A 144,179-nucleotide genomic window follows, 5' to 3' on the forward strand; every position below is an offset into this window, starting at 1 on the left:
TTTATCCGAACCAGAAATCACAAGCATCTCCAAAGATCATGCATCATAAGAAGAAGTTTGGCCAAAGACAAACACTGATTTCTAAAATGAGCGTCCTCTGGGAATTCTCAAAAATGAATACATAGCATTCTATTGCAGACACAACTACCTTTCAACCAAAAAATTCTTGCACATTCAGTCAAAGGGATCACTATAAAATACCAGTGGTCTGAGTATTGGCACAGAAAATGGTCTGAGTGTTGGCACAGAAAATTACACTAATTGTACCGATATATTGACTTTATTAAAACAGTGCTACAAGGTTAAAAACATTTCATCCAAGCAAAAGGGATGTCTAACACAACAATTACACAAAATATACATTAAAAACACAGTCCGAGAGGTAAAAAGACATTAGATTTTGTCATTAAATTCCACAACCACTACCAGAGACTGTACACAAACACCCCAAACCGTCATAATTAATTAGTATTTGGGGTGAATTGAGAGCATTGGGTTTGTGGTAGACAGGCGTAGACCCGTTTCGAAGGTATAGTGTTCTTTAGACCTCCTTTGTCAAGACTTTAAATGATTTTACTCTTGGTAATAAAGCATCTATCACTCTTGTTTTTTTATAATTTGGGCATAGGTTGACCACTATTAAGTTGGTTCAACTGCTTCTTGGACAAACTGGAAATTGTATCACTAGAAAATGCTTCAATAAATGTAAGCTCTGTAGTATATTTTGGCGGCATTTCTTCCTGTCGGTTATGAATTACTCTAGATCAATCCTTGGTTGCCTAGGGTCCACTGGCTAAGTCTGACCCTTATCTGAGCTCCCTTCTTACACGATGATCTCCTTTTAAACGTCATAAAATCGAATGTCTTGTTTCTTCTTAGGGTCCTAAATTTTATCTGGCCCCTGCAGAAGCGCGTGTAGGGAGTCGGCATGCCTTCAATTCTACCGTTTATGTTTGTCTTGATAAAAAAAGACCAACACTGACCATAAGAGACTGTTAACAGTGACAAAACAACCAGAACAGATAAGAGATGTTAACGATTTAGAGTAGAAGGAACTTTCGGAGCAATCCGACCTGAAGGTGAGAGTTCAGATATAACAGAATTAAAATTGCCTAAAAGGGAGAGGAAGATCAATCACAAGCACTCAGCTCCTGGTTTGGCATATCTTGCAAGAACTCTCTGACTGACATTGATGAACCTCCTTGATCTGTAACTAAACAACAAAAGGAGTTTGCCTATAAAGAGCACTGACTAAAGTCAAAAGAAAGAGTTAGCGTAACTATCACAGAATTGCAAAGCCTCAGGACTCCGGTTGATGTAGAATCAAAAATCCCTGTAGCTTTTGTGAAAGGGATGTGACAATAGGGGGGGGCGGAGCTTGCTGGCGTCCATGAAAGACGTGTGAGAGCTGAGCTCCTCGCCTGAGCCCCTTTAATATTCGACAAAGATATCCTTTTGACGCCTTGCTGGACCTAGCAGGGGCAGATTTCGCTTCTACGATCCCCAGAGCTAGCGGGGGCACCTTCCCGGATCGAAATCGGTGGTGGCATCGGTCAACGGACCGGCGGAGTTTGGCGTGGTGGACCAGGCCGCAATCCACGGACTATCCTTGGAGTTGCCCGTCCTACATAACGCTGCGTGCGGCGTGGAGTCCCTGTGAGGTCCCGGGCTGCCAGACTGCCTCCTATCCTGTGGTTCTCCTGGACTGGTTTGCAACGGTGCTTTGGTCATTGGACTCTGTCGCGCAACTCCTACGAGTGTGTCAACTGTGTCTTAGCAGCGGAGGCCTGGGGCACTCCGGAGAGGCCCGGGAGGCCCGGGAGCCCAGCGGAGGGAAATTGCGCCCTACGGACGCCGGCTGGCGGGTGACATTTCTACTTCGGCCTGCTTGAGGGCTGGAAGGGCACTAGTGCCGGGACACGTTTTTGGAGTGTGCTGGCGCTTTTTGGCAACCTGCGGTGAGACCTGCACTGTGGTGAGTGACTGGGGGTTGAGATCGTCCCCCTGGCCTCGCCCGTAACACGCGGCCCGCGGCCGCCATTTTGACCTCCAATCTTTGCTACGCACAGGACTGATTAATGGAGTTCGCTTCCCCGGCGCCCCCCCTGCATTGTGCCGGTGTTTGCTCTCTGACTCTTCCACTCTGTGAGCAACGCCATGGGAAAGGGCGACAGAAACCAGCCGAAACTCACGTTTCAGCAACGGAAGCCGAGGGGGGTGGAGGGGGCTCCTCCGGAGACCTCGTCGCAGGCAGCTGATAGCTCGCTTTGCGCGGACATTCGCGAAATGCTCAGTACCATGGAAAAGGGCTTGCAGGAGAGCATGTCTGCGATTGGCACAAAAATTGACGCTTTATCCTTCAGAATGGACCGGATGTCAGAGAGAGTGGACAAGCATGCCGAGAGGTTGGATATGTCAGAGCGTAGGCTGACGGAAGCGGAGGAAGCCAAGACGGAGTGGGATAAGGACCGTAAGCAGTTCGGTCGCCTGCTCCAGGTCATACAGGACAAAACGGAGGACTTGGAGGCTCGTTCACGGCGCTCCAACGTCCGCATCACAGGGGTGGCGGAATCCACCAACACTGGCAAGATGGAACTGTTCGTTGAGAAGTTGCTTCACACGCTGCTGGGGGAGGACGTCTTCTCCCCCATGTTTATCGTCGAGAGGGTCCATCGTACTCTGGGTCCCAAACCGCAGCCTGGCCTCCCACCGCGGCCAATCATTGCCAAACTTTTGAATTACAGGGACCGCGATTTGGCACTACGGCTGGCGAGGGAGAAAGGGGAACTACAGTTTGAAGGTATGAACATTTCCCTCTATCCTGACTTCACGGCGAGAGTTCAAGAGGAACGGAAGCGCTTCGCCCCCTATAGGAAGCAGATGAGAGACATGGGGCTGGACTATGCCATGTTGTACCCGGCGAGACTCCGGATCAACAAACAGGGGCACTCGCACTTTTTCACCGACCCAGCGGACCTGAAAAAAACGCTTAAGGAATGGGCCAAGGAACAGCGCAATAGCCCGAGGGGTCAACGTGCAGACGAGGAGGAGGCTGCGTCTCTGGATGGTCAGGGGTGATTTGTCCTTCGCCCCAGAGCCAGGTTTGGCTGAGTCATCGTGAGTGATTGTGTTGCACTACAAAGCCCGATGTGCCTTTTCTCTGCTTGTCCGGACCACGGTTGATGGGCCCGGGGTAGTGCTACTGGGTTGGGTTCTTGCTGACATTTACTGCTGTATTTCTGGTTTTGGGGGGGTGCTACCCGCAGAACATTGGGACTGGTTATCCACCACTCTACTTACTTTCCTGCTGGGGCTGGGGCGGGGTGCCGAAGCAATGGGGGTGGGGCGGGGAGCTACGGTTGTACCTGGTCCTTGTTTGAGCATATTATTGTCTGGCTGGGAACCTCTGCCCCTGCGCTTTTGGCTTTTGACTCTCTAGAGGGTCTTGGGTTTGTAGTGGGTTGTATCGGGTGGGTTCGGGGTGGGTAGTGCCATGCTCTGTCTGACCGGGTTGGGGTTGGTCGGCTGTGGGTGGGTAGTTGTTTGCTTTGTTCTTATGCTGCTGCTAATATGGTGTGTGGGGTTCGGGGTCTGTTGGGAGGGGGGTCTGTTTATGCCGACTACTGCATTGTGTCTGCTGCATCATCTGCTCTGCCCTACTGTTTTCTCTAGTCTGCAATGTCGACTGCTGAGACTCTAGGACCAGAGAGCGCCCCGGGCTCTCTGCGATTACTGTCATGGAACGTGAGAGGGCTTAATGATTTCCGTAAACTCAGGAAGGTCTTGGCGTACTTGCAGCGCCACCGGATTGACCTCGCTTTGCTGCAGGAAAAACATCTGCCACTGTCCAGTCCTATGTTGCAGATGAGGGGTCTTGGTTCCGCTTGTGTTGCTGCAGGGTTCACCACGCATGCTAGGGGGGTGATCACCTGGGCTAATCCCAAATCCCAACTGTTGCTAAAGCGGGTGGCGGTAGACCCTGAGGGGCGGTATGTGATTGCACGATGTGTGGGGAAGGGACATGATCTATTGCTGGTGAATGTGTATGGCCCCAACTACGATTCCCCAGATTTCTATGCTTTGCTGGCAGACAGCTGTAGGCAGTTTGTGGGCTCTAGAATGCTGTGGGGGGGGGGACTTTAACTTAGTGCTGAACCCAGAACTAGACAGATTGGCGGGCCCCACTAGATCCCCGGCTGCTTCGGCATTGCTTCTATTGTCGGAATGTGTGAAGCTTGACTTGCTGGATGTGTGGCGTCATAGACACTCAGGGCGGGGTGGGTTCACCCATTACTCGGCCTACCATAACCTCCATACACGTATAGACTACTGGTTTGTTTCCCGCTCCCTGCTTGATGCGGTGAAGGGGTGTACGGTGCTACCTCGCACACTGTCTGACCACTCGCCACTACACTTGCTACTGGTTGCTCCTCCTAGGAGGATTCCCCCGTTTACCTGGAGGTTCCCCCCGTATTCCCTCCTAGATGAAGTTTTCAGAGGGGAACTAGCTGACGACATAGAGACCTATTTCTCAACTAATGTGGGATCGGTGGATAGCGTACAGGTGCTTTGGGATGCGTTTAAGGTGTACATCAGGGGGATGACTATGGCAAAACACTCTGGGGTGCTCAAGGCTATTAGGCGCCGGCTGCAACTCCTTGAAACACAACTCTCTGATCTGGAACGGCAGGCGGGAGTCTCGGGTGCTGCCACAGATGCAGACAAACTTAAGCCTTTGCTAGAGGAATTTCAAGAGGAGGCGGATAGGGAAATTAAACATATGGGTAAATATGCCACGGCGCGCGCGTATGGGGAACGGGAGCGACCTGGTGCTCTCCTGGCCAAACTGATGCGCAACAACAGGCCCCCATTGGTGATTGAGGAATTAGTGACTGCTGCTGGGGAAGTGGTGGCGGAGGAGCAGGACATACTAGCGGAATTTCACTCTTACTACACGGCACTCTACTCTTCGAGGGATAGCCACCTTGAGGAGGAAATCGACGACTATTTAAGTTACATCCAAATGCCCTTCTTAGCCGACTGGCAGCGGGAGTTTCTTATGGCCCCAATCCAAAAGGAGGAGATAACGGAGGCACTGGAGGGCATGAAGTCTGGTAGTGCTCCTGGAGCGGATGGCCTCACGGTGGCGTTTTACAAGGCCTTTCAGGACAAACTCGTCCCGTATTTGATACTTCTGTTCGATGACATTTGTCAACAGGGCAGCATGTCGAAATCCATGAGAGAGGCGCTACTTATTACCATCCCGAAGCCGGGTAAACCCCCTAATCAGTGTGGCTTTTACCGACCACTGTCGCTGATCAATATGGACGCGAAACTGTATGCAAAGGTACTTGCGACCCGTTTGGCGCTCCTGGTCCCGGACCTGGTTGCCCCAGAGCAGGCTGGGTTTGTCCCCTCACGCAATCTCACTTATAATATCCGCACGGTGTTGGGCACGATACAACACGTCAAGCAGGAGAATAAGGCGGTAGCCATCTTCTTAGACATGGAGAAGGCCTTCGACTCTGTTGAGTGGTTGTTCATGCTTAGGGTCCTGCGTAAGTTTGAACTCGGTGAACCGTTTCTACAAATGTTGGGAGCTCTATATTACAAGCCCACTGCGAGATTAAAGATAGGGAACTTAGTGACTGCTCCTATCGAGATTGGAAGGGGCACCCGTCAGGGCTGTCCCCTTTCTCCGCTGTTGTACGCCATGGTGGCGGAACCCCTCGCCTGCGCTATACGAGAGTATCATCGGTTCGAAGGGATAAACTTTCCGACGTACCAGATTGGTATCTCAACTTACGCGGATGACACTCTGCTATATGTCCGTGACCCGGAGACAAACCTCTCTGCGGTGCTGCGGGAAGTGGTAAGATTTGGGGCCTTATCGGGCCTTCGGGTCAACTGGAACAAGTCGGTGGCGTTGCCCTTGACTCCGGTGACACTCCCATTTGACTCGGAGTACCCATTGCAGTGGACCACAGACTCCATCCGCTATCTGGGGATACGCATACCTACGGACCCGGAGGTCCTGATACGAGAGAACTATGGGGTCGCCTATTCCAAACTGGTAGATGATGTTGAAGTGTGGTGCAGACTCCCGCTTTCTCTCATGGGCAGGATAGCGCTCATGAAGATGGTAGTGCTCCCCAGATTTCTTTTTTTATTTACGAATATACCGGTGGTCCTCTCCAAAGCTTTTTTCCGGCAACTTACTCAGACGCTCATCCGCCTTGCGTGGGGGGGTAAGCAGCCGAGGGTGCAGTGGCAAACGCTCATGCTTCCGTATGAGCAAGGGGGCCTTGGGGCTCCAGACCTGGAGCGGTACTATAGGATCGCTCAGGGAGCACATCTTCACTCATGGATTCATGGGGATCCTGGCATCCCTCATGTGAAACTGGAACAACTCTTTGCAGACCCCGTCCCTCTCCCGGCCACAGTATGCTATCCACCCGATCGGAGGGTCGGCAATCTGGACTCTATCGCAGCCACGAACCATGCTTGGCATGCACTGGTTGGCTCCCGAGAGAGTGTGCTGCTGTACTCACCTTTGCTCCGTGTGGAGTGGGCAGTCTGGTTGGCCCCGCTGACGGAGAAGGGCGTCCTGAAGGCGCTACGTGAATTGGGTATTGTCACCGTGGGAGATCTCTTTTTAAATGGCACCCTGAAGACGTTGCAGCAGGTCCTTCAATCCTGCCCTGGGGCAACGCTGTTACACAGCTTTCAATATCATAGGGTTCGTAGAGCGGCGCTGGCCACATTGGGCCCGGAGTTGGCTGAACCGCAGGAAGTGCCGGAGCTCACGTATGTAATCAAGACCCCCTCTTCTCGCAAACTGATAACGGCTCTCAGGACGCTGGGTGATAGACATCCGCAGTGCCCCCCCTCCAAGGCTCGATTGGCCTGGCAAGCTGACCTCCAAACTCCTATCTCAGACGAAATGTGGCGCTATTGCTCTACCAACACTAGAAAGATCTCGCTCAACAGTCGGCACCGCCTGATACACTTTAAATTCCTGCAGCGTGTCTACTACACGCCCGAAAGGCTGCATAGGTATGGACTGAGGGAGTCGGCGGATGTGAGCGTTGCCACTTTCACACGGCAGACTTTCTACATATGGCCTGGACTTGTCCCACTATTCATAAGTACTGGGTAGAGGTCTTTGCGGATCTCAGCACTATTTTAGGTGAGGAGATTTTGCCCGGCCCGGCGCTTGCATTGCTCGGCTTTTCCAAACCGCTGCCGGTGGCACTGCGGCGGCTTGCGGACATGGCGTTACTGATGGCAAAGCGCCTGGTTGCCCTGTGTTGGATGCGGGGGCCAGTTCCCACGAAGAAGCGTTGGGAGGCGGACTTACTTTACTGTTGCACGCAATCAGAGGTGTATAGTGAACTACTTCCTCCGAAGAGTCGCCCCAAGAACTTCTGGGGGTTGTTTAGGGCGTTTCAGAGCGCGCAAGGGGACGGTGAGTCAGATCCTGAAGGAATGGAGTTGGATGTTCTGCAGGAGGATGGGGTTGCGGCGGCTGAGGATGAGGAGAGTGGTAGTTGAAGGCTTAAGTGTTGTGAGTGAGTAGTGGTTCGTGCCTGGCCTTAACGATGCTATGCATTGGAGGGGTGCTCGGGACGGCTGTCCTGGTTGTAGGTAGATGCTACCCCCACTGAACTTTGTTTCACTCTCGTGGGCATGTGAGTCGACGCCCATGGCCCTATTGAGGGGTTTGTGGAAATGGTGAATGGTGGGAGCGGGCGAGTGGACACGGGTTTAGGTAGTCTGGCTAGTTTTTGAGGTGGGTGGGCTTATGTTTGAATGGGGCTTTTGGTTCCTGTATACACCTTTTCCTGGTTTCCCTCTTGAGAAACTCCATCCCTGGGTCTTCATGCATTTCCTACTGTGTGTTTGCACTGGTCGTATCGTCCTGGCACACTGACCTGCGCTTGGAACTGACACCGCCGGCGCCGCCGGGTGGGCTTTCCTTGGACATATTGAGGTCAATCATCTCCTGCTTCCATGGACTGGTGCTACTGCACGCTTCTTCTACACCTGCAGTTACGCCGCCAGGCCTCCGGGCTGTTGGTATGATGGCTGTGTGTTTTATCTTTACCAGGGGATTTGAGAGTGACCTCTTGCTGCCGCCGGCCTCTGGGTTGTAGGCGATGATGGCTGTGTGTATGACTCGAAGGTGTAATAAAGTACAAATTTAATAAAAAAAATAAAAAAAAAGGGATGTGACAATAAGGTAGAGATAGAAAAAGTAGTAGTTCTGTTTGGAATAACTCTTGTTTGCTTGATCTGATTTAAGATAACATGGCGCAGTAACACTGCAAAGTGTTTACTTGTAGTTTAGGCCATCAGCATTTCTGTCTCTGTTGTTGGGTGGATGATAGCTGTTCATCTGTTGGGTGGAAATGTTTCCCATATTCCTGTAAACATCACCATTCACATTGTTGTTAGTCAAACCATGCATGGAGGTAAGACTTTACATGCTCCTCACATGCTAATACTTGAACGAAGATGGCGTCGTAATTATGATAGTAGGGGACTCAGTCTATATAAAACAGCTAGGAGACAATATCATGCCCTAACTAAATGCGCAAAGGCTGACTTTTACATAGCTGCCATTGAAGCCACTAAAAACAAGCAGAAGGAGATTTTTAGAATTGTAAACATCTTTAGGAATCCCAAAATATTGACACAGGAAATTCCACCATCTCAGATGTTGTGTAATTCTATAGCCGACTACTTTGAACAGAAGGTACAGGATCTTATCAAAGATTTTCCTTCCTTTGAGCCTTCTGTTTCTGACGAGGTCACCACGGTAGACACAAATATGGCTAGTATGAGGACTTTTCTTCCGATCAGTCTGGAGGAATTCTACCTGGCTATATCATCTATCAAATCAGGATCTCCTTTTGATCCTTGTCCTTCGGTGCTGCTGCAAGCCATGGTAGATACTGTAAATCCCATCATAAATAGTATCATCAACTCTTCACTCCGCTCTGCGCAGATTCCATCAGAGTGGAAACTCGCAGCGGTAAAACCTCTTCAGAAGAAGCAATTATCAGATCCTACTTCCCTGTCTAATCTACGGCCCATATCACTCCTCCCAGTACTCTGTAAACTAGCAGAAACATTTGTGAATAGGCAGCTTACTGCGTTTCTGGAAGATAATAATATATTACATACTAATCAGACGGGCTTCAGAGCCCAGCATTCTACAGAATCCGCCCTTTTGTTCACGATCGAAACTCTACGGGCTGCTATGGATTAGGGCAAGAAGGCTGTCCTGATCCTTTTAGATTTTTCTGCGGCCTTTGATACGGTCTCTCATGCTATCCTTTTAGATCGTTTGACAACATCTGGCATTGCAGGAATCGTATTGAAGTGGCTTAAAAATATTCTGTCCCATAGACCACTTTAGGACAATTTTGCTCAGGGGAAAAAGTGTTGACGATAGGGGTGCCACAGGGCTCCAGCCTGAGCCCAACACTTTTTAATCTTTACATGGTTCCCCTTATCAATTTAATTTCGTCCTTTAAGATCAGCACTATTGCGTATGCGGATGATACGTATCTGATCCTAGTCCTTGATAAGGACATGTTAAATGCAGAACAAAACCTCAACCTACCTTCGCGTGGATGAGAAATAATCACCTGAAATGCAATTCAGGTAAAACAGAGATTTTGCCATTTGGACTCCATAATCTATTCTCTCCCAAACAATGGTGGCCTGAGGAGGCGGAAGCCCCCCCTAACACAATTAGTGTGGCTCGTAATTTAGGGATCAAGTTTGATGATACCCTATCATTCAAGCAACAGGCATTGGAGGTGGCAGGCACCTGCTTTAACATCATAAAGGGACTGGGAAAATGTTTCGATCTTATTCCACTAGCAGCAAGACGTACGGTGGTGGTGGCTTTAATAACATCAAGACTGGCCTATTGTAATAGCTTGTATGCTGGATCGAATAAAGCGTTCCTTCACAGGCTACAAATGGTCCAGCATGCTGCCGCCTGCGTGGTGCTCAGATGGCCTGGGAAGTCCTCTGCCTCGACTGCGCTGGATGCCCTCCACTTGCTTCCCATCCATAAACGCATTTTGTTCAAAGTTTTAATTATCACTTTCAGGGCCTTTCATTCTCAGGGCCTGAAATATCTTTTGAAAGGCTTTACCCGTTACTGTCCATCACGAAACCTTAGATCCTCCACTGCTAACCTACTGTCTATCCCTAAATTTAGGCTTGCTACCAAAGGAGGGAAATCCCTGGCAGTGATTGGCTCTAGGGCTTGGAATAAACTCCCCTCTCATCTTCGTCAGATCTCTTCTGAAATGTGCTTCAGGAAATCTCTTACGGATACAGTATGCAAAGCGCTGGTATGAGTGTTGGCGCCCATGGACAGTACAGTTGTGGGTCATTTTTTACATCAGTTTGATCCAAAGCGCCAAGATGCTCCCTGGAGTGATAGTGCGTTATAAAAGTGTTGTGTTACATTACTTTAGCACTGTGGCCCAGTGTAAAGTGCGTGCGCACTCTGAGTGTGTGTGATGAGAGTGGCCTACCCTCCCATAGGAATGCATAGGGGATATGTGTGTCCATGGTAGTTCCTGATATGTGGGGAGTACAGGGGCGAGTTTGGTATGTGCAAACTTGTGGTAATAAATGATGCGCAATGTTTAGCACAGATTTATTGTATCTAGTGTAGAAGTGCCTCTTTTAGAAGTTGGCCTTTATGTGTGCTGAGAGATGTGAATTGCCTGTCTGGCTTGTGAGTGACAGGGACTGGCAGGTGTGCTTGGCTCCTGGAGTCAGGGTGAGTCTGCCCAGTGGTGAATAGGGAGATTTGCATCTAGATGAGAGGGAGGAAGCTATTCTGGATGATGAAGGCTGATAGCCAGAAACTGGTCCTAGGATGTTTGATTCCGGTCCAGGGAAGACATGGCTTGGCAGTTCGAGCTGGACTGTTCCCATGAGGCACAGGGTCAAGACTTACTTGCATATGGCCATATCTGAACTGGGGTGGCTTGGTGAGCAAAATACCGATGGATTAAACCCAGATCTATGACTGGGGGTGAATGTTTTGCCATTGTGCAACATTCCATCCATCATCTTGTGTGTTTTACTTTTAGAAGTTGGCATTTCTGTGTGCTGTGAGATGTGAATTGCATGTCTGGCTTGTGAGTGACAGGGGCTGGCTTGTGTGCCTAGCTCCAGGAGACAGGGTCAGTCTGCCCGGTGGTGAATAGGGAGATCTGCATCTAGATGGGAGGGAGGAGTTGCACCTGGGACCTGAAAAGGCTGTGCCTTCCCTTCACAATGCTGGCTCTACCCCCTGTGGTGTGTCTTATGTCCCTGGCCTGTCCTGTTAATAGGGAGAGGGGCTGAGAAAAACAAAGTGCTCCAGAACCAGTTGCATCTGGTTCTTCCCTTGCCTGCACCTTTGAGACAAAGGATTTTGTGGTATAAATATAGGGGCTGTGACCCCATGTAAAATGCTCTTGTTTGCAGACTTGAAACTACCAGGGGCGTGCTGCTGCTGGGGCTCAAGGGAAGGCTTGCCTCCCTGGGCTCTGCCCTGCCCCTGGATGCCTTGGAGACTTTATTCCCTTGGGGCACTTCTGCCTTGCCTGGGGGGACTGGAGGACTTTTCTTTGCTAGGAGCTGTTGGTTCCATTTCTTTGCCCCAGGACCTTTTTAGCATGAGAGAGCTTACTGGACTTTGATAATGCCAGCCTGGTGAGCACTTTATTTTCCCCTCAAGGGAGCGCTTTACATTCTCTTGGTAGCGCTGTGCTGCAGCAGCCTTTGGGGAGGGAACCCTCCCTCCTTGAGGAGTCTCCCGTGCTGCCGCAATTATGGGAGCCTACCCCGCTTTTTTTTTTATTTAAGTAGGTGCCCCCTGCATCTTCGTTTTTATTTTTAATCAATACGGGTGCACCTAGCTTATTTTTTCTCAAATTGCGGGTGCCCAACCCACTTCTAACTGAATTTTTTACTCGCGAGGGAGCCTACCCCTCTTGCCACCGAGACAATCACCGCCGCGGCCTACAGGAAGTCAGTCATCCTTGAACTGGACGTGAGCGGAGCCTGTGGTGCAACAGGAAGTCCCGCCCACCGAGAAAAGCTGTGCCGCGCCGGGAGGAGAAGCCCCGCGAAGAAGATGCTGTCGAGGATATAGATGCTGGCACCTGCCGGTGCGGGGCTCCCATTGCTGAGGGAGAGCCCCGCAGGCGCTAGCCAGTTGTGGCAGGAGGTGGAGGGGGCGCGAGGCACCTTGCCAGTGCCTGCCCCCACCGCAAGTGAAGGAGAAGAGGAGACCGGAAGCATCGAGAGCCCCGTGAGTGTGACTTGCGAGGGGAGAGGCAGAGTCTGAGCGGCCCCGGCTAGCAGTGGGCCGCTCCAACGTTGTGAATCTATCTCCTGGGGGCCCCCATAGGCCCCACAGTTCAACGGGGTCAAGTTCTGCAATGGCCATTATTTATTTAAAAGTCCCCGTGAGGGGCTTGAGTCATATTTCCCTTTCAAGTCCATAATTGTTTAAAGGGCACGTGCCCCGCTTCTTGCTCAGGCACCATAGAGGTGTCATTTACCAGAGCGGCCCCGGATGGCAGTGGGCCGCTCCAACGTTTCACATATTTGTTTCCAGAGCCTAGAGGGCTCCATTGTGTGCATTATTTGTTCCAAGAGCCTAGGTGGCTCCAAGGCTCCCCATTATTTGTAGAGCCAGATGGCCCCCACGTGTGGCACATTTTCTCTTAAGGGCTACTGAGAGCCCCTGCCGCATTTGCTGACTTTCCCAGCTGCCCAGCAAGTAGTGGGCAGCTGCACCCTTTAGGTTCTTCTTTGTTTTAGGGGACATGTTCTTTGAATCCAGGAGTGAGACGCATTCCTTTGCCCCATCTGTGCCTGCACAGCAGCGCGGCACTTAGTGCCAGCTACAACGTTTAGGCCTTCATTGAGACTCCCCGCTGCCCAGAAAGTTGTGGGCAGCTGCCACATTTAGGTTTGTGCCAAGTGCACCCCCGTGACTGTCGCTGCAATGGCAGCATGTCCTGACTTTGGGAAAGAGGGCATTTGAGCCACTTAGAGATGGCCAGTTGGCCCAGGGGACTATTAGGTTTGTAGGGCGCAAGGCCCTAGTGTACTTTTTATAGTTGCTAGGAAATGTAATGTTTGTAGTATGATTTATGCACCTTGATTTATGCTCGTAGATGTGCTTTTATGATTGCTAGGTTTTGCCTACTGTTTTATTTCTCTACTGTGGTTTAGGTTTGATTTATTCCCTACTACAGGTTATGTTCTTACGTTTATTTCCTAATGCAACTTATATTTAGGAGATGTTGTCTACTAGATTTAGACTTATGAGGTTGGCGCAGAATAGAGTTCTCGCCTTATGTGATACTGTACCTGTTCTGATTGATATTACAGGTTGACGCTGAGTATAGTGTCTGCCAGTAATTACTGGCTGTGTTCTAAGTTCCTGATTTATTCTTACTTTTACTATTCTTTACCAAGTGCTAATTCTGACGGTGGCCCACGTGGCCCTGTCATGTGTAAATAATACCTTGTAAATATTGACCGTGCCAGTTGGCCCAGTGTATATTGTGTGATTACTATCTGGTGTGTTTTTATTATAATACAAAGGCTATTTTTATATAATCTTGTGTGGAGTTCCTTTTGTGGTGTGCCTAGTGTGTTGTTATTGTGTGTGTTGTGCAAATGCTTAACACACTGCCTCCAGGATAAGCCTAACTGCTCGTGCCAAGCTACCAACGGGGTGAGCAGGGGTTATCTTTGGCGTGTAACTCCCTTTCCCTGACTAGAGTGGTAGTCTCTGCCGGGCTTTGGCGCAAGCCTTAGCCAACCAGAGATCCCCATTTCTAACACCATTGCTCTATGAATTATGAGCTTTCCCAGTCTTTGGATTTAAAATGTGCCTAGTTGTCCCAGACTGCTCCATTGACAATGTCACAATGTTACAGTTCATGTCACCTGAGTTTACTTTGGAAACCACAAAATCCAATATAATAGTATTATGAGAGAATCTTCAAATGTATCCTGAAGTTAAATATTTCTTGTTGCTTGTTCCTCATTGGTGCATATCCTGAGAACTGTGTATTGATGTGATAGTGTTAGAAATCCTTTGTCTAAAGTCCCATAAAAGGACCTGCATTTTCCATGTCAATTACTGAGTCTGTGTAGAGAAGGGTCCAATCAGGGAGCACCAATGCCTGTGTAGGGACTAACTGCTCCTAGTTCGAGCCGTTGGCATGCACAAGGAAAGCCATTCTGGGACATATTTTTTTACATATTTTTGCACTTACTGTACACAAGTACATAGAACTTCAGTAACAAAAAGTAAGGGTTAAATGTAAAAATGTTTGCAAAAATACAGTCAACAGTCCACACTGTGCAGTGACATCAATCACAAATATTAGGGCTCAGATACAGTCAACAGTCTGCAGCGGCAACAATAATTCAGCGATGGGCATGGGCTAGAGACAAGGGAAAAGCTACAAGAAATAGGGTTCATGGGCAACATTCATGCAAGTGAGGGGGGGATTCAGAGGACCGGTTGCAAGGTGCTTGGGCACCATACACTCAACAGACCAATCGTTTTATGTCGCTTGTGCATTTTAAAATACTTATTGTGCAAATGTCCAATTCTTAGATGCTATTTGCAAAAACATCTCCAAACCAAATTAAGTACCAACGTTTTCCCTGTTGTACCTCTCTTCAACTTTAATTTCTGTATATATTTAAACAGTTCATCCATGTCTAAATGAGGAATGGGTGGGGCACCGCAGTCTCAAAGATTCTATTTTGTGTACTTGGACAATGGATAGGGGCGTAATGCAAAATGACCCGCCACACACTCCACCCCGTAGAATGTGATGAGGTGTCCCCGAATCTCCCATGTCTCACAGATATTCATTGGTCTTGGGCTCAATGGGGGGGGGTCTGAAGGGTTGGGAGACCCCAAAGGGTTGGGCCTTGTTCCCCGCAGGACTGCAGGGGCCTGCGTTACGCCCCACACTGTGGACATGCCATTGTTCTTTTGCCTTGAAGGCAGCTAAGGATACTGATTATGCTCGCCAACCAATTATGCCCTACTATTTAGTAGGGAAAGGCATCTGCCAGGAGTTGGGTGTTTTAAGAGCCGTTATTTTCACCTGTTCTCTCTCGCGCTATAATAACGATTTTACTTTTTTATGCACACTTTACTGTGCACATGTTGTGGCTAGTAAGTAGTCCCATGTTTAATATTTAAAGAGCGCCTCCTAAATGGAACAGAGCAATTTAAAATGAATTTTTGGAAACAGGTGTTCTACCTGCACTAATTAGCTACCAGTTAATTATTCCTTCCACTTGAGGGAATAAAAGAAAACAAAATAAACCTGAAAAAAGAGTCTGACAGATAATTGCTGTAACAGAAGTGTATTTACCTTAAGTAGTAAATTAAAGCGATGTATTCAGAGAAATGTGTAGTGCGAACGTGATGCATCTGTCTGTCACTGTTTCCGATGTGTGGTGTTATTTTTCAGGTGTTCACAAAAGGCCCGTGATGTATCGAAATGACTGCAGCCTCTACTTTAGCCAACAATGAGACGCACGGACAGGACCGTCTGTAAGGTTCTTAACCTGACGGTGGACCCTGAGGGTTACAAATGCGTTTGAAAAGAAGAAGAAAGCCTAAAAAAAGCGAGGCTGGACATTAAGGAGGAAACCACGTGCATTACTGGAAGTGCGCACCCATTATTTGTACGGGCACAAGGAAGAGCCTGTGAAAGACCCATTTATGTAATCGCTTCCAATGTTGGTGAACGTATGTTGCGCGCTGCTTGAAAAACAAAAACAAAGCACCAGAAGACAAAATGTGTTGTAGAATACACGAGAGGGACTCCCCCAGAACATGCGGGGAGTCAAAAGGACTTCCTCATAATGTGAAAGGAGAAGCAAACCACCAAATTGGTGAAATATTCAAAATAAGTTATGAAGTAATAGAACAGTGTGCCACTAAGAACATATTGTGAGCATATCCTTCCAAGATATTTTTTTCTTTACTATTGAGTTTTATAAAACATTGTGTGCTTCACTCTGTTACCTATTGTTAGAAATTAGGGTCTCTAGTTGTTAGATTTGTACCCTTTCCAAGTAGAGATCCCCCTTATAGTCAGGGGAAGGGGATCCTTTACTCATGCTCACCCACCGGGTATCTTGGCACGAGCAGGCAGGTCTGTCTCAGAGGCAATGTGTAAAGCATTTGTACATAAACACACAGTAACACAGTGAAAACACTACAAATGGACACCACACCAGTTTAGAAAAATAACCACTCTTTAGGTAAAACAAGACTAAAACGACAAAATCCAACATACATGAGTAAATATATCAATTTTAAAAGGTTTAAAATAGTTCAGTCATAGAACCCTATGAATGCTTCACTTGTATCGCAAAGAACCTGGGATGTGTCAAAATCTAAGATAAAAACAGGCGCAGGGGAAAGTGAGGTACCGGAAAAGTAAAGCGATGCGTTGGTTTCTTACTCCCAGGGGAGGTGAAATGAAATGAATGAATGAAATGAAATTAGATTTCTTAAGCGCATGGCTGCCCAAGAGCGTCCCAGCGCTGATACACACAGCTAGCTTCCAAGATCCTCAGACAACGGACTCATATTCCTCGTGGGAAAAGGAATGTCTTTTAAGATTTCTGAAACTTCTGGAGACAGGGTTCCAGACGGAGAGCGGCAGGAAGATCATTCCAGATCTTGGCAACGTTCACAGAGAACCTCCTGCCTCCTGAGCGAGCTCTCTTTACTCTGGGGATGGTCAGTAAATTGCTCCCGTCAGAGCTGAGGGGACGCGAGGACTTGTAGGGGCATATAAGGTCCCTGAGGATAGGGGGGCCCATTCCCTGGAGAGACTTAAAGGCGATGGAAAGGGCCTTAAATTTAACTCTCTCCCGGATGGGGAGCCAATGGAGTGCTCTAAGAGCAGGCTTGGCCGAAGTTCTTTTTGCAGTGCCTGTCAAAACCCTGGCCGCCGCATTTTGTACTCGCTGGAGGGTGTTGATGGCTGATTCAGGGGCACCGAGCAGCAAGGCGTTACTGTAGTCCAGCCTTGACAGTATTAGCCCCTGAATCAGGAGTTTCCTTGAACTGAAGGGGAGAAGAGGCAACACCTTTCGGACCGAGCGTAACAAACCATAGCAGATCCCTGCCACTTTCTTCGTTTGTACTCTGAACGTCAGGTCGGGCTCTAACCATACTCCCAAGCTCTTAATCTCATTCTTGGGTTGGGGCGCCTCACCCAGACAGGGGGGCCACATGGTTTTGGGAAGGGAGGTGGAAAGGTTGCCCAACATCATAAGTTCCGTTTTGGACCCATTGAGTTTCAGCCGAGATTCTGTCATCCAAGCCATGATACCTGTCAAACAGCACCCAAATCTTTCTGCCGCATTTTCATGGTGAGATAGGGAGACGACAAGCTGGGTGTCATCCGCATAGGTCACTATTTTCACTCCGAAAGGTGAAACCACATCCTCCAGTGGGGCCACATAGATATTAAAAAGCGTCGGGCTCAACGAGGAGCCCTGCGGGACTCCACACTGGAGGGGGATCGACTCAGAAAGGTTGGTGCCATCACAGACCTGGTAGGACCGACCATTCAGAAAGGAAGTAATCCAGCTTAAAGCCTGGCCAGATATTCCCACCCTAGTAAGGCGCTGAATAAGGATACAGTGATTGACGGTATCAAAAGCCGCGCTGAAGTGTAGGAGGACCACAGCTGCGGAACCTCCTGCGTCAAGAATGCGTCTGGCTTCCTCCACTACTGCAATCAGGGCAGAGTCAGTACCCTGCCCAGGGCGAAAGCCTGTTTGCGAGTGCTTGAGCAGGTTGTGACCTTCTAGGAATGTGGACAGCTGGCGGTTGACAACCTTTTCTGCAATTTTGCCCAGGCCAGGCAACAAAGAAATTGGGCGGAAGTTCGCCAGATCGTCAGGGTCAAGTCCCGACTTTTTAGGGAGAGCCTTAACCATCGCCTTCTTCCAGCTAGGGGGAACTTCCCCACCGCCGAAGGAGGCGTTCAGGAGATCCGTGGCCTGCGAGGAGATGGTCTGTGCAATCCGCTTAAGAATATGGATGGGCATAGGGTCAGAGGGGGAACCACTTTTGAGATTAGCTAATTCTTTGCGGAAGTCTTCCTCAGTTATGGGAGTGATAACTTCCCACAAAGGGCTCACACCACTCACGACCTGCGTAGAGGACTCAGAGGGAGGAGTACTAAGAGGAATACTTTGTAGAATTTTCCTGACCTTGTTGTCAAAAAAATGTGCAAGCTCATTGCACCGAGCTCTGCTCGTAGCTTGTGGCAATGAAGGAGAGGGGGTATTCAGGAGTTCCTTAACTATAGTAAATGTTTCTCTTGAGGAGCTGGAAGCAGTCCTGATTCTCTCTTCATAAAAGGTCGCTTTCGTGAGGTTGCAGGCTAGCTTATATGCCCTCATGGCTTTCTGATAGGGGACTTTACTATTAGTAGACCAGTCTTTCCGCCAAGCGCGTTCCAGACGTTTGCAGACTTTTCAAAGGTAGCGCAGTTCAGTTGTGTACCAGGGGTTTTTAAACCCATTACTTTTCTTGGTACTACACTTCTTAGGAAGCACCAAATCCAGTGCTTTTAGTAACCAATTGTGGAAACTACAATCTGCTTCAAGGGGGTTCAAGAGCGGGGCAGGAATAGATTGCTCAAGGGCAGTGGTTAGATCATCAAAGGACAGTTTAGGCCAAGGTCTATGTGAAGATCGAATAGAGCCTTTACTGTCAGATCTAGAATCCGTCATGATTGTCAAATTAAAGGGAATAAGAAAGTGGTCTGACCAGGGGAGGGGGCATGGCGGTGAAGCCTTCAGGAGTGAAACATTGGAAAATAAACGGTCCAATAGATGACCCTTCAAATGCGTGGGTTCATTATTGTGCAGGATCAGATTACATGCTTCAAGGTCAGCCAGCAAATCAGCAGCCACCTTATCTCCCAGGTCCTCCAAGTGGAGATTCAGATCTCCTAAAAGAAGGAAGTTGGGGGCTGAGGCTGCCAATGTCAGTGCTGTCTCCAGCAGGGAACTAATGAACTGCTTGACCCCACCCGGAGGTCGATAAATCAACAGCCCTGACAACGAGTAATTAGGGGAGAGTTGGATGAAAAACCTTATGCTCTCTGCGTCAGAGATCTTGCCATTTTCTATCCTGCAGGCTAGAGTCTCCTTATAAATTATAGCTAGCCCTCTACCTATGCCACGAGGCCTGTGCAGGCACTGTATCGCGTAGCCCTTGGGCATAGAATTAACTATATCGAACTCAGAGCTGTCAGAGAGCCATGTCTCTGTAAGAAACAGAACGTCAATTTTATGATCCTGGATCATTAGATTAACTTCATCCGAATGCTTAACCAAAGATCGGCAGTTTAATAGGGCAAAGGACAGGGAAGAGGGCGTAAGCTCTCCCTTTTTGGCGCCATTACCAAGCTTGGGGCAGTGAGCACACCGTCTATATGGTGCGTCCGCTCTAACTGTGTACCTGCAATGTTGAGTGGTAACTGGACGGAATGACAGCAACTCGTCCCTAGAATAGGATGAGGGATTCAATTTACCTGTGGCCAGTAGGGTACGGACGGGCCCAGACGGGCCCAGACGGGCATGACTCATCGGCGCGCCCGCTGCGCCCGCCCGCTGCGCGGACGGGAATTGGCTGCCATAAATGAAGTGCCGGTTCCGAGAATCGCCCGAGCACTAGAGCGCTGAGCCTCCAACTACCCCCAAGATGGCGCCTGAAAAGCTTGCGCCCAGGAGGACAGCGTGAGTCGAACGGGGCCCTAAGTCGGCCCTTAGAATGCAAGTCGCCCCTGAAATCTAGTATGTGGCAGTCCTGGAATTATAGCGGTGCAAGAGTTAAGCCAAACTAATTTAAAAATAAATTCACACAATTTCGAGCAATAAAATCATCAGTGTTAAAATACAATTTTTAAAATAAGGCGTGTAAATGAAGCCTGCCTCCGAGGGAGTGCCAGGGAGCTATGAGTGTCAACCGGAGGTTAAACACAAGAAGAGTTTTATAGTGCCGGTTCCGAGAATCGCCCGAGCACTAGAGCGCTGAGCCTCCAACTACCCCCAAGATGGCGCCTGAAAAGCTTGCGCCCGGGAGGACAGCGTGAGTCGACCGGGGCCCTAAGTCGGCCCTTAGAATGCAAGTCGCCCCTGAAATCTAGTATGTGGCAGTCCTGGAATTATAGCGGTGCAAGAGTTAAGCCAAACAATTTTAAAAATAAATTCACACAATTTCGAGCAATAAAATCATCAGTGTTAAAATACAATTTTTAAAATAAGGCGTGTAAATGAAGCCTGCCTCCGAGGGAGTGCCAGGGAGCTATGAGTGTGTTGGTTCCTTACTGCCTTGGGAGGTGATGCGTCGGTTACTTACTGCAGCACAGGGGAGGTGATGCGAAGGTTTCTTACAGTCAGGGGAGGTGATGCCTCTGTTCCTTACTGTCGGGGGAGGAGAAGCGTCAATTTCTAGACACGCTGCCTTGATTCCTTACTACTGGGCAACGTTGATGAAAAATTGGCACACAGATGTGATGCGTGAAGAATTCAGGCACGCTGGGGTCGATACGTTGGCCAACCAGTCGGTGCTTGGATTTTCGCAGCCACGAGCAGATGATGCGCCGAATCTTCAGCCGCACAGCAGGGACTGCATTGAAGTCGAAATGGGTGTCTCAGATGTTAGAGACACGGTGCTCGAGACTCGGGCTGCGGTGATCTTGGAGCCACACAACAGAAGTTGTATCGATTGTTCGGCTGTGCCGGGGAGATATATGGGGCCCGATGTAGGTAAAAATGTTTTACCCGTTCTTAAATACCGAATGATACCGAATCGGTATTTATGAACCGGAAAACCACATGTAGGTAAAAAGTCGGTAAAAAATACCGATTTGGTAAGAATCGGTATCCACACTCGGTAAATACTGAATCGGTAATCACCGATTCGGTAATCTCCGAATTGGTAACACCCATTCACCCCTATGGGACACAAGGCCCGTAGGAATGAATGGGAGACCCCGAATCAGAGATTACCGAATCGGAGATTACCGAATCGGTATTTACCGAATCCGTATTCCACCACTTCCTCATCGGAGCATTCCAATATACGTAATAGTGGTACTTCCTGCCTCCTTGGCCTCACATGCACAGGGGACCCAGAGCTTGGTGTAGTTGCACCTGCAGGTGCTGCAGGAGTCTGTCTCCAACAGCAGGGGTGACAGTGGCTGTGCAGTGGTGTCTTGCTCCGTAGGTGTGGGTGCGTGGGTTGTTGTTTTGTCCTCAGGGACAGTGCTAGGTCCTGCTGTCTCTGATGGCTTCTCCCTCTGTGCCGTTGTTGGTGCACTTGACTCCCCTCCCTGCGCTGCTCTGCGCGATGACTCTCCTGCGGAGAGACATGGACAATGATCAGCTGTGTGTTTTCACCACACATATTCCTACTACACATTTTCATATGCCTCAACTGGTTGTGTATGGTGAGTGTGGCATGGCATGCAGTGTTCAGTGTTGGAATCTTTGATGTATGTATCTATGACTACGACTATCATGATGCATTGCTGGTGACTACTGTCTTGTGTGCTGGATTGTGAGTGAGTCACCCACATTAGGGAAGGGGCCAGGGAATTTGTGGGGTACATGTCCATGCATCTTACCTTTCTTCCTTGCAGCTCTGGCTGAGCTATCAGCATCCCCAATTCCATGTATGCTCTCAGGCTCCATGGTGGATTCCACGAGCTGCTCCAGTTCTGTGAGGCTTGGAGCACGGTTCTTCCCCCCACCTGTGGCTGCTGATTCCTTCCTATGGGTGGCAAGCTTCTTTTTGGTGGTGATCCTCAGATCATACCACCTTTTCTTCATGTCGTCAATTTCGTGATGAGTCACTCCCAGGGCATTGACTTTGCTCTGTATTGCCAGCCAGGTGTTCCTCTTTACAGACTCTGCTACTTGCAGGGACTGTCTCCCAAACAGCTGACTGTAGTGCTGCACAACCTCCTCCACCAGCACCTGGAGCTCTGTTGGGCTGAATTTCACCTTTCTCTTTCTGTCACCTCCATCCTTTTGTGGCTCCTGGGACTCCATGGTTTAGCTATGCTGGTCTCAGTGCAGTCTGCTCCTCTGTCTCTCCTCCAGCTCTCTCTGCAGTTCTGTGGCTCTTCACCTGCATGGGTGTGGCCACCTCCAAGTACTGGGGTGTGGTACTTGCATCTGATTGGTTGGTTTCTCTGAGGCTTTGTTGTGGGGTGTGGTGGGTCTCCCTGATTGGTTCACTGGGTCACTTGTCATGTATTTGAATTTTCAAGATCGGATTATACGGATTCGGTATTTTTTTTGGTCTTGAATAGTGCAGCTGTGCAAATTAAAGTGAGTGTTCCAAGACATGAACATGCCTGTGTGTCATCACTCTATTAAACGTATCTGTTGGTGATTTCTGCACGTCACAGTCTACCATCTGTAGCAGGTGCTGCTCCTTCTGCAGTGTGATCGGCTGGTACAGTCCCGTCATCTATGTCCTCATGATATGTCAGTTCAATCTCTGTGCCCTCCTTGGTGGCAAGACTGTGCAGCATGGCGCAGGTAGCTATTATCTTGCAACAGATAATTGGTGTGTATTGCCGTGCACCTCCACTCTTATGTAGGCACCTAAATCTACTTTTCAGCAGTCCAAAAGTGCGTTCCACCACGCAACGTGTTGCCCTGTGTGCCATGTTATATCGCCTTTCGCTCATGGTGGATGGGTTCAGGTAGGGGGTGAGCACAAATGAGCGCAGGGCATATGCACTGTCACGTGGGTGGAAAATGGAAATTTTGATTAGTGAAGTTCTCTTTATGTTTCCTTCTGCATGGACTATCAGGGTGTCTCACACATACTTACCCAGCAGGTATCCATCACCAAAATCACCTGCCACAAGGCGTCTGTATATCCCACTGTTGGTGAATATGTAGGAGTCGTGGGTACTCCCTGGATATTTGGCTACAATGTCCGTAATTATATTGCCAGCGTTGCAGATCACCTGCACATTTATAGAATGTGTGGACTTCCGGTTTCGATATATGTGTTCAGTTGCTGCAGGTGGGCATAGTGGGATGTGCGTCCCATCGATACAGCCTATGATGTGCGGAAACTGGGCAAGTTGATAGAAATCGTTTTTCGTCCTTGCAAGTTCTGCAGGTGTGTCAGGGAACTCGATGTAGTGTTCCATCCTCTGCATCATGGCGTCTAGGAATTTCCTGAAAAACCGTGACAGGCAGCTCTGAGACACCCCACCTACTGTGGCTATCACGTGCTGGTAGCTACCTGAGGCAAGAAGGTGTAGGCAGCACAGCACCTGTACATGGGGTGGGATGGCGTGTGCTCTTGGGGTTGGGTGTTCCAGATATGGATGGAGGTCCCCAATCAAGCCCAGGATGGTTCTGGGGTGGAGTCGGTACCTTTGCAGGATCTCTGCTTCAGTCAGTTGGAAGAGGGTGATCCTCTGCCTATACACCTGCTCCTCCCTTAGCCAGACCCTCTCTCCTGCTGCCTGTATCCGTAATCGCCTTGCAATAACGTAAAAAGCCGCCATTGTGGTTGCACTGTTGCATTTTGGGGCCTTCTTATATATCCTGTTCCTGGTTTACCATGGATCCCAATCCATGGTAAATACCGATTCTTAAATACCGATTTTCATGAAATTCTGTATTTTTAGAATTAGCTACATCTCAACAGGCCATTTTTACCATTTCTTATTTACCGACTCAGTAAATATGAATTCGGTATTTTCCGAGTTGGATATTTACCATTTCTTATTTACCGAATCGGTAAATATGATTTCGGTAAAATCCGATTTGTTTAATACCGAATCGGTGTTTTACCGAGTGGTATTTACTGATTCGGTACGTTTTTGGTCACATACATCTCGTTTATTATATACCGGCCGGTAACGGCCGAAATTATCGAATTTCGGCCGTTACTGACCGGTATTTCGCTACCTACATCGGGCCCATGCTGTTTTTTTAACCGCACAGCAAACATGCGCCAGGAAAAACAGGCGCTGAACCCTGGTGCAAGTATTTTCTTATCTTCTTGCAGCAGAAGCCACTTTCAAGGGACCAGACCTGGAACTGGCACCCCTTGGTAGGTCAAAACACCCAGCAGAGGAGTTCAGGGGCTGTAGGTGAAGTCTTTGATGGCCCTGAGACTTCTTAATAGGAGGCAAGCACACAAAAGCCCTTGGAGAACCGTGGTAAGCAACCAACAACTAGTATCTAGACATGCTGGGTTGCAACAAAGTCAAATGATCAGGGCGACTGCAATGGATCATCAGTCAGGTATGGGACCAGATGCAGCCTACTGAGAGCTCCTTGGTGCGGGGGCTGCATGGTGCTGCAATGTGAGGCTCTGTGTAACACTGGGTCGGGTCTGTCGATTCACCATTCAGGAAATGCATGGTGCTGAGGTGCGAGGTTCTGCGCCTCTCTGCATCGGGTTCATCAAGTCATTGATCAGGAGCTGCACAGTGTTGCAATTTGAGACTCTTGAATTGTCCTGTGTTGGGTGCATTGAAGCAGTTGACCTGGAGCTGTGAGGTCCTGCAATGCGATGATCTGCAATTTGAGGACCTTGTGTCATCTTGAGTCGGGTCCCATGCAGTCACCGATCAGGAGCTGCGAGGGCTGCGGAGTGATGCTCTGCATCATTCTGTGACACGTTGTCTCGGATCCTGTGAAACCCTCACTGGAGCAGAGAACAGAACCCAAGACCTTGAGGAGAGCACTTGGGGAGTTAGCAGTCAGTCCAACAGAGGCTGGCATAGGTGAACAGGCCAGTTGTAATGGGTTCTTGTCAGCTGGAAAGCAGAAGAGGCCTTTGGAAGCTTGTTGTGTCCCTGTAGTTCAAACAGGGGGTCAGCCAACTGATCTTTGGAAATACTTCTTGCATCCTGGGTTCAATGCAAACAAGTGCAGTCATCCTTCTTCAGACAGAAGGGCAGTCCTTCTTCTGAATTTTCTCAGGTACAAGAGTGTTCTAAATAGAGGTTCTGGGGTGCCATTTTTATGCCCAGTGTCACCCCCTTTTTCTAGTCCAGAACTGGTTATAGTCAGTTCTTTTCTTTCCTATGGGTCTGCCTCCAGCCTGGCTAGTGAAACAAAGCACAGACAGTCCCAGGTATCAGTTGCATTTGCCAGTGACAGGGCAGGCATCTTCTAAAGTCAGCAAGGGGCTGGTCCAACCCCCAGAATATCCTTTCAAGCTCAGGAAAGGCTGTGTACAACTTCCCCCTAGGCCATCCTGCTCTAGAGAAAAACCACGTTCCCCACACCCAAGCCCTGTTTTCCCCCACCTGGAAGGAATACACATCACACCACAGGTGAACCATTAATAGTCATGTGACCCTAAACTCTTGCAGGAAGTCACATTTTATTTAGGCAGCAGAAAAAGGCAAAATTCTTAAAAATTGCATTTTCAGAAAAATAATTTAAATACCGACATTACCATCAAAGAGAGGAGTAAATTACAATTCAAGTGAGTGGAAGAAGTGTTCCTTGAGCTGTTCCTAAACTGAAGCTACCACTTATTAAATGTAATAAGGTAACCCAGTGTTATTCTATGGGAAAGCTAGCCTTCCTATAGAGATAAACGACTTTGGAGTGGGGGGTTTCACTGCTAGCACATGTAAAAGGTGAAATATACATGGCCAACCTTTTTAATACCATACACCCTGCCCTGTAGCCTGTTATCCTATCTTAGGAGTGACTTATAAGTATTAATAAAGACGGTTTAGGCCCTGCAAAAATGTTTATTTTACAAGGTTGACATACCCGTTTTAAAACTGCTCTACAGGGAACAGTGGCAGGCCTGAGACATGTTTTGCAATTCTACTTTAGTGGGTGGTACAATGAGTGCTGCAGCCCACGTGTAGGATTTTGACTATAGGCCCTGTGTACATTTATTATGATTTATTAGGGCCTTATAAGTAAATTAACAATGGCAATTAGGTGTATACCTTTTTTGCCATGTTTGGAAGGGAGAGCACAATATCTTTACCACTGGTTAACAGGACTGAAGTGTGCAGAGTCCTAAAAGCCAATTAAAATAGGCTCAACAAAAATAGGGTAGTGAAGGATGAAATTTGGGGGAAATACCATAAAAAAGATGTTCAATTCCACCAGACTTTCAACAGCTTACCAACAGCTTACAGAGAGCTTACAATCTGCCGAGCTCATATGATCAATAGCAAAAACATGCACAGAAAGTGGCTTTCTACCAGCCATTTTGATGCATTGGTTCTTTTGGGTCAGCCACCTGCAGCCAAATGTCATTCTCATTTTGGATAAGGTAGGGGACATATTTCCCTCTCACCTCTAGCCATTGACTACTAGGTGCATTAGACTACCAGCCTAAAGACTTGTTCTCATGACATTGAATGGACAATGAAGCTAAGTGTCGGTGCACTGCACTGGAGGTGCATATTGGCTCCTGAAATTGTTTTCGCACACCTGTATACCAATGATGATTTTGCACATAAAAGTTACGTAGTACATAAACATGATTTTGTACCTATTTCTGATTGCACATAGCTGCTTAGATTTAATCATGCTGGTAGGTAACCCTTGTAAATAAATTTGATTCATGCTCCTATAGGCTTTCCACACACATGTTGATCTTATGCTAGGGTTGAATATGCACCTCAGTCTGCTGTCTGGCAAATGGCAAGTTATACTGATGCTGACTTTTAACACCTAATTTGGCATCTTGATACTCCATCTTCTATCTGTATTGAGTGATACTCGCTAAAAGCATATTGCAGCTGTCAGATACTAAATATATTCATCTCAAGATCAATAGCATACCATTTACCCATTTTCATGCAATAATGTAATGGTTATCAAAACAAGGAGAGGTTCATATCAGATCAGACTCCAAAATGCAGGTAAACTCTCAAAGATCCTTTATCCCCCTGGGCTATCCAAAACTCCCCTCAAATACCACAATCACCCATCGATCGCACGATTTCAAAAGCGGGAGCTCAATGGGGAGCGGGAGCGGGAACTCAGCGGGAGCTCAATGGCATGTACGGCTGCAGCCGGACATGCCATTGAGCTCCCGCTTTTGAAATTGTGCGATCACGCACATGGTTGGATCTGAAATTTCTATATTAAGTGAGATTCTCCAACCTTTAAGGTCCCACCAGTTGGCCGCCCGCCAATATTGAACGTGAGCAATCGCGCCCGCACATACAATGAATGCGAGCCATCGCGCCCGCCCGTATGTGCCCTTGCAATTTCACTGCAGTAATGCGATAAAGGCATTGTGTAACTGTATTATTTAAGACAACAATGATTGATCTAATTGTCCTGAGGATGATGCCCAGTATCTAAAGCTGGCATTGAAACGTCGTCGACACCCATGCGCCGTATGCAATATGATTAAGCAATATTGTAATGTGCAATGGTGTATAAAGTAATGATCTAAGTCTGTAAAATTCTAAACACGAGTGTACAGACGTATTTTACCTTGCCCTTTGGCCATTCTGTGTTCGTTGTTGTGTCTCAATGTTCTGTGGGTCACGGTTGTGCCCACTTGTCATCTAATGTTTGAAACAACTCCTTAAGTTTGCTCTTATATGAGAAATAAATTCTTGTCCGGCTGGACAAAAGACATACTAACTATTTAGAGTATGATTATTGTATGAATGTAATCTCTGCTCCAAAAATAGGGACCAATGTTCTCTATAATATGCAAAAATCATCACAACAGATGACCCCAGCAAATATCGCTAATGAGATGCGTAGTATGCGTTCCCGTGCCAAAAGTCAGGACAACACCACTCCACAACCTTCTCAACGACCGGCAATAAGATCACAAAACATGTGATAAGGTGTGTTAGCAGCAAGACATTAACACCTGCTCTGACCTGGTGTAAAGTCGGATGACATCCAGCACCACAAAAGGGAGCCCAGGCCAGAGCCACACCTGAAGGGCAACAGATGCCATGGAGCCAACGATCATGCAGTGCGGAGGCCCAACAGGGCCACAACACCCACTGCAACCACCCCAGGCCCCCCCGGACCAACACTGATGTTTCGCAGGCAAAGACAGCAACCTTCAGAAAATGCACCAACCTCACAGACCCAACACCAGAGATCGTCATTGCCCACTACATGCTCAGAGGGACAACCATCCTCCGCATCCTGACCACCATTGTCCACAGGCTGACGGTAACAACACAGCCGACAACCAACATCCCTCCGCAGACAAACCTGCTGGCTGTGCTGCATGTGTCAGCTCTGGTATCCTCCAACCAACAACCACCTGAGATGGAGGAGTCACACAGCCATCCCACTCCAAGTCCCTCAAAACGGTCAAGGATGACACCATCAGCTTGTTACCCCATTATCTATACTGCCCCACACATCGCAGGAACAGCCGGAGACCAAGCAAGGCATCTAGGCCACAGCTGGCTTCCCGCACATGTCTGGGAGCAATTGACTGCACACATGTCCTACTTGTGCCCCCTGGCAACACTGCACACAATAACTGCAACAGATCGTTCACATATTCCATCAATGTTGATGCAATATTGGACCACCGGGGAATCTCCACTGACGTCGTCACCAACCACCCAGGCAGTGTGCATGATCCCTACATCTTCCGACAGTCCATCATCAACCTGCTCTACCAGGATGACACCCAGGGAAATGCATTGGTTGTTGGCAAATACCAAATGAACACACCACACACCTCAACTCCACAATCATGCAACTCACAACACTGGAAATGCACACGTCACAAGTTCACATACAACATGCCAAATAACATGCCCACCCACCAGACACAACAGCGCAACTTACTGTGGGAACCTGGGCCAGACATGTACATGAGCCATCAACGGCATGGCACCTCAGTCACACAATAGCAGAATGTGGGATGAGTTGGGGACCAGGCATGTGCGAAGGAGGCGAGTGACCGATGAATACGAATGTATACAATGCCAAGAGTGGTGTGGATGTGAGGGCCAGACTGCAGTATGCAGACCACACACATATCCATGTCGACACACACCGTTGGTGTTTGGAGTGCAGTGGATAGTGGACACAACCATGTCACCCCAGCCAGTGGGGCAGAATGTGGAAATGTAGCTTGTGACGTCCTCCCCATAAGTGTAAGCAGAGTGGGCTGGCCCGGCGTACGCCAGGCCAGCGTAGGGGTGTGAATAAAAGGCACGTAACTCTGGGCGTGGTCCTTTTCCGGAATGCCCAACATCTCTGCAATGGCGGCGCCTCTCACCCCGCCACAAGGCTGACACCGGCGTCCTGAGTGGGGTTGCCTTAGATCCTGTGAGCCTGCTGCACCCCAGGACCCTGGTCCCTGAACCTGTCTTGCCCACCCCTGCGCACCCGGGCCTCAATGCCCACCTGCCGACACCGGTGTGTGTCTAGAGGGCCCACCACGTGCATGTGCAATCTCCAAGCCAGAGGCCCCCGACCTTGGCAGCCTCCTATGACCATCACGACCTCCGCAACACAGGCCCGCAGTACTCCTTTCTCATTGACGCACTCTACTGGCAGACACAGTGGACAAGTAGGTCACACATTTGGAACTGAGTCATGATTACACCTTGGCAGAGAACATTAAGTATGGCCGAGTTTATGTCACTATACTCTCTTCAATGTGGTGACACCAAGTCTGTGCATAGCATCATAACCACACGTGTCTGTAGGCCCACGCGGACTACTGCTCTCGGCCTATGCTGTGCTCGAATAGGTCACACAATTGGAACTGAGCATACATTTTTCAAAGGCAGAGTACATATCATTGCACGCAGGGAGAGATGTCAGAGGATGACTTGTTGCAGTTGGGAGGAAAAAAAGATAATCGTTACGGAGGTGATCGAACAATACGACAACTGCCCTGGTGTCACTAACTCTGTGTATCGTGAGCCAACGACATGTGGATGTGGGCCACTGCTGACTGCTGCCTCCAGCCTACACTGCGGTCCAGTAGGTCACAGAGTCTTGATTTAGCAATGGCAGAGTTCATATCATTGTACCGGCCTCATCGCAGACTGCATCCCCTTTCAGCCCCGTTACCACTAACTCTGTTCCCCGACATACATGGATACTCTCTGGTCGAACTTTGGTGGCGTCTGAATCTATGGAATAGGGGGAAGTTTTCATACTCATGTAGCTGATACCACATTGGTGGTGGAAACGTGACTGTAGCATTCCACTCCTCCATTTGCTGCTTCCGGACGGCTACTGCCCTCTGCATCACAGTCCCCCGTGACCCTCCGCCACAGTCCCCTTGGACATCATCGAGGACCCACTCAGTCTGCATGGTCCTACCTCAGTGGACCGCAATGTCACAGTCCCATGGCGGTGTGCCTGTGCCGGCCACTGTGCATCCAGGCCCCTAACTGTGCAGCTCAAGTCAGGGATCCTGTCTGATTGAATATTGGATGGCCTCTGAGACAATGGCCTTGGGGTCATCAACGATATGTGGCTGGGGCCCTGCGCTGTCTGCTGCCTCCGGCCTCAACTGTGGCTCACTAGGGCTCACACATCAATTTGAGATCTGACCGGCCCTGACGTGGCATCACCGCAGGAGGCACACGCCACCTTCGCCAGGACCAACCGCCATCTCCCAGAGTCGAAACAGTGGTACTGGCAGACTAACGGATTTGCTCACACCTGTCGTGGATGCCATCATCTGCCTGATACTCTGCTCAGCACTCCAGGTGCCACTGACTGCACCACAACCCATGGACCGCTACCTATTGAATTTAGAGCTGTGGAGAGGTTGCGCAGCGATGTCACCTCAGGCAGTGTGGGAGGCCTGGGATGTTGATGAGGAAGATGATGCAGGTCTAACACATCCCACTGCATCTTCATCAGGAATATCCCGAAGGGACACAATCCTAGACATTTTCTTCACATGAGCGCGCTCAGCTCTAGTGCCCCAACCTCAGTGCACTGCAACTCATGGACACTTCTGTTTGAATGTTGGGTGACCTCTGTAGTTGCTCCATTTTCCTCCATGTTGCTCAGCAGTTGACTCCGTTATGCTGGTGTTTTCAGTTTCCGTGTTCAAGTTGTTGCCAGCACCAACCACTCCGTGCGGACTGGCTTACACTCACCCAACACATCCAGTACAGGCATCACTGTACATGTGGCCCTTTCAATAAAGGGGCCGGGCGCACGTGCCCGTAGCCAGTTCCACATACTATCTGCGTGTGTACCTGTGGTCTTGCTGTATGCTTGAGCACCCTGGGCCCTATGACATTACATTGTGCTGTGTACAGCGGACTTAGACATTGTCACCACAGGCAGTGGGTTCGAGCTTGGAGATGTAGCTTTGTCATCACCCACTGAATACGTAACAGGAGTGGACTGGGCCATCGTATGCTGAGCCAACGTGGGTATGTGACTGATAATTGCATGCCCCTGGGCATGGTTCTGTACTGGAAATGTGCATCTGCATGTGTCTCTGTGGCAATGTGGGTCTCCTTTCTGGGGTGGTGGTGGTCCCTGAAGGGTATTAGACACCCAGCTGTACTTGCGGGGGCTTCCTGCTGTGTGGTCTGTTACAGGGGCTGTGTTCTCATTGTAGCTTGGCTGCCCTGGTCATGGTGGTGGATTGCGTGGGATGTCCATGGTCTGTTGTGCGGCTTTGGTATCAAAGGTGTGGTGGTCCTCTCTGGCATTACTGATGAGCAGTCTGCTGTGCTCTGCTGGAGGTGTTGTGTGTCCCTCTGCAATGTGAAGGGGAGATGTGTGTTGACATTGTGTTGACATGTATGTTGGTGCATTGCTTTTTGTTTACATGCAGACTGTATGAAAATGTACATTGTGACTGTTTTGGAGGTGCTGGATTTAGATGCGGGACAGTGGACATTTGGACTACATGACCGATGTGAGGTTGTCCACGTACATTTTCATTTCACAGTTTCCAGCTCTGTCAGATGTAGTTGGACTGTTTCTGCGCATGTGCGGAGCCAGTTGTGTTCTCTGTTCTGCAGTGTCGGGTTGCAGATTGTAACACATTGTTGTCAATGTGGATGTGCTGTTATTGCTATGTGTGTGTGCTGCAGTGTGCCACGGGGATCAGGGACATGATCCAGGGTCATTGTGGGTCTGCAGTGTGCTACACATTGTTGTGCTTGTATGCCATTTTGCCCATCTCCCCCCCGTCCCCCCAGTCCCTGGTCATTACTCACACTGTTGATGTTGTTTCAGGTCCTGCCAAGATGTGTCTGGGCTCCGACTCCTTGCACGGTCTCCACGCTGATGACTGTGGCCTCCGTTTCCTCCAGCTCCTCCTGTGGCGCAGGATTCCACCCTCCTGTTGCTGTTGCTGCCTTCCTGTTGGCAGTGGCTTTGTGCCTGGTTTAGATTTTCACATCATGCCAGCGCCTCTTGGCCCCCTCCATTGGCCTCCTCGACACTTCGTTTGCATTTAGGGTAGTCTAATTGTGGGTCAGTTGATGGTAGTGTTCTGTCACCTCGGTGACGCTGATCTGGTTTTGCTGCGGACTGCACCCCGTCTTCCTCTCCCTCTTCTCCTGAGCCTTCCCCAACCCCGTTGTTCCTTGCTGGTGGTCTGTGGGGATTGTGGGGTTCGCGTTGGCCTCTGCACTCGGTCAGGGTGCATCCATGTTGCTACGCACTTTGGATTGTTTTTGGTGTTGTATTTTTGTAGCTTTTATAGTGTTTTTCCCACCAGATGCGAGGAATTTGCAGGCCTGCCGCTGGTTTTCGCTGCTTTTTTTATCGCAATTGACCTCTTTGCAGATTTTCTTGCATTCGTGTTTCGCATTTTTGCGGTGTCGTGTTGATTTTAACGTGGCCATTTGACCCGTTATCTGGAAACTATTGCATGGTACCGATGTGTTGTGAATACTTAGTTAACACGGCATAATTTTCCAGCGATAGACTGCGATGTTGAAAGTTGCGTTAAGTTACTTTTGCAATGGTTATCACATGTTCTTGAGAATATGCCCCCATATCTGAACATCTTGTCCCACTACATAGCAGCAAGAAGAATTCTAGTAATGGTTTCCTCATTACAGAATTGATCAGTTGACCTCTGGTAAGAAACTTTTCCTGGAAGAGTTCAACGACTGATGTAAAAGCTTTGAACACACAGACACACATCCCTCCTCAAATCATTTCTATCAGACAACAGCATACTACAACATTTCACACTCCCTGTCCAAAATAAGCGCTTTACCCTGGGCCTACTCATCATAAAAAAATACCACATACAAAACAGTAAGGGCCAGATGTATCAAGATACCATTTTGCGAATCCTAAATAGCGATTTTTTGTGAATCGCTATTTAGAATTCGCAAAACGGTATGTATGTACAAAATCGCTATTTTTTAGCGATTTCTTATTATTCTTTATTTGCGAATTCGCAATTTGCGAATTCGCAAATAAAGAATAATTTCCAATGCATTCCTATAGGCCAGCAGGCCCATAGGAATGATAGTGCAATAATTCTCAAATTGTGAATTCGCAATTTGCTAATCGCAATTTGAGAATTATTTCAAGGGTGCAGGGGTGTCTGAAAGACACCCTGCTGCACCCCTGAAATCTACATGTGTGTGCATGTGACACACATACATGCCCTATGGGCATGTATGTGTGTCACATGCCACCCTTACAAATGCCAATTAGGGCATTTTAAAAAGAAATCGCAAATTACCACCAACTACAAGTTGGTGGTAAATTGCGATTTCTTAACACAAATTTGCAAACCAAAAATGTGTCATACATATCATTTAAGGAATCACAAAATTTGCGTTTCCTTAAATGCTATGGCAAAATAAGGAATCGCAAATAATTGCGACTCCTTAAATTGCGATTTTTTGATACATATCAAAAATCGCAAATCGGCCGTTTGCGAGTCGTAAAAGCCGAAAATCTGCGAATTTTGGCCTTTGCGAGTCGCAAAAGCCTTGATACATCTGGCCCTAATCCTCTTAAATTGCATTGGTCAGACCACTTCTTCATTCTTTTACAAATTGTGTCCTCAGTGCACTCTCCACCACACTACACTAGGGATGGAAATGGTAAAATCAAGAGCCTCAAAATGAATGTAATGTAAATGTAAGTTATAAAGCGCAGCTCAAGCCCAAGGGTGTCTTGACGCTATAGAAGTTCGACTAAGGCAGGGCAGTGTCTGCAACGGATTAAGTACGCAAGGTGCCTTCTAATCCTGTGTGAAGAGCCAGGTTTTTAGGGCTTTTCTAAAGCTAAGTAGGGAGAGGGCTGTTTTCAAAGTCCGTGGCAGACTATTCCAGAGCATCACAGTAGTCCTGAAAAAACTCTCCCACCCCCAAGTGGCCTTCCTAAAAGGGGGAACCACCATGTTCCTGGCAGAGCCTGAGTGCAGCGCCCTGGCTGGTACATACCATTTAAGTTTCCGCTTAAAATGGTCTGGACCCGAATCCATGCGGGGATTTAAATGCCCAGCAGAGGGCTTTCAACTTACATTGTTGTCTAACTGGCAACCAATGCAGTTTCCTTATGGCATCTCTGGCCGATTCCTATTTGGGAATTTTGAAGTTGAAACGAGCAGCACCGTTTTGCAAGATCTGGATTCTTTCAAGAAGACCTGATGCAAGAGTGAGAGTGGGGCTATTGCAGTAGTCAATCCCTGTGATGACCATTGCCATGGTTACTGTTTTTAAGAAGTTCAGGAGGCAGACATTTTTTTATTTTTTATAAGCCTTAGGAAGCAAAAAGAGGCAGATTTAGCTTTGTTAACTTGGTCCTTGAGTTTCAGTTCACTGTCTACCAAGAATCCGAAGTTCTTTACTTTAGTTGAAGGTGTACTACGCAAACGAATAATGGACGGGATGCTGAATAAATCATACCTTCACCCCCATTCAAGAGATCTGGGATAAATCCATTGTTCTTTTGGTGTAGACAGTGAATCCAACTCTAGAGGCCAACATTCCGGTGTCCAAAGACAGTCAACAGCCATTGGCATGCAGCAAGGTGCAACAACTATTAGTGTTGTGCCTCTGTGCAGTCTCCTTCTGGGCCTTCTGTATCTGTACCCTCTTTTTTATTCCCCAAGCTTGTGATGCTGCTTGCTGTTTTTAATTCCTTAAGCTTGTGGTGCTGATGTGAAGGTTGGGTAAGCAAACAAACAACATTTCTAATTATGAGTGGCCAGCTCGGGAGTACTATTCATCACACCTATTACAATTCGCTCCCCCAAGGCTCTGAATTTAATGAGTGTCATAAGTATTACCTATTACATGTTGGGCCTTCAAAAATGAGGCACCAAATTATGCAAGTCCCAGTAGGTACTGGTGTCATGTTAACCCCAAAATATTGGGATCACACACTGTAAATCTTTTTCGCCCAGAAACAAATTGTAGCATGCATCATTATCAAATTGAAGCCTTTCCATACATGACAAATGCCTTTCCTTGGTTACATTTTGTCAAATTATCAGGTACAGCATGCATCATCATTGCACAAGTGTTTGAGTATGGGGACATTAATATAGGGTTATTCCAAATGAGGAGCAGAAAGAGACAGGTTATAGAGAGACATAACACAAATTGCCTTTGTATATGTGCATAAGCCTGTGTTTGTGTGCGCTATCACAGTGAAGCCAGATCTATTAGCTATGTCAATGCTTGTTTTGTTTAGATGTGTGGATGAAAACTTAGTACAGTTATCATAATAACGTGCTACTTTTGTCAGGGGTGCACATAAGAGAAATAAATCAAAGACATTATTCAAGATAAGAAAAGCAAATATATTCACAAAATATCTGATACATAAATAGCACTGATACTATTGAAGTGCAAATAACTGGACCTAGTGAAGTGCAATGTGTGGGAGTAAAAACAAAATCGGTTAGTGCCTGTAGTGCCTTGTGAGTAAACAATGCCGTAACCCTTTTGGCTCCCAATGAACTCCTCAGAGCTGTGATGTAATGAATTGAGTGTATTGCAGTGCAGGCTGCTTTAGAATGTTGAGTTAGCTGTTACACATAGACAAATAAAGGTGGGTGATACCAAACTCTGTGTGGGGCGTAGTCATTGGCAGGTACCCCGACCAGGAAGACTCAACAAATGGCTACAAGATAGGGGATAAGTAAGCCGAAGATTGACAGTTCTCTCTCAGAGAGTTTGTCGTGGTCCAAGCAACCTGCTCATGCATGCCAGATGTGCCATCGTCGAAGTACTGAATCAATGTTGAATGCATGTGGAGTCGAAATGCAGTTTCAGCCGCAGTGAAGCAGTTGAAAATAAAAGCATTCACAGAGAACCTACACATTGTTGGTCGAGAACGTGTTGGTCAGGCCATCCATAAAATTACAGAGCTACTACAAAATAGAGAGCCATAAACAATACGGAGTGATGATTGCAAGGGCTGCTATGGGGAGATCAACCTAGTGTCAAAAAGTACAAGGCAACGCCAAAAGAAGGATAACACTTTAATTGCAAGTTCTACAAAGCCGAAAATAACCTGGTATCAAAAAGTACAAAGCAACAGCCAAGACAAGGAAAACGCTGCGATTGCAAGTGCTGCGTGGCAGAGGTCAACTAGTTGTAGGCAAGAGCACAGAAATGCCAGAAGCAAAATGGTCTAGATGCAAGAAAACAGTTGTCTGCTTACCAAAAGAAATTCAAGAGTGTCGTCATACCACAGTGCTGAGCACAGCACCCCAAGTAGAAGTGCCTGAGGTTGTGCTTATGGAGCCGTCCACAGTTCCTGAAGAGTGAAAGTCAGTGAGGGTTTTGGAATAGTTACAGGTTGTTGTTCCGATGAAGACCAAAAAGAAAACCATGTTTCTAGTCATTATCAAGTATGATCAAGAGGCCAGTATGTCACAGAGTCTCAGAGTGAATAAGCTGGTCAAAACACCGCCACGTCCAGCCTCTGTAAGTTCAATCCAATGCCCCATTGTGAAAGATATATTTTCAGTCAAGAACTACAGAAAGATGGCGACATCTTAGATGAATTTGTAGAGAGGCTTGGCACACTCATCAAACACTGTAAGTTCAGTGAATGTAATGGGGAAAAGGTCCTATGTCTCAGGGTACTTAATGGATGATTGTCAGATTCATTCAGATGGTGAATGCTGAGAGAAACTTTGAGTCTGGAATGAGTGCTGCTAGAGCTGAGGAGCATGTCAATCAACATGCTGGTGACATGTAGGCTGAAGGCAACCCAAATGTATCAGTCATGAGTGTGAAAAGCAAGCCAAAGCAAAAGACTGAAAGACACAAAGCAATGTCTCTACGTAAAAAGAAGTTATGTTTTAAATGTGGATTTTTGTTTCCACCCACAAGTGTCCTGGCGTTGGACAGATATGTAACGGCTGTGGGAAGGAAAACCATTTTGTGACAGTGTGCAAAGCAAAGGGACAAACAAGTGCGTCATGGTGCAAAGACAAAATGGCAGCCAGATAGTCCAGAACCAACATTTTGCGCGCACCTACACGGCCCAGCAGAGACATCAGGTACGACAAATCAACACTGAATGAAGTCAATCGTCATCTAAATCATCATCAAACAATTATTCCATATCAGTATTAAGTGAAAATGAAAAAAATTATTGAGCCATGTTGATGTTTACTTCAGAATAGCCTGCGCATATTGGACTGGCCGCATGTGAAAAAAATCTCAGTCAGAGGAAGTCAGCATGCCAAAGCACCACAGTCATTTAAACATTGTCCGAAAACGATGTTGAAAGTAAATGGTTGTTTGATACCTTTTATCCTCAACAGTGGTGTGTCGATAAATATTATACTTGAGGAAAAATTAATGAATTGCATTCCTTACCACAACTTAAGCCGTTGAGAACTAAAGTGTATACATGGGTTGTATCGATGTACTTTAAAAGTCAAGGTTCATTTGAAGCCATGATAAAACATAAGAAAACAAAGGTGCAAGCACCCACCCAGGTCCTTCAAGGGACAGCGTTGACTGTCTGTTTACTAAGTTTCAGCATAGCTGCTGACATGGGACTGATTTCCGTGAACTACAACATTAATGCTCACCATGAAATAGTAAACCAGTTCCCTTCATTGTTTCACTATTTGAAAAAGCTTAAGGCTATAAAAGTAAAGTTACATACTAATAAGGGCATCCATCATGTTGCTCAGAGACATAAGCACATTGCTTTTCATTTGCAAGATGCTGTTAAAAAGGAATTTGAAGAGTTAGTTAAGCATGAAATAATTAAGTGTTCCACTGGTCCATCACCATGTGTTTCTCCCATCGTGATAGTGCCCAAAAAGAACAGTGAAGGAATGGTACGCATATGCTTTAAAAGGAATCAGGCAAACAAGCCAATTGAACAAAACAACATCAATTCAACACATTCATGACATACTAATGCAACTGAATGATGCAAAGGTCTTCTCTCACCTTGATTTAAATAAAAGTGATCATCAGGTGAAACTTGAAGAAAATCGCAGGTACAGCACAACCTTTTCTACACATGTTTGTCTGTTTCGCTACAAAAGACTAAGGGCCTGATTTAGATCTTGGCAGACGGGTTACTCCATCACAACGGTGATGGATATCCCATCCATCGAAATATAAATCCATTAGAATATAAAGGGAGTTCAATTTCAGCCTACAGGATATCCATCACTGTTTTGACGGAATAACCCATCCGCCAAGATATAAATCAGGCCCTAATTTTTTTGTTTTTTTGTTTAAGTATTTTTTATTGATAATCCATGAGTACACAAGAAATGCATATACTTAAAAAAAGAAAACAGAACCAGAAAAATCGAAACAGAAAATCACAGCATCATAGCAGAGGATAGTACATCAAACCATTATAACCGTAGATTTGCGAGTGTAGGGCTGATGACATATACACGCAAAACACCCAGTCTTTCAAAAGCAAAAAACATTCTAAAGAAAAAAACACAGCATAACCTAGACAGCACATTTATAGCTCTAAATAGGTCACGACTGCCCCCCAAATCTGATGACTTAGTTTCATTTTCCATCTGCCTTTCAGAGCATAGAGGCTGTGTTCCATATTAAACATTGCCAAAAATCTTGCCCTCCATGCCTCGAAAGATAGCCACATTGATGCAATACAAAGCCTAGCAACAGCTGTGGCAAGAAAGATCAGATATAAGTATTTACTGAGTAGTTTATCCGCTACTGATCCCATCTCCACCCCCAGCCATACCTGAGTGCCATACAATCGTACAGGCCTACCCAAAATCTCGGCTAAGAATTTCTCCATATGTCCAAACAGTGTGCTTAAATGTCCGCACAATTAGAAAACATAAACCACATCGGCAGCTTCAGTCCCACAGCGAAAGCTCTTTCCCTCGTTAACTCCCCCCATTTAGATATTCTGGCTGGTGTGTAGTATAAGTCAAAAATAGTCTTATAGTGTTGGGCATAGAGATTTGCAGACATAAACAATCATTCCGCCAAATCTATAGAAGCTCCACCTGTATGCCCTGACACCCCAGTCGATTATCCCATTTGCGATTTTGGGTTTCCAAATAATTAGCCATTATACCCAGCATTAAGGTATAGAGTGTACCAATCTGTGCATCTTTCCTCACCGCCTCAATCAGGGGATTAACTTGAATTTTCCATAGGGTTTTCATCAAGAAATCACAAATTTGTAAATATTTAAAAAAATCAGCCCGAGGCAAATGAAATTGATCCCTTAACTGGTCAAAGGACTTCAGTCCATTGTCAACAAATAGATCTCCAACAATGCTCACCCCTTTAGCCCTCCAGTTGACTTCCACCCGATCGCAAAATACTGGTGGGAGAAGGGTGGTTGCATATAACGAAGTGTACCAAGACACCCTTTCCACCTCATACTTCTTGAACGCTGTCCATACTTTATAAGCTGCAATAAGAACTTTGAACCTTGTGCGCTTGTAATAGCTCCAGTCCACATTAACAAACAATCGATTTTTTGCATCGCTGCCAGCAGCATATGATAGATAGAAGTAGATTCAGCCAAAGCAGTTGGGCCTACCCCCGTCAGTAATATATTCATATGTTGCAACATACAGACATAATAATACAGCGTGAAGTCCGGGACAGCCCAGCCCCCTTGCTCCTGAGGCAAAACCATATATTGCATCGCTCTTCGTGCTTTGCCCTGAGCCCAAAGAAATCTGACACATACAGATTGTAATAGAGCAAGATTAGCTCGCGAAATCTCCAAAGGCACCAATCTAAAAAAATATAATATTTTTGGCAAGATCAACATCTTAAGAACGTTGCATCTTCCCACCATGGATAGGTGTAAACACTCGCATCACTCCAATTGTTTACGGACACCCCCCACCAACCGCCCCAGTTAGACTTAACCATTGCACTCAGACAGACCCGGTTCCTAATCCCCAAATAATCCACCTCCTGCAAGAACCTTTGATCCACAAATGCCCCTGTATTAGCACATAAAGTTTGTGTCTTTGATGAATTTAATTTATAGCCAGATACTGCATCATACTATACCGCCAACTGCTCTATTTCGGAAATAGCTGTTGCAGGGTTAGTTGTTACTATGGCCACATTGTCGGCATATGCAAAAACATGATATTGCTCTTGCTGTAGCGTTACTGACTCAATCCTGGGGCTATTTTCTAGCATTTTTAAAAATGGGTCTATATATAAAGAGAACAGTAATGGGGAACAGGGACACCCCTGTCTTGTCCCGCGTGTTATTGACACAGGTTTAGTCTCAAGACCCATAATACAAATCCTGGCAACTAGCTGTCAGTATAGTGTTTGCAAAGAAGATAAAAACTGTTGCCTAAACCCACGGCGCAACATCACTGCCCACAGGAATCCCCATGTAACGCCGTCGAAAGCCTTCTCGGCGTCTAGTAAAATAAGGCTGAACGCCTCCCCGCTACAGTTAGTATTTTCCAAGAGTGTTATTACTTTGTTGACGTGATTCGTCGTACCGCATTTAGGGATAAATCCATGTTGTCGGGTTGAAGCGAGTGGTGTTATAACTCCCGCCAGTCTAGTCGCTAGAACTTTTGAGTATATTTTACCGTCAGCGTTCAAAAGAGAAATCGGGTGGTATGAGGCCGGGTGCTCAGCTGGCTTATCTTTTTTTTTTAATACAACGATACTGGCCTCATCCCAAGTTGAAGGAGATGCACCAGTGTGAGCTTGTTTGAATGTAGGCAACATATCCTCCTGCAGGACTCCAAAAAAAGTCTTACAGCTCTCAAGCGGAAGTTTTTCCGGCCCTGCCACTTTTCCAGATGCTAGCTCTTTTATGGCTCTCTCTAGTTCTCACATAGTTATAGGGGCCTCCAACATCTCCACCTCTAAATCATCCAGATTATTCTCACAAAAACACTGTATCAGGAGTTCACCCTTTTAGCAGTCATACTTTTCTCCTGAATACAATGCTTCATAAAAATCTTTAAAAACCTCCAATATCCCAGCTTCATTTTCCACACAGTTCCACCTGCAGTCAAGGATTGAACTAATTCTCTGAGCCGCTTCCTTTGCTCTATGTTTTTGTGCCAAGCACCGACCACTTGCCTCCCCTTATTCATAATTCAGTTTTTGCTTAATTAAATATCTCTTATCTGCCGCTTGACTCCAATGGAGGTTAATTTTGGCCTTGCACCTGGCTACTTCTGTTGAGAGGTCACAAATATCTGAGCCACCATGTATACCCTGTATGAGCTTTTCTTCTGCCATTGTCAGATCCTGATATAATTCCTGTAAGATGGTCCAAAGTTGTTTTTGCCAATATAAACCAAAGCTAAGAGCTTACCCCCTAAATGCAGCTTTAAAAGCATCCCAAACACACCCTGTTCCCGTGCTACCCCAGTTGATCCGAAAAACGGCTGCTATCCATTCATTCATATGAGAAACAAACTTTCCATCCAACAATAATTTCCTGTCAAACGAAAAACCTTGTGTCTTTGATGCTATCCGGGTACATGCTAGAGTTAATACCAAAGTACCGTGGTCAGAAGTAACCCTTGGGTAAACTTGAAATCGGGGGCATCCTTCAATAGATACTTCGGAGCAAAAAAATAGTCCAATCTCACAAGTTTTTGATGTGGACAAGAATAGAAGGTGTACCCTGGCTCGTCTCCCCTCAGAGTAGCCCAAACATCAACCAAACCATGCGCTTCTACCAAAGAGTGAAGTGCCTTGAATACTTTTGGCTTTCTCCCTGTGTATCTATAATTCCCATTTTCTACAAATTTAGAGGCTAGATGAATACGTCCAAAAGATGCATTCAGCTATGGCCCATCTCCCATATTTATCAGTTAATGTTCTACCTGTGCCAACAATGTGTTTTTTCGCCAGAATAGCAACACTCCTTGATGTAATGGCTTGTTCAGTGCAAGCCAATACCATGTACCCCAGTTCCAATATTAGTTTTCTCTTGGCCCATGCTATGTGGTTTTCCTGGAGACATACCAGATCGCACTGAAGCATCTGCAGCTCGCTCGCCACCCGCTGCCTTTTATTAAGATGGTTTAAGCCCCTGACATTCAAAGACCCTAGTCTAATACCTTTATCCGCTATTTATAACCACTGCACGTTTAACCCGATAAAACATGTGCCATAGACCCCTATTTATCCCATATCGCACGAAAGTGTCCTCGTGGATTATTTTTTTTCTCCCCAGACCCATACCACCCCCCACCCCACCTGACCCTCCACTCCGACTCCTACCCTCCCCATCCACCCAAAGCAGGACGTAAGGACCATGTCCTCAATTAATGGGGAGTGTTTGTGAACTGCCCCCCCCGCACCCCCGCCCGCGAACTGCCCGTCTCAATCAAGTTTGTCCATTATAATGAACACTCTTTCAGTTGCCAATGTGCTAGCTTATTAATCACAAAAAATATTAGTTACGACACTTACGAAATTTTATATTCCCAAAACGAAGACTCACATACTGGCGTATACAATACTGACTGAATAGTGCACACCACTTGTATCCTAATATTTTAGTCATATTAATGATATTTTGAAAGAGGAAAAAAAAAAGATAAAAAAAACAAGCTAAGATTAGAAGGAACAAATAACATATACTTATTGACTGCCCATTGTCTTCAGGAAATCTTGCGCGGAAATCTCTGACGTAAAGAACTGGGTTTTTTCTTTATAGATCCCCTTTAATTTAGCTGGATTTCAAAGGAAGGCCTGCCCATCTTTGGCCTGAAAAGCTGATATTAACTGCCACAATCTCCACCTTTGCTGCACAGGGGCTGGGCACAAATCGGGACGCACAAAAAACTCACAACCTTTACCAGACCGACGCCTATCTGGCCGAGCAAGATCATATATTGCCTCACGCAGCAAATAGTTATTCAGGCAGATTAAAATTGCCCTAGACTGTACATTCAACTCCCCCCCCAGGCACCCCCGCTCTCCCGCGTTGAACAAATTGGAATCTATGTGCCCTGATAACCTCAGTCTCCCCGTTCCAATCTTTCAAGTCAGGGAAGGCCTCCTTAAACATTTCAACAACAGATTGTCTCAAATCCTGCCCTTCCTTGTTCTCAGGGATACCCAAAAATTGAAGATTATTGCGTCTCGATTTGCTTTCCAGATTTGTTAATTTCCAATTCATGTCCACTTTGGTTTTTTGTAAAGCCACAATAGAAGACTGCTGCTTTACCAATGAGTCCTCTACGCCAGAAATACGCTCTTCCGCCTCCACAACCCTTATTGTTATTTCTACACAGGACTTTGCAATGCGGCGTACTGTGTTTTGTAATTTACGCACTGCCCCCTGTGTTTGCAGACCTTGCGCCTTTGTCTCCTCCCTGTGGACCATAATGACCTTGTAGACTGTATTCAACGTAACCTCTCCACCAGCCTCCCCTGGCTTGTTAGCATTAAATCCCGCCTGAGCAGACTGTTCAGGCGGTGTACTGTCATCTTCTCATTCGACAAATATTCTCCAAATTCTTGCATTCTTCTCCCAGTCTCTTGATTCACAGATCGCTCCAGACAGGAATTATCATCTTCTGGGTGTGACTCCATGTCATCCCCCCAGTCACTGGCTGCACTCAGGTTGTTATTTTCATTGACATTCTCCGATACTATTGAGAGATCCGACATGGAGTAAAATTTGCCACCTGACCCGGCGGAGTCCGCATCGTTAAACTTTTCTGGCATAGTACGCCCATTATTATCTATGTTTGATCTAACTGATATATCCTCACCCACAGTTAGTGACCCGCCCTGCAAATCGGAGCTCTCTCCAAGACCTACTAGAACCCCCGCCGGCTTACCTCTTATTGCCATTTTTATTTTTTAATTGCGGGCACTATACAATCTTTTTGCGGAGTATCTTGCAGCCCCTTCTTGCCGTTTTCCACTGTTGTATTTTCCACTCCTGGGGCAGCAGGACCAGCGCTTTTACCTGACCCCGAGACGTCCCATACCTGCTCCACTGGCCGCCGGCCATTTTCGGTGCCAGTTTTACCACCGTGATCCATTTGCGAGGCGCTGGATATCTCCGCTTGAGGTGCCACCTTAGATATGTCTACCCCTTCACTAGTTACCGTTGTTACCGCTGCAGCCGCAGCCGTGGCAGAAGGTGTAGCCCCATGGGCTTTTGCCCCTCCCCTTTTTGGGGCCATTCCAGCCCCAATCCAAGCTGCAACCACAATGAAAGAGCGGCGCCGATCCACTCCGGGTGTTCTCCGCTGCAGGCTGCTCTGTGCTCCGCTGCTCCACTTACTTCGCTCCGCCCCACTACGCCGCTATGTCTGAACAGCCTGCCGAGAACGCTGAGCTCCGCACCACGCCACACAAGAGTCAAGAACATTCAGGTAGGTTCCGAACACACCAGGGTCCGGGAACACCACAAAAGCACTGCCCCCGCCAACAGAGAAACTTGGATAGTCTTTCAAAATTCAAAGACGGGTGAAAAGATCGCAGGTGAGGAGCTATGGAGGAGCAGTCCACAAGCAACTCACACGACCTCCGTAGCAGCTGCCATCTTGCCCCCCATCGAAGGCAACACGTTTTTGTGTCATTTGCTTCAGAACTTTTCAAGACGTCATTCAACATATCCTACAACCTGCCATGAATATGTTCATTTACAGCAATGGCATATTGGTTTTCGGAGCTACACAAAAAGAACATGAAAAACCTCTTACACAAGTATGTTGTTTACATGTGGAAACAGGTTTGACTGTGAATGAAGGAAAATATGAGTTCTCTAAGACAAAGCTAAAATTCTTTGGACATATCTTTTCTAATGTGGGTATTACACCAGATCCTGCTAAAGTGCAAGAACTGTCAAATGCTGAACCCCCACAAAATGTTTCTTGGGATGGCCAGCTACTGTTCTAGATATATAAGAGACTTTGCCACTATATGTGCTCCATTGAGAGAGTTGACAAAAAGAATGTTTCCTTTCAGTGGTCCCATGAATGTGAAGACAGATTTAAGAAAATCAAATAAGCCATTGAGAATGCTACTGAAATGGCTTATTTCAATCCAAAACTTCATACAGAGTTTTTTTTTTACTCAAGCCAAGTGAGGTTAGGTGCTATCCTTGCACATCAGAGCAGACACCGGAATACTCGAAGGCATATTGTGTTGAATGCGAGTAGAGGTTTATCCCAACCAGAACGTGCTTCCCCAAAACATGAAAAAGAAAGTTTAGCCATAGTATGGGCATGTGAACACTTCCATGTATTCCTGTAGGGAAAGCCTTTTATGCAGGTAACTGATCATCAAGCTTTACTAACAATATTTGCCAAGCAAAAAGCCATGATGCCTCCTTGCAAGGGTACAATTATAACACTGTGCATTTGCCAGGAAAGGACCGGGACCCTGCTGACTGCATTGCCAGAATGCCCATTCAATGTTAAGGCCCTCCATCCAAGTCAGCTGAAGCTTAGGACAACTTCATATTAAAATAAAACACACAAGCGGCCATTTTGTTAGCCCAGATTATTTCTGCCACAAGTAATGATTGTAACATGCTAAGGTTGAAAGATATAATTACACATCATGTATCAACAACAAGAGAGTAAGGATATTCAAGAGGTCACTCCTATATCCCCAATCTTGTTTTTTGCATAATTACACATCAGTCATAGAACCAGCACACTTGACCTCTCGACAGTGATGGTGAATATTGAAAAAATTCAGAAATGTCAAAGATGAGATGTCCATAACTCAAGAAGGAGTTATAGTGTGAGGGTTGAGAATCTTGATTCTTTAGAGTCTGAGGCAGAAAAATGTTGAAGTGACCCATGAAGACCATAGGGCAATCGTTGCCACAAAACGAGCTCTCCAAGACTGAGTCTGGTTTCCATATCTCGATGAGTGAGTTGAGAAGAAGGTAAAGACCTGTCATCTATGCCACTTCCTATTTACAAAAGTTACTCAACACACTCTAAAAATGTTGAAGCTCCTGAAACATGCCTGGGAGAGAATAGGCATTGCATTTCTTTATCCACTCGACAATGGACATCACCTAATGGTGAGTGTCGACGAATAATTACGATTTCCATTACTCAAGGATCTCTCATCCACCACTCAAGAACGAGTCATTGAGAAATTAAAGGGCAACTTTGCAACATGAGGTAGGTATTTCAGCCATACTAAAATCTGACATTGGTCCGTCTTTTAATAGTCTGGAGATCAAAGACTTCTTAGAGCATCTGAGAATAAAGCATAAAAAGGACACTTCTCTGTTGTCTGGTTGAGAGATTCATGAGTACACTAAAGAAAGCTGTGCTGCTAGCTACACTTGAAAAGCTCAATTTGAAAATGGGGTTAAACTCTACATTGCAAGTTTACTGTTCAACACCTCACTCGACCACTGGTGAAAGTCCGGCAACATTGATGTTCGGGAGACAATGACCACCAAGATACTCCAGTGGACCAATCAGATAGAAAGAGATGAGAATGCAATTCATAAGAAGGACTTGTTCAGAAACAAAAGATGAAAACACATGCTGACCAAAGACAACATGAGACAAACATCATCTTCCAGAAAGGAGACAGCGCGCTCACACAGCAAATGCGAAAAAGTAAATCTAAAGCTCCCTTTGAGGCAGAACCTTTCCAAGTGGTGTTGACTAAAGGACACATGGTGACTGCCTGTCACTATAGGAAGTCTATTACCAGAGGCTCTTCTCACTTTAGCCATTTGATTCATAGCTCACCAGATCTCCATGGTGAAGGAAAGACAACACGTTCAGGTCAAACAATTAACAGCGTCAAAGAGAATAATGAAATAGATTTAAATGTATATATGTGTACATGATTTGTAAAATTGGTACATTTTTGTTTAAAAGATGGGGAGATGTAGCGTCTTGTGAATTAACAATGACGGAACCCTTATGGCTCCTAATGAACTCCGTAGAGTGATGACATAATGAATTGAGTGCATTACAGTGAAGGCTGCATTAGAATGTTGAGTTTGCAGTACACACAGATAAATAAAGAAGTGTGATACAAAGCTCTGTGTGTGGCATATTCATTGGTGGGTAACCCATCTGGGAAGACGCTACAATGCCCAGCCATGTTTTTGTAATTTATATACGCCTTCTCAGTAGGCTGTATCTGTGCTCTTGACTATGATTTGTGCAAGCTAGATATTGCATTTTTTAACAGACAGTGCACATTTTATAGTTGTTTCTAGCAGAGAATGTGGTAAAAAGCATGGTATTCACTAATTTAAAGCAGTGCTTTTCAATCAAGTAAATTTTTTTATATTCCAATTGTGGATAGTTTCTGATTCGTGAAACACGTCTCTAAGATGTTACTGTTTTGAACAATTGCTCCTGGACAACCCATCGTTCTTAATTTCTCCTAACTGAAAAAACACTGCCTAAAAGTATTACAAAACATGTTTTGCCATACCTTGACGTAGGAATAGACTCATATAACTAGCGAATTAAATATATATATATATATATGGCCATCTACATTACCACAGCAGATGACATGCGTAACGTGATGATTAGTCATATTTATCAATGAAACACTACTGCGCGTGCGCAAACGTTCAGACGTGCGTAATTTTTTTTTATCACAAGTGCGCCCTGTTCATGATAGGACTCCAAAATAGTGCCACGGAATACGAAGTACAGTATGACCCCCCCTTTTGATAAGACACTTTTACTGTACATCTTTTCAGCTTTTCTACGCCAATAATTACCAGCTATTCTCACAGGACAACTGTGGCATGCACACTGTCTGATAGATTAATCTAGGATGTTTCTTGCTGTTAATCTCACACGCATGTATCTAATTTTAGAAACTGAGTAAGGAGAGCCCCAGAGTGAGAAGGAATTTACGACCCTCTTTGTTTCTAAAGTCTACTCCCAGAACTTGAATTGCACAGCCTCTTTCAAATCCATTTCCCAGAAGCCCGCGCGGTGCGCAGCGCCAGATGCAGGTGTTCCCTGGAGCTGTCAGACAGGAATGATTAATGAGGATTTACCCCCTTTGAAAGCAGTATTTGGAGCATTGTTCAGGGCATCTGTGCAACTGTCGGGGGAGACAAGGACACAAGTGAACAACCAATTATTTGGCCATCACGGAGGCAGCATGAAAAAGACATCACGTTGGACAGAGAAGCAACGCTTTTGTTTTGTGGTCATAATTTTAGGTATTAATAGTAACAGAGGGGTTTTACCAGGTTTTCTGTCAGCCCTCTGTTTTTCTTACCTTCGACAGACACTTCAAAAAGCCGGCTGGCATTTGGGGAAATGGCAAAAGAGCAGAAACATCATGAGCTGGGATCCCTCGGCGAATGAATGAAATACAGAGATATGAAGTGCTGCTGTTCAAGGGAAAACTGCAGAGAGAGAGAATAAGATGGCCAGGAAGCTCTATTAGACAGCAGTCTCTTGCTGATAATAATTAACACTATGTTAGATTAAGACTTTGAGTGAGTGATTGGTGGCTGAGCGTTGCTTACTTTGTAAAAGAAGAGGCGATAGGCATGCATGCCAACATTTTAGAAGAGAAAAGTGGGAGATTTCTAAAACAAAATCAGGAGAATGAATTTCACCCATTGACTTCTATTGGGGGCCTGAATCAGGTTACTCTCACGTATGGGATTTGCAAGTGTGCTGTTACAGGATCGGATATTAGAAACCCAAATGTACGTTTCCCTTTTTAACCTATCAGAGAACACGGAGAAAGCGCAATGGCAGGGCAGAGAGAGGGTGTTACAAGTGTTGTGCACTGGGCTGCAGCAGGGGCGGCTCTAGGCTCATGGCGGCCCTGGGCAGGGAGCGTAGGTAGGGGGCCCCGGAAGAGGGGGTCCAGCACCCCGGAGCTCAGGAAGGTGGAACAGAGCCGGAGGCCGCCAAATCCCTGCCAGGGGCCGCCATGCAAATATGTATCCATCCTCAGATGATTAATATATTAAGGATATATATTGGTGTGGTGGCCCCTGGGGTTTGGTGGCCCTGTGCAGGTGCACAGCTTGCACATGCCTAAGGCCGCCCCTGGCTGCAGGAGCAGGTTACTGGCTGTGCATTCACAAAGTTGCACAATACCAGCCCCAGTTAGCTGAAGCCCGCAGAGGAAACAGGTTTTGAATGCAGGAATCAAGAGGTGGGAGACCAGCCTTGACATCGGTAGTCTCTCGCCTTAATTGGGAAGGGGGGGTTGGCATGTATGGACAGGGCCCAAAGCTTTGATCAGAAGTCTGCGGCCGTCTGCTGCTATTAAATGTTGGCATCAGGGGCATCACTTGGTCAGTAAGATTGGGGGGGGTAAGCTTCAGATTTTCCGACAATCAGGCTGGCATATAATGTTTAATGCAGTGTATGGCAAGCAGGGTGCATGAGAGAGGCAGTGGAAAGTGAAAAGAATGCAAATTGTTAGGAGCTCTAAAAGAGAAAACAATATTTGTAAAAGAACCAACATTTCTGAGGAATTTCAAAAGAGAAAGGGTGAGAGTGTGTGTGCGTTTTTATCTGTGTGTATGGAACAATTTCTGGTGAAATTCGACAGACATCTCACCATACCCAACTGAAAACACCTGGACCCAACTAGTTGTCAGAAAATACATGTACAGGGGGGTGTAAAACCCCAAACAGCCCCCTGAAGCTACACCCCTGGTTGGCGTGTTGACTACCAAGGCTGCATAGTCTTGATTCCACCATATGCATTTCTAATCCACCTCTAAACACTCCCATCTTTTATCTCACTGTGCAGGTTCCTTGGTTCTCTCTTTGTCACAGTATTCAGACTTTCTCTTATTCGGTGTTTCCCCCTTGTGTGTTTTTTAATCCCTTATTCTGGGTAAAAGGTTTCCAGAATAGATCGAATAGAGAATTCTCCTGTAACAACAAATCTGTTGCTCTTGTTATGGTCCCTTCGTAAACCAGTGGCCTTCCAATGTTTTCTATAATGAGAGGTACTCTAATCAATTAATTCAAACTTCCAGGATTACTAGTCGTGAACACTTAGATATTTGTCACAATATTGAGTGATGCCAAGATGTACATAAATAAATAAATATGAATGTTATGGATGTAAATAAATCTATAATTACCTATATATACTTACCTTCAGGATATTTTGTTCTGGATACAACATTTTGGCTGGAAAAAATGTAAAATGCAATATTGTAGTAGAACACCAACCACCCCAAAGTATAAGATGGGGTTGCTAACAATGTCAGGAAATGCTTTTCATAATTAAATGCCTCCACATGACAAATGAAATTACAACCACAGCATAAAGGAAATGCTAAAAGTGAAATATCCCCAATTCCATGTGAACTATCATTCAAAGGGCAGCTTAAATGTGTGTTGGATTGTTTAGTTTTCAAACAGCAGCATATCAGTTTCTCAACATGCATGTTTTTTTAATCAAACATGCACTTTCCATTTTGGGTTAACACACTCAATTTAAATTCTATCTTTTTCTGACAAAACTCAATTTTTGCTTTTAAGAAACGGAAATGTGTGCATGGTCTCTAAAAGTCACCTTGTAATTTACCTAGGGCAAATACATCACATAAACAGATTTTCCCCACCTGCCCAGGTTTTACTATTAGTCCCTGGGAGTTGAAGATTTGTATTTTATGTATTTATTTACTTATTTATGTGTTTTATAGGGCGCGAACTTGACCCGTTAGGGTATCAGAGCGCTTTACAGGAAAAACACAGTCATGTACAGAGAAGGCATAGCATCATCCAGTTACGGATCGAAGGAAGGAGGGCAGGGTGCAGGGTACATAAGGGAGATAGGGCACATCTCTACAGAATAAATATCTAAATAATCAAGATGGCATAACATATTTACGGATTACGTTAACCAATGTTCGCGATAAGGCCCCTGGTTTCTGATGGGGTGAGTTAGATAATCTGAGGGAGGCGATAGATGGCTATAGATCAGCGCCGTGATGGTGGTGGAGGCCAAGTTTAAACAAGATATTTGCTCATGAGGAATGATTTGGCCTCCTTTTTGAAGCGAGTTAGAGAGGGGATTCTTCTGATCAATATTACTTCCTTGACACACTAAGGATGGTAGAAACAAATGTCTGCCTCCCTTTCTAATAAGAAAAGAAAATAAGTTAAAAAAACTCTGCATACATACACATACAGAAAGGGTCTTTGGGTCAGCCCTCATCTGTCTGTGCGAGTGTCGTTCACAATCTGTTTCTCCCATTACAAGCATACGAATGGTGCAATTGGAAGCCCACATATTGCCATTTCAGCCTTTGATCTCCTTGGCCACAGGGCTGCTATAATATGGTTCTCACACACTTCCACTCTTTCTCTGGCAGCCTCACAATCTAGGGACTCCACTCTGGTTGTCGCTGGTACTTCTTTCTGGAAATATATGACTGACAGTGGAATTTGCGAAGTGACCATTCCCCATGTGGCTTTTCTGAATTTAGAGTAGAAACAGTTGGTCATGTTGCAGGTGCTGCATGCTGTGGCAATGTGTGTTTGTGTGTAAGCATGTCACCTACCACTGTTTTGGCTGGGGAATAATACGGAAATGTGTAGTGCCTTCTTGAAACTGACTAGACCCTCTGAATTACATTCTGTGCTGTGCAGCACTTCAGTTTTGTTTGTTTGGAATTCACAAAACTGAATGTGTAAGATGTGTAAGTGTATCTTTGTAAATAAGACCCATGTAGTGTAACATTTTCATTTCGCAACTGTAGTGTACAATAACCAATGCAGATTTACTAGTTTTAAAACAACTGCAAAGTTTGAGAGGATAATACATCAAAGGTTTATGCACCATCAGGAAAAATGCCCAAGATGTCATTCAAACAACATCAAATTCTTAGAAGTAGGCATGTCTGGGGAAACAGGAGGTATAAAAATACTTTTGCCAGTTTAGTGCATGAAAGATTACTGGGCTGATTGGTGAGCTGCATTTTGTATTTCATAGTACTACATTAGTTCTGCTCACGTACAACAAAATGCAATTCACAAACCTATTGACTGACACCTCCACCCACCATCTCTTGCATGTGCAGAGAGCTCCCACTTGGTGACCTGATTCACAAAGGTAAATATACATATGTATATTTACTTATGTTTATTCATATTTACAGTTTATAGTTACTCCTACACATCTCCACGTTTTTGTTGCTCACCCTTTCTGAGTGGAGCTTTACATTTAGTTGTAAATTGACAAGTCTTGAGCCCCTCAAATCCAAGGATGGAGTCTCCTACGATCGTAGTTGTGACAGTGAAGTTACTACAAGTAACTTATTTCATGTTCCGCCTAGTTGCCCAACATGTCTGACACTGAGGCTGAAACCATCTCCAAGGAGATGGAGATCTCCCTTTGGGAAAGCACAGAGACATTTTCTGAAGTTTATTATTTTAGAAAGGAATATTTAATGACAACATAAATAAATGATTACAAAATATTTATTTTTGATCTGAAAATATTGAAAATGTGTATGCATTCATTCTTCACATTTGATTACCATTTTCTCTAGATCTACTGTAGTGCTATAAGATATTTGAATACTGGAAGAACAGTGCATATAGGACTTGGGTAATTAACCCGATCCACTTGAGCAAAGTAACTTTTGAATGTATTATAAGGAAATATGTCAATACCTGTGAGTACATTTCAATGATTGTGTATATACCATTCTTTCAATGATATGCATAGCAAGATTGCAGCAGAGCATGTTTACAGTACCCATGACTTATTCAAATTGATACATACTATTGTAAAAAATTGGATTGTTGGTTATCTGAGGAGTGCAACCTGGTCAAGCAGCAACCACAATCCTTGTCAAGGTGAGGCATAACCCTCCGATAGATTGGCATAGAGCAGTCCGACTTAACGTAGAGACAATGTGTGAAGTATTTATGCAACACTTCAAACAATAATAAAGTGAAAGCACCGCACATAAAGGATCCCACACCACGTTACAGAAATAAACCTTTGTTTCGTAAATAAAATAAAACTACAATGACAAAAATCTAATCAATGGAACCAGAGATATGCAAAATTAAGATTTTAGTGAAAATAGTGGCAAAAAGCAAGAAAGGTCAACTGTGGCTATCGGGTCACGCCATACTGGGACAAAGTCACAAGTTCAGGCCAACTGTGATGGAGGATGGGAGGGCTACATGGACCAGGTATGCCAGTTGAGTACCTTAAATACGGGTTTGTGGAGCTTTGTGAAACTCCACGTCGGCAATGCGCCATGCAGCTGAAGCAATGCATCGGTTTCGAGATACAGCGAGGCCGGGATGTGAGGGCCTGCATCATCATTGAGGAATCTGTCAACGTTGCTTGCGACGTGAAGTCCAGCATCGAGGATGCTCATACAGTCAGGACAATGTTTCGGTTCAGAGGAGCTGCACGGCAGTGATGTGGAGTTCGTCGTCAGCGTCAAGGCTGCCGTCAATGAGGAATGCAAGTGGCTGAGCTGAGGATGCATTGGGAAGCGGCTGTTGTGTTAGGCTGTGATGTGATGTAGATCTTTGCGTGATATCCAATACATGCAGCAGCAGCGATGTGATATTTCTGCTTAGGTTTACGCCATGCAGCAGAGAACATGCATCAGTTCTACTGCATCCACAGCGGCTAGCAGAGCCCCTTAAACCCACTTCCAAGAGCGTACGACTAGAGTGGCACCACTTGGCAGGGTAGACTCACAGATGGCAGAATCCAGGCGCAGGTGACAGGTTGTTGTTGGAAGCCTGTTATATCCTGAGCCTTCAGATCAGGAAGTCAGCCAACTCGCACTTGAAGTCACTCTGGGTTCTGGGATCAAGAGACGCAGGTCCAGTCCTTCTCACTCGGGCAAAAGGTCAGCAGGTCAGCACAGCAGGGCAACAGTCCTTCAGAGCAATAGTCCAGCAAGGTGGCAGTTTTTTCAGCACCACCACAGTTATTATTCCAGGCAGGGTATCCACAGGTCCAGAAATGTACTGAAGAGTTGGTGTCTGAGGTCCAGTATTTATACTCAGTTGTACCTTTGAAGTGGGGAGAAGCTCCTAGAGGCATGCCCTGAAATGCACAGGTGCCCCTACTGGGGGTATGCAGCCCTTTGTGTGGCGATACGACACAGCCTATTTAAACTGTGTGCGGGGTTGGGTCCAGCTCCTCCCTCCCATCTTGCCAATGATAGCCCATTGAGTTACACCTAAGCTCCTCATTAAGTGTGGCTCTCTAAGAGGAATATGCAAAGCCCAACTGTGAACTACACATAGTCATGTGTCATAGAGACAGGCTGCAGGCACCAAATGGCTAAAGCAAGAAAATGTCAACTTCCTAAAAGTGGATTTTTTAATTTGTAATTTAACATTAAGGATGGGTTTAAATTACAATTCTTTAGGGACTAAACTTGAGATTCCTGCCTGTTCCAAATTGAAAGATATACCTTATATGGGTAACAAGGTAATCCAATGTTATCCTATGGAAGAGGCAGATCTTGCAATAGGGAAAAACGTATTTAAGAGTTGTGTACTACCAGGACATGTAAAAGTTAAAAGTACATGTTCAAAATGGAAGCTTTAGCAGGGCCGACTGACTACCGGGCAGTTTGGAAAGCTGCCGAGCTGAGGGCTGATTTAATTGCAGTGGGGGCTGATTTCGTTCATGGAGACCTGCGTGTGCTTCGAAATATTTAAAGCAAAACGAATTTCGTTTTTCACACGCAGGACTCTATGAACGAAATCAGCCCCCTGCTCAGCAGCATTCCAAACTGCCTGGTAGCCAGTCCGGCCCTGACCTTTAGGCCTCACAAAAAGTTCATTTTGCCAGGTTGATTTGGCAGTTTAAAACTGCACACACAGGTTGCAATGGCAGGCTTAAGACATGTATAAAAGACTATATGGGTAGGTGGCGGATATATGTTGATACCACGCATACTTTTAGCACGCATACCATTACCACGCATTTTTTACAACTCAGGACCCTTTGCCACGAATACCTTTACAACGCATTACACTACAACGCAGGTACTATTACAATGCATACCATTACAACGTAAGTATAGGTAAGTATATAATATTTTAAAATAATGTAATTAATAATAATTTAAATATTTTAATTAATTAATAATTATTTTATTATTAAATATTTTTATTAATTATATTATTTTTTTTATTAATTTGTAAATATATATGTTAAAAATACCCCTGTACCCCAAAACCCAAACCCAGCCCTGAAACCTAAAAATAGCCCTGTAACCCAAAACCCAAACCCAGCCCTGAAACCTAAAAATACCCCTGTACCCCAAAACCCAAACCCAACCCTGAAACCTAAAAATACCCCTGTACCCCAAAACCCAAACCCAGCCCTGAAACCTAAAAATACCCCTGTACCCCAAAACCCAAACCCAGCCCTGAAACCTAAAAATACCCCTATACCCCAAAACCCAAACCCAGCCCTGAAACCTAAAAATAGCCCTGTACCCCAAAACCCAAACCCAGCCCTGATACCTAAAAATACCCCTGTACCCCAGAACCCAAACCCAGCCCTGAAACCTAAGAATACCCCTGTACCCCAAAACCAAAACCCAGCCCTGAAACCGAAAAATACCCCAGTACCCCAAACCCAGCCCTGAAACCTAAAAATACCCCTGTACCCCAAAACCAAAACCCAGCCCTGAAACCTAAAAATACCCCTGTATCCCAAAACCCAAACCCAGCCCTGAAACATAAAAATACCCCTGTACCCCAAAACCCAAACCCAACCCTGAAACCTAAAAATACCCCTGTACCCCAAAACCCAAACCCAACCCTGAAACCTAAAAATACCCCTGTACCCCAAAACCCAAACCCAATACCCCTAATAAATGTTTTTTAAAAAAGATAAACTTACCTATACTTACGTTGTAACGGTATGCGTTGTAATAGTATCTGCGTTGTAGTGTAATGCGTTGTAAAGGTATTCGTGGTAAAGGGTCCTGCGTGGTAATAGTTCCGCTGTAAAAGTATTTTGTGCTAAAAGTTGAGTGGTAACAGTTACTTACCGTAGGTGGCACAATCAGTGCTGCAGGCTCACTAGTAGGATTTAATGTGCAGGCCCTGGATACAGGTAGTACCACTTTACTAGGGACTTACAGGTAAATTGAATGTGGAAAGTGGCTGTAAAACAATATCACCATGTTTAAAAGAGAGAGCACATTCGCTTTAGGACTGGTTAACAGTGGTAAAGTGTGCAGAGTCCAAAGGCTAACAAAACCAAATTCAGCAAAAACAGGAGGGTTAAGGCAAAACGTTTGGGGAAAGACCACCATAAGACTAATAGGTCTAACACCCTCCTTCTTATATTTTGCTAAAAAAACATTTTCCAGTCACTTCCCTTTGTGTCTCCCACATTTACTACCAACACATATACCTATGTGCTGGAGTGAGTTGTCTAAACTGAATGGAAAGTAAAAGCAGTGGTCCCCAGCCATAGGTTAGTGAACTGCATTTTGTAGTATGTAAGTAGTACTTCTTAACATACTAGAAAATGCAGTTTGTGAATCAGGCCATAATGTTTTAACATTATACGAAAGGAGAAGCAACTGTTCAGTAAAGTTTGAGTGAATGACTGCCATTACTGGTGACTGACTCTGTTCTATACTTTTCTGCTAGGCCATCAAAATATGAGTGCCTTGTTAGTTAGTTCGGAGGCTCCTGATGTGATGCAACCCCATCTGGATATCCTAATAGAATCAGGTACAGTAACATCTCGGTGAGGTATCACCAAACCATTACTAGAGTGGTCAATAAGTTTCGAAATTTATGTTTCCACACCTAATTCTGGATGTTTCCCCACTTTCTGCAAAGTTTTTTATTTGCATTTCCTGCCTAGCCTCACCAAGTGAAATACATTCTTGGAAGTCCCAAATGAGGCGCAATTTTCTCACATCTCAAAATATCGATTTAATTGTGAAGTTCAGATACTTTCTATTTCAGATTACTTGAGATTCAGATATCTTTCTGTCTCTCTAGTAGTCTTCTGTCGTCAAAATTACCAAAATTACCTACAGGTATTGCACATCCATGGTACCTTGTTTTGCACCATTTATTCACAGTGGAAAATATTTGGACTGTATATAGGAGAAGCCTATCTTTTTCTTGGTACTTTGCAGTGGGTTGTAATTGGCCAGGATGTGGCCAGTTATTTTCATGGAAATTATAGCCCAATCAAAGCATCTTTTAATCAAGCTGTAAAGGTTAACAAAAAAGGAACTTGAGATATAAATCAATCACAAATTAAAACATTTATAATTTTGGTGCTACATTTTACCATAATGTATTGCAAACTTACAAAAGGGTCATAGATGTACACTACCTAGGTGTTGAAAGTTATTTGTTTAGTCTCACCAGCGAGTGCGCAAATGTAAGAAGTAAATTATGTTAGATGTTTGCATTATTACTGTTCCACCTGTACATTTTTGCAAAGGAGACAAACTTAACAACTTAAACTGTGGATGACATTTCTAGCATTTCTGTGAGATTGTCCCCATATTGTTTTCAATGAGAATTCCCTAGTAAAAAAAAATAGCATTTTGTAGGTTTTTGGAACTTTTTTCTATCACAAAATCTCCTTCTGCATTAGCTTCATATTCTAAGGTGATTTCAACTTTACTAACCTTTCGAAGTTGGCAAATACGGTAAACTTTGAAACCTCTTTCACAATTCTACCTCTATACTGAGCTCCAATTCGTATTTATCAATGATACGTTTGGAAACATCTTGGGCCAAATGTAGGTAATCATTATTTACTGATTCTTAAATACCGAATTTTACTGATTCAGTATTTGAAAATCGGTAAATAGTATGCAGGTAAAAATTCGGTAAATTTTACAGAATCAGTAATATTCGGTATTACCGATTCTGTATTTACCGATTCGGTAATTCCCATTCATTCCTATGGGCCTGAAGGCCCATAGGAATGAATGAGAAGCCATTCACACTATTACTGATTTGGTAAATACCGAATCGGTAATAGGGGGAACATATTCAAGGGTGGCAGGGTGTCACATTGACACCCTGTTGCACCCCTGAATCGTGCATGTGTGCACATGGAGCACACATACGTGCCCTAAGGGCATGTATGTTTGCCACATGGCACATTTAAAAAAGCACAAAATTGCTTTTTTAAAGGTTTTCAATATTTACCACCAACTTGTAGTTGGTGGTAAATAACGAATCCTTGAATGAAAAATGCACTTACTTGAGTGTTCCCTACATAGGATTTAAGGATTCGTTAATTTACCGATTCAGTATTTTAAGGATTCGGTAATTTACTGATTCCTTAAATTACCAAATCGGTAAATTACTGAATCCTTCAATCCTGCCACCTACATAAGACAAAGCTAAATACTGGTCGGTAACTGCAAATCTTCCAACCGGTATTAAGCTACCTACATATGACCACTGATCATGAAATCTGAAATATTGGTAATAACTTTTTGTTCTGTAAAAAAGTCTCTGCCCCTCTTTTCTATCTGTAGTGCAATGCCAATTCCAATTTAAACAGGATGTTGTGCCCTTGTCCGGATTTCCCTAATCAATTTGAAAACCTGGTCGAATTCGTACAGGGAGGCACCTGAAGAGTTTTGCAGCTCATAATATGAATTCAAATTACAATGTTATCCCCATTCTGTTCTCCGGAGCTCGGAACAGGGACCTAATAACTGCACATGTGCCCCCCTTGTGAATGCACACCAGTTCCTGCACAGCATGGACTTCGAGTCCATGCCGTGCAGGAACTGTAATTGGCGTTTCCAATGCAGTGCCTATTTTTAAAGTCACCGCTGTGGGAACGGCAAAAAAGCCCACCAGACATAAGTTTCACTCGAGATCTGGCGGGCGGTCCGACCACGGGTTTGGCGGTGCGTCAGCGGGCCATACCCACTGCCACACTGTTAAACTCGTAATCGGGCCCTTAGTCACAAAGGCTGCTCCTTGTAGAAGTTTTCAAGAGATGCATCTCTCACCACACACGTTTTAGGGCCTGACACCTTTTTCATTGCATTTAAAGCAGTGAATGTCACCCTTGCTATACCACTGCTTCCTCTATTCACTCTAATTTCCTAGCACTTGTGGAATGGCAACCGCTGATTTTAACTCATACCAATGAATTAAGAGGCATGAATAGCACAATCCAGCAACACTTATTTTCGAAGAGAGAAGGCTAGCTCACTCCGTAGTTCAGCAGGTCTATCCACTCTTTTATGACATTATGCAATATTCAAGGGCAGCTTCATTCCTACCTGGGTAGGGGTTGAGATAGTGATGGGCAAATGCATTTCCCTTGGTCCTACAGATACAAAATTCACTATCCATTGGAGGGAGGCTAAGGGCCAATTTCTACAGGTGTTTTGTCAAAGTTTTGTGGTGTTATGTTTTCACTGCCAGTGAGTCGAAGGCCGATTTTGCTGCAGTGCTTAATTTATTTGTAAAAACATAAGAGGCACATTTTCAAGCACAGCGTTAACATTATCGTCACTTTAGTGGCAGAAAACTGTTGCTAAAGCGGCTATAATGGGCTTGATAATACACCATAGAGAATTCCCATAGAAACCCATGTTCTCACCAGAACATGGGCTTCTATGGGAATTCACAAGGGCGTATTATCAAGCCCTTTATCGCCGCTTTAGCTGCAGTTTTCTGCCGCTAAAGCGGCTATAATGTTAACGCCGTTTCTTGATAATATGCCCCTAAGTGTCTGGCCCAATTTTCCCTAAAAAGCACGAGGCGCTGCTGCCAACTACTCAGACTGTCGACTCTTTATTTCACCTCTTTCATCCCCCAATATGCTATACCTATCCTTGTTTCGCACTGTCATAGGTTCTTTTTCATCTCTGATTTTTCCTTTGTCACTGTGTTCTCCCTTTTCCTTTTTTTGCTTCTGCCTCCCCTTTCCTGTTTTTATCTCTCTTGTTCTGGGTCAAGGTCTGATAATTAAACATAAGTCCTGGTCCCATTGTTTTGCTGTCCCTAGAAAAGGAAGTAGTACTCCTAAAAACGCTAATAAAAAATGAAAAGCTTTAGGAAGTGCATCCTAATCAGAGCCCTCGCAGTGGCCAATTAATTTACAGGTACATGCATCAATGTCGGCATTTGCGATTCCTTAATTGCGATTTTTAAGGAATCGCAATTAAGGAATTGCAAATGCCTATGCATTAAGAAATCGCTAAATAAATTGCGATTTCTTAGAATTCCTTAATTGCGATTAGCATTTTGCAAATCGCAATTAAGGAATCCCTTCCCATTCATTCCTATGGGCCTAGAGGCCCATAGGAATGAATGGGAAGACATGGGGTGCCGCTCGCACTGTGTGTGGGGTGCCGCTCGCACTGTGTGTAAAGTGCTGCTCTGCTCTTTCGTGGATGCTTTGGGGGCAAGTACTGCAGCGGAGCCTTAATTTGCATATCCAGCGACCTGGGAGCACATCGGCTCGGTCACCTCGGCAGGGGGAGAGCCTGGACTACTATCTACCGTGGGAGCGGGACTGCGAGGTCCAGAAGTGCTAGCGCCGTCCACCGCGCGCACCTGGTTCCTCTTCCCGCCCCCTTCTCCCTCCGACCTGCCTGACAGCCTTCATAACTCCTCACGGCCCCCGCTGGCGCGGGTGCCGCTCGCACTGTGTGTAAAGTGCTGCTCTGCTCTTTCGTGGATGCTTTGGGGGCAAGTACTGCAGCGGAGCCTTAATTTGCATATCCAGCGACCTGGGAGCACATCGGCTCGGTCACCTCGGCAGGGGGAGAGCCTGGACTACTATCTACCGTGGGAGCGGGACTGCGAGGTCCAGAAGTGCTAGCGCCGTCCACCGCGCGCACCTGGTTCCTCTTCCCGCCCCCTTCTCTCCTCCTCTATTTCAACCATGCCTGGAACGCGTACGCGGGATGCGCGCGGACGAAGAAGCGGGTCAAGACCGGGCCAAGAGCGGGCCCGTTTGTGCCCGTTCGTGACCGGTATTGACCGGACCGGGCTACCCCCTTGAATCCTTCTGCTGCCTGATTTCCTGTGGATCATGGTCGGACGCGAAACCAGGAGCAAATCCCTGTTGGCTGGAGGATCTCAATCTGCCGCAGGAGGTATGGAGAAGTTTCTTACTAGGGCTAACAACATTATTGACAAAGAAATTGTCACACTGGAGAAACGATTGTCCAAGGAACTAATGTCTCTCAAACGTTCCAGTATGGGCCCTTTTGCTAATGCCAAAACTCCTGAAAGACCTACTGACTGCTTGCCTGTGGTGGATGCCCAACTTTTACTTCCCGATTCTGCCCCCCCGCTAAGTGTAGACTCTGCTGTAATATCCAATCCCTCCATCGTCATTGCTGATTCTAGCCATGTCTCTGATTGTGCAAATGTTTCTCTTACCTCTGTAAATGATGGAAATTCTACCCTCCTTACAACTCAGGGGGGAAAAGAAGGGGCTATTAGGAAACGGAAGAGACAGTATAACAATAAAGGTAAAAATAACGGGAGGGCATCTAAAACAGCTAGAATAGATGGAGCATCTGTATTGTTGAATTCCAATGGTGGAGGGAGCTTACCTAGTAACGATATCTCTATGGATAAAATAACAAACCTACTAAAATCGATTATTTTTCCTTTAGAGGCCAAACTAGATAGGCTTGATTTTAGAATGTCTAATATAGAGAAATCAACCGCTATACTTCTAGCTAACTCCTCCAAGCCTAATAGTTCTGGTCTCCCTCCTAGTTTGCCTGCCCCCCAAATTATCCCTCCTACTACTGTGCCCCAAATTCCTGTTTCAATGTCCACAAGCGTCCAACAAGATTCCCAAGTCCCTAGCTCTGTTAGCTTAGTTGCCTCCCAGAATATCCAAGCCCCCCCCCCAGGTACGCATATCCCACCCGCACTTTTGTCTATCGATACCCAAGGGCCCCCACCCGAAGACACCAAAACTCCAAGAATTAGACGGCCTGACCTACCACCGGAGGCCAACCGGTTCATGGTAATTCTGGCAGGAGCACCTCCATTAGATAGGGGTGAAACCGAAACCTTTAACTCCCTTAAAAACCAAGTCATAAAATGGCTTGATTGGAACCGTCCCTTACCGGCACACCTGCACAATGAAGTCATCATGGTGAGGAGGGTACCATGGATTGGTAAAACCCCTAAATCCATTAAGGGAGACTGTATCACTGTCAGTTTTAGAGACCCACGTACTGTGTCTTACATATGTGCGGGTGTTAATAGGTCATTAGATTCCACTATCCAGACCCTCCCTGTTTCCTTTTTCTTCCCCCCACCCATTAACCCCATGTACTATGATGGAGGCAATGAATGGACTAGGGTTGAACGTAGGGGAAGGCCTTTTCGCCCAAGATACCCCAGATTGCCCCCATTTCAGCCCCCGCAGAACACCTTCTGGGATTATAATCGATATAGTTGTCTCGACGGGCTAGAGGGAGTCGACTGACTACCCAGCGTTTCCACCACTGTTCCCCCTCTGCCCATCGAGACTAATCCTGTTGATAGCGGGGCTACTGTGGAGTATTATACCATACCAGTAACGGTTGGCAAAATAACTTCTGACCTACCCGATCTGATCCCCTTAACTCTCGATAAACCAACTGAAGTCCACCTTTCACCACTCGATGAGGCTATTGCTGATAGGGGATGTACAATGATTTCTCCCTTAGAAGAGATATCTACCCCAAGTGATCAAGGGTATTCCATGGTGAGCTGGAATATAGCTGGCTGGCGTCAGAGAGCTTCGGCTCTAGGGTGGAGGGAACTTATCCTTGGATTTGATATTCTATGTTTACAGGAAACATGGTCCACTTTAGACATTCATTTTGATGGTTTTGTTTCTTATAATTGTGTTGCCCAGGAATCTGCTATGGGGAGGGCTAAAGGGGGTCTGCTTGTTCTTATATCAGTCGATCTCCCGATAACTGTAGGTTCATATTCTACTGTTGGCACACATTCTCAAATCCTGGAATTACAATCCAAAAAGGGTAGGAACACTTTACTGATCAATCATTATAATAACACATTTGATCCGACCAGCACCCTGGTTGTGGACGAACTGGAAGCCTTCCTAAATAAAATCTGTAATAAACCCCTCACATCTTATGACATCGTATGGGGAGGGGACTTCAATATCAGAACGTGCCCGCACTCTCAAACCCCAGTTTGCGGGTTTGATGGGGATTCGGGGGAGTATTTAGCACATTTTCAACACACCCCATATGGGACTTCCCTTAATGGTCTTCTGCTAAAATTTGATTTAGTTATTCACCAACCAGCTCTTGATAAACAGGGCAATATTGTTCCAACATTCAAAGGGAGGGATACTGAGTCGGTTATTGACCACTTGTTGATTTCAACCCTTTTGGTGCCATTCTGCACAGTGCCAATAATTAAGGACTATTGTCTGAGCGACCATAATGCCCTAACTATGTCTATTCTTATCTGGGGCCCCAGAATCACGCCTACAGGCAGGGTTGTTGACAATATTGTCCCAAGTAGGCCTAATGGCACCCGGATAAAGTGGTGCACAGAAAAATCAGAAAAACTACATAGTGCAGTTGTGGTAGGTGGTACCAGGCAGATATTTCGCTGTCTGGAAGTCAATGCCCTCCCTAAGGGTATTATAGCGGATTTCGAGGATCTAGGCACTATTACCAATAGAATCTTTACTAACAATAAGACCAATTCTAAACGGGATAAGGTTGGCTGGTTCGACCAAGCTTGTACAACAGCGCTAAAAACCCTTAAGCAAGCACTATCCAATCTTCCAAGAGACAGGGAAGTGATTAAAACCCTGCGGTCCAATTATAACATTGAACTTAAACGCAGGAAAAACGAACTCCGGGAACAAGCCTGGGACAATTTGGATTGTGCCGCAGCTCTCCGGGACTGCAAATTGTTTTGGAGTACGATTAATACCCCATTCCTCCAGAAAGAAGATTTCCCAGTACTTACCGCATTAGTAAGCGAAGATAGCTGGGTCCGATATTTTTCAGGAATATTTGACCCCCCTGAGGAGTCTTATGATAAAATCTGTATGAATCCCCAGCTGACCCCGCAGACCTTGGGAATCACCATCCGAGAAGTAGCTACGGCAATTAACTCTAGTAAAGGAGGTAAAGCCCCGGGACCTGACGGGGTCCCGATAGACCTTTACAAACATGATCTGGCCCTTTGGAGCCCCCTATTGATCCAGGTCTTTAATGCTGCCACCGATTTCTCCACCCCGGCAACCTGGAGTGAATCCGTTATTATCCCGATCTATAAGAAGGGAGATAGAGGGGAGGCCAAAAACTACCGTCCCATCTCCCTTTTAGACTCCTCCCTTAAAATCATGAGCCGGGTACTACTACTACGCCTGGAGGAGTGGGCGACCAATAACAATATCCTGGCACAATCCCAATATGGCTTTAGAAAGGGTTTGGGGACCATTGACCAGTGCATTAACCTCAACCTTTTAATAGGCAAATATACCAAGGTCAAATCGGGCTCCTTATTTCTTTGTTTTGCGGACCTCTCTAGTGCCTTCGACCTGGTGAACCATTCCCTGTTATGGACAACCCTCCTCGATATGGGAGCTCCCTCAGCTATTATCCATTTCTTAGCTAGGTTATATTCCAACCTTACCACTCAGATTCGATATGGACCAGCAGGAGAGTGTACGAGAAAGATTATGGTAAAATCAGGCATTAGGCAGGGGTGCGTATTGGCCCCCTTGCTTTTCTCCCTTTTTATTAATTCTATGGAACAAGAATTAAAACAGGTCCGAGCAGATGCACCACAAGCAGGTGGCCTACCAATTCCAGTGTTGTTATATGCGGACGACACCGTTTTATTATCTAGAACCCCAATCGGCCTACAGCGGCTAATGAACTGTTTTTATGATTTTATCCAGGGCAAGAAACTCAAAATTAACAACTCTAAAACATTCATTATGGTCTATGGCAAAAAGGTGAATCACCCCAAGTCTTTCTATTTTAAAGATAACAGAATCGAGGTTGTAGATAACTTCTGTTATCTGGGCATTACTTTTAACAGTCGGGGCTCATGGACACCTGAACAAACTAATATAAAAGCCAGGATGGGGAAGGCTACCCTAGGTGTCTTCCGATTTGCCAATAAACTGGGCAGCCGACGGATTCCGGCAATGCTAAACATTTATAGACACAGATGTTCATTAATAGCACTTTATGGTTCAGGGGTATGGGGGTACGGGTTTAACAAAGACTTGCAAATTCTGGAAAATTTGTTTCTGAAACGGCTACTTTGTTTACCCTCATCGGCATCTAACTACCTGGTCCACGAGGAACTAAGGTTGGACCATATAGCCGATTTAATCGAATTGAGACCCCTCCTGGTATGGAGGTCTATTTGGCTGAAGGACGAAACAAGTTTCACAAAGAGCATTATCAAAGATTGTCTGTCTTTGGATAATTTCAAGAATATACCATGGATAAAGTATGTGACCACTACTTTTAAAGAACTCTTTGATTTGGATGTACGCAAAGATCCCGAGATTGTAACTACTTTATCCAAAAAGGAGGTGAAAGAAGAATTTATGAGGGTAAAATTCATTAAACGGAAAGCAGACACAAGTAACTACTCAACCCATGCTTTCTATTCCTCCAATGCTAACGAGGGTCCTGGTTTGCCTATCTATCTTAAAATAATCTACAGGCAATCTCACCAATTCGTACTATCCAGATTTAGATTTGGTATTGCCCACAACCTTGTGGCCTTTCCAAAAATGAAAAATTATACAACATCTGCTTGTCCATGTGATGGACTAACCAAGCAAAGTACCCTTCATTTCATGTTAATCTGCCCCCTTTATAAAGCCCTACGTATTGTTTATTTGAAACCGTTATTTAAAAAATATTCTGTGTCTTCTACTTCAAATGCCATGAAATTGTTATTTTCACTTGCTAGCCCGGATTTGTGCTTTTTTATAGCAACTTTTATCCTGAAATCTGTTGCTGCAAGAAAAAGTATGGTTTTTTAGCTATTTTTTTCTGGGGGTTTTTTTATTGCTGACTTCTGAAAACAACCCATGATGATATGTACTTTCCCTGTGTAATGTCACATGTATGATTTTATCTGTGTACTTTTATGACGTTTTTTAAACTGTCGAATAAAGTTTATGAACTGAACTGAATGGGAAGACAATCTCAATTTGCGATTCGCAATTAGCTAATCGCAAATTGAGATTGCGATTTCAAGGGTGCAGGGGTGTCCAAAGGACACCCTGTTGCACCCCTGAAATCAAACAATGCACATATGTTGTGTACACACATGCCCTAAGGGCATGTGTGTGCACAACATGAAAGTTAAAAAAATGCATAAAATTGCATTTTTCTAACATTTCGCAAAATTACCATGAGGTCCAACCTCATGGTAATTTTTTCTCTCTAATTGCGAAATCGCAATTTTTTTCAGTTTCATGCATTGCTTTTAAGGAATCGCAAAATTGCGATTCCTTAAAAGCAATCGCACTTTAAAAAATCGCAAAAATAGCGATTTCTTCACTTTTTGGATAATGCATCCCAAATAGTGATTTGGGAATCGCAAACGGACGGATTTTGTGATTCGCACCGTTTGCGATTCCTAAATCGCTTGATGCATGTGCCTGTTAGTCTCTTTCAGATGTCTGCTACCTGCACCTGCCTCCTCTACAAGGACAGAGAAGATATTACTAGGTCAGGCAGTTGCACTTTCAAAACCCCCTGCATTCATTCACAGACCACTAACTGGTGGTTGTAGCATTTCATCGATCTCAAGGTTCTTGCAAGGGCAATGCGAAGCTTTATTTTGCCTAAAAAAATACCTACAAGCTATCATAATATTGCCACCAATTTCATGCACTGTAACTATGGAGATTGCCTGTGACAGAAAGTATTCTGCTCTGGTCCTGGGCATTGCTGGCCTGGACTGCCTCCTGCGTGCCTTTGTCAAAGGTCATTTGTGTTAAATATATTCCGGGCTCTGTAAACAAAGAAAGAGCTCTGAATATGTGATGTTTTGACATAGCCTGGAATGCATGTTCAACTGTTCATGCTCAAGTGTCGTTAATAGATTATGTGGCGTGACTCAAGCGTGATCCAGAATGTTTATTTCTTTTTGCTCTAAAATGCAGGTGATTCTGATATATTTTGAGCAATGGACGTTTTATATGACGTAGAGTTTCTTTGCAGCCCTTAAAAAATATTTCCTACTGCTACATGTTGCAGCACCTGGAAACTAGGAAAATTATTGATTTGGCTCTAATATTTACATGTTGGATTATAGGAGGAAAGTAGCTCTTCAGTGCAATATAATCAGCCAAATACAATAACACAAAGCACACACATACTTCCAACGTTATCGCATGTGCCCACCAAATCACACAGCTTCTCGCTATTTTTAAATAATTCATGTAGTGGAGATAGAAGCTACACTTGTCCCTAAAACACGTCCTTTCTGAAGGAGCCCTGCAGGTAAAAGGACATCACTTCTACTCCACATGCAGCGCCCAGTGATTTTAAAAGATAAGTAACTCTACTTGATTTGTTACACAAGCACCAGCAAAGCAAAGAGATCTGGCCTTGACGGCCTTCCTTTTAGCTTTGTCAATGATTGTTTTGCTTTGTCGTGGTTGTTGTAAAACTTTATTTTAACTTTATTTATTAAAATATTAACTTCAAAAAAGTGCAAGAATTTAATGTGTAGCTGTGCTCTTTTCACCTGAAACTTAAAAGATGAATAACTCTGCTTCTACTTGCATTTTTGTCATTGTAGTGTCATTTTATTCATTAAAATATATTCTATGTTTCTACATTGCTTTAGGATCTTACTTGTGTTAGGTTTTCACCTTATTACTGTTTGAGACCTAAATATATACTTTACCCATTGCCTCTAGCTTAAGCCTTATGGCTTTTGTGGCAGACTACCAGATGGTTCAGCACAGGTTTATTTAGTGACTTGTTATTCACCCTGACAAGGATTGTGCTCATTTCTTGAGTAGAGATCTCAACTAATCACCCAATTTCACACAGTGCACTTTTGTACCATATTCTAGAGACTAATAGGTATTTAAATATGCAAAATATGGCTGTGCCAGTTTCATCATACTGAAAGGAGGAGCACATACACTTTACTATTGATTAGGTGGGTAAAGGTTACAAAGCTCTACAGCCTGCAAAAGCAGTCAATTCAAAGATCTGAAAGTACACCACACAAAAGATGGTCATTTCCAATATGGGTCCGCCCCAGTAGAAAGCGGAGAGAATTACCAACCCTTATGGGAGTTTTGAAGGCTGAGCCAGAAAAACCTGAAAAGGCCATCAACATTGGTGTGGTCATTCCAAGGATGAAATTCCGCCATAAAGTTCATACCACTAAGGGAGATGGAGCACCTCAACAGTTTATGATGATCGTCATGGTGCATTTGCGTCTGTGGTCTGTCTGAACCCAAAAGTGAGTCCTAGACAGATATGATAAAGCAAGCATTCTCTGTTCCCCTGACTGGTGGCCGGTAGATCTTGGCCCTGCACCCACATCTAAACATCATGTAAAGAATCTCGGGGTGAAGTTGGATCAAAAGTTAACCCTGAAGGAGCACACCAACTACATTGCAGGATTGTGCTTTTATACTATTGGTCTACTTAGACGTGTCTTCCCGTATCTCCCTGCCACCTACAGAAAGACACTTGTGCAGGCTTTAGTGACCAGTCGTCTGGACTACTGCAACGGCCTGCTGACACTAGCAAATGCTGATGCAATAGGTCGCTTGCAGGTGGTCCAGAACACGGCAGCAAGACTGGTCATGGGCGCACCAGCTAGAACCCCCTCCAAACCCCTGCTGAAGGAATTACATTGGCTTCCCATACGACAGCGCATTGATTTTAAGATCTGCTGCACGGTCCATAGGTGCATTTATGGTGTAGGTCCTAAATACCTGTCTCAATCTCTGGTGTTATATCAGCCGAGCAGGTCTCTTCGCTCAAGCAACCAAACGCTCTTAAAACCTCCGGTCACAAAGAAATCCAGACAAGGAGACCGTGCCTTTTCATCGGTTGGACCTGCCTTATGGAACAATTTGCCACCTGATGTTAGATCAATTACTAGCTACTTATCTTTCAGGAAAACATTGAAAACCCTTCTTTATCAAGAAGCATTCCTGTCCACTTAATTCCCCTAGATGCACTGACTGAGAACTCTATAGCTGGCTCAGCGCGGAGATACCCTTACGGGATTGATTCCAGCGCTATAAAAGAAATTAAATAAATAAATAAATGATCTCAGTTTCTTTAGTGCCTAGACCACTGCAAAGTCTTCCCTCACAATATTACTCCACCTTTTTTCCCTCGATACAAGCTGCCTGCTGATGACAGTTAAATGAGGAGACACAGCGACCTAGGCCCAGGATTACTGACAGATGGGTCACAGATGGAAGGGTGTATAGCTGGAAGCCAAACACCAAGGCTGGAATCTCTTGATCAATTCCACAAATAGGCGCAGCAACATTACAGTGGTCAGAAGAGATTGCCCTAATAAAGCACACATAGCCAGTGGGGGGAAGCACTCCTAAATACACCATAAAGTCAGATGCCACATGAATTAGGAACACATAGTCATTCAGGGTCTAGCACACGTAGTGATAATGCACTTCCCATGCCCGACATCTGGACATATTAACCACTAGCCACGCTATGCCCACGCAGGTCAAGATCCACCTGCAGTAACCATTGACCATTAATTTATTACCTTAAAGGCAGTAATTACCATTCCTCCCCATATTTGGTATGCTGGAAACCTTTTATTGCTGCTGTAATATTGTATATAAAGAAACCTCAAACTCAATGTAAATTGAGACAGTCCTCATACCTCGTACCTGTAGCTGTTCACCTGGCCGAACTGTTCAATTAAAAAAACGGTTCCTGTTTTGCCAATTGCCTCTTGTCTTCTGATTTTTAAGAAAATTGGATTCGAGCAACATTTTGGCGAACCACCCTAGGAGGATTGGGACCTTGTACCCGACTGCAGCTGAAGGCAGGTGACCCCACCCGTACCGATTTACATTGCACAATGAGAAAGGTGGGCAGACAACAGAATTGATTGGAAGTTCTGCTGAATCCCCTAGGCATAGGTCCATCCTGAAACAGCCATCACAGCCGATAAGAGACTATATACTAACTTAACATAGTCTAAAACATTTGGGGCATGGCAAACTAGGGAGAAGTGTAAAAAGATAACTTGAGCACCCTGCCACTGACTGGGGTCTGGCATTTTATCTATTTTATATGCCCAACTGTATCAGTCATAAGCAGCTTTGAAGGCAACGGCCTCAAAGACGTTGCTGCAGAAGTCACCTCTGTTCGATAGCTGACAGCTAGCTCAGGTGAATATAGTGTAATACTGTGCAAAGCCCTTAATAACTCCCAGGACGCTGATTTTTGTGACATAACTAATCCTGATTGGTCAGGGTTGACACCTCAGTTTCAGTTTTTTAGTTCATCGGTTTCCCAGTGATAATAAATTGGTTTCTTAACACCATTGAATCTGGAAGGAGTGTGACAGGTGCATCTAGCTTGACCCTGAGTGCTACAGGGCGGAATTTGTATAGGGAAAACTTGGACCCAGGAAACTGGGCATAACTCATTTATTTATTTATTTATTTTTGACATTTGTAAAGCGCAAACAAATGCCTGTAGGCATCCCGGCGCTAAAGATTCTATGCAAGATTCAGGGCAGGTTACTGATTAAATAACCATGTTTTTAAAAGTTTTCAGAATTGAAAGAGGGATTTGGCTTGATCGAATCTGAAGATGAAGGGTATTCCAGAGTCTGGCTGATGTAACCACAAATCGTCTGTCTCCCCAGGAGACAGTCTTGGTGCGTGGCACCATTAGTTGATGAGCTGCTGTGGATCTCATCTGTTTAGTGGGGCAGTAGGCGGTAAGCTGTTCTACGAGAAACTGCGGACCCTGTTTGTGTACCACTTTATGGGAAAGGCACAGAGCTTTACATTTTATACGATTCTTAATCGTCAGCCAATGATAGTTACGGATAGTCTGCGAGATCGATTTAAATTTAGGGATTCTTGAAATCATTCTCGCAGCGGCATTTTGTACCGTCTGCATTTTATTGATGACCCTACTTTGTGCGTTGGCAAATAGGCCTTTGCAATAATCCAGTGAAGAAAGTACCAGAGTGCTAACCAGTGTTTTTCCTGCACTTTCTGGTAGGTACGGGATTCTTTTTTTAATCAATCTTAGCTTATAAAAAGCAGTTGATGCGATTTGATTGGCATGGGAGACAAAGTTTAGGTTGTCATCAAAGATGATTCCCAAGTTCCTAACCCTTGGAACAGGGTTAGGAAGAGATCCCAGAGATGAAGGCCACCAGGAGGATGACCAGTCCGGTGAGAATTTTCCAAAAATGACCACCTCCGTCTTCTCGGAGTTAAGTTTAAGGCAATTGCTGGCCATCCAATCCTTGATGGCCAGCATGCCTTCTTGGAAGCGTTCTGCCGCCACCTCTCCATCATTGTTTATGGCCAGAACCAACTGCGTGTCATCGGCGTAGGAGGTAAGACTCATCCCATAAGATGTTATAACTCTAGCTAGGTCCGACACATAGATGTTAAAGAGTGTCGGACTTAGGGATGAGCCCTGAGGAACCCCGCAAGGTAGAGTTAATTCGACCGACTGAAAGGCTCCTAAGGTGACTGCCTGTTTTTTCCGGACAGGAAGGAAGCGAGCAGGTTTTTAGCTCTTAGTTGAATGCCCATATTTGAGATACGGTCGATCAGAATGGAATGATCGACCGTGTCGAAGGCTGCAGACAAATCCAACAATATGAGCACCGCCGTCCCTACCTGGTCTCTAATGAGTCTAATATCTTCGGTGGCTTTAATGAGGGCGGTTTCCGTACCGTGAAGCTTACAGAACCCGAACTGCATGTCATCCAGCAGGTGATGTTCCTCAATAAATTCGGAGAGCTGAGAATTCATTGCTCTCTCTGACACCATAGCCAAAAAGGGCAAACTGGCTATAGGTCTATAATTCTTCATTTCTTCCTTGTCCAGATGCGGTTTTAAAAGCGGTTTAAGGAGAGTGTTTTTAAGCCTGTCAGGGTAAATACCTACCTTAAACATAGCGTTGCATATTTGCGTGATCACAGACGTTATTGATTCGATTACAGGGAGGAACAGTTTAGGAGGACAAGGGTCCAAAGCTGATCCTGATTTTATCAGCCTAATAATATCTAGTATTTGTGACTCATTAATTTCTTTAAATTGCGTTAAGCTTAATTCGGGGGGTATGGTACTAATTGACTGGGTGCCAAGATTAGACTTAGATGAGTAAATATAATTTACTTTTGCATAAAAGTAGTTGGCCAAAGCATCGCAAAGAGCTTGTGAAGGGGTGGGGGCAACGTCGGGTACTTTCCCGGCCAGTTGCTTCACTACTTCATAAAGTTGTTTGTTGGAGTTCTTCGCAGTTTCAATTTGTTCCCTATAGAACTTCCTTTTTGCCTCAATGATCATCTTTTTGTACTTTACAAGTTCCTCCTTATAGCGCGTTTTGTTTTCCGTAGCATAGGTTTTGCACCAGTTTCTTTCGTAGTTCCTGCATTTTTGTTTTTGTTCTCTGAGAGCTTCCGTGAACTAGAGTGCGGAAGGCAAGGACCTATTTTTGGAAATTGTTTTCTTTGGTACCAATACATTCATGGCATTACTTATCCATGCCGTGTATTGATCCATAGCTATGTTTGGATCAGTGGAGATGGCATGGCTGGACGAGTAGTATTCAAAAGCGTTGTAAGTTGTGTGTTGTTTATGTCTTTCCAGACCTTAAAAGGCCCCGGCCTAGTTTCAGCCACCTTCTTTATGGGAACATAATAAATAGATATCGTGTAAAGGATGACATGATGATCGGACCATGGAAGCGGAAGGATATCTTGTATATGAATCTCATTTAGATTAGAGAATATACCATCCAGCGTGTGGCCAGCCTCATGTGTAGGTGAGGTGACCAACTGAGAGAGCCCCAATGTTTCCATGTCGGTTAATAAGGCTTGTGTTTCATTGCTGTCGATTTTTTCCGGATGGAAGTTAAGATCGCCTAGGACCGTGAAAGAGTCCTCTATCACTAAGGATTCAAGCATGGTGTTCAACTTTGAGAGAAATTCTGAACGCGGTCCTGGAGGTCTATATAGGAGTGCTCCATTAAAATTATACGTCGGAGTTAACATGATTGAGAATTGGACAGCTTCAGATGTTGAGGAAGGGACTGGGGAGGTTCTTACAGTGAATATATTACGGGAAATTATTGCCAGACCACCTCCCTTCTTTCCCTGTTTATCTTGTTGGTGAACCCCATAACCTTCAGGTACCTAAACCTCTAGATCGGGGTCGGACGCGCTATCCATCCAAGTCTCCGTGACAAATAATAAATCTATATTTCTATCAGTAATCAGATCCGCTATATCCTGTCTATGCTTACCCAAAGAACGGGCATTAATGAGTGCTAATGTTATTTTTGTGTGTTTATTGTTCTTAGCATTACCGGAGTTAGCGGTATTGTTAATTAAAGGAAGTAGGGATTTACAGTGTGGACAGCTTATAATTGTATTCCTTATGATGTTCTTCGGTTCTGCTTGTATACAGTAGCTACATAGGGCTGGGCAAAGCTGGATTAATTTGCTTTTAGAAAAGGAGGTCTGGACTTCTGTCCTGCTAGGATCAGGGGTAGTGGTCCATGGCTCGGTTCCTACGCAGACGGGCGCAGACGCGCTTGCCTTTGGCGCGCCTTCGCGGACGGGAACTCATTGTCATTATATAGAGAAAAAAAGGAGGGCGGGAGGCAGCTAGCAGCTGGACCGCAACCCTTTCCCAGGTTTTTAAAAGTTACCAAAGTAAAAGATAATGCACACTTTTTAAAATCAAGTTAGCACACAATGAAATTAGCAGGCTAAACCCCCGGCTTCCACCTCAGGAAAGAATCGTGTAGTGAATCTGCGCGCCCTGCTGTAACGCAGTTTAAGTATCCGGGGAGGGCGGGAGGCAGCCAGCAGCTGGACCGCAACCATTTCCCTCCACCCAATATGGTGGCTAAACCCTCTCTCCCACCGTGTCAGCACCTCATCGGCTGCGTGGGGAGCAGGGTTCAAGATGCGGGGTGAGAAGGTGATAGCAGTGGAATAAACAGGTTTTTAAAAGTTACCAAGAATGGGTTGTGATTCCATAACTATTACTAAATGGTGTCTATGATCACCACCTTTGTCGAGGAGCAGTTAGTGGCAAGAGGGAAGTATGGTAGGGTTATTAAGAGCAGTGAAGCCCAGTGGGACCTGGAAATTTGGGGGGATACCCTGGATGCATCCAAACAAAGTGATACTAAACATTTTTGGCAACTGGTATCACATAATGGTTGTAGAGACCCTAGTCCATCCTGATTGCCATATCCCCCATGGAGACTAGGTCGAACAGTTTACAGTTTCCTACGCAGAGGATCCAATTTATAAAGAGAACTTAGTTAATAAACCAGTAGACCCCCCCCTAAATTACTCAGTAATGAGATAACCTCATTACCCTTGAGGAAACTATTGCCACAATCCAGACCCAGAAATTTGGGAAAGCCCCCTGCTTAAATAGTTTCCCAGCTAATCTGCTTTGTTCAGAGTCACAAATATAGGGGCCTTATATAAATACTTTAACAAATTCTAATGTGTTGGGAGCTCCTGTTTCAATCTCTTGGAAAGGTGCAATAATCATTTTGCTATTTAAAAAAGGTGACAAAATGACCCCCAGGAAACTACAGACTCATAAGTCTGATAGACAATATGCAAAAAATCAATAGAAAACAGATTTTAAATACTATGGGACTGGATATCCTAGGGACAAGTGTTATCCCACTTCCTGACAGGATTTAGGTCTAATATAGGCACAATTGACCAAATATTGCAGTTCCATGCCATTACGTGGAAAACAGCAGATATAGATAGGGGATCTTTATTTGTGGCTTTTGTGTACTTTTGTGCCACATGTAATCTCGTCTAAAGGGCTAAACATTGTGCGGTTTTGGAAGGAGCAGGGGGTTCCCTTTGGCTTGATGTCTCTGATAAGGATTCTGTATTCTGAAATTTTGCAAGGGTTAGATGAGTACAAGATGAGGAACAAACGAATGATATCTCTACAAAAATAGGCACCCTACAAGCATGCATCCTACCCCACACTCTTTCTTTCATATATAAATGAGTGTATCCCTTATCATAAAACTGTGAAAATGACTCACCAAAAATTGCAGGATGTAAAATACTAGGCCTTCTTTTTGTAGACAACACTCTACTCCTCTCTATAACTGCCCAAGGCCTCTTAAACCTGTTAGATACATGGCAAAAACACAGTGGCTACTAGCACCAGAAAATGGCCACCACCACATGGGAGGTCACACAAAATGGCCGCCCCCACATGGCCTGGCCATCCCCAACAAAATGAAAAGAAAGAGAAGACAGACAATACATGCCTACGGCAAAAGGACAATGCTTGGCTTCACAAAATGGCCGCCCCCACATGGCCTGGCCATCCCCAACATCATGAAAAGAAAGAGAAGACAGACAATACATGCCTACGGCAAAAGGACAATGCTTGGCTTCACAAAATGGCCACCCTGCCACCCACATGGTCAGGCCACCCTCAAACAACAAAGTACATAGAGGACAGAAACAGTAAGTGGTCCATGCTCCAAAAACTACAACCAAATGACAACCTGGGGAGTTTCTTTAGCAAAATGAACAGTATCAACATTTTCGAGAAGGTTTTATGCAACTCGAGACATATTGCTCGCGAGATTGCAAAATCGGAGTGTTCGGCAGCGCGAATTGTACAAAACGTCGTTATCGCGTGCCCGTGCACGCACATTGAGCGCGTAAACAAGACAAAAACTGTAAGGTCGCGTTGTCACACTGTGCAAAGTTACCAAAACTACGCGAGTTGAATTATAGGGTTACCTAGTGCGCAGAAAAAGCCATATTATCAACACACATTCAAAACATGCAATTCAACACCAAACACACATTTTGCTAATCAACCCAAAGCCATCCATGACCTACATGATGGTACACTTACAACTTGAATACCACAATAACAGTTGAACAACTTTCATGGACCCATGATGATGACTCTAGTGGTACCCTTAGGCCTACTGGCAGAGTAGGCCACAAGCTTGGAGGCCTATGGCAAAAACACAGGGGCTACTAGCACCAGAAAATGTCCACCACCACATGGGAGGTCACACAAAATGGCCGCCCCCACATGGCCTGGCCATCCCCAACAAAATGAAAACAAAAAGAAGACAGACAATACATGCCTACGGCAAAAGGACAATGCTTGGCTTCACAAAATGGCTGCCACCCACATGGCATGGCCATCCCCAACAAAATGAAAAGAAGGAGAAGACAGACAATACAGGCCTACGGCAAAAGGACAATGCTTGGCTTCACAAAATGGCCGCCCCCACATGGCCTGGCCATCCCCAACAACATGCAAAGAAAGAGAAGACAGACAATACATGCCTACGGCAAAAGGACAATGCTTGGCTTCACAAAATGGCCACCCTGCCACCCACATGGTCAGGCCACCCTCAAACAACAAAGTACATAGAGGACAGAAACAGTAAGTGGTCCATGCTCCAAAAACTACAACCAAATGACAACCTGGGGAGTTTCTTTAGCAAAATGAACAGCATCAACATTTTCGAGAAGGTTTTATGCAACTCAAGACATATTGCTTGCGAGATTGCAAAATCGGCGTGTTCGGCAGCGCGAATTGCACAAAATGTCGTTATCGCGTTCCCAAGCACGCACATTGAGCGCGCGAACAAGACAAAAAATGTAAGGTCGTATTGTCACACTGTGTAAGCATGGGCGAATTTTGCGAATCTGGAGTTCGCGATTTTGCGTATTCGCGAATTCGCAATCCGCAAAATCCGCGAACTCCTGCAAATTTGCGGATTTTTTGTTTTTTTTGTGTTCGCAAGGGTTTCTGCGAGTTCGCGAGGGTTTTGTACCAGTTCGCAATTGCAAACTTACTTGTCGGCTCGCAACGTTCGCGACTATGTTGTTTCTACGTCTGGTTCATCATCACAGGTTCACAGCACCCTCTGTATCAACACTGCCACCCTCTGGTTCATCACTGTAGATTATGGGGGGGAAAAGCAAGCACACCTGCCCTGCTTCAACTGACATGAATTAATTTGGGGTTGCACTCGCAAAATATCGAGAAAAACAACTCGGCAAACGCTGAATGACGGTAAGTGAACACCGCGCGCCGCAATATTGTATCACCAAGCAAAAAAATCCGCCGCGTGCAAATTTGCGGATTTTCGGCAAATTCGCGAGAGTTCACGGATTGCGAATTTACCGAAAATCCGCAAAATCCACAAGCGGAACGGATTTTACGCCCATGCTTAACACTGTGCAAAGTTACCAAAACTACGTGAGCTGAATTCTAGGGTTACCTAGTGCACAGAAAAAGGCATATTATTCAACACACACCCAAAACCTGCAATCAACACCAAACACACATTTTGCTAATCAATCCAAAGCCATCCATGACCTACATGATGTTACACTTACAACTTAAACACCACAATAACAGTTCAACAACTTTCATGCACCCAAGATGATGACTCTAGTAGTTCCCTTGGGCCTACTGGCAGAGTAGGCCACAAGCTTGGAGGCCTATGGCAAAAACACAGTGGCTTAACACAAAATGGCCGCCACCACCTGGCCAAGCCACCCACAGAAAGTAAATGAACTCAAGCAGGCCTACACTAACTACATGAACTACTAGGGTTACCTAATTTTACTAAATACAATTAAATTCCACTAAAACAGAGTTTGCAATTGAATCAAATGCCATCCATGATGTTTTACAGACACCACAGAAACATGGTTGGACCCGTGGGTACCTCTAGGCCTACTGGATGAAATTTCAAAGACATACAACTTGGCCCCTCATGAAAGTACAGGCCTCCCTCAATAATAATGTTTAAGAAAGATTGAGAAGCACAGAAAACTGTAGTTAAAAAAAAAAACATTTACAGTACACCAATTCTCAAACTTACTTGTAAAAGAAAAGTTCAAATCCAAAAGTCCTCAATAAATCCAATCAAATGCTATGATGCAGCAGACATACACAAAGAGTGATCCTTCCAGCTCCAAATCCAAATGAAAGTGAACAGCACATGGAAAAAGCACTGGGAGGAGCCTGGTGGGCAGGAAGAGGATGTTGGAGACTCAGGGGCACTTCCTTTCTCTTGAAAAAAAAGTAGAAACAGAAAGAGGACTCCTTGCCCAAAAAAATACAGCCAAATCACAATCTGAGGGGTTGTCCTGAACAAAATGATCATTTTTGATAAGGTTTTAACATGCTCGAGAGATATTCTGTGCCAGATTGCAGTTTCTGCGTGTTCGGAAGCGCGATCTTACCTACATAGCGCTGTAAGGAAGATCGCACTTCCTAATGACGTGTTTGCACGTCCAAATGACGTTATCACGTTCTCACAGTCGGGTTGGATTGTGCGGCCGGATTCCAAACATCGTAGCGAACGCGAACGGGAGAAAAAAGCGAGAAAGCGAACGCAGAACCACGATAAGTCATTACCGCGCACGCGAGAATGCTATTGAGCGCGCGAGGAAGAAAAACGAAGATTGCGAAGTAGTCAACAGCTTCGCGCTCGCAGCAAAGTGCGAAGTTGCCGAAAATTCGCGAGCGGAGTGTAGTTCTCCGCCCAGGGATAAATTAAAGTTATATGATTGTAAAGAACGGAAGCTACAGAAATGGGGGATCAGAATATGGCAGTCTGTTACAAAATGAATTGACTGTACAGTATAATTATTTTATGTAATAGGGAAACCTAGTCGTAGATCTGCTACTGGTATGGAATGTTTAGTCTTATATAGTTCTTCCCATTCGATAAAAGCTTTCTACATCTGTATTCAAAAATTACAACCCATATCACATACAGTTGACTGTGAAATGGAGCGCACATGAGATTTAGTTTTTAGATGTCAAACTGCAGGTAGTAGGGGATTCTATACAAACAACCATTTTTTTAAAAAACAGACTGCCTGCAACTCAATTTATATGGCAATAGCGGTCATCCTCACTCATTGAAAGAGAGAATACCATACAGCCAACTTATGAGAGCCCGCAGAATTTGTTCCACTGATGCTCTGTTCGAAACTGATTATGACATATTTGAAGGTAGAACCTGTATGATCAGGTAGAGGATCACATGTGAGACTGAATTTGCTGTCTTTGTCCTGGAGTGTGGTTGTAAAATGAGATATGTGGGCAGCATAGTCAATAAGGCCAATATCAAGATTTTGCAGCACTAGGAACACCAGAGACTTGCCTGTTGTGCCGCCAACGGGCGGAGCCGTGAGGGGAACGGCAGTAGCTGACCAGACGCCGGGAGATGCCGGGAGCAGGCGAACCACAATCCCCAGCAGCCAGTGGGGCGGCAGCGCGCTCGTGACGCGCAGAGAGCGCCCGGAGGCGCCTGTAAAAGGCTGACCCCCGGGAGCCCAGGGGGGAACACCAGAGACTTGCCTGTTGTGCCGCCAACGGGCGGAGCCATGAGGGGAACGGCGGTAGCTGACCAGAAGCCAGGAGACGCCGGGAGCAGGCGAACCACAATCCCCAGCAGCCAGTGGGGCGGCAGCGCGCTTGTGACGCGCATAGAGCGCCCGGAGGCGCCTGTAAAAGGCTGACCCCCCGGGAGCCCAGGGGGAAACACCAGAGACTTGCCTGTTGTGCCACCAACGGGCGGAGACGTGAGGGGAACGGCGGTAGCTGACCAGACGCCGGGAGACGCCGGGAGCAGGTGAACCACAATCCCCAGCAGCCAGTGAGGCGGCAGCGCGCTCGTGACGCGCAGAGAGCGCCCGGAGGCGTCTGTAAAAGGCTGACCCCCCGGGAGCCCAGGGGGAACACCAGAGACTTGCCTGTTGTGCCGCCAACGGGCGGAGCCGTGAGGGGAACGGCGGTAGCTGACCAGACGCCGGGAGACGCCGGGAGCAGGCGAACCACAATCCCCAGCAGCCAGTGGGGCGGCAGCGCGCTCGTGACGCGCAGAGAGCGCAGCCAGTGAGGCGGCAGCGCGCTCGTGACGCGCAGAGAGCGCCCGGAGGTGTCTGTAAAAGGCTGACCCCCCGGGAGCCCAGGGGGAACACCAGAGACTTGCCTGTTGTGCCGCCAACGGGCGGAGCCGTGAGGGGAACGGCGGTAGCTGACCAGACGCCGGGAGACGCCGGGAGCAGGCGAACCACAATCCCCAGCAGCCAGTGGGGCGGCAGCGCGCTCGTGACGCGCAGAGAGCACCTGGAGGCACCTGTAAAAGGCTGACACCCCCTCTCGCCCCGCGAGTCGCGCGCGGGAGCGACCGGGAGAAGCCCGGGCAAAGGGCGGGCCCTCTGTGGCCCTCAGAGGCACGTGGAGGACAGGACGGGGCCACCTCCCTAACGTTTCCACCATAAGGTACTTTTCAAACCCTGGCCTACATTTCTGAGTTGTCATTCTCATCTTAGGGACCGCTGATACTGCCAACACTGTTGCTTATTGTGGTTGGGGCTATCTGCTCGCTGATTTCAACTATCTTGCCTTGTGTATTGTGTGGTAATCCACTTTCCATTCTACCTCATTGTTGTTTTGCATTTGCCCTGTTTTCACTGTTTTGTTGAAATAGACTGTAGCCAACATTGTGTTTGGACTAGTGTATACTACTTCCATCATGTCTCCAAGGGGCAGTCGCAGTAAAACTGCTGCTGCAGGGGGCGGATCAGTAATTGGCTCTATTGATAATTTTATAACTAAGGCCAACGACGCCATAAACCAGGGCATTTCCCTTTTAGAACGCAGGGTATCACAAGATCTGGCCCATGCTAAACGTTCCTCCCTTGGCCTTATTGCCGCTGCCACTACACCTGCACAGGCTATGCCCAACAATATTAGACCCTTACTAAATGTATGTGCTGACATCCACACCATTCCAAGTGAGGTTAATCTCTCAGCCTCTATTCCCTTGATAGATTCAGACACAGATATTAGTATGGATCTAGAGAAAACCCCAGATTTGCTTATTAATCCCACTCCTGAAGCAATATCTGTTGATAACACAAGGCAATTGAGAGGCAGACGTGAGGGTGCCATTCAAAAACAAAAATTATATGCACCGAAGCCCCGATCTACAAAGGTTAGGAAATATGGTCAGTCAAAAAGAAAGACTGGGAAAAGTACCAATTCTGGCCTTAACCAAAATGCGAGCAGGGCTACGGAAATCACTCAGGGGGATGAAAGAGAAATGGATCAGCAGGGTGGAACAACAGATACCAATAATACAATTAATGAAAATACTGATAATGCACATGACCGCATGCTGGAAAGGTTGGGGGAATTACTTAGCATTTATTTATCTCCCATTGAAAGTAGGCTTACTCGGATAGAAAAACAAATAGCTGAACTGAGTATCCCTATTAAGAATGTTTTGAAAGAAGGTGCCTTAAAGAGTGCAAATAATCATAGTACCTTCAAAACAGTAGGCACCAAATCTAATACTTCTCAAGCACCAACCATAAACACAAATAACGCACACAAAGTCCCACCTGTTACATCGGTTAATTCAAATGGTCCAACCATTAGTCAGCAAACAACTACACCGCATACCAACAATGTAGCCTTAGACAAAAGGAAGGACCTCAGCATTAATACTAATATTAACACCAAACCACCAAATGGGACTACCACAGGTCAACCTGCAAACCCCATAAGTAGTTCTACCACGGCCCAACCCACACAAAAAACAGTTAGGCAAGTTCCCGCTTGCATTAATCTTCCACCGGAATGTGGCGCATATGTACTGGTGTTAGTAAATGTTACCAAATTAAGGAAGGATCAGGACGAAACTCCCACATCTCTTAAAAATAAAACCTTACACTGGTTAATCGCAAACTGCAATTACCCTACAGATGGTGCAAGGGAGATTATTAACACCCAGCGAGTGGGCTGGATAGGCCCACTCAGGAAAAAGTTTGAGGGTGACTGCGTTACTATAAGCTTTAGAAGACCTCAATGGGCAGAGAAAACACTTGCCAGCGCCCCGTCACCTTCGCCCTGGGAATTCAACACCACACTCCTTCCATTAGGATACTTTTACAGACACCTGATACCCCCCGAACAAGCCACGGTGAACCACCCCACAATTCCTTTACAAGATTTGAATTTTGGAGCAAGGATTAAATCACCACTTTTTATTCAGAATCAGAATCCCAATGTCACTCACATTAACAGCCGTAACTGGCACCATCAACCCTCAATGTCAATTCCAACTCCCAACCCTCCGCATTACTTTCAAGCTCCAATCATGCACCAATACAATTATAGAGATAGGCCCTACCCAGTCCCTGATCCTTACCAGTTTACACCGATAACTGAAGCCAGGTCAATGTATAACATCCCTACTCACAACCGGTTCGAGTACTTATCCAATTTAGATGAACAGGATTGACTGGGTACATTGGCCAATAATGAAATGTGTAGCCATGTTGAAGCTTGTCATTTAGAGGGACTCACAACTCCAGCCGCAGTGTGCCAGGACCAGAATGGTTCTACAGAAATTACATTGTCTGACAGTATATTGCCCACTTCTTATGAACTAGTCCATCATGACAACGGGAATACTGGGAGCAGACTTGATAAACATGGAACTATATATGGTTTATCAATACTAAGTTGGAACGTTGCAGGACTAGAATCCAAGTTGTCGGACCCTGCGTGGATTGAGTTAATAAATGATGTGGACATATTCAAGTTTCAAGAAACTTGGGCTGTTGGAAATTTGTACATTGAAGGCTACCACTGCTTCAGCCTAACGTCACCAAAACCTAGTTTCGGTCGAGCAGTGGGTGGCCTTTTCATGGGGATTAGAATTCTGGCAGGTGGTACAATTAGAGATTTGCAGCTCGATAACCTTGCTAACCCTAATATTCAAATTCTTGAATATAAACTAAAGTCAAAGACCACGATTTATTTAATTAATTTTTACAACAACGATTTTTATGGTGTACCAAACAAAAATTTTGTGGCATTATCCAAGGTTTTAAATATGATTGATTGTTTTTCATCAGTAGATACTAAGACTGGTATTCTAATAGGGGGTGATTTCAATGTGAAACTCATAGAGAACTATGGATCTACTAATTCTATTTACCCTGATGATCGCAGGGGATTGGAACTGACCAGAATGCTATCCGATTTTGATCTTGCTGATGCCATGCGAGTAGGGTATAATATGAATTTCCCTTATGCCCCCGCATTTAATGGCAGGGATAGTAGTTCCATTATTGATTATGTATTTACATCACCACCGCTAACAGACTGTATAGCTAAAACTTCGGTGGTGCAAACATCCTTCAGCAATCACAATCCATTGTTGGTAATTTTAAATTTTGTACCTAGTCCAATTTTTAAGAATCTTAATGGGGCAAGGGATATTACACCCTCAATTGATGGCCTTCGCTTAAAATGGAGGGGAATTGATTGTGGGGCCATTATAGATACTGTTTTGGAGACATACCCACATTTGCTGAAATCTTGCTTGTCCCCCAGTGAAAATAATGACAAATTGATTGCAGATTTTGAAGCTTTATGCTCAAACATTAAAACCCTCCTGTCAGTCCGACTTCCCAATGAACGTAAAGAGCCACAGTGGTTTGACTCATCTTGCTCCTTGGCCAACAGAGAATTAAGAAAGGTACTCTCTGCTAAACCAAGGTGCAAAGTTGCTGTTCGAGCTGCCAGGAAAAATTATAAAGATAAAATATCGGAAAGGAAGGCTAACTTGCTCTCCGACCACTGGGAAAAGTTGGTAATTAGCGCCAACTTGGGTGGCAGCGGCCCATTTTGGACGGCTGTCAGGAGAACGAGGGAAATGGGCAAAGAGCTTACACAAATCAGCTGCAATATAACAAGTGCAGCATGGGAGAGCCAGTTCTCCAAAATCTATGCAGCCCCCTCTGATGAGTATTCTCTCCCTAATTCAGGTCAATTGGAGGGTCTACAGATTTTGGATCATGAAGTTAGGAAAGCCATAAAAGAGAGTTTAGGTAACAAGGCACCCGGTCCAGACGGACTTCCTATCGATATTATCAAACATAATGTCGATTTATGGTCTCCAATACTCCTTAATATTTTTAATAGTCTCCCAAAAGTAGCCTTACCTGCTACCTGGGCTACCAGCATCATTGTCCCTATTTATAAAAAGGGAGATCGATCAGATCCAGCAAATTATCGCCCTATTTCCCTGCTGGATAACACTTTAAAAGTACTAGGACGTATAATTTACAATAGGGTATTGGAATGGGCGGCTGATACTGACTTTTTAGATCCTTGTCAGATGGGGTTCAGGAGTAGGGTAGGAACAGTGGAGCAATGTTTAAATCTGAAATTGATAATCGATAAATATTGCATTGCTCGCTTATCCCCTGCCTACCTAGATTTTATGGATCTTTCATCCGCATTTGATCTTGTGAACAGATCCAAGCTTTGGTCAATCCTCTCATCCAATGGCCTTGATGTCACTCTCGTTAGATTTTTAGCCTATCTCCATACTGACCTGAAAGCACGGGTACGTATTGGGATGGGTGGAGAGGTCTCGGGAGCTATTGAGATAGGGAGGGGGGTGAGACAGGGGTGCGTTTTAGCACCCCTGTTGTTTATTATTTATATTAATGGCCTGTCTAATTATCTGAAAAAAGCCACCCCTGATGTCCCAACAATTTTAGGCAATCCCTTACCTGTGCTTTTATATGCAGACGATGCGGTGCTTATGGCACGCACACTTAATGCTTTACGTCTGCTTGTACATAGTTTTGTAAATTTTATGGAGGGATTGGACTTGAAGGTACATTTTAAAAAGTCTTTTATTATGTCCTGTGGGCCGGGCAAAAGGAAACTTAGTACAATTCGAATTGGCACAGATAAATTAGAATCTGTTCCTAAATTTCCTTATTTGGGGTTGGTTTTCGCTGCGAACAGCTCGTGGAGTGGGCATTTGGCCCACGCCACGAATAAGTTCTCGAAAGCCAACAATTCTGTTCTGAGTCTCCCTCGCCCAAAGAAAATTGGTGCCACAAAGGCTATTTTAAAGATTTTTAAATTACAGTGTTCACCTGTCGCTACGTATGGAGCAGAAGTATGGGGGTCGGATAGCAGCATCTGTATTCAAAGAGAGGAAAACCGTTTTTGTAGAAAAGTGTTGGGCGCACCGACTTCCTCATCTGATTTTATTTGTCGCAATGAACTTAACCTCCCCTACATAAGTGATTTTATCAGAGCAAGGCCAGCTCTCTTCTAGATTAGAATCTGGAGGAATGATGCCGCTGTCCTCACACAAAACATCATTAAGGACTGCCTAAATTGTGAACATGGTATGAAGATTCCTTGGTTTACAGAAGTTTTTAAATCGCTTAATGAAATTGATAGAGGTACTTTGTTCACTGACCCAATGACAATTGAACTAAAGGACAAAGTTGAAGTACAAAATGCACTTTAAGCACTTTATAGAAATGGTCGCTTAGGAAGAGAATCCCAGAAATCAAGGGTCATGAAATATATAGGAAATGGTCTTTGCATGCAAATTCTGCCGCCCTACCTTTCCCTCCCTATGTCAAACTGGGAGCGATCTCTATTGTTCCGTTTAAGGGCAGGAACTGTGAAATTTCTGCTGTTTTTTCCTATGGGGTACCGACATAGTGCCGACCTTACTCCATGTCCTTGTGATGGTGTGAGCACACAAGATGACCTGCACTTTCTATTTTTCTGTAAATTTTACTTGAGATTTACTAAATGGCTTTTAGAAAACACAGACCTCTCACACTTAAAGAATCTTACATGTTGTTGCTTACCTTGGATACTGATGAACTGACCTTTCGCACTAGCACTTTTTTAAGATTAGCCATACGAGCGCGCAAGACAATGGAAAATCTCTAAAATCAGAAACTAGTCATAATGATGCTACTGTGTAAATATTATAATGAAATGAAATTTATTGTACAGTCATTGTATGAATTATTATGATAATATGGAATGTTATTTATATAAATCCTTTTTTATTCTTTGCTTGTATTATATATAAATGTGTGTTTCTGCTGTATTCGGTACTTTTATGAATTTTATGAAATTCGAATAAAGGTCTTTTGAACTTGAACTTGCTATAGCCCATAGCCAAGCACTTTTATTGGTGCACCAGGATGCTTGACCACTCTGCATTACTATGGCATAAATCATATTAAGGCTCATCCCTGCAATGGCAACAGGGAACTGGAACTGGGGCAATGTGAATCTAATATGATTGCTTTATTGGGCACCGAGAGGCATGGGGGCATAATCTTGATGCAGAGCTGCATGTTTATCTATGAAGAATACGATACTGTGAAATCTTGGTCTTTAATGACTTTGTTGATAATTCCTGCACTTGATGTTGGACTGTATGTTGATATTACTTCCTGTGTTGTATTGGTATTTTAATATTGTGCTGTTGTAGTGATGGAGCATATATAAGAATTGAACATTCGCAAATTTTTGCTAGCTTATTGTTTTATAGTTATTTTTCAAATGATGCGATGCCTTCCCTGGATGCCTGCCGTCCAGGGATTTGACCAGGTATCGCACTGTAGAGCACTGGCACTTCATTGTATGTTATGGGGGACCTATGGATTTCTGTCACAGCGTTCTTTCTATATTTTCTCAGTACAGCATTTCGATTGATTTGATCACATTATGCTAAAGTTAGTGGTTGCTGCTATATGTGGGCACATGCAGCTTTTTTGACAAGAATGTGAATGAACCATGTTTTGCAAGAGGTATTCGGATTGATTTAGCCATCAAATGGATGTTGCTGTATTAACCTTTTTTTAAGATATTTTCTTACCTCATTTGAAAAAAACATTTTCATTACATCTATATGCAAATGAGCATTGGTACATTAATTGGGTTTGTGCAATAATGCACCTTAACATCGGGATTGTCATATATTTGAACCCTCTTTAAGGATTCGAGTTAGAAGATATGCAGCATGAACAATCTTATGGAATCCTTTTTGTTTACTACGTGCACTGGCACTTTTATTCAGCTATGATGTTGTTATATGGGTTTGTACAATATTCATTGAAGTTACCCTCTGAAGGTGCCCTCAGTATATGCATTAGCATTTTACTCAGTAATTATGTTTGTATCTGGGTTTGTGTACTATTTATTGAAGTTGCCTATTGAAGATGTTCTTATTGTATGCATCAGCACTTTATTTGAGCATTTGACACTTTATTTGAGTATGTGCCATATTTATTGTAGGTATGAGGATTGATAATAACTGGTTATATGATCAATCCAGTGACAAATTCCCTGTGTTGAATTTGAATCCACCTTGTGCAAACTGAAAAGGAATTAACATGACATTGTTCCCTCAGTTGCAATAGACTTGAATCAATTAAGATATGTATACATGTAATTCCAATATGGCTGCTGTACTGAGACATGATAGTGGTGGCACACAGACTAGTTATTCTGCTGACAGTAAACATGTAACAAGGATGTGATGTATTGTGAGCACTTTGGTTGTGGGATACATGGCTGGCCGGTTGAAAGTTTAAGCTGAAATGGCTTGGCATCCTGTGTTAGGTGTTGCTGCAATTTAACAAAAAATAAAGTCTTATTAGCAGTCCGATAGTGTTGTGGCATCTTCGTGAGATATACTGAGGGAGTGCTGCTCATCTTTCGGGAAATGGAGGAGCTAGATTGTGATATATATATATATATATATATATATATATATATATATATATATATATATATATATATATATATATATATATATATATTCCTCCAAACCTTCTCCGCACGGGAAAAGAATTGAGCCACAATCCCGCAGTAAGTCAGATTATTTATCTTTGAGGCAAGTTCTGACGCGTTTCGGTCAACTTTGACCTTTCTCGAAGGCACGCCTCCCTGGATTTACCACAACCCAATTGCCACTATACTCCTCCAAACCTTCTCCGCACGGGAAAAGAATTGAGCCACAATCCCGCAGTAAGTCAGATTATTTATTTTTGAGGCAAGTCCTGACGCGTTTCGGTCAACTTTGACCTTTCTCGAAGGCACGCCTCGCTGCATTTACCACAACCCAATTGCCACTTTTAGTGATTTTTAGTCCCCTGGTGAACGCCCTGATGGGCTGAGGCATGCTGGTGCTTGTGGTTTACTACAAGTTCAAACCCTCCAGTGGGTGATATGTTCCGATGTTTAGGGATGAAAACATTTCCTGCTCACTGCTACTTCTTTGCATGCCCATTTTCAAGGCTGCATGAAGACCATCCTGAAGCCAGTCTTCGGTGGCGCACTGCTGAACCCTTCTCGTTCCGCATGAACACACAAAATTGGTTCAATTCCGGGCAGCCATGGCGCTCTCTCTGGTGGTTCGTGGCTCCGCGGCAAAATCAAGCCGCCACTATACTCCTCCAAACCTTCTCCGCACGGGAAAAGAATTGAGCCACAATCCCGCAGTAAGTCAGATTATTTATGTTTGAGGCAAGTCCTGACGCGTTTCGGTCAACTTTGACCTTCCTCGAAGGCACGCCTCCCTGCATTTACCACAACCCTATTGCCACTTTTAGTGATTTTTAGTCCCCTGGTGAACGCCCTGATGGGCTGAGGCATGCTGGTGCTTGTGGTTTACTACAAGTGATGTATTGTGAGCACTTTGGTTGTGGGATACATGGCTGGCGGTTGAAAGTTTAAGCTGAAATGGCTTGGCATCCTGTGTTAGGTGTTGCTGCAATTTAACAAAAAATAAAGTCTTATTAGCAGTCCGATAGTGTTGTGGCGTCTTCGTGGGATATACTGAGGGAGTGCTGCTCTTCTTTCGGGGAAATGGAGGAACTAGATTGTGATATATATCTATACTACTATTATAAAGAGAGAACACAAACCTTTGAGCCAGGTAAACTCGAAAAGTACACCACCAATCAAAACACCCCAGACATCTTTGAAAACCGCTGGGCAAGCAGAAGGACATAGGCTATTAAAAATAAAAAATATACGTTGTTTAAAAAATTTCAAAATAAAAATAAAGTAGTCCCTTGCAAGTAGCGCCGGCCGCGACGTCGGCGTGATGACATCATTTGCGTTTGCGCTCCCTGGCAACACTTCCGGAAAGGGCGCCGAAGATCGCGACCTGCTGGGAGGACTGCCGCGGCCCTGCTTGCTGCTGGGCGAAGTGGTGGCCTGTGCGGGCAGGGCGCATGGAGAGTGGCGGCCTGTGCGGGCGGGCGCCTGGAGAGTGGCGGCCTGTGCGGGCGGGGCACCTGGAGCGGGACCGGCGGCTGAGGTAAGGATCAGGCTCTCCGGGACACGGGCGGGAGGGGGACGGGACGGGAGGGGGCCGGGACGGGCCAGGGCGGGAGGGGGCGGGAGGGGGCCGGGGGCAGAAGTGCACGCAAGCCTCAATTTCTGCCCCCAGCCCCTTTCTGCCCCAGGCAACGCTGGGGCGGGCTGCTAGTATATATATATATATATATATATATATATATATATATATATATATATATATAATCTGAAAGATTAGTGGAAATTGCTTAGAGATTTTATACATATATATATATATATATATATATATATATATATATATATATATATATATATATATATATATATATATATATATATATATATATATATATATATATATATATATATATATATATATATATATAAAATCTCTAAGCAATTTCCACTAATCTTTCAGAGTCTGGGAAATCAGGAATGTTGATTGCATAATAAAGTGAATGGCATGACTTTGAATTTATGTGTACATTCCTATAATATTATCTTTCAATGGTGGATGGAGGGACTGGTCAAGCCCCCTTTTACATACATTCTGCACTTTACACTCTAGGACCCGGACAAAGGCGTCTGGCCGAAACGCGTAGGTCTGTATTTTCCAAATGCACTGGCACTTTACTCTTTGCTAAAATGAAGTGCCAGAGTGTTCTCTGACTGTATGGTGCTGTCATCCTGTGACCTTCTGTTACAGTGGTGGCTAATGTGAAGGGAAGTGTGAGATACCAATATCTTCTATATGTGTGCGTGTGCGTGCGTCATGTGATCAAGGCCTGCTGCGGGCTGCAGCACGTAATGGCGAGATTCTGCACCCTGACGAAATAAAGAAACAAATGGCACATTACCGTGGTCCGTTCCGTTTTTTCCTTCCCAAGGACGAGTGACGGTGGTTTAGAATATATATATATATATATATATATATATATATATATGACTCCAAAACGGCGTGCCAGGCGCGCACTCAGGTACTATAAATCCTCACCAAACAGCAGGTAGTCAAATAGAGTAGGGTTTATTCACGCCATAAGCCCTACGTGACGCGTTTCGCACTCCATGAGTGCTTGTTCACACAAAATGCTCAGAAAGTTTTTCGTATTTACCGTGTGTTAACAATTAACATAGACAGAGGACTCACATGTAATATTATGTGGGCGCCATCTTGTAATAGGTTTACACTATACAGCATATCGAATTCGATGTTATATACCTAGTGAACATTTCATCAAAAAGCCCTGAATACCGGGCGGCCCCATATGAAATACTGGACATTCACACCCGAAAATATCGGAAAATAAATTAAGTGAATTACATAATCATGTTAATGTCACAAATGAAAAAAATGAAACTCAGGAGTTGGATATATTAAACTCATAAATACTGAGTATATGTCCCAGATAGTCCTTTCTGACAACGTGCCACAGTACTAAAATACATGGGTGCCGTCTTCCAATCCGAAGCGGGGCACTTGGCACGTGATCATATCCTGAAGGTTACTATGGAGACGTATTGAGCTATGTCACGTATCGGTGTATATAAAGTCGCTACCCCCTGGTTAGTGGGTGGGTGTATAGCATACAAATAATTAACAAAATAATTGCATATCCCCTGGTTAGTGGAGGAATTCACAGTGACAAAACGAGAGTCCAGTAGACAAAGTCTTGTGATCTATGCACGGTCTCAAGGTGAGCAATAAGTGAAGGGTCAACCACGGAACAACCCCGTTCCACAATTCATAAATAATAAAGTGCACCAAATGTGAAAATAAGAGACATACTTCGTCTGGAGGAAGGAGAAGGCCAGAGTTGAAAAGTACTTAGTTGCTGTGATCACAAGCCTGTGATACAGTCCTACTGTTTCAACCTGCAGGGATAAGAGTAAAGGGGCTCAGTTAAGCTGAGAGTAAGCATAAATGAGATGTCATTCAGCATGAAAGAATTACATACAATACATTCATGATCATTCTTGCTGTAAATGCACATTGTATTCCTCATCAAGATTATGTCCATTCGGAAAACGTGTACAGAGACCGATGATATGTCTCGACTCTCGCTGTCTCAGTCTTAGAGCACGGTTGCCTCCCCTGGTGGAAAGCATTACCTGTTCGATAACATAGTATTTAAGAAGTTTGGCATTAGAGAAATGATGGCTTTCAAAGTGCCTAGCAATAGGGTACTGTTTATCTCTGTTGGTAATGGCTCTGGTATGTTCCAGTATGCGTAGTTTTGCCATTTTCGTCGTACTACCCACATACTTTAATCCGCACGGGCATACTAATACATATACCACAAAAGTGGTAGTGCATGTTAGGAATTGTTTTATGGTTTCCATTTTGTTGGTACTTGGATTCCAATATTCCTTTACCATGTGGCTATTTGCACATGCTTTGCAATGGCCACATGGAAAGAAACCAGGGAGATCCACCCCATGTGGTACAATGTCACTGATAACATTATGTACTAGTAGGTCACTAAGACTGCGCCCCCTGCGGTAAGTTATGCTAGGTCTTGTTGGTATGGTTTTTCCTATGATGGGATCATTTTTGAGGATGTCCCAATTTTTTATGATGCTTTTCTTTATTTGTTTTTGATTGCCATTGTAGTCAAGGATGATGCGGGTGACCCTGTTTTCATCTTGCATCGTTTCATCTTTACTTTCAGTAGTTAGTAAATTCACTCGTTCTACTAGCTTGACTTTCTCAATAGCTCTTTTGATAACCCATTTAGTCACTGTGAATTCCTCCACTAACCAGGGGATATGCAATTATTTTGTTAATTATTTGTATGCTATACACCCACCCACTAACCAGGGGGTAGCGACTTTATATACACCGATACGTGTATACACGCAGGAATGACATAGCTCAATACGTCTCCATAGTAACCTTCAGGATATGATCACGTGCCAAGTGCCCCGCTTCGGATTGGAAGACGGCACCCATGTATTTTAGTACTGTGGCACGTTGTCAGAAAGGACTATCCGGGACATATACTCAGATCACTAATGGCTACTGTATTATAATTGAAATTATGCATATCCCTAAAATTGTATTTGCGACAGAGATTATGGTTCTTATTTTTTAAATTTTTGGAATGCACTTTTTTAAGAGTAATAATGTATTTTAAATGTATGAATTTTTACCATGTATTAATCGACATTTAACTGTTTAATGTATTTTTAGAAGTCTTTTTTAATAGTAGTATTTATTGTATTAGGGTTAGGTGAATGCTTTTATGACAAATGTCGAATAAAGCTTATAAATTGATATACTCAGTATTTATGAGTTTAATATATCCAACTCCTGAGTTTCATTTTTTTCATTTGTGACATTAACATGATTATGTAATTCACTTAATTTATTTTCCGATATTTTCGGGTGTGAATGTCCAGTATTTCATATGGGGCCGCCCGGTATTCAGGGCTTTTTGATGAAATGTTCACTAGGTATATAACATCGAATTCGATATGCTGTATAGTGTAAACCTATTACAAGATGGCGCCCACATAATATTACATGTGAGTCCTCTGTCTATGTTAATTGTTAACACACGGTAAATACGAAAAACTTTCTGAGCATTTTGTGTGAACAAGCACTCATGGAGTGCGAAACGCGTCACGTAGGGCTTATGGCGTGAATAAACCCTACTCTATTTGACTACCTGCTGTTTGGTGTGGATTTATAGTACCTGAGTGCGCGCCTGGCACGCCGTTTTGGAGTCATATGGTTACCGGTTACCTCACCGGCAGCGCGCCACCCCCACGAGACGAGGGATACCCCACAGAGGTGCTCTTTGGATTCTATATATATATATATATATATATATATATATATACATATATATAGTTCCGCCAAAAGCTGCTGACCACCTTGCCACCTTGTGACCTTGTGAGACAGGTGCTCCATACATGAGGGAGGACTCATCAAAAAATGCAAAGCTGCCTTCAAACAGAAGGTGAGACACTAACGGGGTCAAATAAAGGAATCATTTACTGCTCCCTGTAAAACAGACGTGTTTTGGCATCACTGCCTTTATCAATGATTGCTGAGGTCAACACACACATGCATACATATAAATATATACGAATATACATACACGCTAGTCGGCTGCTTGTTTTGGTGCTCTCTCCCCACTTTTGGGAGACCTGCTGCTCGACCACATTTTAAAACTTAAAACCTTTTTATAAGTGATTTTAAAACTGTGCTAATATGTGGTATATTTTTTTAAATACTATTGCCTATGTTCACCTGCACTTTGAATTTGATGTGTTGGACGGAGGGTGGGAATTGAACCTGACCTGGAAAGTTCTTGATGCTGACTCGGAGCTCCTCCATCTTGACGGGTGAACGCTCCAGTTGTCCTGCCCTGGAAAATAAAAGGCTGGGCACTGCGCGAACGCAGTTGGCATCACGCTAGTCGGCTGCTTGTTTTGGTGCTTGGTCTCCGCTTTTGGGAGACCTACTGCTCACCCGCATTTTAAAACTTAAAACCTTTTTATAAATGATTTTAAAACTGTGCTACTCTGTGGTACCTTTTTTAAAATACTATTCCCTGTTTTAACCTGCGATGTGAATTTGATGTGTTGGAGGGAGGGTGGGAATCAAACCTGATGTGGGAAGGTCTTATTTCTGACTCGGAGTGCCACCATCTTGACGGATGAGCGATCCAGTAGTCCTACCCTGGAGAATAAAAGGTGGGCGCTGCACGACGCGCACAGCAGGCTATCCTAGGCAAGCCCGTCTGCGCCCACCAGTGTCCCGGAGAAAGCCGGTGCCGGCCATGCTGCTGGTTCTACCCCGCTCCAAGGTAATCACATAATGTTCAGCAGGGCCATGCTTTTAGAGATTGACAAAAATTCATGCTGCCATAACCTCACCACTTTAAACTCGAACTGTTCCACCTCTAATTGTAAACAATGTAATTGGGTGGCTTCCAACCGCCACAATAAGAGTAATTCAGAGGGGAAGGCTCATGGTACTAGGGCTCATAGAACCGGCACCTTGAACAGAAATGATGGACAATTTATGGCATTTCTACTCAATACTCGCTCAATAAATAAGCACGATTTGCATATTTTTGACTTGCTGCAAGATTCCAATCCGGACCTACTGATTCTAACAGAAACATGGCTTTCCGAGGCCTCAAACCCCACGATCACCACCGCCATCCCCCCAGGGTATCAGATCCTGAGGAGGGCCCATGCGGTGGGCAAGGGTGGTGGAGTAGCAATTATTGTTAAAAAGGGCATTTCTTGCACCATAGTCCCCATGGAAGCGATAGACGGGGCAGAATATTTAGGTTTTTATTCGTACCCTCCGCTCACCAATCCCTGGCCAGAGCTTTAATATATAGACCCCCTGGCACTGCCTTGAAGTTCCTCAAGTACTTCAGCGACTCAATCTTGCCTCTAGTCCCCAAATACAAGCACTTCCTGGTACTAGGCAATTTTAATATTCATATGGACAAACCGGCAAAGCAGGAGACCACCTCTTTGTTTGAGTCCCTTGCTATTCCTAATTTACCCCCGTATGTTTATCATTCCACCATGGTAAGGGTCACACACTCAATCAGATTTTAGCCACTGTAAAGATTCAAACAGATGTTCCTGTCCCTTTAGTATGGTCGGATCACTATATGATAGGTTTTAAGGTGTGTAAACTCACAAGATGCCCTCCATTTCATGGGTATCATTGTGCCACCACTTCAAGTCCTTTCTACCGAATCACTGCAGCAGCCCTGAGCGCAGAGCTTGCCCTTCTGCCCTTTTTCCTCAGTGGCAACCTATAGAGTGATGCTCTCTGCCTAGTGAACAAGTTGTAGCAATGCTCCCTGGTGCCGCTTTCTCCCTCCTCTACTCGTTCGTCTAAAGCTGCTTGATATTCCGCTTCTTGGTTCAATGAAGCCCTCAGGTGGAACAAAAGTGCATGCAAATGGCTGGAAAGAACGTGGAGGAAGAATTTTAATACTGAAGACAAAGACATTTATATATTAGCCTCTAAGGTCTATGTTGGAAAGTGGGTTATTGGTAGGGGCAAATGTAGGTATTTCACTAGCAATAAGGCCACTAACACATGGTAGGACCCAGCATAGGGCTTTGAAAAGTATGCCTATGCTCAACCCTTGGTAACGTCGCTGCGAGCAGACAGGCTTAACTTCAAAGACAGGTATGTAAAGCATGTAAAAACACAATTTCAGTATATAATTAAGAAACAACACATAATAAAAATCCAACACCTATTTATACCAATAGGAAATACTTGTATCTTTCAAATGACACCAAAACCACAAAAATCCAATGTAGGGAACCGGAGATATGAATTTTCAAAGATTTAATAAAATATAGTACTTAGAAGATTATAGCACCATATTGTGATACCTGCTCGCGATAGACCGGCGCAGAGTCAAAGTTTCAGGCCGGGTGCGATGGAGCCCTGATCAGTTACAGCCCCCGGCAGGTCTCGGTCTCAGTTTCTACCTTCACACTTAGAAACTTTACTGGAGCTTTTTCTCTCGAGGACCCTTGTAGCTCCCAGCCATTTCGGATTTGGTGAGGGTTCGCCGGCTTGACTTGTGACGAGGTTCCAGTGGACTTCCCTGGAGTGTACTTAGAAAATATTAAAAGTTTGCTTCAGCTGGACAACCCAGGAATCCAGGCCCAAACGCGATGGAAGGCAGGCAGCTTGGCTCTCGCGGTTGCTCCCGGTAGACTTTTCTACGAGCGGACTTAGAAACTTTTCTTGAGCTTTTTCTTGTGGGGTCTCTCGATTCTCCTCATGTAACCGGATCTGGTGAGGGTTCGACGGCTTCAGATTTTCTCTAGTCCCAGTCAATCTCTGAAAGTTGGAGCTATGGAGCTTTTAGCGGGACAAACCTGGGTAGCTTGGCCTGCTTGCGGTTGAAGGCAGGCGGCCTGGCTGGCCAGGTTGTGTCAGTCCCTATATGGAGCTTTTTTTCAAAGTTGGTCCAAAGTTCTCCAAACTTCTTGAACTTCTTCCTGAAGTTTCTCAATTTGTCCCAAAGTGTCTCAAACTTACTCCAAGTGTCTGGAAGCTCCAAGATGGTCCTTGAAAGTTGAGGACTTCAGTTCCCACAATCCACTGGTACAAAACCCTTACAAATCCACTGTGCAGATTTAGTTGGTGATGTTCCAGTTGAGCTTCTTTTAACCTGTAGCATTCAGAGAGTCCACCCTTTAGTTCTTTTCTAGCAAGATAATCCACAGGGGTGTAGTTTTAGATGGTGCAGTCTTCAGAGGTCAGGCCTAAGAATTCTGTGCAGAGCAAAAATCTTCTTAGCAAGGAACTTCTTGCCTCATTCAGTTTCAAGCAGCAGATCTGGAGGGCTTTGCCCCTCTCAGATATTTATTCAAAATTCTCTTGGTCAAGCAACAGGTCACTTCTGACCATTGAGAGCAGGGTAACTCCTAATAGTTATGACCACATCCTGTAGAGTGTGGCATTATTTTGTCCCACGGTGCATCAAATCTTCCAAATCCATAATGGCTGATTTTCCAGCAAGGAGGTTAGAGCTGGCTAAACACACCCCCTGGGACAGCTTATTTCCATAGACACTCCCCCTACCATCTGCACATAACTTCCTTAAGCCTAGCCCTGACTCTGGGTCAAGAGTGTAATAGTGTAACTGACACCCAGGCTTCTCCTCTGCCTTTGAAGAGCATGGTTTATGACTCCACCCCCTTGGCATTCCTCTGGACCAGCACACTGCCCTCCCAGCAGTGTTGGTAACCCAGGGGCTCTTTATCACCTCTTCAAAGCAGCCTGGCTAATCCACTTAACTCTGACCAATCAGGGCAGACCCCTGGAAAGTTGGATTTGGACTTACAAACAAGAAGGTCTTATAACTTCTTGAATGTACACTTTAGGAGAAATTCAACAATATAATATTGTTGGATTTACTACCACCATTCTGGGAAGTCTTTGAATTGTCCAGCTAGTCCTCTCCTATCAATAGTTATTAATCAATAACTTCCTACCTTGTTAACCTATGGGCCATGGGATTTGCAATGGGGAAAATGACATGGGCGAGTTTCCTAGCACCAGGGCTTATAAAAATATATTTTATAAGTATTTCCCTAATTTCTACAGGACTCCCACCCCCTGTGCAACAAGGGGTTCTGAATCTGCAGAAATATTGCAGATCCTCCTTACCCAGTGCTCTTGGCATAAAAGTCGAATTTGAGCTGCACTATAACACAATGTGGGGAGTGAAATGTGAAATTTCACTTTACCCAGGCTATATAAACTAATTTTATGAGGGTGTACCTTATACATATCTGACCCCCCCACCCCTGGAATACCTAGGGGAGACCCTGGGGTCCCTAATATGCCAAAACATTGTGGGTTATCCATTTGTAAGTGCCCCTACCACCAAAGTCAAGTTTGGGCACAATTTACATTTTAAAAGCAGTCCTGGCATCCAGTGCTGCTTTTAAACTGACCTCAGGATTCAGCAGTGCACACATGCAAGTGCAAAAAAAGCTGTTGGCTTCTAAACTGCTCTACCCCAGGGTACTGTGGCCTTCTAGGCAGTTTCAATCCCCTGCCCTATTATATGCTAGGTGTTAGTGGGGTAGGTCATGCCAATTACAGGGGGTACCCCATCATGTGTACCCTAGTGTATGTTAGGTGTTTTAACTGTATTCTAATGTGTTCCTTTCAGCTTTGGCCCTGGGCCTGGTTAGGCAGAGCCTAGGGTCAGTCACAGTCATTACCACCAGTACCAGTCAGTAAAAGGTTGGGGGGTACCCAGGGCACAGGATGACTTTGCAACAGTCTAGCATAATAACATTTATGAGGAAAAGAAAAACTTGTTTTCATCCAAAATTGAGTCATTTGGAAATCTTTTAACATTGTAAGAGGGTTTTCCTCCACCTTTGAGCATCCCTTCTGGTTAAGGGAGGGAGCACTGTCTCTCTACCCTCTGGTACTTCTGCAGCGGGTCCCTCTCTCATGCAGTTTCCCCCCCTTCCACTGGAGAAATCCCTGGAGATTATGAAAGGCCTTAAGTCAGGATCACACAGACCCATGTCCAGCCAAATTACTGGCATCCGTTGCCGAGATCATTAATCCAGATGCCAATAATGTTCTCAACTCGTCACTTAGCAATGGCCAGGTGCCTCCATGTTGGAAGAGTGCGAAAATCCTTCCACTGTTAAGAAAGTCTTCTGCTGACCATTTGGTGTCAACAAACTTCAGTCCAATTTCACTCCTCCCATTCTTCTCTAAAACCCTAGAGAAATACATAAACTCAGTTATCACGGACTACATAGAAACTAATAATCTTCTCCACCAGAGCCAGTGCGGCTTTAGACTTAATTTCAGCATGGAGACTGCTCTGCTGGAAGTTTTGGAGTCTATTAAGGAGAAACTAGATAAAGGAGGTAAAGCAGTATTGATTCTATTGGACCTCTCTGTGACTTTCGACACAGTGCCTCACGACCAACTCCTGCATAGACTACAGGAGTGTGGCATGGGAGGTACGGTGTTCAAGTGGTTCTCCTCCATTCTGGAGGATATATACCAAGAGGTCTGGGCCCCTCTTTTGCCGTTCCCATCCCTCCTATGAAAGAGGATGTCCCTCAGGGCTCCACCATTTCTAAGAACCTGGTGGTGTGGGAAGCTTCCAGGAGGTGGCTATGTCCCGCTTGGCCACAACCATGGCTGTGTTGTAGAATAATTTCTCATTTCTGGGCCCATCTAGCCCATCTGTAATCCCGAGAAGGGAGTGACGTGGAACATGAGGGACCTCAAACCCCAGGACCTCGGTCAGCTCACCTTCGATCGTGACCCAGAATTGAGCCAATTGTGGAAATGCAAACACCATGCGGAAGAAGTCGGCTGGTTCTTGATTGCACCTCGCACACGAGGCAGATGGGGAGAGGACGGCTCGGTGTAGGTGTTTCGGAGTAAAGACGGCAGCATGCAAATAGTATAATTGGATCAAGCGGAGTTTAGCGGAAGTGGTGATCAATCTGGGTGACATGAGGGCATCCCGCCAATCCTCCTTGTCCAGAGGACCTATCCACTCCTCCCATTGGTCCCCAGGGTGGTCCAGTGAAGCAGGGTGTTGTTGACCAGCGTCCGGTAGATGCAGGAAATACGCCCCTTCCCCAAGTCACCTGGCATTGTCTGTCCTTCAAGGGGACTGTATTCAGGGATCCCGGAATCAGCCGGTATGTGTATGTGTAGGGCGTGTCTGAGTTGTAGACATTTATAGAATTGGGATAGGTGCAGGGAATATCTGGACTGAAGGACTTTAAAGGAGCGCATGTGACTGCCTGCCCACACATCACCGAGCTGAGAGATCCCTATTAGATCCCATGCTCGAAACCACTGTAACCCACTGACCTCCCAGAGCCACGTACCATGCCATAGAGGCGTGTGCTGGATGAGTTTGTGTGTCCACTGGGTGTGTCTTAGAGTCTCCCTCCAGGCTAAGAACGCGGAGCATGTGACGTCAGGCAAGAAGGATGGGATGTGTTCCCCGTATAGTAGGGATTGGATTCTGGGCAGGCCGGGCTCACTTAGTTCGAGCCTATAGGCTGGATCAGACCAGTCCCCATTGAACCAGTCATGTATACTCAGCAGGTGAGTCGCCAGGTAGTGTGTGTCATCCCCATGCCACCGTCGAATGGTGGAATCCGGCAAGTGTTTAACTCCAGCCGGGCCCTCCCTTCCCCCCCAGAGGAATTTAGTAGCCATAGTGTCTAGCCCCCGAAACCATGTCCGTGGGAAACAGAAGGGGGTGTTTTGGAGGACATAAAGAAAACTGGGAAGGATCATCATTTTAAACAAGGTGACCCTTCCCAGGGGGTTCAGGGGTAGTGTCTGCCATTTGTGGAGATCCGCCTTAGCTTTCTTCACTAGTGGGGTGACATTAAGGGACCATCCCAGTTCTAGGAGGAGAGCAACCCAAATCCCAAGATATTTAAAAGACTGACGCCGAAGCGGTATAGTGGACTGCCAGTCATAGCACTCTCTGGAGAGGTGGAGTGGGACCAGGACCCACTTAGTAGATTTCATTCGGAGGCCGGAGGTTTGCCCGAAAGAACACAGGATCTGGAGACAATGAGGACCAGATTGGGCGAGGTCGGTTAAAAAAAGCAGGACATAGCAAATTTCTATAGCTATATTGTATATGTGTGGTAAACAATTTTTTGTATGTATGAGCGCCCCGGAAAGCGTAGTATTTTGAAGCACCCCGGTGCGCGAACCGGGAAGGTCCCATTAGCGCCAATATCGCGAACGAAAACATGATCGTGACGTATTGCGTAGCCGCGTCCGCGTGATACGCACGGCGTAAGCGCACCCGGAAGCACTCGAGCGAATACGATCGGGCAACGTAAGCATCTGACGCGCTTACCCGACGCGGCCCGTGGCGCGCCCCGGGGCGCGCCCGGGGGCACGTAGCGTAAGCGCGTCGGGTCATGTGACCTGAAAATAACACTTTTCATTGGTTTATAACAGTTTTGGTTTCATAATGATGAAGCCCCTGGTCTTGTGACCTGAAAATAACACTTTTCATTGGTTCAGGACAGTTTTTTTTCCAAATGATGAAAGCCCCCACCTTTTTTCCTTATTCTGACTTTGTCCTTTGACTGAGGAAGACCTGTTTGTACCTCTCTGTACCTTTTTGAACTATTATAAAATGGCTTCAGTAGCAGCAGGAGCATCTCAGCCACCACCACCACCTCCACCACCAAGAGGCCCACCACAACACTACAGTGGTGGAAATGAAGAAGAGGAGGAGGAGGAAGAAGTAGAGGAGGGGAGGAGGACGAGGTGGCTGCAAGAAACTAATACCCCATACTAACCCAAGCCACATATTGTATGGGAGTTTTTTCCATCCCTGAAGGAAAAAAGAAAGTCAATGCAGCAAAGGTGACTTGCCTTATCTGTGGCATGGAACTCTCAAGGGGTAACCCAAATAAAAAATATTCTTTTGGGAACAATACCATGATAAGGCACATGCAGCGCAAGCATCCTATCAACTATTCTGCTGCAGAAATGAGAGAACTGGCCAGCAACCTTCCCCAATCTACACCCAGCACCTCCAAACAAAATCAACCCACTCTATCGGGACCAGAATCAAGGGAGACAATCCCTTGCATTCAACCACGGTTTGGAGAATTTAGGGTCACCTGTATTTTTTGTGGAAAGACCATCTCATATAGTGAACAAAGCATAAAGCTGATCCTCCTTTCTGGTGACAACCACAAATGTCCCAAAAATCCTAATTGTGTCCTGTTTTTTTTCTGCTCCTGTTGAGCCATTTTGAATTCTCTGTTTTTTGTTTCTCCCCATAAAAAAAACCAAAAAAAATACAAAATAGTTCATAAAAGTCAAAAAAATTACAAAATGTTCAAAAAACATTAGAAAAATATAAAACAACAAAAAGAAGAAAAAAAAAGTTATTTTTAGAACTACCTCCAATTTCTAAAAAAAGGCTACATTTTTTTAAAGCTCTATCAATCTTTTTTCCCCATGGTACGCTCCCCGGTCCGCTCCCCGGTGCGCGTACCGGGCTCTCCCCCCGCGCAAATCCCCCCAAAAATTTGTTTTTGCCCCGCGGGGCCCTTTTATAGCCCCCACATCAAACCTAGGGGTTCAAGGGGGATCTACTCTTCCCCCTTATGGTCATTTCCCCCTTAGTTTTTCCCCCCTCTTGTGTCTCGATTCTACCGAGACACAAGATGGCGGCCGCTCCGAACTGTTTCGAATGTTTACAGACACCCGAGAGCCAATCAGATTTCCGTGCGCACCTCACGTGGCGCGCCCGGAGCGCTCCCTGGTGCGCGTACTGGGGCGCTGCCATAGATATATATATTTTTTTTTACCTAAATTACTCAAAAACCACTGGAGCACATATCTTGAGACATAGCAAAGGCACATCGGGCTACCAGTCCCTACAATTTTGCCAAGTTTGGTGGAAATCCATTCAACCGTTCGGGCTAAAAGTGAGTTCGACCGCCCTATGGAAATTAACCTGGGGAAAACACGTTTTGGGACCCTCTTTTATCTCAGCCCCCGCTTGACGATTCCCCCCCAAACTTTCAGGCAAGGACCGGAGAGGAGCAGGGCACGAACTTTGAGAAATTCACGAAGATTGGTCCACCGGCGCCAAAGTTATTCCCAATAGAATGTTGCGGATTTCCTATGGAAAGTAGATCCCAACTATAACTACCTACTGGCGACTGCCAGTAGGTAATATATGTATATGTGCCTTACCCCCTGCTATTTTCCCAGATTCTACCTGGAACGACCCTAAGCTTTACTCACCTGGGAGCCACTGCTGCAGCCTGGGAAACTGAGTCCTGAGATTGTCTGGACCAGCTGAACTGAGTTAATTTGATCTTAGGGGCGGAGCGGACATTGCACCTATCTTAGTGCGGTTGGGCTCATTTAAACTGCACAACGTGGGATTCCTTCACATCTATCACTGGCGCTAACGAAGGCCATACCGGCCGAAATGCATTTGCCCTACTGCTAACAATAAACGGAGCTGCCTTCTCACCCCCGCTGTGGTTTCTGCTTCTTTCACTGGAGAGAAGGTTGCTGGTTTCATATATATATATATATATATATATATATATATATATATGTATCACCTACTGGCGGTCGCCAGTAGTAGGTAGTTGTAGTTAGAACCGAGTTACCATAGGAAAATGGCAAAATTCTATTCACAATAACTTTGGCACGAATCGTCGCGAAATGTTTTAAAACTAATTCTTTGTTGATATCAGCTCCTATGTTGAAAGTTTGGGGGTAATTCATCAAGGTGGGGCTGAGAAATATGGGGGGGTCCCAAAACGTGTTTCCTCCATGTTAATTTCAATAGGAAACTTTAGACAAGGCTACAGGTGGAATGGGTGAACAGAATTACCCCAAATTTGGCAGGGAGAATGGACTTGGTCTAGAAAGCACACTTTTGTTTATTTGGTGTAAATCCATTCAGTGGTTTTTGAGAAATATTGAAATTTACAGATATTGATATTTGGGAATTCTGCCATCTTATTGGCTGTGGCGTTACGAGCACGAGCTTGCTGCTGATTGGCTGCAAGCGGTGTGAGCGATTGCTACTAGTAAGTGTTGGCCACCATTTTGTGATTCCATTGAAGTGAGTATGGGGAAAAAGGGCAGAAAAAAGTGGGAAAGAGTTGGGTAGGAGCAGTGTGAGGTCTATAGGGTGGTTAGGGTGTGCTATAGAGGGAGTGTGAAGTGAAGTATTCACCCCTACTGGTGTGAAAGTGCTGTTTTGCCCACTGTGAGAAGGTGCTGAGGTGAGGTGCTGGTACACCCAGGGATGAAAGTTTGAGTGTAAACCGTGAGCTGAGTGCCGTAAAATGATGTGCTCTGGGCGCTGTAGCATACTGTCCAAAGCTAAGTATTTACCCTTACTGGTGTGAAAGTGCTGTTTTGCCCACTGTGAGATTGTGCGGAGGTGAGGGGGCCGGTGAACTTGGTGTTGAAAGCGTGTGCCTAAACTGTTACCTGAGTGCTCTGTAGCATCCTGGCAGAAGCGAAGTATTTACTCTTACCGGTGTGAAAGTTCTCTTTTGCCTAGAGTGAGATGGTGTTGAGGGGAGGTATCGGTAAAGTTTGGGATGAAAGTGTGTGCTTAAACTGTGAGCTGAGTGCTGTAAACTGATGTGCTGTGGGCACTGTAGCATACTGGCGGAAGTGAAGTAGTTACTCCTACCGGTGTGAAAGTGCTGTTTTGCCTACTGTGAGATGGTGGTGAGGTGCCGGTACACTTGGGGATGAAAGCGTATGCCTAAACTGAGACCTGAATGGTATGTAGCATACTGGCCAAAGCGAAGTATATACCCCTACCAGTGTGAAAGTGCTGTTTTGCCCACTGTGAGATGGTGCAGAGGTGAGGGCCTGGTTAACTCAGCAATGAAAGCGTGTGCCTAAACTGTGATCTGAGGTCTCTGTAGCATCCTGGCAGAAGCAAAGTAATTACTCTTACCGGTGTGAAAGTGCTGTTTTGCCTAGAGTGAGATGGTGTTGAGGTGAGGTATCGGTAAAGTCGGAGATGAAAGCGTGTGCTCATTCTGCGAGCTGAGTGCTGTAAAGTGATGTGCTGTGGGCGTTCTAGCATACAGGAGGAAGTGAAGTATTTACTTCTATCGGTGTGAAAGTGCTGTTTTGCCTATTGTGAGATGGTGGTAAGGTGAGGTGCTGGTACACCTGTGGATGAAAGCGTATGCCTAAACTATGAGCTGAATGGTCTGTAGCATACTGGCAGAACCAAAGTATTTACTGTTACCGGTGTGAAAGTGCTGTTTTGTCTAGAGTGAGATGATGCAGAGGTGAGGAACCGTTAAACTCAGGGATGAAACCATGCACCTAAACTGTGAGCTGAGTGCTGTAAACTGATGTGCCCTGGGCAGTGTAGCATACTGGCTGTTGTAGCATATGTGTACAGGTGGTGTTAATATGCGTTTAGAGTATAGCGGGAGTGGGAAGCAAAGTACTCACTGGTACCGGTCTGAAGAGTCGGGGATGAAACTGTGAGTGTAAGTTGTGAGTTTGTTGTTGTAAAGTGATGTGCTTTGGGTGCTGTAGGATACTGGCCGCTGTAGCATACCCGTGTAAGTAGTGTTAGTCTGTGTTTATACTATACAGGGAGTGGGAAGCAAACTTGCCCCCCCTACCGGTCTGTAGACTCAAATGAAATGTTTAAGGAAGCAGGAATAAAGAAATATTTGTGAAGAAAATAAGTAGAACATTTCAATGGCACAGAAGAAAAATGGTGAAATGAGGTGTGTCTAAGAAAGTGGGTATGTGTAATAAAGGCATGGAGTTTGGAAATTATATAGAAAGTGTCTTTATTTAGGTGCCATAATTGGACCCCCTGGTGCAAGAGCTAGGGCATCCTGCTGATGCAAAGTTGAAGCACTTCTGTTGTATTCAAACATGAGCTCCTGCATCAGTGAATTGTATATTACATGTTACAGTTGCATGTGACATAAACAGCAGCTATTACGCTTCAATGACTCTACATTCTATAAGGAAAATAAAGGGAGGATACAAATACCACATGTGTCCTTTAAGAAAAAAAAGAAATAAAAAAGAAATTGCAAACTGTAATCAACAAACATTTTAGGTACCTTGGCAGTGCTTTTTTGTAACACAAAATTATCAACAGTAGAATAGTGAGCAAACTGTTGTACAGTAGATTCAAGCAGTGCATGTCAGAATTGGTACTAGTTCTACCCACATTGGAACTTTGAGGATGAAAACAAACAATGCGCTTCTGAGAAGCACGTTCAGTACCTTTGTAGTGAAACTATACATTATTGTCTTCAGCTGTTTAAAAAAAAAATCTTGTGTAGAGAGCTAAGGCATTGAGCTGAGACAAACTCCAACTGCTTCTGCTGTAGTCAAATCGAAGCTCCTGCATCAGTGAATTCCACATTATATGTTGGAGTTCTATGTGACCTACACAATAGCTATTAGACATGGATGAATACATGTGTAATGAAAATAAAGGTAGTTTACGATTACTACACTGTGCCAACCAGTTGGGAAACAAAGTCGTCTTTTTTCATTTTTATTGAGAGGTTCTGAGCAGAAGTTGACTATGAGTACATTTGTGTGAAAGGACTTTGTGAATAACAGGGAGGCAGGGAGGCAGAGAGGCATGTGCACCAAGAATAGACGTAGTTTCAAAATGAGTGTCGGGTTTAGGCTAATTTAGGAAGTAAATAGCGAATTTGCATAGGCCATAAATCACCCATCCCTAGTTAAAGTGGAGGCGTAAGGGGCAATAATGAAGATGGAGTTCAAATGTCTGAGTATACTTAGAAAGTTGTTATATGTAAGTGGTAGGATTGAAGTGTATTATAAAAAATTTAAAGGAAAAAGTCACAAAAAGATGGAAAAAAATCCATTCAAGAATAACGTGAGTTTCTTACAAGTCTTGGAGATTCCAGTCCAGAAGTTCTTCAGCGACTTGAGATGTGTAATGTTCCTAGAAGCGTTTCAATTCATATCTTCAAAGGGACAGTAATGTTCCTCAATTGTTGGATCAGCAATTTGAATTGGCAGACAATCTGTGATGTTGTGAAAGACCGCATGTTGCAGGAGATCTTTCGCAGCCGAGCAGAAATCCCATTCCGCTGCGATTCCTTTTTGCAATGCGTTCTACATTGCTCCACTGCCAGAACAATCCCGTTCATGGTTTTCAAGATAATGCATTACCTGCTGGATAAAGGGATCGATTGTTGGGATGTTGGCAAGGCATACATCCATTCACCAATCAAATGGGCAAGTTTTGCAATTAAACAATGGTTGTACGCATATTGCATAAGTGTAGATAAATGTTATGTTGTAGCAAGCTCCGATAATAGATAGAGGCAGGTAGCCGAAAAGTTTTCCAGTTTTTTTACAGTATTGATGTAGCTTGGCGTAGAGGCGTATTCTGTCGGATATAGTTGTTACCACAGAGAGCGTAGCCATTTCTAGAAGTAGAATTAGTAGTAGGATGGCCGCAAAGAGAGCGAGAATTGTGGGCATTGTTTCTGTTATTCCAGAGATGATTGAATGAATGTAGTCTGCTATTAAAGGAAGAACAATTTGAAAGCATGTTAGAAGGCTGTAGGAGAGCGTGTTAAAAAAAGTGTGCTAGACCTTGAGTGTGACGTGTTATAAATTGTGTAACAATTCACAAAGTGTAATGGGCGGTTCGTATTTAAAAGGGAGTGTATTGTACTTGAAGTTTGTGATATCTGCAGTCGATAAATTTATTTTGCTGAAGTGAGGGAGACTACTGTTCTGAACAAAAGCTCTTTTAGCTTGGTATGTTTCTTGAAATCTGTTTTCAAACTAAGAATTGAAGGCCAAGTTGAAGTTTGGGAGTTAGTTTGTGTGGGTGGGAATAGACATTGCCACAGGAAGTTACTCTGTTTGAAACAGTAAGGACATGCGGTGTGCCAGCTCACATTCCGTAGAACTGCATGTTATTGAGAAGCAGATAACTGCCATTAGAAAGGTGTGTGAATGTTAGTCGGATTGTGGGAGTTGGTGTGCTTTTAGGAAAGGACGCAAGGTTGGGGGCTGTAAGCTTAGAAGCGCCATGTAGTTGGACATTCTTGGATAGTAATGAATGACTGTCATTGTGGTCGCACTTTTCACCAGTGAGAAAAACTTCTGTATGCTCTTTAAGACAGCGATATGTAACTGGGAGAAACCACTGCTCGTGAATAAACGTGCTACCTTATATAATCACATACAACATGAAAAACAACATGTCCACCTAGCAGACACAACAACACTACATACTGTGGGAAACCTGGCTAGCCATGTACGCAAACTCTGCCTCACAATGCAGAATGTGTGGAGAAATGGAAGCAAAGTATGTGCGAAGGTGTTCAGTAATTATCGATTATAAAAGTATATAATGTAAAGACTTGAGGGGATGTGCCGGACACAGTTGAGTATGCAGAGCACAGACATGTACATGTCAACATACACTGATGGGCTATTGAGTGAAGTGGATAGGGGACACAACCATGATAGTACAGTCAGTAGGGAAGAATGGTAGCACGTAATTGCCTACTCCAACCCCTTAATGTTTTGGGTAGTGGGCTTGCTCGGTGTATGCAAGGCTAGCATAGGGATTTGAAGAAGAGGCATGTTTCTCTGGGTGGGGTTCTCTTCCGGATTGGCAAACGTGTCTGCCAGGTCTGCGCAGCTTAAACCCCCACGAGGCTGACGCCATGAGCGAAAGTGGCTGCGTGAATGATGCTTTCAGCGTGCTGGTATCTAGAAAATGTTATGGCCACTGCGACGCACATATGCTCCACAGTTCACCTTTTGACACCGCCGTATGTGAAAAAGGGCCCACCACATGCCGGCAGAAGGTCCTGGGCCGAGGTCTGCGTCATCGGAAGGCACCTGAGATTAACGCTGGCTACCGCGACACAGGCACACAGTATCCAGCCTGAGGCCCAGCACTGTGAAGTGCTCTGTATACTACTAACATAGTAGTCCGACAGGTACCAACAGTGGAACAGTGTTTTGGATACCATAGTGGGCGATGTTAGAACTGTATCTGAGAGTGGAGATAAAGGTACTCCCTTCGACAAGTGCAACTAACTCCACGTCCCAACTGTGGAAAGGTCTCTTGATCCCACAATGGACGATGTCCGATATTACCTGGTGCTTGCTTTTCACAGAGCTCCCTCAGTTGAGGTGCATCAGACTCTGTGAATCTGTAATTAACTGTTACATATGATTATTGGGATTGGTTGCTGCAGTCGCTGGACTACTACAGCAGGTCCGAACAGTGAAACGGGGTCTTAATTATATGAATGAGGATGTCAGAAGTTAAAGTTTGTTAGGATTTCTTTGTACCCTGTCTGATGAGGTGCAAGCAACTGTAGGTCCCAACAGTGGAACAGTGTCTTGATCCCACAATGGATGATGTTAGAATTGTATCTGAGAGTGCATATGGAGGTACTCCTTTTGACGATCTGCAACCAACTCTAGGTCCCAACAGTGGAACAGTGTCTTGATCCCATAATGGACGATGTTAGAACTGTATCTGAGAGTGGAGATGGAGGTAGTCCCTTCGACCAGGTGCAACCAGCTGTAGGTCCCAACAGTGGAACGGTGTCTTAATCCCACAATGGATGATGTTAGAACTGCATCTGAGACTGGAGATGAAGGTACTCCCTTCAACTAGGTGTAAGAAAGTCGAGGTCCCAACAGTGGAACGGTGTCTTGGTCCCATAATGGATGATGTTAGAACCGTATCTGAGAGTGGAAATGGAGGTACTCCCTTCGACCAGCTGCAACCAACTCTAAGTCCCAACAGTGGAACGTTATCTTGATCCCATAATGGATAATGTTAGACCTGTATCTGAGAGTGGAGATGGATGTAGTCCCTTTGATCAGGTTCAATCAGTTGTAGGTCCCAGCAGTATAACAGTGTCTTGATCCCACAATGGATGATGTTAGAACTGCATCTGAGACTGGAGATGAAGGAACTCCCTTCGACTAGGTGTAAGAAACTCTAGGTCCCAACAGTGGAACTGTGTGTTGATCACACAATGGACGATGTCTGGTATTACCTGTTGCTGGTTTTTCCCAGAACTCCCTCTGTTGAGGTGCATCAGACTCTGTGCTTCAGTGGGTAACTGCTGCACATGGTTATTGGTCTTAGTTGACTGCTATTGCTGGAATACACCGCGGTACAGCAGGTCCAAACAGTAAAACAGGGTCTTAATTCTATGATTGAGGATGTCAGAAGCTAAAGTTTGTGATGATTTCTATGTACCCTCTCCAATGAGGTACAAGCAACTCTAGGTCCCAACAGTGGAACAGTGTCTTGATCCAACAATGGACGATCTTAGAACTGTATCTGAGAGTGGAGATGGAGGTACTCCCTTCGACCAGCTGCAACCAAATCCAGGTCCCAACATTGGAACGGTGTCTTGATCCCACAATGGATGATGTTAGAACTGTATCTGAGAGTGGAGATGGAGGTACTCCCTTCGAACAGGTGCAACGAGGTGTAGGTCCCAACAGTGGAACGGTGTCTTGATCCCACAATGGATGATGTTAGAACTACATCTGAGAGTAGAGATGAAGGTAGTCCCTTGTTACAGGCCCTCGCCTTCAGCTTGGGCCTTTAATGCTGGAGAGGGCCTTTAATAGCCGGTATAGGCTGCTACGGTGGGCTATATGGCTATAGTATACGTTGTTGAAGAAGTTTTTTTATATGAGTCATAGGTTTAGTACAATGACCAAATTCATCTTGCAAGTCGAATGGAACAGTGAATAGAGTAGACTGTGGACAGATGAAATCCCAATTCGAATTGTTTTGATTTATTTATTGTAGAGTTTTATGTAATTTATGTTGTTGTATTTTGTAAAGAGGGAGTGAGAAAAAGTATTAATGGTTGTGTGTGTGAGTACTGCCTTCAATTAACAATGCAGACAGTAGTGTTCACAATTCAGATTGAGTCGCTATTGTAGATGATGCAGTCCTGTAAGAGAAGAGATTGCTGTAGTTTGCTTTGTCTGCACCACTTATACACAACATAGCAGGCTCCGTACAGGTTTTGTTTGATTCGCGTATTGCAAACTGTAGAGCTCAAGTCAATGCCATATGGCTGTGGGCCCTTGCTGATTGCTCTCTGTAGCCTACACAGCAGACAGCAGTGTTCACAATTGAAATTGAGTGGTTATTGTAGATGAGGTAGTCCTTTAGGAAAAGACATTGCTCCAGTGCGTACTGTCTGCACCACTCATATGCATCATTGCAGGCTTTGCCCACGTTTCTTTTGCTTTGCGTATTGGAAACTGTAGAGCTCAAGTCAATGCAATGTGGCTGTGGGGTCTTGCTGACTGCTCTCTATGGCCAACACTGCAGATAGCAGTGTTCATAATTGAGATCGAGCTGTTATTGTAGATGATGCAGTCCTGTAGTAAAAGACATTGCTCCAGTGCGTACTGTCTGCACCACTCATATGCATCATTGCATGCACTGCATACGTTTTTTTTCCTTCGCGTATTGCAAACTGTAGAGCTCAAGTCAATGCCATGTGGCTGTGGGCTCTTCCTGACTGCTCTCTCAGGTCTCTCTATTTTAGAGTGGGTGTATCAAAGTGTATATTAGAGCATCAGTATGTGCATCAGATTATCACATAGATGATGTCATCAGTGATGTCATCACTGATGTCATTTGAGATGTCATAAGTGATGTCATGAGTGGTGTCACTGGCCATGTCATGAGTGATGTAATATGTGACGTCATCAGCAGTGCATTGCGGGCACGCGAGTTATAGTTAGCTCAACTTACTATAATCGGCGAATTTCTCTGGTTTTATATGTGCCAAATGTCCAACTAACTATAAAGTCCCTGAAACCTATGATTTTTTTCAGTGAATTTCTAAGGTTTTTTAAATGCTAATTCCTAACTATAACGTCTGTAAAACCTATGTTTTTTTCAGTGAATATATTTACATATACATATACATATAGAAAGGATAAAGTACTCCCTGACGTACATTAAAAGGATGTTGCAAGTCACAGATGAGTTCCGTAACCGTATAGAGGAACAAGGCCGAACGAGGCATATATATCTATAGAGAGAGAGACAGAGAGATTGGGAGAGAATATATATATAAATATATATATGTACTCACAGGAGGTACATACACATCGAAATATCAGATAGAAATCATCACATAATTTAGCACGAGCCTCTGAATTGTGGTTATTTAAAAAAAGAAGTGAAACAAGCTGAGACTTAACACAAACTGCACGTTTCTACTCAAGTAATTATTGGAAAATGCATCCATTATGCTCGAGGGAGTTAACAACAACTCGAGTGGAAGCCGGGGCGCGAGGTTGCCTCTGCTCTCTTTTTCAAGGCATATGGTTTTCTATTCGTTCCCAAAACAGAATGAAGATTGCAGGAACCAGGGCGGAGGCAATATGCTAAGCAGCAAGCACTTATTTTAGGGACACCCTCACGCCCCCCTCCGAGCGGCTCTCATGCAGAACACACACTCTCATTTCTGCAACAAAAACTCTTTCTACTCCATTGGCAAAATGAATAGAAGCGGCTGCGGAATATTTAGCAATTCGGTCACATCCTCCCCCTGCAGCCTATAAGGAGCTTTCACGCTTTTGGGCTCGCTTCAGATCTTTAATACCCTTTCCTTTTGTGTCAAGGAGCTCACGAGGCGTAAAGAAGCGCTGATAAACCCACTTAGATCCCTTCCCGGGCCGTCACCTCTCCCTGCCAAGCGGCTTTAGGTGGTAACTGATCTGTGACAGGCTGCCAGTCAAACCGAGCCTTTCTGAAGGGTGACACAAAAGAGTGAGCAGGGGAGAAAGAGGAGGAAATAAGAAAAGAAGCCCGGCTGGAGCCTCGCCTTCTTCCCTCGCCGCCTCTCTGCCTCTCGCGCCCCTCAGAGTCAAGTTCATGTCAGGGGCGGCTTACAACCTTCTAGATAAGAGATCAGCGGCCCGTCCAGGCCGGAGACTGCCCCGGCCGGCTGCTGATAATAGAGGGAAAAGTGACAGTGACAGGCAGACGGGAAATTGACACAGGGCTCCTGTCAGTCAGTGTTGGTACATCCCCCGAGGCCAGGGGCAGTAGGTGTGTGTGTCTGTGTGTGGAGGGGAGCGAGTGGGTTTACAAAGCAGGAGAGGATGAACAGAAAAACACAGCACCTAGTTGAAATGTCACGGCGGATAGATGCAAAGTTCTCGGATTTATGTTCTTTCGAGGGATGGCTTCTAAGGTGTACCGAACGCCGAGACAGAACATGGCTCGTTTTCTTTTTCTATTAGTTTGCGTTTCTGGTCAGGGCTGCAGTGATGCACTGTAGTAGCCTCTCTAGAAGTGATTTTTAAAGGGTGCGCACAAGGGGCCACAGAAAGAAAAAAAACTGGTGGGACTACCTGCAGTGAGCAAGCATGATGAGGGTGGGCACGTCATACATACACACACACACACACACACACACACAAATATATGTATATATGTATATATACATATATGTATATATACACACATATTTATATACATATATACACACACGCACATATATGTACATCTAGATAGATAGATCGATAGATAGATCGATAGATAGATACATAGATAGATAGATAGATAGATAGATAGATAGATAGATAGATAGATAGATAGATAGATAGATAGATAGATAGATAGATAGATAGATAGATAGATAGATAGCAAACGCAAAGTCATTTATACATTTAAGCGGAAAGTAATTTATACCTTTAAGCAGCCTGTGAATCAAGCAATACAGAAATCTGTAGAAGGACTAGTGGTTTTCGGAGTGTCTCAATCACTCCTGTTCTCTTCTTCACACCACTGTCTTGTGCAGTTTGCCAGATATAGATTAAGTCCTTGTTCTTCTCAGTTTATTCTCTAACACTCAAGCTGCTTGTCTCACACCTCTTTGCTTTTCAGCACCCTCTTGCCTCTTCAGCGCCCTCTTTGCACTCTCTCCTCCACCTACTTCTTTGCATCGCCTTCACTTCATCACCCTCCTCCCACTCACCTGCAAGTACTGTATTTTCTTTAACTTTCCCCTGTCAATATTTCAACAGCTTTTTACCTCCTTCACACACTTGTGCATAGGATCACACATACAATTGGCACATTTGACCACTGCTATGGGTGCTCTGAAGAGAAGACAAGGTTTGTATGTGCATAGATTCTGAACCTCTTTATGACCGCTCTGAGAAATTTGCACTGCCTTTGGCCTGTACCTTTCAGCACTCAATTGTTGCATTTATAAACACACACCCGCACCCTGAACTAACACAGATACACGGTGGTGACTCTTTTCACAGTATCTATGATACAAGAGTCCCATGCTTCCTAAAAACTACAGAAACACAATATCCTGGAAAATACTGGCATTCTTAGGGAATGCAAGTGTAAGTAAAATATTACATTTAGACAGGAATATCACTGTTCCAATGCTGAGAGGGCAGAGTCTGTTTTATTCTGGCTGTCTGTCTGCCAATGGGTGGCTAGGACTGTTACAGGGTAGGGTAATGGCTCAACCAGTCCCCTACCAAATGTTAGTGACGCCAATAACCCACTGACATCATGGACTGGCACAGTTGGTGCTAATCTAGTTGGTCGAATTTTCTATGCACATAACCATCTCCACCTAAAACATGAAACGCTTCATCAGTGAAACAAACATTGACACAAGAACTGGATTTGGATTGTGCACAGCAAGACACATAGCGGAGACACACCTAGATACAGAAACACGGATACATATGCATTCACGGACCTACACGGGTATGTACATGTGCCCATCCATGCACATGAACATAGATCCAGATACCCATGCACACAGATGCATGAACGCACAGTCAACAGACAAAATGTCAACTAAGTGCATCAACAGCACAGAGACACTGCTAGATTCAAACAGCAAATATGCAGACAAGACCCACGTAGGAGAGCATGTGTACATGGTGGTATGCATGAAAGTGAGGGATTGTGGATCAAGGAATACATGAATTAATACATATCTGTAGAGATGTGGGTGCATAAATGTGGGAAGATAGATCGTCAATTGAAAAATAAAAAAAATGCCTGTTCAGGGTTTGGTTGGCATATTAACACCGAAAACTGCCAAATTAGTGTATTGTGTTTCCTGCAAAAAAACTTTAAGCAGGAGAATTCCCCATCAAAATTCACTTTTCCAAAGAAAAACCTTCTGTTAAAAGGAGATATAGCTGTTTCTTCAAAAGCAACTTTTTGCTGACCTTTTTGCATTTCATGTTTTCCCAACTACTTCTAAAATCTGGCAAGATTGCAAAAGCACCATGTGGGGGAGATATCTATTATGTTGCAGTTTTCGTGCAGTTTATTTTGTAATAGACGCTAAACTCGAAGTTCATCACAACTCTTGGCTAGATTGTATATAGCAATATGTGTCTGAAAAATCGAACTAGCTTTTTAATGTTATTTTTACTATTCGAATTCTTAGCACCAAAACATGCATCAAATGTTTTTTATTTTAACAGTAGACTGGTAATAACTGTCTAGGAAAAAATAAAAATGACTTAATTGAAAGCGAATAGACCTTCGGGGAAAAAAGTACAAACAATACCCGTCTTCTGGGCACCTCAACCCTGATATACAACAAGCATTTACTCAAATGTTTGAGTTCATCATATTCACTGTAAAGACTGGGACCTTTTTAAAATAACTCAGCACTGACTTTAGGGAATCCTACTTTTATAGTGCAACATCTATCTCCAGTCATTCCTTACCATATCACCAATTATGAACCAGAATGCCTACAGTTTCACATAACTTACCTGACTGACTTGGAAGGTGTAACAAACCTTGCAAGAGTAGCACTACTTCACTATTAAGACCTAAATGACAAATATTATATGAATATTGGTGCTGTATTCATGCAGTCTTTGCTTTCCACGTGTAATAAATGCTAATGATCTGTGTGTGTGTGTGTGTGTGTGTGTGTGTGTGTGTGTGTTTGTCTTTGAGAGTCTGTGTGTGTGCACAACAATAAATATATTACAGGTTAATCACTAGACAGTCTGAGACCCATATACTCCTTCTACTCCTCTCCTCCATGACAGGCCAGTTTGTTCACTGTTCCAGCACTAGGGTTGACCTCTATGCAAAATGATACAAATAATTAACTTAAAAACCTGGCTATTTCTGGCTTCTAACCCATAGTCCTGTTCTATGTATCTGTACTGAGGTATCTGCTAGCGCTCTAAGACCTTCGGGTGATTTATGCGATTTATGGATTAATTTTACATTACATTACATTACATAATATTTTTGTTCTTTCTAGGCACTGTAGCAAAGCAGTGATGCTACCTGTATCAATAGGGACAACATGCAGCCCAGCATCACCGCCCATCATTTTTTCTTCAAAGTTAGTGGGGTAACCCTTAGGTTCAGAATTATGCGAGATGGCAGTAAGCTTTTTCTGCCTGATTTTATTTTTTAACTTTCCATAATATTAACAATTTACATAGCATCCAGTACAATCAGAATGGCCTCTTGTTCAACGAGTTTGGCACATATATATTTGTCATTGTCTTTGGAAGAAAGAAAGGTGAATTTCTTAACAGATTTATAAAACTTTATATACTACAATTAAAAGCTTGTGATTTTTTAGGGGCGGACAGAGAGAGGCATCTTACCATTGAAAGATTGGCTCTTTTTGTTTTTAGAAATAATAGCTGAAGAGGTGAAAAGTCGAAACTTTGATATAGGGAGAGTGGTAGAGGTCAACATTGGTCAGTACTGTACAGCATATAATAAATTACAGATCACACAGACAATTGAGGAATTTCTACAATTGTTTAACAAATGTTCTAACAACGCTTTATCCAATGAGGGTCCCCAATCAGTGCAATTCTAAAGTCTATATTTGCAGGCAAGTTTGATATGGATTATTATTCCAAATTTTTTGCACATGGTTTTTAGTATGCAGTTAAATCTGGGTCGCCCTTAGACCCGATCCCCCCAAAATATGTGAGGCTAGGGAAAGAAGTAATTGCTTCGGTTTCACCAAGCTCCTGAACTTGTCTTTTAGTTCAGGTGAGGTTCCTAGCAATTGGAAGAATGCCTTGGTGATACCATTGTTAAAGAAACCCTCTCTAGAGCTTGCTCTCCCAGAAAACCTAAGACCTACATCTTTACTACCCTATGTGGCTAAAATCGCGGAGAAGCATCTTAACAGTCACCTGTCCTTATTCCTGGAAGAGAGACAAGTACTCCATGAAACTCAGTCAGGGTTTAGACCTCGACATAGTACTGAGTCCGCCCTTCTTCTTGCTTCTGACGCCTTAAAAACTGCTGCAGATGATGGAAGAACCACAGCTTTGATCCTTCTTGACCTGAGTGCCAGCTTTGACACGGTCTCCCAAGGTCCTTCTTTTGGAACGGTTGGGGGAGGCCGGGGTCGGTGGAGTGATATGGAGATGGATTAAACAGTTTCTGGAGAATAGATCCTTCCAGGTTCTACAGAATACTTTTGAACTCAGAGTCTGTCCTTTGTCCCAAGGATGAAGCTCAGCTGTTTGCTGCTGAATGCGGGTAAAATGGAGTTGATGATAGTCGGTTAGCAGCCCTCTCTTTGGTAACACCGGTGGTGGCCGGAGGAGCTGGGACAGTCTCCGATCCCTAGTACCAAGGTCAAGAATCTGGGAGTATGGTTCAATGACTCACTTTAATTCTCCAAACAGATATCAGCGTTGCTTGGTGCCTGTTTTGGTATTCTCAGGATGCTGCGAAAAATCTTGGATCTTCTCCAATTAGATCTTCTCCCATTAGATTCCCAGCTCTTCCTCTTCTTTTAGAAGCCTGATCTCGATTGCTTGTTTAGGGAGGGACCTGCAATTTATTAATCCCATCTTCCAACAATCAGTGTGATCTGACTTAATTTACAGAGACACAGTATTGTGAGTAGCAACAGACCAACAAACACTCAAATACCAGGGCAACACCATATCCTTTTACCCGGATTTCATTGTAGCAGTACATGCAGCCAGGAGAGATTTTTTGTCCATTAAGCGCTCCCTTCTAAAGTCAGACGCCAAATACTCCCTGTTATACCCAGCCAAACTATACATTTTTCATGCAGGGAAGACTATATGCTTCACCAACCCCAAAGCAACCACCAAGTTCTTAAAGGCCATCCTGCTGACGGCTGCTCGACCACCTACTTTATCCAATAATGCTGACTTAGGCCATCTTAACTAAAATGATCAAAGTGGCGGCACCGCAGGGATGCGATATATGCTGCCCTGCCACGTGGCAGCAACACACTGGACTGATCACCTACTATGCTCTGTGCTGAGACTCACCATTTGGAGGCCCTGTCCCGGTTTAGTGCAGCACTGTTATTCACCTGTTGTGAGGGCACGGATTGCCATCTTGATACTCGTCGGGTCAACCAGCTCCCTTTGGCTGGGAGAGAGACTGGTATCTAGTTTACCCCTCTGAGGTATTTCCGCAGTTGTTTCTACTGTATGGCCCCCTGAAGCCTGTTTGGGGTAGGATGGCTGCATTTGGCTTGATTGGGGGGTAGCAGCGGGAGATGGGTGGGTTCTGGTGTGGGTTTGCTTTTGTGACTGCTCAATGTATTCTCTTTGCTCTTGTCCTCTTCCTCCTTGTGGCACTCAGTGAGCAGCCAGTAATCCAGCAGCCCAATCCCTCCCACAGACTGGCTTGGCTATCCTATATGCTGCACTTGGAGTGACACTGCTCTGGCACCGCTGGCATGTGTGACAAGGAATGTCTGAGGATTAAATTATAGGTACATATTTTCTTGGCATACCAGCAGTGACATGGCACCAATATTTGCATGGTACTTGACTGAACACACGCTGGTGTGCCTGCGCACGGGATGGTTAGGGGAGTGACATGTCTCATGTTATTCAAATTACTTGTGGGATGTAGCTATGCTTACACTGACGTGCCTGCCCTGGCGCACACATCAAACTCTCTGTGACAAGCAGAGCCATTATGAGATGCTGCCAGGCATGCTACAGGGTCACCCGCTTAAACTAATTTCTGTTTATGGACCCAATGTGGACGACCCTCATTTTTTGGCTGAGGTATGCAGGCTGGTGGGTACACTCGGTCCTGGGGCAATTTTATGGTTAGGATATTTTAAGGTGGTCTTGAACCAATTGACAGATACATCAAGCGACTTCAGGCAACCCCATCCAAATGCAGCCATTCTGCTCTGCTCCTTAATGGAGGATAACAACCTCATTGACCTCTGGAGAGCACGATATAGTGACAGTGATGAAGGGAGGTGTATAGCCCCTGCTCATTTCACCTTATTCCGCATTGACTATTGGCTGGATGACATGTGATGTTGATATCTAGACTGGCAAAGTTCTCCACTTCCCGAGGATCTGTCAGATAACGCTCCCATGTTGCTTCGCCTCTCCCCGCCTGAGTTCAAATCCTGCAACTTCACATGGCACATCCCGGCAATCACTCTGCGGGACCAGGTATTCACAGAACAAGTCCAGGGCAGCCATTGTGGAATACTTCACAGTTGACTCCAACATTTGGGAAGCATTCAAGATCGAGATACCTGTGGTGTGCATAGCCAAACAGGCGGGTGTGCTATGAGCATCGTGGGGGGATATGATGCCAATTGAAGTTAAAATCTGCACACTAGAGCTTTAATTCTTTGCAGACCAGAGTGCCTCCAGGCTAGCTAGTATAAGAAGCAAACTTAATGACTTGGAGGACGCAGTGCAGCGGGAGACACATTATTTGAGCGGGAGCCCCGTGTGTGATGGTACAGTCAGGGTGACAGGGCAGGCAAGATACTGGCCAACATCCTGCGGAAACCCTGGCTTAGTAATTATGTAGCGGAGCTGCGAACCAATGACATTGAGGGGATGACTGGAGTGGAGGTGGTTCAGGAGGAAATGACAAGATTTTACCCCTCACTGTATAGGTCTACTCAGGCTGCTGTTCCGACAGAACTTAGCGGTACAAAAGGGGGTGGTGATGGACGGAGCATCTGAACCAATCAAACACTCACACCCAGTCAACAGATCTGGGTTTAATCCATCACTGTCTTTAGCCCACTCTGCCACCCCAGTTCAGACATGGCCATATGCAAATCAGTCTGACCCTGTGCCTCATGGGAACAGTCCAGCCCGAACTGCCAAGCCATGCCTTTCCTGGACCGGAAACAAGCTTCCTAGGACCGGTTTCTGGCATTACAGCCGTCTTCAGCCAGGATGGCTTGAATCCAGTGGCACAGTGAGCAAGGGACTCACGTCTGAGCATACACTGCAAACTTATGGCGAACAAAGCGGTACAAAAGAGGGTGGTGATGGACGGAGCATCTGAACCAATCAAACACTCACACCCAGTCAACAGCTCTGGGTTTAATCCTTTACCGTTCTTTAGCCCACTCTGCCACTCCAAAAGGGGGTGGTGATGGACGGGTATGCTCTGATTGGCCTACTTTATGCCGTACTCATGGCTCGCTTTCAGGTCAATTGGCTAGTCATGCCTCTGTAATGAATGTGACTTCTCACCAATAAGCCACACCCAAACCCTGCACTCCCACTTTGGAGGCAAATATACCACTGCACCTTTAATTAATATACTTTAAGCAGCACTCCCTTTAGGTGAGGCAAGTTTACCACTGCACCTTTAAATAATACATGTTTGAGCAACACTCCCAACAGACGAGGCAAAGACCTAGCACGCCCTTAAGGTGAGGTAAGAAAACAAATCCATGTGCATTTAAAATAACACACACAAGTTTACTAATGCAACATTTTAGAACTGTAGGCCAAATATATCAGTAAATGCAGACTCCAAAACATCAAGTGAACAATTAAATGATCAATTGAAATAGATTGCATCATATACAAATAGCAAAGAGTAGCAAATATATATATATGTAGCAAATATACAAGAGAGATATCATCAGAGCTTATACACTTGGAGGACTGCGGGGCTGATCGCCAAACATGAATTTGATTTTTTTTAAAACAATTGCCCAGTGACATCACATCTCTATCTCATCCCCAAAATCCACAAAAATTAACATTGTCCCCCAGGAAGGATCATAATATCGGCAATTGGGGGACTGTTGGAGAACACTAGCAAGTTCATTGATTATTTTTTGCAACCCTACGTACAGAAACTGCCTTCCTACATCAAAGACAGTGGAGACTTTTTAGCACAAATGTATGATGTCAACTGGCAATCGGACTTTGTCTTTGTAACATTGGATGTGCAAAGTTTGTACACCAGTATTCGACACAGCGATGGTTTACATGCCACCAAACACTATTTAGGTACTAGGGACATTGAATTACATCAGCACACTACCATGTTACTACAAATGATGGAGTGGTGCCTCGAAAATAATACGTTCATGTTCAACAAACTACTCTATAGGCAAATACAAGGGACTGCCATGGGTACTTGCTTCGCCCCCAGTTATGCTAATTTGCATATGGGCTGGTGGGAGGAGCAAGTACTCATGGCAGATTTTAGCACACAGATGTCAACAAATGTGGTGCAGTACAGTCGTTACATAGACAACATCTTTTTACTATGGAAGGGCAGTGAGGCGAGTGAAGTGGAATTTGCTGAAAAACTCATTGAAAATACTTTGAACTTGAAGTTCACATGCACTACCAGCAAAACCTCGATTGTGTTCTTAGACTTGGAACTATTTGTTTCCAATAACAAAATCCAAATGAGAACACATCGGAAAAAAAAAACACTGCCGGCAATACTATTTTGCATGCCGGGAGTTTTCACCCTCCAAGCCTGATTTCCAGCATCCCCTATTCCGAGTGCCTCAGAATGAAGCGCAACTGTAGTACACAAGATAGTTTTGAGACATCTAAACAACAGCTATTCAAAAGATTGCGCGCTAGAGGTTACCCTGAGAAGACTCTTAAAACTGCAGAGACCAAGAGCATGAGCAAGAGTAGAAATAGTCTTCTATTTAAAGACACTACACCAACAACTTCCATCAAACAAATCGAGACACCACAAATCATTACAGGGTACAATGCCTATCATACACAAGTACGGAGAATTCTGTACAGGCACTGGCCCGTAGTACGTAGTGGCCCCACAATAGGAACTTCATTTGCCAAATTGCTGCAGATAATATACAGAAGGGCCAAGCCGATGAAGCAGGAATTGGTATCTAACATTCCGAGCCAAGTTAGCAATACCAACTGGCTTCAAAGTAAAAAAGGGATTCTTTAAGTGCACCAAGTGCAAAGCTTGCAAATATGGTATAAACACCAGCAAAGTGTAGCTTCCTCTTAGAAAAACACCTTTAGAAATAAGAGAGAATTTCAATTGTAAAACAGATCATGCCATCTATGTTTTACAATGTACATGTAAAAAGCGTTATGTTGGCAGCACATTGCACATGTAAGGATTTTGCAGCACTTGAGAGCAATTGCCAATGATGACCAAAGTTATCCAGTGGCACGCCAGATTAATGCTTTTCATGGAGGAAGAATAGAAGACCTGCAGTACTATGTCATCAATAGTGTTAACAAAAACATAACAGGGGGCAACAGACTCTTAGCACTCAGAAGGTTGGAGTCAAGGTATATTATCATGCTCGACACCAAGACCCCCAATGGCTTAAATTCAGAGGAAGCTCTGAGTGTACACTTGTAACACAACACAAGACAAGGGCCTGTATTTGCAATATGAACCAATTTTTCGCTCCTTTTTGCTCTCAATCCCACTCCCCTGGAAACTTCGTAACAAAGGTGCTCAAATAAGAATTACAGCACTAATAACTTAGTTTTATTCGAATTTTTTTTCACATTTAGAACATCGACATTTGGAGCTTATAGGTTAATTTACACTATTACGAATTCACAAATATAAATATATTAGCTACGGTACTGGGAGATACAACATCAGGCATGGAGAGCTAATAGATGAGACAATGTATCACTTGATAGAAATGATAGAATGACAGTAGTCCATAGTTGGTTTGAAGCCCACTGGGGCAGCACACCTGTTGTGTAAAGATGTTAAAATGCAAAAAACAATGGTTAAAATGGTCTACGGCAAATGATCCATCTTAGCCATGCATAGCTTAAAATGCAATTCAGTACTGTTTAGTTTTTCACCTTATTAACAATTGTGTTTGTTGCACATATTTTACGAGTTGCGATTATGGTTCACGACTCATTGCTTCCCCAAAAGAAAACAGGCAGACTGTAGAGAACACATTAACAATAGCTGAAAAGTATGTGTTTATTTAAGATCTTTCATACAATGTTTTCGAATTGTGTAATGATTCACGCACGTATGGGTGATACAAATTGTGTTTTTTGTTAAATGTACATAATTTGAAAGAAAGACTGAATGTCAGAAAATGGAGGTTACGATGAATTTAACGTACCTTTTCCATGACGGTCTCAGGGAGGAGGCTCACCATAGCAACCAATGCACGTCACTAACAAGCTCCGAAACCTTTTGTATATATTCACGTAGCACCTAGTGTGGAGTTGTTTTGAACAAGGCGGGTTCCCCGCCGAAACGCGTCAGCCATGTCGTTATAAGAATAAAACAACTTCTCTTTGTTAAGAAACCCACGGTGTCAGCGCCTTTTTCCGTACCAAGTGATTAAGGATTGGATGATATATATATATTCACTGAAAAAACCATAGGTTTCACACCAGTTATTGTTACCTGGAAATTTTACTTACATAAAACCATTGAAATTCCCACGTTATAGTTAGTTGGACTCACTGTAACTTGCGCGTGTAATGCACTGCTGATGACATCACATATTACATCACTCATGACATGGTCAGTGACATCAATCATGACATCACTGATGACACCATCCAGTGAATGTGTGTCTTTCTGAAAAATAAATATGTTTTATATATGTATATGTAAAGGTCGATGGAAGAATAAATGTTTAAATAAGTGTCTAAATGGATGTTTTTAAAAAAAAAAAATGATTGGTTAACTGGCTTATTAAGTGTATCTTAGTGAATACATATATTAGCGAGTAATGTTTAAATATTTAAATATATGTATCAGTGTTTCACTTTGTGTATAAGTGGCTGCATGGGTTGGTGAGTAGCTACATGTGTGTGTATATGGGTTATTAGATGTTTTTTTAGTATCTTTATAATTGTCTGTTTGATTTGGTGGGGGTGTTACTTAGCACATAGATGCATCAATGACTGACTCAATGTTTGTATGTGTTTTGAAGACAGCATATGTGCCGGACTGTATGGGTGAATGAGTGTGTATATGTATGTGTTAGTAAGTGAATGACTGTCTCACTAGTGTCTTTATCAGTAACTACTTATGTTTTAATCTAGTATATGTGAGTATTGATGTATATAAGTGAGTATATGTGAGAGTGAGAGATTGAAAGAGTTCTTGTTTTAATAAGTATGTGTTTCTATAAGTGATTGTTTAAGAGAGTAAGTATGTGTAAGTTTCCTTAGAAGTAAGGTGGTAGTGTGTGTATAGTTGTATATGCAAAAAAATGGATGTTCAATAGTTTATTTGCATGTGTGAGCAACTTTTGGAAGACTGTCGGTGTGTTAATGGATGTAAAGGTGTCTCACTACATATGATAAGTCAGTATATGTATGAATGACTATATAGAACTGTTGGTGAATGAGTGGATATGTATATAAATGGTGGAATTACTGAATTGGTTGTTGTAACTGGTATAGGTATCTCCACTTTTTTGTAAATGTTACTTTCTATTTTTGAATATGTGTTTCAAGGGTTACTTTACAGTGAAAGGAGGTCAGTCACTCTGTCACAAGGATGGTGTCATGAGTGATGTCATGAGTGATGTCACTGACCATGTCATGAGTGATGTAATATGCGATGTCATCAGCAGTGCATTACACGTGCAGGTTATAGTGAGTCAAACTAACTATAACGTCGGAATTTCAATGGTTTTATGTAAGTAAAATTTCAAGGTAACTATAACTGGTGTAAAACCTATGGTTTCTTCAGTGAATGTAATAGGTTTTTTAAATGCTAATTCCTAACTATAACTGGTATGAAACCTATGTTTTTTTCTGTGAATTTCATAAGTTTTTTAACTGCTAATTCCTAACTTTTTATAGGGCCTCATACCAATGTGTTTTTTAGTGAATTTCTAAAGTTATTTTTTCGCAAATATCTATAGCTTAGAAAGGTATGTTTTTCTAAAAATAAATCCTATTTTGTATATTAATATAATATATTTTTTTTAAAGTATATTCATTTTTTTTATGTTTCACAAAGCAATCATAAATAAGGCCCAAATGTAAATACCATTGATTTGACCCCAAAATCGTTTTTTGAATAACATTTTAGAAACACAGCGCAGGTCCTATGTACAAGCATTCAATTTCACTACTGAAACCTCACTGTTTCACAAAATACAAATCCTCTATCTTGCAAATATACATAGCAAGCATCATCAAAAAGCAAGACAGAAACCAATAGCAAAGAAACTCAGGGCCTTATTTATGAAGGCCTTGCGCCACCGGTGCGTCACTTTTTTCCCATGTTAAAAGTGACGCACTGGCGCCACAGGCAATCATAAATACCACCCAAATGTAAATACCATTGATTTGCCCCCAAAGTCGTTTTTTGAATAACATTTTAGAAACACAGCACAAGACCTATGTACAAGCATTCAATTTCACTACTGAAACATCACTGTTTCACAAAATACAAATCCCCTATCTTGCAAATATACATAGCAAGCATCATCAAAAAGCAAGACAGAAACCAATAGCAAAGAAACTCAGTGCCTTATTTATGAAGGCTTCGCGCCACCGGTGCGTCACTTTTTTCCCATGTTAAAAATGACGCACTGGAGCCACAAGGCAATCATAAATAAGGCCCAAATGTAAATACCATTGATTTGCCCCCAAAATCGTTTTTTGAATAACATTTTAGAAACACAGCACAGGACCTATGTACAAGCATTCAATTTCACTACTGAAACCTCACTGTTTCACAAAATACAAATCCCCTATCTTGCAAATATACATAGCAAACATTATCAAAAAGCAAGACACAAACCAACAGCAAAGAAACTCAGGGCCTTATTTATGGAGGCGTTGCGCCACCGGTGCGTCACTTTTGTCCCATGTTAAAAGTGACGCACCGGCGCCAAAAGGCAATCATAAATAACACCCAAATGTAAATACCATTGATTTTCCCCCAAAATCGTTTTTTGAATAACATTTTGAAAACACAGCGCAAGACCTATGTAAAAGCATTCAATTTCATTACTGAAACATCACTGTTTCACAAAATACAAATCCCCTATTTTGCAAATATACATAGCAAGCATTATCAAAAATCAAGACAGAAACCAATAGCAAAGAAACTCAAGGCCTTACTTATGAAGGCCTTGCACCAACGGTGCGTCACTTTTTTCCCCATGTTAAAAGTGACGCACTGGCGCCACAAGGCAATCATAAATAACACCCAAATGTAAATACCATTGATTTGCCACCAAAATCGTTTTTTGAATAACATTTTAGAAACACAGCGCAAGACCTATGTACAAGCATTCAATTTCGCTACTGAAACCTCACTGTTTCACAAAATACAAATCCCCTATCTTGCAAATATACATAGCAAGCATTATCAAAAAGCAGGACACAAACCAACAGCAAAGAAACTCAGGGCCTTATTTATGGAGGCCTTGCGGCACCGGTACGTCACTTTTGTCCCATGTTAAAAGTGACGCACCGGCACCACAAGGCAATCATAAATAACACCCAAATGTAAATACCATTGATTTGCCCTCAAAATCGTTTTTTGAATAACATTTTAGAAACACAGCGCAAGACCTATGTACAAGCATTCAATTTCACTACTGAAACCTCACTGTTTCACAAAATACAAATCCCCTATCTTGCAAATATACATAGCAAGCATCATCAAAAAGCAAGACAGAAACCAATAGCAAAGAAACTCAGGGCCTTATTTATGAAGGCCTTGCGCCACCGGTGCGTCACTTTTTTCCCATGTTAAAAGTGACGCACTGGCGCCACAAGGCAATCATAAATAACACCCAAATGTAAATACCATTGATTTGCCCCCAAAATTGTTTTTTGAATAACATTTTAGAAACACAGCGCAAGACCTATATACAAGCATTCAATTTCACTACTGAAACCTCACTGTTTCACAAAATACAAATCCCCTATCTTGTAAATATGCATAGCAAAGACAGAGGCAGACACTATTAATTGCTTCTCAAAAATATAAAAGGCATTCTTTTACCCCAAAATCGTTTTTTTAAATAACTTTTTACAAACACAGCACAAGTCCTATGTACAAGCATTCAATTTTACTACTGAAACTTCACTATCTGCTTCCAAATCTTCTCCATAGAGCAAATAAGTCTCTATTTAAATTAAATGAATCATTACTTACCTTTACAAATGCTTATGGAGATTAAGAACAGTGTCAGATACACACACCAATATTTCTTTAGCAGAGCAAAAGGTATGTTCTCCAGGCACTGCAACCATTAATGGCACTGATAACCTCTAATTCTACACACATATGCCTCATTTCAACCAATCAAAACTCTTTCCTCACTATTTTCAAACCAACACCCTTCCCCCTCTCAGACCTTTCTATCTGTTACCATAGCAACTCCCTCCTAACAACTCTCAGGTTCAAAAGTTTATTCTACAATGTTAAAAATTAAGTCAGCAAGGATGTTTGACCTTTCAATACACCAGCTTATCCAGGGCATTATTGCTTTAATTGACTTTTTCTTAACCATTCAAATTGCTTCTTTCACACAACACAACCATGCACCCTAACTTTCAGTTTTTAACTATCTGAATCCACCAATCATTGTTTGTGATTCAAGAGCAGGGAAACTCCACAATTATTTTTTTGTAAACTCCTACTGTTCCAACTGCCATTTCATTCCCACACTTCATCTGACTGCACCAGAACCTTCTCTCTCCATGCATTCTGTTTGGATTATTGGACATAGCTACATCCACTGGACTCAAAGGTATGCAGCTAGCAGAAATTTTCACAACCTTGATTTATCAAATGTGGAAATCAAGTGGATTGGCCAGAGAGGATTGAGATGTCACCAATTGATACTATTGGTGAAAACCTTTTTGCATCTGCCAAACCCTGACCTCTTAATAGTGCACTGTGGAGGAAATGACTTGGGCACTATGACTGGGGTTGGTCTGGAAATGCTTTTAAAGGACACTTTGATCAATTGATGACACTTTTTCCACAAACTGCCTTGGTATATTCTATATATATGCCAAAGACAGAAATGGAACTGGTCCAACCAATACTGTCCACAATTTGAGAAAGCACGGAAACATGTGAATAAATCTGTTTCTGCTTACATGAGAGACTGTGGAATGGGTTCAATATACAATAATAACTTGCGTTACAACATGCAAGACATCTACAGAGGAGATGGTGTGCACTTCTCATGTGAGGGGAATAGAATATTCCTTCTGAATTTAAGACTGTGCATTAGAACCTACTTGTAGGAACCTAAATCAGCCACAGAACCCAAAAACTCTTTTCAGGGCTACCCTACCTCTGATCACTCATAATGATTTTCTTTTTCTAACTTTTTTCACTATTTTTCACCAAACTACGCTCCCCGGTACGCTCCCAGGTACGCTTCCCGGTGCGCGTACCGGGCGCTCCCCCCGTGAATTTTTTTTTTTTTTTTTTTTTTTTTTTTTTTTTTAGCCTTTGTGAGCCTCCTAAGCCCCCCTCAAAAAACCTAGGGGGTCAGAGGCTGTCTACCGTGCCCCCTTCTACCCATTGCCAACGTTGTTTGTCCTCCATCTTGTGTTTCGATTGTACCCAAACACAAAATGGAGGACTCCCGTAACGCTGCCGGTGCGCGTACCGGGGCGCGCACCGGTAAGCGCTCCCTAAAAAAAGTGGGAAAGTAATTTACAGAAAAACCACTGGAGACACTTTCATCAAATATAGAATAGGCCCTACTACATAGCAGTCCCTACCATTTACCCAAATTTGGTGGAATTCCATTGAGACATTTAGGCTGCAGGCCTGTCTAAATATACTGAGGTAAATTAAATGACCAAAACACATATGAAGTGTTAGAATTTACAACCAATTAAAAAGTTACTTTCATTTTCTACGATTATTTCCTGACATTTATTGGTTATGTACATGAATATATATAAAAAAAGAGAGGGAAACACAGCCATTTTGACTACTACTTCCTGAAGTACATTTGAAAAGAAATTACACTGAGAACTTCAACTGCTTTCTCAAAGGTAAGTTGTTATTTTGGAAAGTGAAGTATGTTGTGCACTTTAAGTTAATTTGAGAAAAAATATTCTGTTAGTTATATACTATCCCTCTGTAATAGTTATAGATTGAGAAAGGCTTCTCTGTTATAGTTATGGATTGAGTTAGGCTTCCCTTGTATAATTATAAATTTACTAAAGCTTTATCACATACACTTTTTAGGTTTCGGCTACCGTCGCACTGCGTAAGCAGTGGGCGGAGCCGAAATCTTATGCCTGTAGTATGGGGGCCTGAACACGCCCCTCTCCTCCATTGGCTGGCCTCGTAAATGCTGGCCAGCCATTGGAGGAGAGGAGCATCACTCAGTTCAGGGCCCGCCTTGACGCGATTCGGGGGCGTTTCTGGGTCTTTTTTTAAGTCCCGCCCTCTCCTCTTCCCATTGGCTGGAATTTTATGTTCCAGCCAATGGGAAGGGGAGAGGGTGAAAAACACGCCCCCGAATCTCAAATTGACCTTGTTTGCCATGGCGCCTTGTTCGCGCCCCTCGCTCCTTGTTTTTCTTTTTTATTGAGTGCGATTATCCGGCCTAATTGAGGGCTCGTCAAGGTGCGACTTCGCGGATCTCTAGGGATTAACGCCTCGCGATCAGACAGGACAAGTGTGAGGCCACGTCTTGGACCTGAAAGCTATGCTCACACGAAGGTTATTTAGCAAATATTGGGGGGGCGTTGTTTTGCAATTGGCGTGGGGAGCATCCTTTTGCAATTGGTGGGAGGGGCAGAGCATCCTTTTGCAAGTGGGGGGCCTTCTTTTGCGCAATGCCACTGCAAGTGGGCTTTTCTAAACATACAGCACTGTTGGGAGCAACAGCTTTCATATTTTGAAAATTCTACACTTGGCGCGAGTCTGAAGGCAGCTTCTAATGATATAAACATGCAGGCATCAAGAGATGGAAATCGTCAGGGGGCGGGCTTAAAACACAACTTCGTGACACCTTCAGTCATTAAGAACATTTTTAAACTGTGCCAGTAACTGTGTATTTTCGAACACTTACTTTTTGCATGGGAGTTTTCATATACTCAGTATGACAACACCTGCAGGTGCGCCATTTACCCCTCAGTTTGCCAATCACCTCGTGTCATGGCTCCGCTGCTTCAAAGAGCCCGAGGCGCACAAATTTACGCATCAGATCTGCGTTGTTCCTTTTCAAACGAATTCGTTTTATCACTAGTATTAACATTCTCAAGGGTAATCCCCAGACAATTTGACAAAATAACAAGCTGCTTGGGTGATACCAATGCATCTGTTTTATGTTGTAATCTCCGTGGACCTGCACTCAAGAACCTACACCCTCTCCCTTTGCAGTGTATTTATTAGAATGGATTTAGAAACAAATACAAATGTATGTGCTCACCTTTGCACGGCCAGGGCACACTGCCCTGATGCTCCGGCCCTAAATGCTGTTTTTTTTCAAGTTTCACAGAAGCGATTAATTAATCAAGCTATGTCTGGGCCGCCGCAGGGTGTTGGGATTTTAAAGTGTCGCTGTTTTCCTCTTTGGGATAATATAACATTGATTGGTTCTCCTATCCCATCTCACACCAGTGTGTGGGGTCTTCCCGTTTTGTTAGTAGATGTATGTAATTTGAAGACTGTGTGCATAACATATTTACAGTTATAATCTGACCGATGAAATCATGAAGCAGCACAGCCTTGCTTACAGTGTTGGTACTCTCCAGGGGTGCATGAGGGTATGAAGTGGGTTTCAAGACCTAGCTCTGCCTTCACCTGCGCAGAATGCTCCAGTGTAACATTATATCATTTTCTTGAAAATCGGTGCAGTTACTCAAAAGCAACAACTTCGTCATGGCCCTGCCCCATTTGCGAGAGATTAAGCTATTGGAATTGTAAATGACAATGCCATTTATTTATTTATTTATTTTCAAAACCAACACATAAATAAAAATGTTGTCATTTGCAACGCCAATAGCTCAAACTTTTCAAAAGGCGAAACCATTGCATTGTAAATGCTTGTTTATATTTCTATTTCCAGCCTGATACCATACACTACCCAAAGATAACTTCACTGTTAAAAAATCCAAACTACCTATCTGAACTTAAACACAACAGTGCCCTATCTCTACTGATATATTTATTTTTTATGTAATTTACAGCAACAAAATGGAAGGAGAACAGGATATTTCTTTTGAAATTGTTTTGGACAACAACACAGAAGAAAAAATTGCTGAGAATGATAACTTTGATTGTATGGATCAATCTCTGGACCATGAATTAGTTCAGTGTGTGGAATCGATGGAATCACAGAATGAAAATGAGGACATTCCAGACAATATATTGTTAGAAGTTTTATTAAATTATGAAAAAGAATCAGAAGAATAAATTTATATTTAATAATCAAAAATTGTTTGAGCCATTATTCATTTTTATATGTAATTCATCAAGTAGTTCCAAAATGTTTATAATATAAAGTGAGACTTATAGTATACTGTCCAACTTTTTTGTGTTACATAGTAAGTTTGCTCATAGTTACTTCCTTTCTCCCACTATATTATGCACCTATATTATTGCACCTCTGAGGGGAAGTACTATACAAATGCATGCTGGCTCACTCGTGTCTCTTTTTTTTTTTTTTGTAAAAAATTTTATTTTGCAAAACACAGAGAGAAAAAAACAGTGAACAAAAGGTACCACCTCGGGAGCACAGATGGTCCCACACAGTGGGAAAGCAGTAAATTAAGACGAGGCAATAATGCAATGCGAGAGAAGTGAGCAAATAATAGGCTCCAACATCCGCAAGATGGAGGCAGTCGTATACGTAGCCCCAAGGCGGGGTACTCTGTTAGTTCAGCCAGCAGAAAGTCCAGTGTCACAGAGCCGTCGAACTGAGCCTCGTCCCAGTAGCACAGAAGTCCTGATAGCAGTACACAAACTCAACTTCCCGTTTCCCCCCCCCCTCCCGTGACGGTGCCTCATTCATTCCCCACTCATCCATCATACAAACTTAGAGCTGAAATAGATGTAAGGCCCTCAAAGATGCTGGGCACACTGCCGAGGGTAAGCCAGTAGAGAGAAAGGACACCAGGGGGCCCCATATGTGTTTAAAGTGTTTGTAGTTGCCTAGGAAGATGTCCGCCATTCTCTCAAGACTCAGGAGCCTCCACAGTCTAGCGTGCCAAAGTGAGATCGCCGGCGCCTCCTTCCGCTTCCAGGCTGATGCCAGCGTGAGCTTGGCAGTGCCGAGGCAGAGCCATAGAATCTTCTTGTCTGCGCATGTCTGGTGCTCAAGGCCAGGATCTCTCAGGCCCAAGAGTACGAATGCCAAAGAGTTATCGATAGGATACTGCAAGATATCTTTAATATGGGATAGGATCTCGTCCCAGAAGGGTTTGATGATCGGACAATCCCACCAAATGTGGCGGAAGTCCCCCAGCAGGCCACAACCCCTCCAACATCTGTCCGAGACAGCCGGGTAGATACGGTGAAGCCGGGCTGGGACCATATACCACTGTGTAAGAGTTTTTAAATGCGCCTCCCTCAGGAGTATTGAGTGGTTAAATTGCGTCATGTCCCTCCACAACGCTGACCATTCTCCATCAGTGATATCCCTCCCCACCATCTCCTCCCACTGCTCCATGTAGCGCGGTCTAGGGGAAAGGGCAGATCGAAGCAGCAGTTGGTACAGAAAGGAGATGGCCCTCTTCATGGAAGATGTTTTTAGCAGGAAGGCCTCAAATTCGGAGGGAGGCCTCGTGGCTGCCTCCCGTACTCCCGGTGACGTGGCCCAGTGAAGCAGTTGTAAATGCCTGTATTTTTCAGTCGGCTGCACTTGGTAGTCCCGCATGCAATTCTCAAAAGTCAGGGGGTCAGTGCGGTGGAACAGATGGAGCAGCGCCCGACATCCTCCCTCTCTCCAAGTATCAAAGGGGCCCTCAGCGAGTGCCGGCGGGAACGCCGGGTTGAAATGCAATGGAGTGAACGGAGATGGGAAGGTCGTCCATCGCTCGTCCCCCGCCAAGGTATCCCATAATTTCAGTGTAGTCCCCGTGGGCGTACTGATGTACGCATTCACCGGGCGGTCACGCCTTGGTTTCCAGGCTAGATCCCAGACGGACCGGCCAGCCACGCTCCGGTCCATATGCAACCAGTGTTTTTCGGAAAATTGCTGTGACCATTCCACCATGACTCTTAGTTGGGCAGCTTTATAATAGAGGTGTAGATCCGGGAGGCCGACCCCCCCGTCAGCTCGTAACCGTCGCAGGAGTGCAAACGAAAGTCGTGCCCGACCTCCCTGCCAAACAAATTTCAAAATCAATGTTTTGAGCTGGCTAAAAAAGGAAGTGCTCAGTGGAATCGGTAGGGCCTGAAAAAGATATAAGTACTTGGGGAGAAGGACCATTTTAATGGCATGCACCCGACCTAGCCAGGACAGGAATTTGGGCTTCCATTTCTCCAGTTCGGCCCGTGTCTTGGCCAGCAGGGGCGGGAAGTTGGCTGCAAATAAGCCACCCACCGTAGGAGTGAGGTGGACTCCTAAGTAAAGTATCGAGCCTGAGGCCCAGGCTAGCGGTGTTGTCGCTCTCACCTGAGCAACTTCGGCCTGTGATAAGGTTAAATTCAGGACATAAGACTTGCCGTAGTTAACCTTGAAGCCGGCCACTCCCTCGAAGTCCAGCAAGATATCCCGAACGCATGGGAGAGAGTTAGCGGGATCGGCCATTGACAGCAGGACATCGTCCGCAAAGAGAGAAATTTTGTGCTGCTCTCCTGTGAATGGTATGCCCTTCACCCCTCATGCTCCCGGATCGCCATCGCCAAGGGCTCAATGCTGAGCGCGAACAGCAAGGGAGAGAGGGGGCACCCTTGTCTGGTGCCCCGCGAGTGCTGGAAGAAGGCCGATAGGTGGCCGTTCACCGCCACCCTCGAGCGTGGGCTACAGAAGTTTGCCCTCACCATGGTGATGAATCTGTCGGAGAAACCAAACGCCTGCAACGTGTGGAATAGAAAGCTCCAGTCCACGCGATCGAAGGCCTTCTCCGCATCCAGGCCCACCAATACCGCCGGAATGCGGAACCTGTCCGCCTTCTCAATGAGATGAATCACCCTACGTGTATTGTCGTGCGTCTAGCGGCCTTTGATGAAGCCGGACTGATCCGGATGAACAATCGCCGGTAGCAGGTCCTGGAGGCGGCTCGCTAGTATCGCCGAGTACAGCTTCGCGTCAATATTGAGTAAGGCTATGGGACAGAATGAAGTACAGTGCTCCGGGTCCTTCCCCGGCTTCGGCAGGACCGTAATCACCGCCTCCGCCAGGGTCCCGGTATTCACTCCGGACGCAGCCATGTCATTAAAGAGGGCGACCAGGAAGTCGCACACCTCAGTCGCGTAGGTCTGATAGAAGACCGCAGTGTACCCGTCCGGGCCGGGGGCTTTATGTAATTTCAAGTTTTTAATGGCGGAGAGGACTTCCTCTCTCGAGATCGGGGCTTCTAACAGTTGGTTCCACGCACTAGAGACCTGCGGGAGCGGCAAGCGTTGCAGGAACTCCCGCTGCGCTGCAGCATCCAGCTCCTCGCCCGTATACAAAGCGGCATAGAAGCGGCCAAATATGTCCGCCTTCACCCCATCACGATGGTGGAGTACTCCTGCGGGGTCTCTGATCCCCCCTATGTATTCTCGTTCCCTCTTGTCCCGCAGTTGCCGGGCTAAGTGTCTGCCAATCTTATTACCACTGGAGTATGAGTGCCGCCCCAGCCGCAGGAGAGTGAGCTCGGCCCTGTTTGCATAGTGTGCCTTCAGTCTGCCCCTAACCGCCGTCAGTGGACGCAGGGTGACCCTTGAGGGGTTAATCTTATGAGCCTTCTCGAGCTCAAGCACCTCGGCTTCCAGCGCATCCCGTTCCTTCCTACGCAGAGTGTTAAGTTGCGAATTGAGGCCCAAGCACGTCCCTCTGATCGTCGCATTGAATGCGTCCCACGTGGTCGTCAGAGAAGTGTCCGACGGGGGATTGCAATCGAAAAAATCACGGATGGCCAGGCGCAAGGCTCGGTTGGAAACTTCGTCTCTAACCACCGACGCCGGGAAGTACCACTTTCGGCTCGCGGTGTCGGGCGGCGACCAACGGAGAGTGAGCACCAAGAGGCTATGGTCCGACACCGAGATCGGAAGAATGGCGGCATCTAGAATGTTCCCTCTGAGGGATTGACTAAGGAAGATGTGATCCAAGCGAGAGTAGGAATGGTGCACATGTGAAAAGAATGTGTAGTCTTTCACGGCGGGGTGAAAAAATCGCCATCCATCTACCAGACCCAACTCCCCCACCCCTTGCTGCGTGAAATCAGAAAAGACCCCTGTGTCTGCTCTGCGACCCCCTGAGCTGTCCAAATCCCTGTCCCACACCAAATTGAAATCGCCCAACATGAACAAGAGCCCCTCCGCAAAGTCCCCCATCTTCACCAGTAGTTCCTGTAGATACTTGTTCTGACCGGCATTGGGCAGATATACCACCACAAACGTACACAACCTACCCTGAATGTGCCCCTTAACCATCAGCCAGCGACCCTCCCTGTCGTTGCGGACCTCCACTGGTTGAAAATGCAACGTAGCCCTGAACATAAGTGCCACCCCCCGGTGCTTCGTGACAGCAGAGGACCTGTAGATAATGGGGTACGCCCTATGGCGGAGCCTCAACTCGTCCTTCCGTGCCAAGTGTGTTTCTTGCAATCCAACTACATCAAGGTGATGGTCCATCACATACTTCAGAACCCTCTGCCGCTTCTGAGGCGAGTTCATGCCCTTAACATTCCACGTCCCTACGCTAAGCGGCATAGCAAATACAAAACCCAGAACCCGCTCTCAGCATGCCAAGTGTCATCCACCCCGCATCCAGCCCCGCCCCCAGGCAGTAGACAACTAGTTGCTTCCAGAACATTCGCAGCACGACATCACCAACAGTAAAGTGCGCATTCAGCAGCAGGCACACAACAAACATCCCCTTTGGCCCTCCGTCATGGGTCCCCCCCCACTGTCCCCAACAACCCCCATCCCAACCCCACCCCAAAAGATATGCAAACCAAACAAAGTGCAAAGTCAAAAACAAAAGTGCAAAAGTAATACTCATCAAGACCAGAAGGCCGAAGTCCGTAGGAAGCCTCCCACTCTAGAAGCAGGCCGGGGGAACAAAGACACTATTCCCCATGGCCATAGTCGAGGGCGTCTCCTCCAAGAGTACTTTCGGCTCCCTCAACCAGATGGCCCGGGCCTAAGCATGAGAGAATTTTGCGGATCTCGCGTTCGCGAATTTTGCGGATTTGCGGATTCGCAATCCGCAAAATCCGCGAATTCCCGCGAATTTGCGGATTTTTTTTTTTTGTGTTCGCCCGTGTTTCTGCCAGTTCGCGAGGGTTTTGTACACTTTCGCAAATTGCGAACTTACCTGTCGGGTCGCAAGTTTCGCGAACTTGTTGTTTCTACGTGTCCAGCCTGTTTGGGACACTCTTCTTCATCACTGCCACTCTCTGTCACCACTGCCACTCTCTGACTACTCATGCCACCCTCTGGCCCACCCATGCCACCCTCTGTTTCATCACCACACCCTCTGGTTGTCCAGTGTACATTATTTTCGGCAAAGCAAAGCACACCTTCCCTGCCTCAAGTGACCTGAATTAATTTGGGGCTGATTAATGTGTCACAGAATATTTTTTTAGCTGGCACCTGCTTCCTTAGTGCGCCCTGATTAGTGATCTTTTGCACTTGCTAAGTGCTTTCATTGTTGCAAAATTAGTTACAACACCTGCCCTGCCCCAACTGACAATAATGAATTAGGGGCTGATTAATGGATTTTAACTTCCAGCCTGGCTCCTGCTTGTCTCCCTTAGCTGTAATTCAGGACCTTTGTGGCATATGTGTAACTATTCTGAGGTTCAGAGCAGGGTCACATAATAGTTTCAACTGGCAACTGAACTCTGGAGGGGCCCCTCAGGAAGCACTACAGGAAATGGCTACTAATGATGAGCCTGAACTTTTGAACCTGGTAAGTAGTTACTTTCAGTTTTGCTAAGATCGTATTTCTGCAATTTTGCACTTATTCGCGGGGCGCGAACTCACGCGAACAGTGCGAGCAGTGCGAGCAAAATCCGCTGCTCGCGGATTTGCGGATTTTGCGGGAGATTCGCAAATCTCGCGGATTGCGGATTTCCCGAAAATCCGCAAAATCCGCGAGCGGAACGGATTTTCCGCCCATGCCTACCCGGGCCCCTCCGGCGCCGATCCGCCATTTCCCGGGGATCACGCCGCCCCAGAGCTATGCTGTGTGTCGGTCAACGTGACTGACGCCACCGAAGCGACTGCTGCATCCCGTTCTTGCAGGCTGGTAGAGAGATCCGGCCGTTGTCTGATGGGTGAACCCCCCACCCGTTGCCATGAAGACGAACGACGTCGCCTTCGGGACGGGGAAGCCGTCGCGGCCCGGGAAGGCAGTACATCCTCCATGCCCAGAAGGTCTTTTGCTGCCTGAAGCGTGCGGATTTGAGCGAGGCGATTCTGCCACCTGAAAATGATCCTGAAAGGGTGCCCCCAGGAGTAGGCGATGCCCCTCTCTTTCAGGAAAGCCGTCACCGGTCGAAACTCCCGCCGCTTCTGCAAGGTAGACGCCGCCAGGTCTTGGTATAGCTGAGGCCGATGCTCCCGGAACTGTAGCGACTCGATGGCCCTGGCCTTGCGTAGTATCCGTTCCTTAAGCTGGAAATCGTGCACGCACACTAGGATGTCGGGGGGGGGGGCCCCCCCGCGCCGTGGCAGGCCTACCCTGTGTACTCTGTCCATCCGAATCTCCTTCGTGTCTTCCTCATCCAGCACCTGGAGGAACAGCTCCTGGACATACCCCCGCAGGTCCCCAGCCTCACCGTCCCACGGCACCGCCCGTATTCTGATGTTATTTCTACGGGAGCGGTTTTCTAAGTCCTCCGTGTGCAATTGTAGGTCCAGATTTTGCTCGGTGAGGCGAATGATGTCTTGCTGCAGCAGGTGAACGTCGGTGGCTACGCTCAAATCTCGGTCTTCCAGGGTCGCCACCCTCTCTCCTATGCCGTCCACATCTCTCCGCACCTCCCTCAAGTCGGAGGCTAGCTGCGCCCTGAGTTTGGAGATGTCCTCCTTGATGGAGGCAAACAGCTCGGTCATAAAGGCTTTCGTCGACGGGGCCTCATCGTCCGATTGTTTCGAGGACCCACTCGCTCCAGGGGAAGCCGGTTGCTGAGAAGATTTCGGGGCATTGTCTTTCCCTTGGCCCCGTTTGCGCGGCACAGAAGACATGGCGGCTCACAGCGCTCCGGCCCGGCGCCACGTGGCTCAGGATAGTGGCGGGCCCCTCAGGCAGTCCAAACGCACAACAAGGCGCGCTCTGTAGCTTCCAGCTATGCCCAGCCCCACGTACACAGCTACTTGATCCGTAGGCCCCACCGGAGCCCAGGCAGGGCAAGCCCAAGTGCCGGCGCCTGCTGTCCAACGCCCTCCGGGCCTTCGTGCGACGCAAGATGCGCCGGTATCCGCTGGCCAGTTCCGGGGCCTCACTCCACAGTAGACTCGGCGGCCCACAGTGCTCAGGCTCCGTGCCTCGTGGCCAAGTTCAATAGTGGGCCTCGCCATTCAGTTCAAACGCTCACCATTACTCGCTCCGTAGACGCCGGCTGTGTCCAGCCTCACATGTGCGGTGGCGGGTGATGCTGACCTCGGATGCCTCCGACTTCCGTGCGCCTCAGTCGGTGCTGGAAACCGGTGCAGCAATACCCCAAGGGCAAGGGGGGTCGATCTGGGTCTGTCGCCAGGTCCACCTGTCGCCAGGATGCAGCTACTCTCTGCCTTCCGTCTGCTCCGACTGCCTCAGGGCAGCTCCAGCGCCCCGCCCATCAACCACGCCGGGCCTCGATGTCAGGAGAGCCCGGGGTCTCACAGGCCGTGGGGCGCGTTCGATCTCAGGGGCGAACTCGGGATCACACCGCTTCGGCGACCACACCAAGGCCAACCGCTCCGTCAGGCGGACTTCCCCGCCGCTTTTGGGGCGGGTGAGCTCCCACAGAGTCGTGCTATCAGAAGCTTTGTAGGATCAGCGCCGGAGCGGCACGAAAAGGCGTCCTACTCCGCCGCCATCTTGGCCACGCCCCCCTCGTGTCTCTTTTTACCTGCAGAGAGAATCAACTGCCTGTGATCAAGGTGCAACAAAGCACTGAAACGCGTAAGGCTTGGAAAAATTCGAGAAACCAGCAAACTGACGAGCTCTCAATGCACTACTATTGTGTGCGCTGCCGAACCGGAGACCTTTGTAATGCATATATATATATATATATACACATGTATATGTATTGGTTAGAAACACCTCACGAATTGAATTTGCATCATCCTTGCCAACTCAAGCTGGGGGAAGCCCATCAACAGCCCAGGAAGGAGTTCAATCAGGACTCAAGTTCCATCACCTCCACAGTAATACTTCTATTCTGTGGTGAACTTCCATCTGGCCCTCGAAGGTTCCCAGCTTAAACACCATTATTAAACGTGAGGTGAAGCTTCTAGAAAACCTCACCCCCTTCTCATGAGAAAGAACCAAGCTGGCTGTACCAGTCTGCATCAAGGCCAAGATGGAGGCTGACCTAGGCTCCTGTATTTTGACTTTGAGGCAGAGTTGCAAATTCTGCAGATAATATCCAGTTCACTCTGGTTAGTGAGGAGCAAAAAACAAGTGAGGAGCAGAAACATGCCCTCCCCACTTTACAGCTACGTGCAAGCACAGAAAATGGCATCAGTTCAGAAAATTGGGTCAGTAAAAAGGATAACATGAGGCCATGTCAAAGCCAATAGTAAGCATAATTCTCATAACCCAAACAACTTGCAAGCACTACTGTGCATGCAGGAAAACTGAAGCAAGGCAAAGTCAGAAAACAGGATGACATGAGGCTATGTCAAAGCCAATAGTAAGCACTCATAGTTCTCCTAACTGTACAACAAAATACACATTTCTGCCCAACTGCTTATGGCATCACAAACTTTATCTCCCAATGTCCTATAGCATCACATACTTTATCTCTCAATGTACAACACTGAGCACATGTGTGCACCACCGCTCACAACACTGCACTTCGACATTCCACACATCTCTCTCCCGTCTTCAAATCCACATCCCACATGCTATGCTCTTGGCAAGGCTGTCCACTACGTGACACCTCCCACTGAAAGATAACAAGATTACAAGAGAGAAGAGAAGCAGGCATATGCAGGACTGTCCTACATTAAGGCTAGGGTAAAATAACACACTAAAGTCAATTAAAATGGTGGTAGTAGAAGGTCATCATAGGGTGCCAAACCACAAGAGTGGCTCTTTCACTACAGCCTCCCTTTCCTGTATATTATGGGACTCGTCAGGTCCTTTGTCACCCATCCTTTTTGCCGACTCAGACAACACCACTCCCATCAAGGCCATGCATTCACAGCCCAATGTATACTGATATCTATGTATGCAGATTATGTTACACTGTACATCAAACACCCCCATGACAAGTTAAATCCTTTGCTTTGATAGGCTCTTTGAGATTATGACCAACTGGGCAAAATCTGTAATTTTCCCACTTAGTGCGGCAACTCAAGAAGTCGCTTCAGAATTCCAACTCCGATGGGCAATTTAGCCAGTAAAGTCACTTGGGGACTGATTGAGTCATGACCTGGATGTCCTATGGAGGTCAAATTATGGGCACTTGATGGACTTACTGGAGGTGAGGGTGGATGCCTAGATGAAACCCTCGCTCTCTAGCCCTGGTAAAGAGTATTGGACTGTCCAAATTCCCATACCTTTTAATTAACCTTCTGCGCCCGCTGCCACTTTTTAGGTGACATATCTGCTCACAATTGGTAGTGCTTGCATGGGCTAGGAAACAGCCCAGGATTGTATGGGAGGGGCTTACAGTCCCCTTTGAGAGCGGGATGGCTGCACTAGATATGGACCTTTATTACTGCAGTGCGCAGGCGCACTTTGCACACTATTTGCTTTATCCTCCGATATATTTGGCTCACACGTGCCCGAACATGACCATGCAGCTCCATGCCCCCTCCAGTTGGCATTGCACTAGACCCCAAGACACCTCAGAGTGATGCTTGACACAGTGGATTGCACGATCTGGGCATTGAACAAACTGAGGAGGTGGCCTCGGGTGGATGACCTCTTTGCCCCCTCAATCCCATTGACTGACCATCCTGCTTTACCCATTACACTAGAAACAGACACCCGCAATAGATTGCACAAGCTGCAAATCAGTTTCATGTGTTTCATCTAACCCAATGGCTCCTTCATTACACCACAAAGGGACCTGCAGGGCCATAACATCACCATACTGGATACGTTTACTTACTATCCGCTATGAGCTGGATGCGGGCACTTCATGTTTCATTCCCTGTGGCACCCCCCACATTCCAGTTCTTTGAGGCTATCCTTGTCCCCATGCAGGCTCATCACCGGGCTGTATGCAGGCATGCAGGAGATGGCACTGGTGCGATGTGCCTGGCACTAGATAGGTGTGGGCCGAAGCTCTTTCAGATCCCATTTCAGAAGAACAGTGACATTTCTGTTGTTTTCAAGACCAAGCTCTGTCGCCCAACTATCTACTGCGCTAAGTGTATTTCAAGTACCTACACAGGCTTAATTGAGTCCCGGAGCGTCTGCATAGGTTAGGCCTTATTGAAGATGCACACTGCACCCAATCCTCAGCACCGTGCATTGATTTTCTGCACTTGACCTGGGACTGACCTGGGGTGGGTGGGACGATTCTGGCATAATGTTTTTGATACCATTGACGAAGTCACAGCCCTACGGCTGGAGAAGCAAGTGGCAATGCACTGATAATTGGCTAAAGGATGCAGTGTATTGTCAGGCAACCAAACTTCTTATTGGGAATTGATGGCAGTGAGGACACCCACCCAAGGCATCTGGTCCCCCCTTGAGTCGTATGTGGGTGCACAGGCTGCAGAGGGCACGGAGGCTATCACTTCTAACATGCAGGAGACAGATAAGTGGTGTTGTATCTGCCATATCAAGTATCACCTAGGGCAGGCACATCAGGCAACTGTGTGCTACGCACTGATTGTGCTCCTTTAAAGATGTGGCTGGAGAGGCTAATGTAGGACTTGCTTCAATTCCAATCCTGCTGTGTGTTTACTTCCCCCGTCTGCCCTCCCTCTTTTCCCTAGACTCTCCCCTGTTTATGTTTGGGAGGCATTTCGGTGTTGTGAGACCATGTCTATATGTCTATATGTTCGAATACCTATGTTCGAATCTTGCTGTGTGATGTAATAAGACATACCTTGCATTGCCTTCTGTTTTCATCTGTATTTGGAAAAACCCAATAAAGAAAATAAAAAAAAGTGGGAACCACCTCTCCCTGTCCCATCCCAGGAAAATTATCAGTATTGTGGTGGCTGTCTGGAAAGTATGCAGTAGGTGTAGCTGTCACCCAGCTCAGACGTGTATTAAAGTCAGGCTGCAAAGCAGAAAGAGTCATTAGCACAGAGAAATGCCCACTTTCTAAAAGTATGAAACAACAAATGACCTAGTCGTCACATTTAACACTGACATTAGTTCAAACGAAAGACCATGAACCAGCTCCTTTGGTCTGAAGTGTTTATTTACTAAATTTTAAATTATTTTAAAGCAAAATCATTTGTCTTGTTGATATTGAGAACAAGGGAAACAAAAATATTTAAACACACAATCAACTCATATTGTGAAACACGAATTTAGAAAAAGCACATTGCATTACATATACTCTGAAAAACCAGTCATGATTTCAACAAAGAAAGAGCATCCTATATGGTAATTCATTAACCTCTTGAAACAGTGATTAAAAGATTGCTGCCATCGGGAACACTGTTTTAGCTCCTAAGGATAGTCTTATTTGAACTGGCCGTTATTCTCTGAGTGGAGATTCAAATCTAATGGGTGTATCCCACTGGTTGAAAGTTGCTGACGCGTTTTGAGCCCCAACATGTTTTATGGGGTTCTCTTCAGGACCGTGACTGGGTGTTATCTAATGTATCAAAAAAATAAAAAATAGAACAATTGGTATTGGACCTCTCCTATAATTCTTAAATGATTTTTGGGTTGTGAAGATCGTACACATAGTACCTATAATTTGAGATTTGGGGGAGCCTGTGCTAATATCTCGTGGGTTCACCGCTGGAGGGGGCCTCCGTTCTGTAATGAAAAAGTGAAGTACATTAAAGGTGCATGTGCACAAAGCAAATCATTAGGGTTAAAAGCTGAGCAGCGCTGTGGTAATCCTCGTGACTTGCTTGGCGATGATTCAGAACCCTGTTTGATGCAGGCGCTCTCGTTGGGAGGGTCAGAGTATATTCTGAATTCAGTGCCCTTGTTATTAAGTGCCGTTATTTTCCTGGAATGAACAATTTGGCAACATGAGGCGTATGAGCTAGCTTCTCGGGATAGTTTGGCAACAGCACATTGTAAGTCAGCCGACTTACTGGCTCATATGACTGAATCTCAAGTCTTCAGGCATTCTCTGCGTGAATCCTCAATAAAGCTGGATCCTGGACTTCCGGTTTTTCAGGCTTAATAATCGTGCGGTCCAGGCTGATGGGAATGTTGCATTCTGGGAATTGGAGTATACCGGCATCAGAGCGATCTGATTACATTTAAATTGAACAGTGATGATAAACAACAATGTAGATTTCCGGCCAGTCAATTCCTTGTGAGTGTTGCAGGCAATTACGAGATTTATGATGTAAAACCTTTAAATCTGTTGCGATTCAGTTTCTACAGAGTGGTGGCAGACAGGGGGGTTTTCTTGCATCTTTTACGTTCTGCCTATTTCAAACAATTCATTTCACCCACAAATGGTACTATTAAATCTTAAAATTAGGT

Source organism: Lissotriton vulgaris, chromosome 6 (assembly GCF_964263255.1).
Source record: "Lissotriton vulgaris chromosome 6, aLisVul1.2, whole genome shotgun sequence".
Classification (NCBI taxonomy): Eukaryota; Metazoa; Chordata; class Amphibia; order Caudata; family Salamandridae; genus Lissotriton; species Lissotriton vulgaris.